This window comes from Haliotis cracherodii, unplaced genomic scaffold (genome assembly GCF_022045235.1).
Source record: "Haliotis cracherodii isolate W230 unplaced genomic scaffold, xgHalCrac1.p SCAF_11, whole genome shotgun sequence".
Lineage (NCBI taxonomy): Eukaryota > Metazoa > Mollusca > Gastropoda > Lepetellida > Haliotidae > Haliotis > Haliotis cracherodii.
This window is the reverse complement of record NW_027266266.1, coordinates 1,491,115-1,617,696: the sequence shown is the minus strand read 5'-3', so window position 1 is coordinate 1,617,696 and position 126,582 is coordinate 1,491,115. Positions and strand designations below refer to the sequence as shown.

General features: G+C 42.1%; 3 protein-coding genes across 14 annotated transcripts; 2 read left to right on the top strand and 1 right to left on the bottom strand.

The window, feature by feature from the left end:
* Positions 1–10,533: 10,533 nt before the first annotated feature.
* On the top strand, positions 10,534–12,170 carry LOC139456004 (acetylcholine receptor subunit gamma-like). The gene is made up of 2 exons (XM_071237524.1): positions 10,534–10,926; positions 11,373–12,170. Exons 1-2 carry the CDS (start codon positions 10,534–10,536, stop codon positions 12,168–12,170), a joined length of 1,191 nt encoding a protein of 396 aa, XP_071093625.1.
* Positions 12,171–19,539: 7,369 nt separating this feature from the next.
* LOC139455199 (vacuolar protein sorting-associated protein 33A-like) lies at positions 19,540–44,987 on the bottom strand. 2 transcript variants are annotated; one of them, XM_071236746.1, is made up of 17 exons: positions 44,877–44,987; positions 42,159–42,224; positions 41,528–41,655; positions 40,803–40,887; positions 39,841–39,945; positions 38,688–38,804; positions 36,902–37,076; positions 36,180–36,376; positions 35,393–35,483; positions 31,476–31,550; positions 31,006–31,085; positions 29,829–29,915; positions 28,679–28,810; positions 27,017–27,185; positions 26,146–26,268; positions 24,182–24,303; positions 19,961–20,050 (listed from the first exon to the last, which is right to left on the bottom strand). In XM_071236746.1, the coding sequence occupies exons 1-16, from the start codon at positions 44,985–44,987 to the stop codon at positions 24,197–24,199; spliced, it is 1,848 nt and encodes a 615-aa protein (XP_071092847.1). In that variant the 3' UTR covers positions 19,961–20,050; positions 24,182–24,196. The 2 variants fall into 2 exon arrangements, with proteins under 2 accessions (XP_071092849.1, XP_071092847.1); XM_071236748.1 differs by lacking the exon at positions 24,182–24,303 and having other exon boundaries at positions 19,540–20,050.
* Positions 44,988–45,409: 422 nt separating this feature from the next.
* On the top strand, positions 45,410–119,981 carry LOC139456080 (small G protein signaling modulator 1-like). 11 transcript variants are annotated; one of them, XM_071237591.1, is made up of 25 exons: positions 45,410–45,761; positions 47,105–47,180; positions 63,775–63,943; positions 75,673–75,807; positions 78,187–78,254; positions 78,906–79,060; positions 79,560–79,718; positions 80,633–80,677; positions 81,308–81,393; positions 88,024–88,091; positions 88,412–88,576; positions 91,744–91,914; positions 92,184–92,358; positions 94,838–94,852; positions 97,555–97,619; positions 100,104–100,249; positions 101,616–101,684; positions 102,545–103,274; positions 105,808–105,887; positions 107,155–107,279; positions 107,671–107,753; positions 109,952–110,061; positions 110,729–110,825; positions 111,822–111,989; positions 112,927–119,981. In XM_071237591.1, the coding sequence occupies exons 1-25, from the start codon at positions 45,705–45,707 to the stop codon at positions 113,013–113,015; spliced, it is 3,306 nt and encodes a 1,101-aa protein (XP_071093692.1). In that variant the 5' UTR covers positions 45,410–45,704; the 3' UTR covers positions 113,016–119,981. The 11 variants fall into 11 exon arrangements, with proteins under 11 accessions (XP_071093692.1, XP_071093700.1, XP_071093696.1 ...); XM_071237599.1 differs by lacking the exon at positions 80,633–80,677 and having other exon boundaries at positions 79,581–79,718; positions 81,263–81,393; positions 91,759–91,914; XM_071237595.1 differs by lacking the exon at positions 80,633–80,677 and having other exon boundaries at positions 79,581–79,718; positions 81,263–81,393.
* The last annotated feature ends 6,601 nt before the right edge of the window (positions 119,982–126,582 follow it).

The following is a 126,582-nucleotide window of genomic DNA, read 5'->3' as shown; positions in this document are numbered from 1 at the left end:
TCTCCATCTGCTAAATGCCATGAGACTCTCTGACGACAGCACTGCAGACGTTCACGGAGATGATGCAGCATCAGGATGTTACGCTGCACGGGTCTCCTGTCTAGAATACCGGCTGCTCCCAGACGAATTCGAACAGTATGATCCGATATTCGATGCAGTCCCGGTAGTTGTGAGGATGTTGACACCGCCGTGGTGAAACGGTCCTGCAGCTGTGGAACCCGGATGTAGCGATTTTTGGGCTTGCATAAAAGTAAACTTTTGCATGGAATGCATGCTTTTCTGTAGCAGTTGCGTTTTTGTGACTTGATTACATACATGTACTACAATATTGAAAACCAAACTTTACTTGTTTGAAAAATACACTTAAATATTGGTGTCACAGGAACTTTAGTTGTTGAGTATATGTAATGATGCATAACCAATTATTTGAAATAACACTGTCATAATTCGTTTTATCTATGATCTCAAGAACACTTGTATGTACACAAAATCAATTAACAAGTAAAGCAAACTGAAATGTTGCAATAATTACAAAATAATTGTCGAATGAGCAAGCGAGCTTTAAACAATATTGCAGTAATATCGATTGAGTACACACAGCAGGGCATTTGTAAAATCAATCCCCAGTCCCCATCCGAGTGAACGAAAGTTTCACCACTCTTCCATCCCTCAATGATAGTGACAACTGATTATATTTCAAAACAGGACATGCCACCTTCAGGCAGGTGTTGCATATACGCGGGGATAAGTGTAAATCGCTTTTATATTTTTAATTCAAATCTGACTTTCAATCGCGATGTGCTATGACCATCTGTGTAAAGCTTTTATAACTGAGTTGGTCAGACAAAGGCAGCTGATAAGTATTCACAGTAAGTAGTGTTGGCTGTTTTCAATTTCAACGTCCCTCTATGTGACACAGAATGTAATCGATATGAATGTGAACAGTGACAACAGACCAGAGCCAGTCATTGTTCAAATGGTACAGCTAGATACTCACTGCTCACAAGTGACAAATAGACAATAAAAAATGCATCAGTCTATATTTAAGAATTCACTTTAAGTTTCATTGGAGTCTGAACCATTACATGCCAATCTGTATGAACGTCGGAGCTTAGTGCCTAAAAACGAGAGGTGACGTGAGCGTCTCTATGCTCAACTTACTCTACAGGAACACCTGTTGTAGTTTGTTTATAACAAATGTATTCAAATATCATCATATAATGAGAAAGGTCTGCTAAGAACTACCTCAGTAAGTCAGTTACAATGACAGCGCGTCGTAATACATTTACAACATTTACAAGTAAAAGACGTCAAAATGGCCGACACGATGGCCGAAGTTGTATGAACCTGTGGCAGTAGCGTGTGTTGGTCATCATTGATCAGTTGGTCGATCATTGGAAGGTCATAATAAAGAAGATTATGTGTCAAATAGATACGAAGGTAAATTCATAGATTGCTGTAGACTATAAATGTCAGCCAAGACTCGAATGGAGTCGATATTACGATAGTTAAGGTGTATTTTTCACAAGGAAGGATCAGACATGTGACTGGCCTCTCTTGTAATCGAAAAAGCCGTATATCAAACTTCAAATAAAAAAATTAGAACAATCCAACAGATTATATGAAATATTATTGCTAATTCTACCGGCTTAAATTGGTTAGTCAAGGTCTTTGAAAGGCATTTAGAAGTGATACTCTAGTCTGTATGTAGGGTGCCGTGGGGTGTTATTTCACGGTAATGTCGCCATAGCCATAAAGGGGTACTTGACGTGGCTTCTTAATAAACAAATAGACTACATGTGTATCAGATATGAGAGGTGAGATTGAGAGGCAGATATGTTGCGTCAGTTTCAGCAGCAAAGTGTTTTTGCATGGGGAACCCGCTAGTTAGCTTGCATGCACAATGTGGAATCTGCTAAACTATAATTACTATTTCAGACTTGGTTGATGCGTGTCATCGTATCCCAAATGTGTAGATCGATGCTCGTCATATTGATCACTGGATTGAGTGGTCCAGACTCGATTATTTACTGACCACCGTCATATAGCTGGAACATTAGAGTGCGGGGTTAAACAACAAACATACAACAATTCGTCTTTTCCATCCCTCATCTGTTATGCCGTCTATCCTGTTCATACCACGGGTTAATTTGTTAATTAATTATTTTCATTACTGGTTCTCCAGGTCTTCTGATTAGATTCAAACGCCAGTACATTGCCACATCCGACAGAAAGTTAGCTGAATAATGTCCACGTTAGGACAGTCGGTAGAAAGACCTCATCCACTAACTTGTTTTATAAGCATTACAGTAGATAGTTTAGACATGTCAGTTTGCAATTTGTGTTGATGCGGTATATTATGGTAGCCGAGAGGGGACATCGCTTTCTCGCTCTATCGCTCTATCACTTTCTTGCTGGAGAGCAATATCCCCTCTTGGTCAGTAATAGGGGTTGCATGTGTAATGTGTCTATATACGATAAAATGTGTATACGTAAAGCAACAGTATATAATTATTAAAGCTGACCTCAGTATCATTAAGTGGCTGACCATTTAATATACGGATATAAGGGGGTGGGGGAGGGGGGTTGGGCGTGGGGGGTGGGGGTGGGGGGTGGGTAGTGGCGGTGTTCATAACATAGTGTGCTTACAAGACAGATAAAAACGTCACGTGACAATATTTCACGTGAAATAATTACATTTTTGAAACTCTTGTAATTGACTTGTGTTACTCCACCGCATGTTCAGTTGATCCACTCGATAACCCAGACTGACTGCATTGTGTCACAGTGGTTATAGTGACAGCTACCCGTTTAGACAGGTGATAACCAAGACTGACTGCATTGTGTCACAGTGGTTATAGTGATACCTACAAATAACATCTACCCGTTTAGATAGGTGATAACCCAGACTGACTGCATTGTGTCACAGTGGTTATAGTGATACCTACAAATCACATCTACCCGTTTAGACAGGTGATAACCAAGACTGACTGCATTGTGTCACAGTGGTTATAGTGACAGCTACTTAACACATCTACCCGTTTAGACAGGTGATAACCAAGACTGACTGCATTGTGTCACAGTGGTTATAGTGATACCTACAAATAACATCTACCCGTTTAGATAGGTGATAACCCAGACTGACTGCATTGTGTCACAGTGGTTATAGTGATACCTACAAATCACATCTACCCGTTTAGACAGGTGATAACCAAGACTGACTGCATTGTGTCACAGTGGTTATAGTGACAGCTACTTAACACATCTACCCGTTTAGACAGGTGATAACCAAGACTGACTGCATTGTGTCACAGTGGTTATAGTGATACCTACAAATCACATCTACCCGTTTAGATAGGTGATAACCCAGACTGACTGCATTGTGTCACAGTGGTTATAGTGATACCTACAAATCACATCTACCCGTTTAGACAGGTGATAACCAAGACTGACTGCATTGTGTCACAGTGGTTATAGTGACAGCTACTTAACACATCTACCCGTTTAGACAGGTGATAACCAAGACTCACTGCATTGTGTCACAGTGGTTATAGTGATACCTACAAATCACATCTACCCGTTTAGACAGGTGATAACCCAGACTGACTGCAGGGTTTTAAGTTGTTATAGCATTATAAATCACATCTACGCCCTCAAGTAGGTGATAACCCAGACTGACTGCAGGGTTTTACAGTTGTTATAGCATTATAAATCACATCTACGCCCTCAAGTAGGTGATAACCCAGACTGACTGCAGGGTTTTAAGTTGTTATAGCATTATAAATCACATCTACGCCCTCAAGTAGGTGATAACCCAGACTGACTGCAGGGTTTTAAGTTGTTATAGCATTATAAATCACATCTACGCCCTCAAGTAGGTGATAACCCAGACTGATTGCAGGGTTTTAAGTTGTTATAGCATTATAAATCACATCTACGCCCTCAAGTAGGTGATAACCCAGACTGACTGCAGGGTTTTAAGTTGTTATAGCATTATAAATCACATCTACGCCCTCAAGTAGGTGATAACCCAGACTGATTGCAGGGTTTTAAGTTGTTATAGCATTATAAATCACATCTACGCCCTCAAGTAGGTGATAACCCAGACTGACTGCAGGGTTTTACAGTTGTTATAGCATTATAAATCACATCTACGCCCTCAAGTAGGTGATAACCCAGACTGATTGCAGGGTTTTAAGTTGTTATAGCATTATAAATCACATCTACGCCCTCAAGTAGGTGATAACCCAGACTGACTGCAGGGTTTTAAGTTGTTATAGCATTATAAATCACATCTACGCCCTCAAGTAGGTGATAACCCAGCCTGACTGCAGGGTTTTAAGTTGTTATAGCATTATAAATCACATCTACGCCCTCAAGTAGGTGATAACCCAGACTAACTGCAGGGTTTTACAGTTGTTATTTGTGACGGGTGCAATCCGTGGAGCAGGATGCGTTCACCTTCACGCGAACACCTGGTACCATTACTATTGGATAGTGATTCATTAACGCACTTGACAGCTCTACTTGCTAAAATATTTACAACAAAAACAACATCCAGGTCACAATATACACATGACCCTCTTAGAAGAAATAATAATATATATATATATATAATCCTTTTCCTCCTCTGATGATCATCAAAGTCACTAGGGGTAAGACATGGTTGATCGCGTTGTGGGAAACATATTCTGTATAGTTATCTGTCGCCTTCAGAGATGCCACATGATGACTGAAAAGATGAATAAAAAGAAAACTGATGATTACATACCCCAGTTACTCCATGTTTATTTAAACATTTGGGATGATCTGATTTATTAAAAATGTGTTCAGGGCCTAGTATCTTAAATCTGTTTTCCATACTGATAATCATCAAATTCCACAATGTGGCAAAATTCCATGTATCGAAAGAAAATATTACCAGGTCGAATGCATGAGTGAAGCTGAGATGTTGTGTACCTTTTTTCAAAAGTGCCACCTTGAATGTCAACAAAAAAATGGCATCAAAACTTATTTCGAAGACTATCTGCCCATAAATGTAAATGTGGCGGTTAATTGAAGAGCCGTACGATTCCCTGTGTGTTCGTGGCCGTTCGTGTTGGCGAATTATGTGTTTTGTCCTTAGAGACAACGTATGTTATTTATTTACATGTGTACATGTATAGATTTCTCTTGTATATACTCAACAAAAAAGAAACGCAATATGAATTAAGCCATTATATATATCAAATAGTTACACAAACGGTACAGAATATATTGTAGTTTGGTTGTTCAAACATATCGCGATTGTTACAGTAGCCAAAACACAGCAAGGGCGAAATGCAGACCGCAGAAATTCACCCAAACGCATCTGTGTGCATAGTTTTCGTTTACCTGTTCTGAAAGATTGGGAGATTGCACAACAGCAAACAGATACTTGAAGCAGACTGAAACAACGCCATCGGTCGCTTGAAAACGAACACATCCTTGTCGGCCGTCATCGTTTTTCACGTATTTCCAACCACCATCTTTATTCATTACTAACACCAAAGGATAACACGTGACTTTCACAGGTCCTGTAGACAAATTGTAAACACCGAAGAGCAGGGCCGCTACATCTGGTTTTGTCAGCTACGGCAACGACCAAAACACCAGCCTCAACAGCATCCGCCACACCAGTTCATGCAGGACATCCTGCAGTCGCCTACCTGCTGCCGGACATCAGCCAAGACAGTTACACTCGCCTACCTGCTGCAGGACATCGAGCCATACGGTAAGAGTCGCCTACCCGCTACAGGTCATCGAGCCAGACGGTAAGAGTCGCCTCCTTGCTGCAGGACATCGAGCCAGACGGTAACACTCACCTACCTGCTGCAGGAAATCGGGCCAGACGGTAAGAGTCGCCTACCTGCAGCAGGTCATGGAGTCAGACGTTAAGAGTCGCCTCCTTGCTGCCGGTCATCGAGCCAGACAGAAAGATTCGCCTACCTGCTGTCGGTCATCGAGCCAGACGGTAAGAGTCGCCTACCTTCTGCAGGTCATCGAGCCAGACAGTAAGAGTCGCCTACCTTCTGCAGGTCATCGAGCCAGACGGTAAGAGTCGCCTACCTGCTGCAGGTCATGGAGTCAGACGGTAAGAGTCGCCTACCTGCTGCAGGTCATGGAGTCAGACGGTAAGAGTCGCCTACCAGCTGCAGGACATCAGCCCAGACGGTAAGAGTCGCCTACCTGCTGCCGGCCATCGAGCCAGACAGCAAGAGTCGCCTACCTATTGCAGGACATCGAGCCAGATGGTAAGAGTTGCCTACCTGCTGCAGGACATCGAGCCAGACGGTAAGAGTCGCCTACCTGCTGCCGGCCATCGAGCCAGACGGTAAGACTCGCCTTCCTGCAGCGATATATAGTTTTGTTGCTTACTTTTAATGGAGAATAATATACTTGAAACTATATTTTCAGATCCATGACATCGATGACCTCCGTTGTGCTTTGGTCAACTGACGATGTAACCTTGACAGGAGGACGCTGTGGTATTGGCCAGTAGGCACATCACCTCGAGTGTTTCCATCATGGCTGGGTAACCAACACAAGCAGACGCTGTCATATTGGCCAGTAACCACATCAGCTCGAGCGTTACCATCATGGCTGTGTAACCAACACACGCAGACGCTGTGGTATTGGCCAGTAGCCACATCAGCTCGAGCGTTACCATCATGGCTGTGTAACCAACACAAGCAAACGCTGTCATAATGGCCAGTAGCCACATCAGCTCGAGCGTTACCATCGTGGCTGTGTAACCAACACACGCAGACGCTGTGGTATTGGCCAGTAGCCACATCAGCTCGAGCGTTACCATCATGGCTGTGTAACCAACACAAGCAAACGCTGTCATATTGGCCAGTAGCCACATCAGCTCGAGCGTTACCATCGTGGCTGTGTAACCAACATACGCAGACGCTGTGGTATTGGCCAATAGCCACATCAGCTCGAGCGTTACCATCGTGGCTGTGTAACCAACATACGCAGACGCTGTGGTATTGGCCAGTAGCCACATCAGCTCGAGCGTTACCATCATGGCTGTGTAACCAACACAAGCAAACGCTGTCATATTGGCCAGTAGCCACATCAGCTCGAGCGTTACCATCGTGGCTGTGTAACCAACATACGCAGACGCTGTGGTATTGGCCAGTAGCCACATCAGCTCGAGTGTTACCATCAAGGCTGGGTAACCAACACAAACAGACGCTGTCATATTGGCCAGAAGCATCATCATCATGGTATTCCAAAATATCCAACATGAGTGGAGGTCTTGACGAGACATGTTTGATTGTCTCAGGGTGTGACATGAGTAAAGATAATAAACTGTTAACTTACATGTTTTTTTTTATATAAGACAAATCTATTAAGTTTATTGCTTGCGTAGGGTTCCAGACAGAGTGACGTGCTACTCGCTCCTCATTCCATGCCACACTTTGTTACCGTTAGATGGTGCAGCCAGTCAGTCATTATATACACAGGGAGCCATAGGTAAAAGTCATATGAAATGGTTCAAATGTTTTATGTTTGATATCTCTGTAGGGTGCTAACACCATGATTTGCAGCAATTCAGTTTTGTCACAAGTCTTGTCACGTGACATGTATCAGGTAAATGTTGGCAAATGTTTAGCCCATCTTCCCGAGGCAAAAAAAGTGGAAACTGGTCAGTTAACTGCCTTGCCTCGGGAAATGTATACTGAGTCATATTAAAAACTTCACATTTTTAAAAGTAATCCCATATATGATATACAACGGACAAATGTATCAGAGAAGTTAGTTTTTAATCATTAATGTCCAAAGAAGGATTTTAAGTCCCAAGCACGAGAATCTGATGGCACACAAGTTCAGTAGCGTGTATGGCCACCATGTGCAGACTTCTACCAAGAGCATCCCAGACGTGTTGGATGGGATTGAGGTCGGGAGCCCTTGACGGCCAGTCCATGATGTTGACTCCCGCATTCTGAAGGAAATTCCTTGTCAACATTGCTGTGTGGGGTCTGGCATTATCGTGTTCGAAGATCAAACCGGGTCCATGTGCTCCCATAAGGGGCAGAAGTTCTGGTGCCAGTACCTGGTCGTGGTAAGCAGCACCGTTGAGGTTGGCACGGATGACAAGAAGCCTGGAACGTGCATTGCCACAGAAAGCAACCCACACCATGACATTTCCGCCTCGAAATCTGTCAACGTCCTGTACACAACACTGGGCGTAACGTTCATGACGGCGCCTCCACACCCTCGCCCTACCATCAGTAAATCGAAGATTAAATCGGGATTCATCACTGAAGACGACTTGATTCCAATTCCTCCAAGTCCACCGTCAGTGTCACTGTGCCCACAATTGACGCTGACGTCTGTGTAATTGAGTCAGAATCGGCCCGCAGTATGGCCGTCGTGCTTGAAGGTGAGCAGTGTTCAGACGGTTTCGAACAGTTTGCGCACTCGGTCTACCCCTAAACAGTTCATTTCTGGTTGATGTAGCCGTCAAAAATGGGTTACGGAGGTGACGTAAGACAATCTGACGATCCTCTGCCTGTGACGTCACACGTGGTCAACCTGGCCGATGGCGATCAGCCATGATAGCCGTTTGCTGTAAACGCGTCTGTAAATCATAAACAGTCCGTCGACTGCAACCCATCGTCCTTGCGACTTCAGCTACGGACGTTCCCGTCTGTTACATGCCGATGGCACGTTGCACATTTGAAAGGCGTGTCATGACCAATGACCCCAAAAACGTTTGTTTTCTTGTGTTTTTCTTTTTTTTGTTAATGACTGCTAACAAGTATGGTTGAAAACACGTGCGGTATTATTGTCACGTGACCAGTTGCACGTGAAAAACCACTTTTCCCACTATGGTGCTGTGCACATGATTTTGATCGATTCACCTGCACAAAAACGGGTGTTATCTGAAGACAATACGTGGCCATTACTGTTTAAAGACACAATAAGGGCCCACAATGATAACTGGTAAAAATGTTAAAATTTTAGGATTGTGAAGTTTTTAATTTGGTTCAGTATATTAAGCCAGGATATAAGCTTTTCGTAGTTGGAACTGGCATTTCCATATGCATCTATAAATAAGCAGTAATATTTAAGTGAGTGTATATAGAATCATTCAGGCAATATCACGGCGGGGGACCAAGAAAATTGGCTTCAGAAATCATACCCATGTGAATATGCACAATTGATGGAAAGTCAGTTGCTACTGTTTAGTTGTATGTATGTAAATATTCCTGATCACACATCAATCAATACTGAAATGGTGGGCATCCTTTTGTGTACATCAATTTAGCACGTTATTACACGTTACGTACACCTGCCAGGTCATCAACCACAAGACCTGTTTGTGTGCCACAAGTTACGTAAACCTACCAGGTCATCAACCACAAGACCTGTTTGTGTGCCACACGTTACGTAAACCTGCCAGGTCATCAACCACAAGACCTGTTTGTGTGCCACACGTTACGTAAACCTGCCAGGACATCAACCACAAGACCTGTTTGTGTGCCACACGTTACGTAAACCTGCAATGTCATCAACCACAAGACCTGTTTGTGTGCCTCACGTTACGTAAACCTGCAATGTCATCAACCACAAGACCTGTTTGTGTGCCACACATGGCGGTATTCACTGATGGGGAATATACAAATGTCAGAAATTGGGTTCTTGGTTATTTCCACACCGCCCGTGTATAGGTTGAATATTGCTACGTGCGTCGTTAAACAACAAACACATAATAAATACCAATCCTACAACTATGAAAATACTATAGGGTGTCAAATTAAACTCTGAGACTTGGTTGATTGTGTTGGTTGATTGCCATCGTCCTTATAATATCAGTACCTGGTTGGTTCCGATTATTTCCAGGCCGAAGTTGTAAACACATTATACATATTTTGTGTGGTGCGTACTAATAAAGTACCGTTGCTGCTGATCTTCCTTTCGAAAAATGTTTGAAGTTCTCGGGTCGGATGCCATTAGTGTGGGACTGCCTGGAACACATGCTAGAGGGCTTCAACTGCATCCGCCTGTCAATACCAGCGCTTATCTCATGACAGGATCCAACCAATGAATCACAAACACAGATATACATTCACAAAGCGGTGTTTTATACTAGTCGTCGCACACAAAACACCACAAACATCACTTACATCGCGAGGCGATGGAATTGGCGTTTGTTTGCATTACAAGCAGGTATGTTGAAATCTTTTAACTGCAAACACTATTGGACGAATACAATCACGCTTAATCAAATCTTTTTCATTAATGTCATGCACGAAATAAAAACACAAGAGGATTGTCAACAGTACTAGAACCGTGCTTTAATGCTTTAATGATAAGCATTCGCCCGTCTGAAATGACGGAATCACACTGTTATCTTGGTCAGTCTGGCGACAGCAGATTCTCAACGCACTACTTGTACAGTATTCACAGGTAGGAAAGATTTTCAGATTGTTCGGTAGATCATATCGCTATATATGCCTGACAAGTCGTTCCCATTGTGATTTTGACAAAACATTCGAAATGGATTTTGTGAAGGTGACATTGTTGGGACTTCTCCAGTTCAGCGTCAGTGACGGCGCCAGCTACATCGACCTGCAACGCCTCCATAACAACCTCCTCAACGACTACCAACCAAACCTCCGTCCCGTCAATGACTCATCGAAAACAGTATTTGTTAACACGGACATTGCAGTGTCCAAAATAGTCACCCTGGACGCAACCCGTGAAATCTTGGTCACGTGGTTGGACCTTGTGGTCACGTGGACGGACGAGAGGTTGACGTGGGATGACAAGAAGTACACAGATGTAAAAACGATTAACTTTCCAAGATCCAAAATATGGGTCCCAGAACTTCAAGTCCTCAAAACCCACAGTGTTAAGGACACGTTCGGTGAGGCTGACAACGCTATTCAGGTATGTTGCCCTTTTAAGGCCGTTGCATTTTGTTTGTTTGTTGTTTAACGCCACACTCAGCAATATTCTAGTTATATGACGGTGGTCTGAAAATAATCGAGTTTGGACCAGACAATCCAGTGATCGATACCAGGACCATCGATATCCACGCAGCTGAGATACGATGACATGCAACAACAAAGGCAGCGATCCTGACCACCCGATCCTGTCCGTCACCTCTTCCGACAAGCATAGTCGCTTTGCGGCAAACATGGATTTCCGAAGACTTATTCTGCCCTAGATCTTCACGGGTACAGGCCGTTAGAAGGGGCGTTGGGGTAGCCTGCTGGTTGAAGCGTTGCCTCGCCATGCGGACATGTCGACCGAACGAACGGAGATCCTTAGATCATACTTCAATCTTTTAATTTCTAGAAAATGTAAAAACAACTTTTACAAATATGTTGCAGGTTTTTCCTGACGGCAAGGTCGAGTGGTATATTGATCTAGAGACAAGAACACCTTGTCCTATGCGTCTCACGAAGTTCCCTTTTGACATCCATACCTGCTCAATCACAGTGACCACCTCCTATCACAGGGAGCTGGATGTCAACGTCAGTGATGTCACCTTCACTGCCGAGAATGTCATCGACACTGGTGAATGGGCAATGTCGAGGGCCTCAGCAAAGAGAGTAACCCTTCGCGAACGCGGACCCAAGGGTGGAGTTAGTATGACACTGATCCTGCAGCGTCGTCAAGGTTACTATATCTTTAGTCTGATAATGCCCCTATTTATTGTTACTTCCGCCAATCCTTGTGTGATCCTGGTCAAGTCTAACAGTGGCGAGAAGACGTCAACATCGGTCACCCTCTTCCTGTCCTTCACCATCTTCATCACCCTCCTCACTGATCTGCTACCACAGTCGTCCAAAGCTATTCCAATCTTGACCATAATTGTCTACATTCAGTTCGTGTTCAGTTCTTCCATCGTGGCATACTGCATTGTTTCACAACGGCTAAGTCAGAGAGACAAACACAGTAGGTTGACGCGGATCCTTGCTTCCGTTCTCCTGAAGAAATGCAGGAAGAAGGTTGTACAGCCAGCCACTCCACCAGACGCTGGTGACGACTCAAAGGAAGAAGACCCGGAGGAGTTCACGGACTTTCCTCTTCTGGCAGATAAACTGGACAACGTGGTGTTTGTTATCTGCGTGTTTTACACCTCTCTGGTTATGATCGGTGCCCTACTTTCTCTCCTTTTAAACTGATTGTGCATATGAATAAAGGATGAAAAGCAATCCTCTAAAATACCATGAGCAGCCTCCTACCAATTAGGATGACAGCTTTAAAATCATTATGAATGCTGTCGAAGCATATGCCAAATAATGGGCCAAAAGAGAAGAAGAACCTGTTGAATGTCTTTCAGAGTGGATTAAGTTCGTTTGTGATGATGTCATTGGTAGAATAAACAAACTGAAAAAGAAGGAACAGAAATGGAATAAACCCACCCTGCCCCAAGCAGCTGTCGCCAAAGCCGGACTGCCCTAAATAAGAAGTTTGTAGTTGTCCCACTGATAAGGCATCTAAAAGGATTTGCTTGATTTATTGCAATCTCAGAAAAGAACCAGGTCCAATCATGTAAAAACATTTGATTTTTAAACTTTGTACACCACTTTCTGACATGAATAAATTAAGGAATTATGCCATTCCCTGATCCATCAGGGTACTGTTACAAAACGTGGTGACCATAGATATAGTCACATGTCTATCTTCTAAAGTTCAAGGCAATTTGTCTATATTGAAAGCAAATGTCATCTGAAGTTTACTGAGAAAACAATGAATGTGTGAAATGCTGGACTTTCTCACTGATAACTCGATGGCATTTTGGAATGCCATGATGATGTTGCTACTGGCAAATACCACAGCGTTTGCTTGTGTTGGTTACCCAGCCATGATGGTATCACTCGAGCTGATGTGTCTGCTGGCAAATATAGCAGCGTCTGCGTGTGTTGGTTACCCAGCTATGATGGTAACACTCGAACTGATGTGTCTACTGGCCAATATGACAGCGTCTGCTTGTGTTGGTTACCCAGCCACGATGGTAACACTTGAGCTGATGTAGCTACTGGCCAACATGACAGCGTCTGTTTCTGTTGGGGGGCGGTCGGGTAGCCTAGTGGTTAAAGCGTTCGCTCGTCACGCCGAAGACCCGGGTTGGATTCCCGACATGGGTACAATGTGTGAAGCCCATTTCTGGTGTCCCCCGCCGTGATATTGCTGGAATATTGCTAAAAGCGGCGTAAAACCATACTCACTCACTGTTTGTGTTGGTTACACAGCCATGATGGTAACGCTCGAGCTGATGTGGCTACTGGCCAGTACCACAGCGTCCTCCTGTCAAGGTTACATCGTCAGTTGACCAAAGCACAACGGAAGTCAGCGATGCCATGGATCTGAAAATATAGTTTCAAGTATCTTATTCCCCATTAAAAGTAAGCAACAAAACTACATATCGCTGGCCTAATTTGGGAAGCGTTGGAGTGTTTTTAATACAGGAATGCCTTGTTATAACGGAGGAAACACTAATTTAACAGTAAAAATGTATTGTAATGTATCTGTTTTTACCCTGCCTGATCACATGTCTGCCGTGGACTAGGCAACTGTGCATACGCAACAGTTAGCGAATTTCAGTTTGGCTTCAAACATCCATCTGAGAGGTCACCGAGTGCATCTGCTAGAATGTCACTGGATACACAAAGAACAAATATTATATTTGGGATAACATTTTCTTTGTAAAGTACAGATTCTCGTACTTTTATGGGTTGAGCCCCGTCCGGACTTCCATTTTTGTAGAAGCCTCTGTGGCTGAGTTGGTTAGATCGCTGACTTTGTGTGCTGGCGATTAGGTGCTTGACTCTGGCAGTGTGGGTTCGAATCCCAGACGGGACTCAACCCGCAAAAGTAAGAGAATCTGTACTTTACTAAGAAAGTGTTATCCCAAAAAAGACATTTGCTACAGTTGACCACTTTCTAAATGTTCGTGGATACACATAGGTAATTTATTCGTGTTAATTAACTGGCGCTAGCGGGGATTAGTGGCGATTGTCCAAGAACGGCAGTGTGTAAAAAAGATAACGTCAAACAGCACGGTGCTCTTCATTGTAAGAATTCAGTTTCTGACCATCAGCTTCACACGTATCTTTATATAAGACAAAGAGACTGTTTCATGCTTTTTTTAAATACGATGTATATCTCATCGAGTGAAGTTGGAAAATATGGTTTTCAGACATCAGTTAAGTGCAGTGAAGAAGTGTTTTTTACATCTTGTTTGACCTTTCAAAATAGAAAATACCCTCAAGTAATGGTACTTCATGATCACTGCCATGATTCTATATTAAACGTATAGTTAGTCTTTCCTGTAAAAACGGTAACATAGTAACTAAAAAATCACAAACACTTATTTTAGCAGTGAGTGATTGAGTATGGTTTTACGCCGCTTTTAGCAATATTCCAGCAATATCAAGGTCACACATTGTACCCATGTCGGGAATCGAGCCCGGGTCTTCAGCGTACGCTTTAACCACTAGGCTACCCGACCGCCCACTTATTTTAGCAAACTTAGGAACAAGTAACTAAAATATCATTGATCCCTTAAGTAGAATATATCATCAGTCATAGCAGAGAGTAATTACTTTGTTTTTAATTGACTTTAGTAAATGTAGAATGTCATTACCGTAGCAAGGCTGTCTTTACTGTAACACATTTCTTATAACAAATAAGTGTTTCAATAATTTTGCATAATGAAATACAAGTTTATCCTACAAATTACTGAATTGAAATAATTATTTGGAACATTGAAAAAGAACAGAGTAATTACTTTGTTTCTTTATAGCATATTAAGTGAAGAAAGTCCTTACTTTAACAAAATCTGTCTTAGCTGTAATACATTTAGTGTTAGAGGAAAGACGGTTACAGGAAAGACAAATCAATAGATAAAAAAAATATATTGACTAATTAATGGTCCCTTTATGAAGTTGAATGTTCACACACGTTTCTGTTCATGAATTGGCGCATAAACTTGGAACTTGAAATAACTATTTTGCATCTGTTCCATTGAATCATTGCATTATGGGAAAGACATGATATGACAATAATTAATTTCTTACCTTTTTTGTTAACTTTTGTTGCTTATTTGTCTTCTGGTGCACATGACACATGGCACCCCTCTTCTGTAGGAAATGGTACGGGGCATGACAGGAAGTGCTGATATCCTTGCATTGGGGACCATTCCAATGTTTTATTAAGTGATACAGGAAAGACAAAAAAATCTAAGGACGATGTTAAATATCATTTTTGTTTAGAAATTATATAAAGTGGATTGAAATAACACACTGAAAATACTAAATGTGTCTAGTTTGTATAAAATAACCATAAAAATATAGTATACATTCCAATATTTATCAAATGGCAGTTTCTCAAATCTGAAGCTCAATGCGCTGGAACAGACAAAATTGCATTTTCTACCCTTTTAAACCGCATCAAATTCACATATGACCCAATGATTGCAAATAACCGTTCGGTCATGTGAATTACTTTCCATGTGATAGTCTGAAAAAATTGTAATGTAAAGATATATATTTTTAATACTCTAATGGGTTTGGACAAAAAAAGTGACATCTTTTGAAAATGACTCATAAAGGGAATTCAAGGGAAGTCATCAATAGAGAAGTCAGCTGTGATTGTATGGCCAGCAGGTTGGTAACAATATGGTGAGTTTTGGCAGCCCCAACGGAGTGGAATTTACAACATGAGTTGCCAAATCAACGTCATGCAGCACGTTCCTATAATTGAACAATTTGGATGAAATGGTGTTTGTAAAGGAAAAAGAAACTGTTGGTGGTTTCTGAAATTTGAAATTTTGTGTGAAATTTCAAGTTCAAGAACAAGCGGTCTTTGTTTGATTGATTGGAATCTGTTTCTGGTTTGGCCAAACGTTTCAAAGCATTATCAAGACGCTCCGATACCTGAGAAACAGTTGCCTGTTTAGCCTGTAACCAATGTGCTAATTATTTGTTTCTTGTTTGAGATTGAATAGGCCATATTTCTGATTTTCAGATTATTCGTAGCAGAGTTCGTTGCGCTACGACGGTCGAAAGTCCATGCTAAATAACAAAGTAATGCTTCAAGTGCTTTGTGGGCCGTGGAGTGCATCTTATAGAATCGCTGTTTACATTGTTTGTTTACTGAATTGTAATGTAGTGTTTTCTTTGTATTATATTGTATTTTATACATTTGGTCAAGTGTTAGGTTACATCCTTAAAGCCACTGAATTGATTGAGTTTTGGAGTTAATTCTCACTTTGAACACTTGCGTCTGAAGGAAAACCCAAACGGACGCAGGTCGTACGTTTACCAGTCGGGCTCAACCCACAGTCACAAACATCGTGCTCACAGGCCAGAGAAACCTACCACCACTAGATCCTGGCCCGTTGATGGACTACCCAAGACGCTACTCATGACATACCGGTTTTATGATGGAGTGGTGTCGGTAGTTCCCACTGTGTGGTTACATGATAGGAAGGTTATCCGGGAACACTTAAACGGTATGATCATGTTTGTTGTATAGTGTTTGACGCTGCATTCAGCAATATTCTATAGCTATATGACGGCGGTCTGTAAAAAATCGCTTCTAGGACCAAACAATCCAGTGAGTGACATCATGAGCATAGAGATATGATGACATGCATTAACCAAGTCAGTGAGTCTGACCACCCGATCCCGTTAGTCGCCTCTTACGACATGCATGGGTTGCTGAAGAACAATTAGTCTTAGCGCTATGATCACTTTGTAGAAGGGTACCCTGGGGAGGATTCTCACCAAGAAAAAAACGTTGAAAGCATACTCTTACGTTTTTACTGCGATGTGTGTGAGTTTGGATAGCACTATTAAGAATCGTCATTTTAACGTGAAAAGGATGGACAGAAAAACGAAACGGTGTCATTCCATGTTTCAAATTGAAGTAACGGATACATAACCTGCACATGCTCCTGTTCAACCGCGATATAAAACATCTTCTGGGTCATTTATGGACCAATGATTGGACCAATCTGAAACTTCAGTCACGTCTGTTCCCACAAATGACTGGCTGATCGTTTCTAAGAGGAAAGCCAGATCTGCCTTGTAACTAGGTACTGGATTATCATTAATTTTGATTTTGACGTTGACACATACATTTTGACCTTGACACTTACATTTGGACCTTGACACTTACATTTTGACATTGACATTTACATATTGACCTCGGCAATTACATTTTGACCCTGACACATTTTGACCTTGACACTTACATTTGACCTCAACACTTACATTTGGCCTTGACACTTACATTTGACCTTAAGACTTACATTTGACAATTGAGTTAATGCTCATGTTTTAACAATGCTCTAAGATTCTAACAAAGGCAATCGCAGCTCTGTAAATATTCTCTCTTCTGAAACAGACGGACTGGGGACATGTTTCTTCGCATATCATAAAATATTTGGCACATCCTCCCTCGTGTTAATACCTCCAATGTAAGTGAGCTCCTGTGACTCTGGTAGTTATTTTTGTAAACTCATATAATATTATATTTCAAAATCACAACACAACCTATTTTTATATTCTGTTATAATTTGCCTCGTGCTTCTTGGCATATGGACAAAGAAATTCAACCAAAAACAAAAACATGAATGAACTTGACAAGAAAACAGAAACAACAACTGCATGTTTCAAGTCACATGTCATATATTTTCTTTACCAATATACAGCATGGTTATGTACAGATCAGATTTACATAATACAGTTTTGGTATGTACAAGTTTCACAACAGGAACTCCCAGGCCACCAGGACCCGACACCAGCCATCCCAGCACCATACATGATAACATAGGTAAACCATTATCTGATAGCACGAATACCATCAATGACAATGTGATATTTCTTACCTTCCTTGATTTGATCAGTTGTGCATGATGTTTTCTGATTGGGGGAGGGGGAGGGGAAAATGAAGGGGAACTACTGATATTATGTTTCATGGGATTATGTTTGTTATTCGTGTAGCTAATGAATTTATGGTCAGAATTATCATCTAAAGATTCATATTTCAGTTCAGCATTAAATACACTAGAGATTGGTGTCATGTAATCTGGTTCATCTTTATGGGATATTTCCAGGATAGTTCCACAGCTATGTTCAATTCATTTCAAACAGTTATGGCTTGCAAGACACCAATGACAACATAATTAGGAGTCTGAATAAATGAATGAGTTAGTTATACATACTCTCGCTTTGAACTGTATTTAGTTATCTGCCAAAACAGTTTCTATTGGGTGAAAAAGGCAAACTTAGGATGAACATTATATGGATGGATCACTAAACAACAGTGGTGACACCAGGTGCGAGCAAAAAGGGTTCGCATCTCCTTCGCTATCAGTCTGGATCAGACAATCCAGTTATTAGGATCATGAGCAATCACCCATGTCAATGTGGTATGATGCTGTCAACCAAGTCACCAAGCATGACCACCCGCTCCACTAGAGTAAGTGCCAGTGAGTAAGTAAGAGAGAAAACTCACAGAGAAAATCACAGTAAGAGTTAGCACATGAGAGTCACCTAGTGACGTAGGTCCTAGATGTTTCCCGCGTTGGTGAAACCGACGACACATGGAGCTGACAAATCAAGAATCATAATCAGTGTTAAAGTAGGATTCTGTCACGACTAAGGGACATAACTCTACAATTCTAGCACATTATGGGCACAGTTAGGCCTCTCCCGAGTTCTCCCTTAATCCAAATACTGCTATATCTGGCACAAGTAACTTTTGGTTAATTACACAGAGTTAATTCTAGCACATTATGGGCACAGTAAGGCCTCTCCTCAGTTCTCCCTTAATCCAAATACTGCTATATCGGGCACAAGTAACTTTTGGTTAATTACACAGAGTGAATTCTAGCACATTATGGGCACAGTTAGGCCTCTCCTCAGTTCTCCCTTAATCCAAATACTGCTACATCTGGCACAAATAACTTTTGGTTAATTACACAGAGTTAATTCTAGCACATTATGGGCACAGTTAGGCCTCTCCCGAGTTCTCCCTTAATCCAAATACTGCTATATCTGGCACAAGTAACTTTTGGTTAATTACACAGAGTTAATTCTAGCACATTATGGGCACAGTAAGGCCTCTCCTCAGTTCTCCCTTAATCCAAATACTGCTATATCGGGCACAAGTAACTTTTGGTTAATTACACAGAGTGAATTCTAGCACATTATGGGCACAGTTAGGCCTCTCCTCAGTTCTCCCTTAATCCAAATACTGCTACATCTGGCACAAATAACTTTTGGTTAATTACACAGAGTTAATTCTAGCACATTATGGGCACAGTTAGGCCTCTCCCGAGTTCTCCCTTAATCCAAATACTGCTACATCTGGCACAAGTAACTTTTGGTTAATTACACAGAGTTAATTCTAGCACATTATGGGCACAGTTAGGCCTCTCCTCAGTTCTCCCTTAATCCAAATACTGCTACATCTGGCACAAATAACTTTTGGTTAATTACACAGAGTTAATTCTAGCACATTATGGGCACAGTTAGGCCTCTCCCGAGTTCTCCCTTAAACCAAATACTGCTACATCTGGCACAAGTAACTTTTGGTTAATTACACAGAGTTAATTCTAGCACATTATGGGCACAGTTAGGCCTCTCCTCAGTTCTCCCTTAATCCAAATACTGCTACATCTGGCACAAATAACTTTTGGTTAATTACACAGAGTTAATTCTAGCACATTATGGGCACAGTTAGGCCTCTCCCGAGTTCTCCCTTAATCCAAATACTGCTACATCTGGCACAGCAGGTGTTGGCATCACCCATATCAGAACACAGACTGCACTGTTCATCATCATGACAAGCTGGACGAGGAGCTGGATGTTGGGAGGGTCACCTGTAACATTGATTGCACAGAGCATGTCATGCTTCCACTTTAGATTCACTTTGATTTGGCAATCTCAGAATGGGTTCAGTTTGACAGTCTCTATCTTCTCCTGTAAAGACTCAATCAAGTGCTTCCCCGTTATGATCTTGGTTGTGGCAATCAAGTAGTCTGTGCCGCCTGAAGAACAGAAAACAAACACAGATTATGATAATCTTATTCAAACATGTATTATTAATGGTATTACTTAAGTACAGTACTGATTGTACACATATTTGTTAAATAATTCTGGGAGAATCCCTTTGATTGTGCTACTGAATAAACGTGAATGCTGAACGTTTGGATAATTACACAGGGTGAATGAAATGTATTTAACAAAGATTTGAACAGTATACAAACATAACACAGCATATCGGTGAAAATGGGATGAATCCCACCAAGAATCCAAAACAGAAATGTATCTGGGATTCGAACCCAAGATTAGCCAAACCTGGTACAACTAAGGGACGTAACTCTGCACAGGAAAGGTGGTACTCTTTTATCACTGGTGATCACCCCATGAGGGGTAGCTGGACATGACTATAGGCACAGGCTATACATCTCACTATGTGTTTGTATGTTACACAAAGCTTTCCTTACTCAAAGTGTGTTAGATTTCTCCTTAATATGACAATAAGATAAAAAAATGAAATGCATGGTTCAGTATTTGAAACTAAGAGATAGTTGAGTCGTATGATTTATCTTATTAAAATAGATAACTAGACGACTAGGCATTTATACAATTATGGGTGAAGATTATGTCTGAAAAAATAAAAAAGACTAATATTTCTGAAGCAATTGCTTTGTAAACTTGGTGCAAGTGGGTGACCGCTGCTGTTTTTAATGTGGAAGTGAAGGCAACAGACTGGTGTGGTTTGCTTGTGGTGAACACAGTTCATTAGAACCAAGCTATTTTTCATCCCATCAAAGTCGAAATAATTTATTTTGCATGAAATAAAAGTCTTGCAAATACGTTTTATTATTCTACAAAGTTGACTGTGATATGTCTCCAAACTTTGTTTTAGATATGTTATCAAGCCTTTTCCTTTATGCAGTTCTTATTCTGAACTCAGTGATGCATTTTGGAAAATGTCACAATTTATGTTCCATTAAAATCAGGAATTACATTCTATAGTAATTGTGCAAAGCTAAGGGATGGGAAGGCATGGTGGTAGGGTAGATCAGACTAGCCTACTGTAGGGTAGGGTAGATCAGACTAGCCTACTGTAGGGTAGGGTAGATCAGACTAGCCTACTGTTGGGTAGGGTAGATCAGACTAGCCTACTGTTGGGTAGGGTAGATCAGACTAGCCTACTGCAGGGTAGGGTAGATCAGACTAGCCTACTGTTGGGTAGGGTAGATCAGACTAGCCTACTGTTGGGTATGGTAGATCAGACTAGCCTACTGTTGGGTAGGGTAGATCAGACTAGCCTACTGTTGGGTAGGGTAGATCAGACTAGCCTACTGTAGGGTAGGGTAGATCAGACTAGCCTACTGTTGGGTAGGGTAGATCAGAATAGCCTACTGTTGGGTAGGGTAGATCAGACTAGCCTACTGTTGGGAAGGGTAGATCAGACTAGCCTACTGTAGGGTAGGGTAGATCAGACTAGTCCACAGTTAGGTAGAGTAGATTAGAATAGCCCACTGATGGGTAGGGTAGATCAGACTAACGCAGTGTTGGGTAGAGTAGATAAGACTTGTCTACTGTTTGGTAGGGTAGATCAGACTAGCCTACTGTTGGGTAGGGTAGATCAGACTAGCCTACTGTTGGGTAGGGTAGATCAGACTAGCCTACTGTTGGTAGGGTAGATCAGACTAGCCTACTGTAGGGTAGGGTAGATCAGACTAGCCTACTGTTGGGTAGGGTAGATCAGACTAGTCTACTGTTTGATAGGGTAGATCAGACTAGCCTACTGTTGGGTAGGGTAGATGTGATTAGCCCACTGATGGGTAGGGTAGATCAGACTAGCGCAGTGTTGGGAAGAGTAGATCAGACTAGCCCACTGTTAGGAAGAGTAGATCAGACTAGCCCACTGTTAGGTAGGGTAGATCAGACTAGCCTACTGTTGGGTAGGGTAGATTAGATAAGCCCACTGATGGGTAGGGTAGATCAGACTAGCGCAGTGTTGGGTAGAGTAGATCAGACTAGCCTACTGTAGGGTAGGGTAGATCAGACTAGTGCAGTGTTGGGTAGAGTAGATCAGACTAGCCTACTGAAGGGTAGGGTAGGTCAGACTAGCGCAATGTTGGGTAGAGTAGATCAGACTAGCCTACTGTAGGGTAGGGTAGGTCAGACTAGCGCAGTGTTGGGTAGAGTAGATCAGACTAGCGCAGTGTTGGGTAGAGTAGATCAGACTAGCCTACTGTAGGGTAGGGTAGGTCAGACTAGCGCAGTGTTGGGTAGAGTAGATCAGACTAGCCTACTGTAGGGTAGGGTAGGTCAGACTAGCGCAGTGTTGGGTAGAGTAGATCAGACTAGCCTACTGTAGGGTAGGGTAGGTCAGACTAGCGCAGTGTTGGGTAGAGTAGATCAGACTAGCCTACTGTAGGGTAGGGTAGGTCAGACTAGCGCAGTGTTGGGTAGAGTAGATCAGACTAGCCTACTGTAGGGTAAGGTAGATCAGACTAGCGCAGTGTTGGGTAGAGTAGATCAGACTAGCCCACTGTTAGGTAGGGTAGATTAGATTAGCCCACTGATGGGTAGGGTAGATCAGACTAGCCTACTGTAGGGTAGGGTAGATCAGACTAGCGCAGTGTTGGGTAGAGTAGATCAGACTAGTCCACTGTTAGGTAGAGTAGATTAGATTAGCCCACTGATGGGTAGGGTAGATCAGACTAGCGCAGTGTTGGGTAGAGTAGATAAGACTTGTCTACTGTTTGGTAGGGTAGATCAGACTAGCCTACTGTTGGGTAGGATAGATCAGACTAGCCTACTGTAGGGTAGGGTAGATCAGACTAGACCACTGTTGGGAAGGATAGATCAAACTAGCCTACTGTTGGGTAGGGTAGATCAGACTAGCCATTCTGTTGGGTAGGGTAGATCAGACTAGCCATTCTGTTGGGTAGGGTAGATCAGACTAGCCTACTGTTGGGAAGGCTAGATTGGATTAGCCTACTGCTGGGTAGGGTAGATTAGATAAGCCCACTGATGGGTAGGGTAGATCAGACTAGCGCAGTGTTGGGTAGAGTAGATCAGACTAGCCTACTGTAGGGTAGGGTAGGTCAGACTAGCGCAGTGTTGGGTAGAGTAGATCAGACTAGCCTACTGTAGGGTAGGGTAGATCAGACTTGCCCACTGTTGGGTAGGGTAGATCAGACTAGCCTACTGTAGGGTAAGGTAGATCAGACTAGCGCAGTGTTGGGTAGAGTAGATCAGACTAGCCCACTGTTAGGTAGGGTAGATCCGATTAGCCCACTGTTGGGTAGGGTAGATTAGATTAGACCACTGATGGGTAGGGTAGATCAGACTAGCCTACTGTAGGGTAGGGTAGATCAGACTAGCGTAGTGTTGGGTAGAGTAGATCAGACTAGTCCACTGTTAGGTAGAGTAGATTAGATTAGCCCACTGATGGGTAGGGTAGATCAGACTAGCGCAGTGTTGGGTAGAGTAGATAAGACTTGTCTACTGTTTGGTAGGGTAGATCAGACTAGCCTACTGTTGGGTAGGATAGATCAGACTAGCCTACTGTAGGGTAGGGTAGATCAGACTAGCCCACTGTTGGGAAGGGTAGATCAGACTAGCCTACTGTTGGGTAGGGTAGATCAGACTAGCCATTCTGTTGGGTAGGGTAGATCAGACTAGCCATTCTGTTGGGAAGGCTAGATTGGATTAGCCTACTACTGGGTAGGGTAGATCAGACTAGCCTACTGTTTGGTAGGGTAGATTAGATTAGCCCACTGTTGGGAAGGCTAGATTGGATTAGCCCAATGTTAGGTAGGGTAGATAGGATTAGCTCAGTTGGGTTGGGTAAATCAGACTAGCCCAGTGGTGGGTAGGGGAGATAGGATTAGCCCAGTTGGGTTGGGTAAATCGGAGTAGCCCACTGTCAAGTTAATCTGACGGTGTTATTCAAGGAAGCCAACGCATTAAATTTTACTCTTCGGAAGGAACCTTTAACACGGAGCCTTAGGCAAGTGCCAAAACATTAACAGCTTATTATCCACATTGTGTGAGATTATTAGATGCAGAACATTGAGGAAAGCGATTCACACTGAGGGAAGGGATTCACACTGAGGGAAGGGGACACACTGGGTTATAACAGAAGGACCTACAACTGAGACGACTGACTAGTAAGGAGGTGAGTCACTCAGATGGGACTCAAACTGCTCCACTAAAGGCTTGATGAAATTTTCCGCATTAACGATGGCCGTTGTAGCAACAATATAATCAGTACCTACAGCATGCAAAGACAAACTTATAGAACAAATAACATCTGGTTAATGAGATACACAAAAAGTAACAACATGATTCAACAATGGTCTTCATCAACATAATCAATCTCAATAAAATCAGATCTGTAACTTGGACATGATAGTGATGATGATGATACCTCTGCGTGAATATCTGACAAAACCTCTAAGGAGGTGGCAACAGGGAGACTTTCAGCGGAGCAAACCTGTTTACGGTATCTTGAAAAAATGATCCTGAACAAACAGATCTAAATGGAAATAATAAAGGCCACACATACTGTTGTTTTTCCGCACCATGGCAACTACACCCAAAAGTGTGTACTATTGAAGGAATATGTTTTCTGTGTAGGTTTTCTTTTGTTAAGATCAAGATAAAAAGACATTAATCAAATTCTTTTCAGACAGCTGACATTTGATTGACTCAAGAACCCATGCATCCTTCCTATGGATCGGGGGTCAAAGTTTGCTCATGGACCTTCTATATAGTGTTTCATAGATCTTCAGGCAGGGAGATATAGTATTGGATTCAAACATGTGATAGTACTGAGACAGCTACATGATGAAGCGCCTTCCAATCGGGGCTGAAACGACTCACTGATGCATCAATGCACTACCACAGAGACGATCCACGACACACTTAATTCAACCACAAATACCGCTTCACATAAGATGGCCTCCTTTATATTGAGTCCATTGTGCAGAATTAGTGTTGTCTTAATGTCTTTGAAATAAAATCAGCTTCCGCTTCCCCTCTGATATCAAAATTAGAATATTTTCGTAATATTGTATGAAGGTTAATAAGATTCTGTGTATCGTTTCAGCCCGAGTCAAACCAGTCAGTAACATCCTGTATGTAAGGTTGAATACAATAACACATATAAAACTACTGTACACAGACTTTAAACTAGAAAAAGTAGGAGTTCAAAAGAAACAAAATATTCAAAAGACATTAATCAGTTTATGTTGTTCAACATAGTAAGTGCTCAGATCCTCTTTGGTTTCCCCAAAAGATTACCTATTGGTCGGTTTGAGGTCGCTTGGCCCCTATACAGCATCAAACTAACCCGGTCTGTGTCTGTTGTCAGATGGCTGATGAACATGTCAAGTATCCATATCATAACCAGGATTGTTATCAATAAGTTATCAACATACTGACATGATCCAGTGATTGACATCATGAGCATCGATCCACGCAATTGAGATTTCATAACATGCATTAACCAAGTCAGCGAGCCTGACCACCCGATCCCGTTAGTTGCCTCTTACGACAAGCATAGTCGCCTTTTACGGCAAGCATGGGTTTCTGAAGACCTATTCTAACCCGAAGACTTTTGAGGTCAATATGGTAGAAGAACCTGACATGAACAATACTAGTGAGGTCAGCCACTGTATTATTAGTATTGACCTCAGACCTCATTCTCGGTCAAACATTCCGGGAACAGTAAAGAAGATCTGGGTTAGAGTTGGTCTTCAGCAACCTATGCTTGCCAATAGGGAATACTATGCTTGTCGTAAGAGGGGACTTACAGGATCGGGCTGTTGCTGACTTGGTTGATGCATGTCATCGTATCCACATTGTGTGGATCGATGCTCATGATGTCAATCACTGGATTGTCTGTTCCAATCTTGATTATTTTCAGACTGCCGTCTTATAACTGGAATATTGTTGAGTGGAGCGTTAAAAAGAACGAAATAGTCTGGTCAAGAAAATGTCCTGGCATATGGTTTTAAGAAGCATAATTTCAATTTCCCTTCCTCAGTTGACAGGAGCACTTAATATGTCATGTATGCGCTATTGACACAGTTGTTTCTATGGTAACACCTACCATCATCCTGCTGTGCAAGGAAGCGGAGTGCGGCAATCTCTGCAAACGTCACGCCCCCGAGGAAGAAGACGAGTGTCACTTTCTGATCCCCAGAACTGGAATGCTGAGAGGAGATGGAACTTCCTGTAACAGGAAAAGTGATTGATAAATTATGTATACAACGTTGTGAGGAAGGACAGAGGTTTACTGTAGGCAGCAATGTCTTAGTTACAGCACGAGACAATGTAGGACCATGGAAGATAAATCATGTATACAACGTTGTGAGGAAGGACAGAAGTTTACTGTAGGCAGCAATATCTTAGCTATAGCATGATGTCAGTCTAGGACCATGGAAGATAAATTATGTATACAACATTGTGAGGAAGGACAGTGGTTTACTGAAGGCAGAAATGTCTTAGTTACAGCACGAGACAATGTAGGACCATGGAAGATAAATTATGTATACAACGTTGTGAGGAAGGACAGAGGTTTACTGAAGGCAGCAATATCTTAGTTAAAGCACAAGTCCATGTAGAACTCTGGAAGGTAAATCAGGATATTGAATAATACAGGCAGTACGGCATGGTCACTCTCACAGCACAGATATTCATACCAATCTAAACACACATTATCAAATGTTTCCTCACAGAAAGTTTCAATTTTAACATAGCATCTCTAAATTTCAACTCAGTGTCTTGATATTTCAAGAAATAATCAAAAAGGCAAATGGGCATAAATGGCTTCTGTAGGTCCTTGTCGTAACCCTTATGTGAAAAATGAAATATTTCAGGGGTCTCCACATTCAAATACCATAGGATCCCAGGACCCCTGAATTTCGAAGAACAGTTCCTCATATTATCTTTTGGCAGACAACATATTTCAAACAAATTACTTCTTTTCCTGAGTGCTACTGGTATCTGTTGTATTTCCTCTACTTTGGGCCCCGGCAGAAGGTTGAGTACTTCTGTGATGCTTCTCCAGCCAGGCCGCGCCAGATACTGGGCCAGGCGCACACTCAGGGGGGCGTAGCCGCTGAACACGTACGAGATGTCGTTAGGGAGCTGCAATACATTCGACATGGGTCAGCCCTCTGAGAAGCGACCATTTCGGTGGCCAGATGCAATTTAAATCTATGGTGACCTAAATTTTTCTACTGCTCACCACTTGGCTACCTTAAAGTAAACATCACTGGCGACAATATCAGTTTATCAGTCTCCTAAGATATTCATGTTAGGCGCGGCATGGCTCCCAACAATAAAACAAATTTATTTATATGGATTTCTATACATGTCTCTACAGTAAACTGTAACTGGAATTCAACCAGTGCTCTTACTGAAATAGAATCGCCAATATTCTAAAAGTACCCATCCCTTTCAAGGTAGTCCTTAATACTTTCCCCTCTCCTACCCTCATGTACCATTCCGCTCAAACATACGCTGATACATATCCCATCAGGATATATACTCAGGATATCCCATCAGGATATATACTCAGGTTCAGGAAAATAATTTAATGAAATTTCAGTTTTCATAAACAAAATATCTGAAGGATAATAAAGGGAAGTAAATTATGTCAGGCATTTCAAGTTATCCCTACTGCTAGCAAACTGAAACCGACCACGCAAGTAAAGCATGATAACAATGTTGCAAGTTTATCCATCCCCTTTTGAAAAATGTTCAAACTTTTGAGGTCAGCACTTCAAATAGTGAACAATTCTCACACAAATCTTATCATCATCATTTCAAGGGTTAAACATCTACTAATGACACATTCAATTTCAAATTATATCTAACAGATAACATATTGGATTTATTCTCGATTAATGTCAAGAACTTATTATTGTTTTCCTTTTTATATATTTCTTCAACCAAATAATCACTACGAAGCTGAACATTGAGTTGAGAAACCTAGAAATGAAACCTGAAGGCACAATACTTATCTGTGGGTATCTACAGTATAAACATTGTACTAAACATCATCAAACAAACTTCATGACTGGAGCAAGACATGCTATTGGAACCAGTGCTACAGTTACCTTGGTTACGGATTATAATTTTGTGTCAAATACATCTGTTTTCATTATCAAGACTTCTAACTGTGGAGCATCAAGTCCAAACATATTTGCTTTGCTCTCCAGTTGACCATTCTAATGCATAACTCACCTGTTGACCATTCTAATTCATAACTCACCTGTTGACCATTCTAATGCATAACTCACTTGTTGACCATTCTAATGCATAACTCACCTGTTGACCATTCTAATGCATAACTCACCTGTTGACCATGCTAATTCATAACTCACCTGTTGACCAAGCTAATTCATAACTCACCTGTTGACCATTCTAATGCATAACTCACCTGTTGACCATTCTAATTCATAACTCACCTGTTGACCATTCTAATGCATAACTCACCTGTTTACCATTCTAATGCATAACTCACCTGTTGACCATTCTAATGCATAACTCACCTGTTGACCATTCTAATGCATAACTCACCTGTTGACCATTCTAATGCATAACTCACCTGTTGACCATTCTAATGCATAACTCACCTGTTCACTGACATCCTCTACTATCAGCTTCAGTGACTTCCTGATTACTGTGTATGTACGGTTGCCATGGGGACGAAGCAGCCCTGTTTTCTCCAGGTTCATCAAAGTCAACATGTGCTCGAACCCATACGTCTGGTGAAGAAACAAAAAAACAGATAGAATCAACTGAAGCTCGATATAATAACAGCATAGTAGAAAAGTAATTAAGACACATAATGTCACCAACACAGAACCCATTCTGGTAGTAATGATAGGGCATTGTCTGTTTCACATTTCAATAGGATGGCCTCCAAAGGAAACTTGTCCCACCGATTCATTATATAACTCACTTTCTTCAGTCATTCATGTATTGACAGTGATTCAAATTAAGGAGGTACTGAGTTCAATGGGTGTAGATTTTACAACGTTAAATACTGCACATGACAGTTAAACATGACCACCTGACATTTGAAGACATGAAACGTAAAGATGGATGAGAACAAGGTAGCCCCAAATGTACAAACAGTAGAGAAGTTGTCATCCATGCAGGGTTTCATGTCTCCATGACTTTGACACTCCATGAAATTTGTCCTGAATATCAAACACTGCATTGATATCAGTATTATTTCCCTCTTGTAGAAGTCAAGGGTTGCTTCCTACCTGGACTATTTCCCTCTTGTAGAAGTCAAGCACTGGTTCCTACCTGGACTATTTCCTTCTTGTAGAAGTCAAGTACTGGTTCCTACCTGGACTATTTCCCTCTTGTAGAAGTCAAGTATTGGTTCCTACCTGGACTATTTCCGTCTTGTAGAAGTCAAGTATTGGTTCCTACCTGGACTATTTCCGTCTTGTAGAAGTCAAGTACTGGATCCTACCTGGACTATTTCCCTCTTGTAGAAGTCAAGTACTGGTTCCTACCGGGACTATTTCCCTCTTGTAGAAGTCAAGTACTGGTTCCTACCTGGACTATTTCCCTCTTGTAGAAGTCAAGTATTGGTTCCTACCTGGACTATTTCCCTCTTGTAGAAGTACTGGATCCTACCTGGACTATTTCCGTCTTGTAGAAGTCAAGTACTGGTTCCTACCTGGACTATTTCCTTCTTGTAGAAGTCAAGTACTGGTTCCTACCTGGACTATTTCCCTCTTGTAGAAGTCAAGTGTTGCTTCCTACCTGGACTATTTCCCTCTTGTAGAAGTCAAGAACTTTTGGCTTCAGTCCATCGTTGCAGAAAGACTGGATACAGATCAGCCTCAGTACCTGCAAACATTCCACACGACACATCACCATCAGTCCTGCTGGAAGTCTACAGTAAGTGAGTTCAGTTTACAGGCTAAAGGAATATTTTACAAGTTTAAGGAATAGTCTACATGTTTAAGGAATAGTCTACAAGTTTTAATGAATAGTCTACATGTTTAAGGAATAGTCTACAAGTTTTAATGAATAGTCTACATGTTTAAGGAATAGTTTACAAGTTTAAGGAATAGTCTACATGTTTAAGGAATAGTCTACAAGTTTAAGGAATAGTCTACATGTTCAAGGAATAGTCTACAAGTTTAAGGAATAGTCTACATGTTCAAGGAATAGTCTACAAGTTTAAGGAATATTCTACAGGTTAAAGGAATAGTCTACATGTTTAAGGAATAGTCTACAGGTTAAAGGAATAGTCTACATGTTTAAGGAATATTCTACAGGTTAAAGGAATAGTCTACATGTTTAAGGAATATTCTACAGGTTAAAGGAATAGTCTACATGTTTAAGGAATATTCTACAGGTTAAAGGAATAGTCTACAAGTTTAAGTAATAGTCTACAGGTTAAAGGAATAGTCTACATGTTTAAGGAATAGTCTACAAATTTAAGTAATAGTCTACAGGTTAAAGGAATAGTCTACAAGTTTAAGGAATATTCCACAGGATAAAGGAATAGTCTACATGTTTAAGGAATAGTCTACAAGTTTAAGGAATATTCCACAGGTTAAAGGAATGGTCTACTGCACTCACTCAACACACACTACTAATCTGGGATCAGCATGACCATGTTATAAGGGGGAGGCTACACTACCACTGTGATACTGACACTAAACTGCACTCACTCAACACTAGGGGTGACTATTGAGCCCAAAAGACTATTGCGATATCAATAACTATTGGAAACAACTATTGCAATAACTATTGATATTGAGAGATGTAATTGCAATACAACACACACATAACTGATCAGTATGAATCTGCTAGGCGTTCTTAAATAGAACTTAAGGGGTTTATTCTAAGATAATATACTATCCTAAATAATGACACAATTTTATTGTCTGAGCAAATAAAATTTAGGAAATTGTTGTAAACCGTTTACCTTAGTCAGGACTTCCTGCTTGGCTATGGCGTCTTCAATGTAGGGGTGGACTTTGTCGGTTTCCATGCCATTAATAAATTCTGTTGAATATATCATTCACATAACACAACTACTTCCTGAACATACTGCCTCCAATGTCACACTAGTGTCAGCAAACGGATAGTCAGCAATACTATAGCTATATCCCTGTTGTCACAGTTGTAAAAGACTGAAAAGACTGATCAAGCAATGATCCAGTACATTTAGGCACAATGACAAACAGTGGCACCTACTATGTATCAAAGACAAATACAATATGGAAATAAAACATTTAAACTTAAACATCAGGAGAACACTGTACCATTAAATAAAGCCATTAAATTCAGTTTTCCATACAGCCACACAAATTACCCAGGTTTATTTATTGCCTTTTTGTAACAACCCGACTGTGCTGAGCAGGTGAGCTACTGAATCTCGTGCTGGTGTCGTACCTTGCTGACAGCGGAGGGAGTCCATGAACTCGTCCTGGTCCGTCGCTTCCTTGATCAACTCAGCGATGGAAGTATCTGGAGAAACAAGCACATGACATTCAACAGAACAGCATGGACTGTCACTACTCCCTGAGGTCACCTGTGTTGCCATTGCTTGACAACACCAGTCTACTAAGGCTTGATTGTTATCTCCCTTATGTAATACATGTCTATATGTCCATTTATCTTATCTCCATGTCGGAATGGTGGGATCTGATTGGTTCAAGTATCTGTGTATCCTGCCTGAGGGAGAGCAGGAGAATAAATCAATTATATGCTGGCATGAAGAAAACAGGGTGCACATGTATTTCTGAGCAGGAGACTATATCCCTTATACCCTGCTACGAAGCCAAAGGTTCCACATTGTTTATGAGTCAATGAAAGTCACGTGACACAGCACAAGTTAATCTCGGCTGAATCTAACAGTAGTTTTCTATTAATCTTTAAATTTATTTAATTCTTTTACAATGCAGCGTTAATAATTGGCAAACTGCCCAACAGTTAAGGTGTCATAAGGACTAGTAGATATTTGCCCTTTTTAAGGGTTTAGCTATATGTTATCATTATCAGGGCTAGTGGACTGAAATTGTTAGCTTCTATCACTGCAATGGCAGATTTTAACATGTCAGCAAGAATAATTGCTCCGGCTTGTGGTATAAAACTTAATGCGTGTTGCTTCAAACAATATATATACCCTTGTGATACTGCTACAACTAATAATGTATGCACTGGGATTGAATGATTGATTACTCAACCATACCTGTAATGACTTGACTTTCATTCTCAGATGCATTGCTTCATGTAGCAGAGATTCACTTATACTGTCGCCAGACATAGAAGAGAGTATGCAGTCAACACACTTGTAATGAATGGTAACAGAAAGTCATGCATGCATTGGAATATTTGTACCAAATGTTACAGTGGCCAGTAGCCCTTGAGAATGACTACTCACGAGTGACCAGTAGGGGCGGGGGAGTGACTACTCACATGAGTGACCAGTAGGGGCGGGGAGTGACTACTCACATGAGTGACCAGTAGGCCTGGAGAATGACTACTCACGAGTGACCAGTAGGGGCGGGGGAGTGGCTACTCACATGAGTGACCAGTAGGGGCAGGGGAGTGGCTACTCACTAGTGACCAGTAGGGGCAGGGGAGTGACTACTCACATGAGTGGCCAGTAGGGGCGGGGGAGTGACTAATCACATGAGTGACCAGTAGGGGCGGGGGAGTGACTACTCACACGAGTGACCAGTAGGGGCGGGGAAGTGACTACTCACACGAGTGACCAGTAGGGGCGGGGGAGTGACTACTCACACGAGTGACCAGTAGGGGCGGGGGAGTGGCTACTCACATGAGTGACCAGTAGGGGCAGGGGAGTGACTACTCAATAGTGACCAGTAGGGGCGGGGGAGTGACTACTCACACGAGTGACCAGTAGGGGCGGGGGAGTGGCTACTCACATGAGTGACCAGTAGGGGCAGGGGAGTGACTACTCACTAGTGGCCAGTAGGGGCGGGGGAGTGACTACTCACACGAGTGGCCAGTAGGGGCGGGGGAGTGACTACTCATACGAGTGACCAGTAGGGGCAGGGGGGTCACTACTCACTAGTGACCAGTAGGGGCAGGGGAGTAACTACTCACTAGTGACCAGTAGGGGCAGGGGGGTCACTACTCACATGAGTGGCCAGTAGGGGTGGGGGGTCACTACTCGCATGAGTGGCCAGTAGGGGCGGGGGAGTGACTACTCACATGAGTGGCCAGTAGGGGCGGGGGAGTGACTACTCACACGAGTGACCAGTAGGGGCGGGGGGGTCACTACTCACTAGTGACCAGTAGGGGCAGGGGAGTAACTACTCACTAGTGACCAGTAGGGGCAGGGGGGTCACTACTCACATGAGTGACCAGTAGGGGAGGGGGAGTGACTACTCACACGAGTGACCAGTAGGGGCGGGGGAGTGGCTACTCACATGAGTGACCAGTAGGGGCGGGGGAGTGACTACTCACATGAGTGGCCAGTAGGGGCGGGGGAGTGATTACTCACATGAGTGACCAGTAGGGGCGGGGGAGTGACAACTCACTAGTGGCCAGTAGTAGGGGCGGGGGAGTGATTACTCACACGAGTGACCAGTAGTAGGGGCGGGGGAGTGACTACTCACTAGTGACCAGTAGGGGCGGGGGGGTCACTACTCACTTGTGACCAGTAGGGGCAGGGGAGTAACTACTCACTAGTGACCAGTAGGGGCAGGGGGGTCACTACTCACTAGTGACCAATAAGGGCAGGGGGGTCACTACTCATTAGTGACCAGTAGGGGCGGGGGAGTGACTACTCACGAGTGACCAGTAGGGGCAGGGGGGTCACTACTCACTAGTGACCAGTAAGGGTCGGGGAGTGGCTACTCACTAGTGACCAGTAGGGGCTGGGGGGTCACTACTCACTAGTGACCAGTGAGGGTCGGGGAGTGGCTACTCACTAGTGATCAGTAGGGGCAGGGGAGTGACTACTCACATGAGGTGACCAGTAGTAGGGGCGGGGGAGTGACTACTCACATGAGTGGCCAGTAGGAGCGGGGGAGTGACTACTCACATGAGTGACCAGTAGGGGCGGGGGAGTGACTACTCACATGAGTGGCCAGTAGGGGCGGGGGAGTGACAACTCACTAGTGGCCAGTAGGGGCGGGGTGGTCACTACTCTCAGTGGCCAGTAGGGGCGGGGGAGTGACTACTCACACGAGTGACCAGTAGGGGCAGGGGGGTCACTACTCACATGAGTGACCAGTAGGGGCGGGGGGTCACTACTCACATGAGTGGCCAGTAGGGGCGGGGGGTCACTACTCACATGAGTGGCCAGTAGGGGCGGGGGAGTGACTACTCACATGAGTGGCCAGTAGGGGCGGGGGAGTGACTACTCACACGAGTGACCAGTAGGGGCGGGGGGGGTCACTACTCACTAGTGACCAGTAGGGGCAGGGGAGTAACTACTCACTAGTGACCAGTAGGGGCAGGGGGGTCACTACTCACATGAGTGACCAGTAGGGGGTGGGTGGGGGGGTGGGTGGTTGTGTGTGACTACTCACATTAGTGGCCAGTAGGGGCGGGAGAGTGATTACTCACATGAGTGACCAGTAGGGGCGGGGGAGTCACTACTCACTTGTGACCAGTAGGGGCAGGGGAGTAACTACTCACTAGTGACCAGTAGGGGCAGGGGGGTCACTACTCACTAGTGACCAATAAGGGCAGGGGGGTCACTACTCATTAGTGGCCAGTAGGGGAGGGGGAGTGACTACTCACTAGTGACCAGTAGGGGCAGGGGGGTCACTACTCACTAGTGACCAGTAACGGTCGGGGAGTGGCTACTCACTAGTGACCAGTAGGGGCTGGGGGGTCACTACTCACTAGTGACCAGTAGGGGCGGGGGAGTGACTACTCACTAGTGACAGTAGGGGCAGGGGGGGTCACTACTCACTAGTGACCAGTAAGGGTCGGGGAGTGACTACTCACTAGTGACAGTAGGGGCAGGGGGGTCACTACTCACTAGTGACCTGTAAGGGTCGGGGAGTGGCTACTCACTAGTGACCAGTGAGGGTAGGGGAGTGGCTACTCACTAGTGATCAGTAGGGGCTGGGGGGTCACTACTCACTAGTGACCAGTAAGGGTTGGGGAGTGGCTACTCACTAGTGACCAGTAAGGGCTGGGGAGTGGCTACTCACTAGTGACCAGTAGGGGCTGGGGGGGTCACTACTCACTAGTGACCAGTAGGGGCTGGGGGGTCACTACTCACTAGTGACCAGTAGGTGCTGGGGGGTCACTACTCACTAGTGACAGTAGGGGCAGGGGAGACTACTCACTAGTGGCTTGTAGGGGCAGGGGACACTACTCACGTGTGGCCAGGGACTGCCGGGCGGCCTGGAGGTGGGGCAGTTTAGACACAAACTGTTTCATCTCTCCCACTGTCTTTGCACTGTGTCGCTCCTGTCACACAAAAAAACAAAGAAGTCTGTGAGGGCAATCAGTCTCCATGTAGCCCACTCACAATCAGTGTACAAATTTCATATAACCTACTGAATAATTAGTTGGAACATTTGAGGTAATTTGCTTATCTGGCAAGAAGCAATGAGTTTCTGAAATGAATGAATGTACCCCGAAAAGGTAGATATAAAATATAGATCAACAAGGAATTTAGCCAAGGATAACCGTTAAATCACTAAAACATGATAGCTTTCTCACACATTCTAAGTAATTACAATTCTTAAATTAGTGCATTAAATGCTACCTAAGCAGTGCAATCTGTAAAAATCCAACCGCAGCGCTACTTTGTCTTACGATAGTGAATTACCCAAGATGCTTAGCGGCCACAGCAGATCATTGACCCCTTGCTGTTGCAAATAAGCATGTCTTACATCAGTGATGACTATTACAGCAGGCTTCCCATCCTATCGATGTATGTCTTTGGGTAAGATAAGAAACCTGCTTCAACGTGCATCACAGCAGGCTTCCCATCCTATCAATGTATGTCTTTGGGTAAGATAAGAAACCTGCTTCAACGTGCATCATTGCATCCATACATACCATGGTTGACAGACTGGGCTGCATGTATAGCACTAGACCCAGGACACTGCCACATATAATAACATACCAGCAAGTATTCTAGCCTAAAGCTGTGCTTACATCAAATTCTGCAGTGATGACTTTAGCTTTGCGGCTGACAATAGCACCGACAGCATTGAAGTTCTTGTCTCTCAGATCTGCGTACAGTTCATCTCCAGAGTTGAGAATGATTTTCTTTGGTTCAGATGGGACATCTGAGGGCCCTGACCCATCCTCCTTCTTCTGGGAGAACTTCTCTGGTGGCAGTTTGACACTTGCTACAATCAGACAACAGCCACTGCAACTACTGTATAGCATGGCTCAATCCACAGCTCAAGGGCAATAGAAGTAAATCAGTTCAAAATGAATAATTTTCAAGAACAGATAGCATTGCCTTATTTTCAGAAATTCATCTTTCATTTGAAGTCTATCCATGATTAAGAGAGACAACCAATTAACCAATTATCATTTGTTAATCACGATAAGAGGTTTCAAATCACAATAACATGTTTCTTATAAGGCACCATACCAGCTGAAGCTTACAAGGGCATTTTGGACAGATTTACAACATATGAATTGATACAGTTGTGTCTCCCATTCCAAATTCAACTTGTCTCAATTGAAAGTAAGTCTATTTGCTGGTTATCAAACTTATCACAGCACTCTGGTTTGTGTACATTTTACTGATATTGAAGTATTCGTAACGCTTTTTAAAAAAACCATTTCTTTCATATATTTGAAAGAATATCGTAAATGCAAGGTTTAAGGCTTTCAAAGAGACAGGAGCTTGGAAAGCAACCTACTGTTACTAAGGCCGAACACCTCATCAATGAGGCCTTCATAGGTGAGCTGTGACAAGAGGGGAGTGAGGAGGTCGACGGTGCGGTCCAAGATGAGGAGGTTGTCTATCTGGGGGGTGATCTGCGGTTCACGCCCACTCAGCTCGCCCTTCATCCGACGCATCATGTCCACCACATTCTGAAACACAAATACACAGCTCAGTGTCCCTTGTGTTCTGTGTCCATTCCCCTACAACACAAATATACACAGCTCAGTGCCCCTTGTGTTCTGTGTCCATTCCCCTACAACACAAATATACACAGCTCAGTGCCCCTTGTGTTCTGTGTCCATTCCCCTACAACACAAATATACACAGCTCAGTGCTCCTTGTGTTCTGTGTCCATTCCCCTACAACACAAATATACACAGCTCAGTGCCCCTTGTGCTCTGTGTCCATTCCCCTACAACACAAATATACACAGCTCAGTGCCCCTTGTGTTCTGTGTCCATTCCCCTACAACACAAATATACAGCTCAATGCCCCTTGTGTTCTGTGTCCATTCCCCTACAACACAAATATACAGCTCAATGTCCCTTGTGTTCTGTGTCCATTCCCCTACAACACAAATATACACAGCTCAGTGCCCCTTGTGTTCTGTGTCCATTCCCCTACAACACAAATATACGGCTCAATGTCCCTTGTGTTCTGTGTCCATTCCCCTACAACACAAATATACAGCTCAGTGCCCCTTGTGTTCTGTGTCCATTCCCCTACAACACAAATATATACAGCTCAGTGCCCCTTGTGTTCTGTGTCCATTCCCCTACAGCACAAATATACACAGCTCAGTGTCCCTTGTGTAGTGTGTCAATTCCCCTACAACACAAATATACACAGCTCAGTGCCCCTTGTGTTCTGTGTCCATTCCCCTACAACACAAATATACAGCTCAATGTCCCTTGTGTTCTGTGTCCATTCCCCTACAACACAAATATACACAGCTCAGTGCCCCTTGTGTTCTGTGTCCATTCCCCTACAACACAAATATACGGCTCAATGTCCCTTGTGTTCTGTGTCCATTCCCCTACAACACAAATATACAGCTCAGTGCCCCTTGTGTTCTGTGTCCATTCCCCTACAACACAAATATATACAGCTCAGTGCCCCTTGTGTTCTGTGTCCATTCCCCTACAGCACAAATATACACAGCTCAGTGTCCCTTGTGTAGTGTGTCAATTCCCCTACAACACAAATATACACAGCTCAGTGTCCCTTGTGTTCTGTGTCCATTCCCCTACAACACAAATATACAGCTCAATGTCCCTTGTGTTCTGTGTCCATTCCCCTACAACACAAATATACACAGCTCAGTGCCCCTTGTGTTCTGTGTCCATTCCCCTACAACACAAATATACGGCTCAATGTCCCTTGTGTTCTGTGTCCATTCCCCTACAACACAAATATACAGCTCAGTGCCCCTTGTGTTCTGTGTCCATTCCCCTACAACACAAATATATACAGCTCAGTGCCCCTTGTGTTCTGTGTCCATTCCCCTACAGCACAAATATACACAGCTCAGTGCCCCTTGTGTTGTGCATTCATTCACCCAGAACACAAATATACACAGCTCAGTGCCCCTTGTGTTCTGCGTTCATTCCCCCAGAACACAAATATTGAAGGTTTCTGAGAACTTCATCTAAACTGGGCTAACACGATACAAAATTAAAGCCAATCATTACAGTAAGGTAGCGTTCAGTACAAATATAAGACATTTTGAGTGGCATGTCCTTGAACAGATATCTACCTACCTTAGCACAGTCCCCCTTGCCATGGATGTAAGGTATTGTCCCGTACAGCGCCTGCAGCGTCATCAGCGACTGTGCCGCGTAGTACATGGAGGTGAAGTCATTGTCCAGGTAACAGTCCTGGAACAGTGAAAACAATTTGTACCGTACAGTCACTGTTCATGGGACCCAGCCAATGGCCGTATACATCTGTGGAAATCATTTGTATTGTAGCGTCACTCTTCATGGGACCCAGCCAATGGCCGTATACATCTGTGGAAATCATTTGTATTGTAGCGTCACTCTTCATGGGACCAAGTCAAAGGCCGTATACATCTGTGGAAACCATTTGTATTGTAGCGTCACACTTCATGCGACCCAGCCAATGGCCGTATACATCTGTGGAAACCATTTGTATTGTAGAGTCAACTCTAGATAAGTCCAGACTCAAGCCATAAACTGTTCTCTACGCAATGGAGCTTCCTATTTATTCTGATCTTCACAATCCGCATGTCATATATCACACATCCAGGAGTCTATCAAGGCGAAAAGAAGTTAAACCAAAGATGTCACATTATGATAAGCATGATCAATTTAGCCATTAATAATGTTGTATACAGCTGGCTGCATCTTGAGGGATCGTCACGTGTTTGCTGATAAGCTGAACAAATTACAGTATGATTAATAAGAACATGATCCACATTACTTTTGCTTTCATTAACTATTCAGTTAAGAATTGATGTGCACCACTTTTAAGTTCATAGGAGTATAAACCTTCATAGACTGACAGCTTAACTATGTGAACATCAGATGTTGATAATACCCTATCTTTCCTCAGGGACCCGTTCCACAAAGTGATGTTAGCTCTGAGACGACTGTAACTCCCATACTTCAACATAAAGTTATGACACTCGTAGCATTAAGATGATCGTGACACCCATACTTCAACATAGACTTACGACGGTCAAACGGCGTCCAGGAGTCTGGGAGTAATTGGACAGTGTTTACTTTGTTTCTAGAATGATGGCTCATGAATAGAACGTATCATTCCAGCGCCCTTCTCCAATTGAAAAACTGTACATCATGTGAACTTCACATTTATAAAAAAATATCTTAAAAACAAGGTTGGTATTTATCAACAACGCTAATTGCATCCCTTGTGAGGAAGGTAGCCTACCCTAAACGTGTTGTCCATCTCCATTGAGAGCAGATCGTAGTCGAACGGTATCAGCTCCAGGTTAAACTCCTCCACACTGGTGAAGGACCCGTACACTCCGATCTCCTGCAACAGACATACACTGTCAAGTACCCTGGGCCCATTCGCTACCATAGCTTCGTTCTTGGTCAATATTCGGTGAGAAACTGATGAGCGAAACATGCTATTTGTTCAGTTGCATTTATTGGTCATGTTACGGTACTCATTACACTGACTTTGTTGCAACACTTTTCTTTGTTTAAAATATTGGCTGATCTGTCCGACTCTGACAGTGACACAACTTTACGAGTTATCATTGAATGTGAATGTGTCTTTGAAGATGATTTCTGAATTAAGGTACAAGTGAACCTCTACATGCGCGAATCTATGACCGACAAAAGTTAAAGGGGGGGGGGGGGGTGGTGGGAAAGGTAGGGGTGGTGGAACTCACTCACCTAAAATTGAAAGGGAAATATCCTACAATGTTAAAATAATATAATTCATGTTAAATCCAGGTTACTTGACAAGCCCCCACAAGCCATACTGGTATTATATATGCAACACAGGTCTCCCCCCAACTAATGAAAGAATCACGTATATTCTATACCCTGCTGGTGGTGATACCAATCAGCTTGCGGGCCTGGCCTGCCATACCAATTAAGCCATGCTTCCTCATTAGTGCTTTTAAGATTTGTTTGGGTTGTTACAAATACAAACCTTAAAATACATACTTTTAATTAAGCACAACAGCGCTAAGTTTATAAATCATACCATTATCATCTTGATCATTCAGGATAATACAGTATGACAAGGGAGAAAAAGTGAGGTTTGCAAATTTTGTGAATGAAATGCATCAATGATGTTGCTACAAGGTAATCATCATCTACATTGTTTCATTTCAATGTTTAAATATCACAAGAAGAGAAGTAGCTGTACGGTAATACCTTTAATTTCTTCTCACACAGGAGGCTCTTGCGAGGGACAAACACCAGGTAATATTCTTTTCTAAAGCCACCTTGTTGCTCTTCTCTGTAATAGAAATCATTTACATATTTATGTGGGGTTTCAATCAAATTGGACAAATTAACAGAGACAGACAGACAGACAGTTTATTGGTATATGTAGCCTACAGGCCAATTGCACCACATCTATATATATATACACAATATATATACATATATATACAATAGTTGACAATTTACTGTATGAGAATGGATTACAAATATTATACACATTCACATATTCCAATGATGTCGAAGCTTCTGTCCAAACAAAAGAATGCATATGGTCACCGTGCATTTTATTAATCCACAGATCTTTATTTACCAAAGAATTCAATTAAAGCTTTTCATTTTGTAATGCATAGAGTCCAAGAGTAATATTACAAATTCAGTGATACCTAACAATACCAGTCATAAAACAGCTCTTGCTTGGTTTGATGTTAAAAACATACCTTTGAAGATATGACCCTTAGCAATCACTGATCGGTGGGCGAGGACAAAATTGCAGAGTCAGTACAGAGCACTCTTATACACAATATTCACATGTATAACACATGTACATACTAGGGCTGTAATAGTGCTATAGCTCCCATAATTAAACATAGGACTTTGTGAAACAGGACTGAACAGAAATTCTTACATTCTCTAAATGAGAAAACTATACTGACTGCAGGATATTTTGTGAGATCATCTCCATTAAATGCAGTTTTGGTCTGGTTATAAACAACACATTCTGCACATTGTTCTTAGGAAGGCCTGTTGACCGTAGTGGGAACATCTTCTCCACCTCATGCTCCTTGAGAAAAACAAAAAAATGGTCAGTAGTATTTGTGATGAAAATAGCAATCATATCATTGCATTGTAAGTCATACAGTTTGTTTGTTGCCTAACACCACACTTAGTAATATTCCAGCCAGATGACAGCGGCCTGTAAATGGATCTGGACCAGACAATCCAGTGATCGATGTTTGGCGCAATAATCCATGCAATCAGCCAAGTCTGACAACCTGATCCATTTTGTCACCGCTTACAACCAGCATAAACTGCTGTGGATCTATTCTAACCTGGAATACCCAAAGGTGGTCTTACAAATGAATTTCATTACAAAGATAAGATTAATTGCAACATTTTCAATACAACAAATCCTGGAGGTAATAATTATGAAATTTTAAACTGTAAGATCAATTCATCATAATGTTTTCTCAAACTAAATCAATTACTTAAATGACATAGGTATACAGAGGAATATGAAATTAATGTTATAAAAGCGTGTGAACATATTTAGTTTAGCCTCTTTACCTTTAGAAGTGAGTATTCAGCTATAAGTCCAAATGGTCCTGTCAATGCATCATCCCACACAAGAGCCTGAAATACACGTTGATAGTATGGAAATAAATAGTATGGAACTGTTTGTGCAACTTCTAATACTATTCCTTCACTAGTAATTATACTGTTGCTCATGTAAACCACAATCAACTTATCTGATAACCCCTGGATGACGACGACGACAACAACAACAACAACAACAACAACAACAACAACAACAACAACAACAACAACAACAATCTGCTACAAAAGTGCACAACTCCACACGGAATGTATGCTCAAAGCACGACATTATTATTATTATTAAACTGGCCAATGGATCGGTGTGCACTGGATTTTAATTCTCAGCTCCCTGAGGAGTATACAACCCAAGCTGTTGTGAGGCAGCAGATTGTTAACAGTCACATAATTTTAACCTACAGGGATAGAAGCATAAGTGAACTAACATTGATACCTAGCCAAACAACACAGGAGAATTGAAGTCCAAATTCCCAAAGGTAACTAGTTACATATTGGAGTGAGTATTTGAAATAATTGGTGTCTGCAAGAGGTTTGGTCATGAGATTGTTATATAGTGACATCATGGTCAACTTAGACGATAGTCTGAGCACAGGTATATTAAACACGCCAAATACTGTGGAACAACTTTAGAATACAGTACAACAACTTCATGTGAGGATGATCCCTGCCGTAGGTCATGTGCCTTAAGGACAAGCAACCAGGTTTTCTAAGACTCCGTCAGATGCGCCTCGCGACCTTCGGATTGTTTGCCTGACAGCTAAACGACTGTTACGGAATTGAACAAAAAGGGTCGAATATGTGACGGACACTTACAAAGGTTGAGGGTAGGCATGGTGTCCTGTGACTTTAGTCTACGGACACTTACCAGTAATCCTGATGCCATTTGGCACACTCATCCCATTCCGTAATCTACAAGATACCAAGCGGTGAGGAATGAGCCGATATGGCACGAACTGAAATGACTCTGGCGTCAGACGTTGAACTTGCGGGTTGGCATGAATGACATGGTATTTAATACTTGTAATTTTTTTGTGACAGAAAAGTGGTGGTAGGGAACAGTGTTAGGATAATGTGGATCATTGTAAGGGACGAGGGAGGCATGAGCATGACCAGTGACGACACAAGGGTGAGTTGGCCTTTGAATCAGTACTAAACAAATGTACTGGGTGAAAGTGGCTTGTGTGTATGTTCTAGGACAGTTTCTAGCAGCCAAAATATTCAACACTAAACCATTTCACCCTGCTTTCTCAATGTTTTGGTGTGAAGAATATTAGGAACCACTATAGTATCTATAATAGCCACGTAACCCAAATGATTGTAAGGACAGAGTTTAGGGTAACCTACCCCGACACTGGTGAAATTTGGATGTGTTCAGCACCAATATTAAAAAGCAAAATAAAAAACATATTGAAAATAAAAGTGCTTTCATAAGCTAGCGCTTGCTGTAAAATAAGACGCTGCAGACCATATTTAGTAAACAAATATTAGAAACTCTCAACATCTCTGGCCTTTTTCAATGACATTGCGTGCAGAGATCATAGATCACTGGAAGGAGCTTATGCACACTTGATGACCCCTGATGTCACAGGGCATTGTTTTGGAGGCGTGACTGGCAACAAAATACTACAAATTAAGTCATAGGGTAATGTGACGTGTTTGAAAAGTTTGTGGTACTGCATTCTAAAGTTAGGCCAATACTGCTCACTGCCTGTGCTAAGATTCGATCCTTTAAAGGGATATCAGTGATAGCATGGCTAAGGCAGTCTTTGGAGATGAGATTTTATCTCTTTGATTGAACTAGATTGCCAGTCATTAAATTTATTTCAATTTTGGTGTAGGGAGTAGTGCACTTTACCGGGCACACTTTTTCAGATCCAATTAGCGCTGTGGGGGCTCGAACGCACTTTGCCGGCTCACCGGCTCTGCTAATTAATGCGTTAATAAGCCGATGCTCTACCACTGGACCACAGGCGCTATCACATGTAATCAGTGCTCGTTTAACGGGTCATTAGAATCCCCATTGACATGCATGCGTAATTCAGTAAACAATGAATTGCGTATGCGTGTGACGTCACGGTCCGCTCTCCCATTCATCTTTTCTTGAAACCACATCCGCAATTGTTTATGTCAACATGACCGACCAATGGGATTAACCGGATTAACGCTTGAAAAGGTAAAAATTTATGGCTAACCCTTGCCCAAAGCAAGCTAACCCTAATGACCGAAAAGGGGTTTTGGATCGTAAAGACGTGTAAGTTTCCCTAAGACCGAAAACGGGTGTTGGATCGTGAAGCGAGAGTCACCAGAGCGTGAGGCACGGTAACGGTATAATGAGACAGCTGTGGCACTATAGCGCTGTAATTGAGTGGATGGTAGAGCTCGGGCTGAATAATAAGAACGACCTAAAAACCTAATGGAGATAACTTGTGGCATAGTCCAAATCCTGATTAATGTCTACTAATGTTGTATAGTTTGTCTTCATACTATCGGCCAATTTCACTCTGGCAGCGCAGTGACAAATATTGATCATTGCTGACACTTCTACCGATTAGTGGGCGGGTGTTGCAGCAGACGAATTTTTCTATTTCCTGTTCTTTGAGTTCAAAATTATGCGCTGCGCCATTATGCAAACGATGTGACATACACAACTTCAGATACATCACACAATACCTTTGTTCCTAAACATTTGTCCAAGCATTCTAAGAATTCACGACGGTAGAAATCTCGTAACAGACTTAAATTAATTTTCCCAGAGCTCAAATGAGCTCCTCCGGCAGCCATTTTGCAGATGCACTCGGGGGTCTATCAATGAATAGCAAATGCTTGTAAGACCAAATGTCTCTAATATTAAATAGATTATGTTATTGTGTGGTATACTGTTAACATAAATATAATTGAAAAAGTTGATTTGATTATATTTTAGATATGGTGAAGGTAAATATGATTCCTTTCCTTTATAATTTTCACTACAACGCATGCTCCCTTGCAGGAATAACTTCTGCTGAAATAAAACAACGTGTATAGAAGTTTCTTTATTGATTCCAAGTGAAGAAGAAAAATATTTTTGAATTATTTACAGTGAACAAAAACATGAATGAACAAAATAATAAAAGTTTTAATTATGCAAAATATTTCAGTGCAGACATCAACATGATAACTTCCGCCCAAGGATACACAATATTCTCATTAATCAATACGAAACTACATACTGGTACATACGAGACGATAATTTGACGCTAGCTGCATATGTTGTGCATGCCTGTCGTGAATAGTTTCGATCCATAGTGGCAAACATATCCGTAATAAGCTTTAATAAGTGAACTATTTTTATCAGCGTCACATGGTACTGTGGGTAGTTGTTTGGTCAAAACGTGCGGAGGAGGAAATGTCAAAATGAAGTGGTGTCGGTGTATTCGGTGATCGGGGAAAGGAGTGTTTTATTTGTTTATTCGGGGTTATCATTTGATCATTTCACACAACTTTGTCCTGACAGTCACAATGTCGACCCCGGATCCCGAGACAAGACAAAGTCTGCTTCGTGCAGTCAAAAAGGAGGTAAGCTTCACTGTCAAACCTATAATCATAATTATTGTGTTCATAATTTATTATCATTAATTCCTGCGAGTTTGTAAATGCCACATTTTCATGTTTTTCTGTGTTTATTGGTAAATGTCACGCTTGCATATGATCAAATGCCATAAGTTCAAATGGTATTAAGCTACTCTACTGAGATAAAGACTCCACTCACCGTGGATGTTTCACAATTGTCAATAATATTCTGGCCCATATGCATGCGAGCTGCTTACGAAGTTGTTTGTGTGTTTTCTTTCATTTGTCAATAATAGACTGAGAATTTGGCATATCATTTCACTCTTTGGCATTAACTGTCACTGAGGCACACATGGTGAATTATTGATTGGTTTCATTGTATTTTCATTTTCTATTGATTATTGATTTTTTTTCTCTCTCTGAACATTCTGAACATTATTTAATTAAGCAAGGACATTAGTGAACACTGACTGAATAAATAAGGGCCAAAAAATCAAAAGATAACCTGCATGAATTGTCTCTGATATATAACCCCAATCCTTTTATCATTTAACCCTGAATATTTCTTGTATGAAAAATAAATATTGGGAGTGCTTTTGACATGATTGATGTGGTAGATGTTTCAGTAACAGAGATGTAGATTACAGTGGTCACACTTAATGTCTGATAAGTATAAGTTATCTGACGTTCTGCAACATTTGGCATTGTTAATGAGTATACATAAGAGGAAAAATATGCTACGTAAGATAAGTTTATAATTAAAGCAATGTTAAACAGAACAATGACAAAGTAGACATATTCTGTTAATCATGGGCGTACCTCTAGCCTTGTTCTGAACTTCAGATGGTCAAAATGTCCCAGTAATGTCTCTTGGCATGATGATGAATTAACAATAGCAGCAGTGATGGAAGTTAGCGGAACTGTAACACTGCATCCTTCCACCATGTTTTGCTGAACAAGGATCTGGGGTTTGCGGATTTTGCAGTTTTCGTGCAGAGATCAGATAGGATTGTTAAAGGATCCAAAATAGTTTGAAACATTTCATCAACACTACCCACAACACTTCAGATATCCCCCTACCCCACCTATCATTAACACTTTCATGTGGACTTGTTGTCATGACAAAGGTTTGTCATCTTTGAAAGAAAATGTTACTATATACTAATCAGAAATCTGTGGTCTAGAATTCTTTACCTGAACCATCTGGTATTGCTAGTTCTAAAGTAACTGAAGTGAACGGGCGAAAGTGGTCATCTGTCATAACATTTCATCTTGGTATTTGAAAACATTTAGTTATGTGGGTATTGAACCATAACTATGGTTACCAATTTTTTTAATTGTTTTCTTAGGTGAAGCAGATCATGGAAGAGGCAGTCACACGGAAGTTTGTGCATGAAGAGAGCAGCAGCATTACCTCCCTTTGTGGTATGTGTGTTTCAAATACTCATATGTTGAGCAGCTTTGACAGAATTTGGACCTGTGAAGATCTGGTTTAGAATAGGTCTTCAGCAGCCCATGCTTGTCGTGAGAGGCGACTGAGAGGGTCGGATGGCCATACTCTCTGACTTGTTTGATGCATGTCATCGTATCCCGATTGCATAGATCAATGCTCATGATGTCAATCACAGGATTGTCTGGTCAAGACTTGATTGTTTACAGACCGCCATCATATAGCTGGAATATTGCTGAGTGGCGGTTAACAACAAACATAATGGACATGATTTGGTAGTGTTTGGGAGAAGGGGTTCAAAATTAAGGGGGCGTAGGTTCCTGTAGTATCTGTCTGTCTGAACGTGTACTTTAGGTTGACAATGACGCACACTATAACAACATTGTTATGGATCTTTAAGGTTTAAAAACCTTTTCATTAAGGGCATTTCCTTCAACTTTTTTTGTAACTGTATTCCCCACAATTTCAAGGACAAATCAATCAAACTTGTGAGAATCTTGATGATGTGCTGTTTTGTACCTGTTTGTAGAGTTGTCTTTGTTGGGGATATTGTTGGACAATATTACATACTATATGCATACAAAAATTGGTTTCAACAAAGGGGAATATGGCTACATGTCAACAGCCACCTCGGTGACAACTCCATCAATTCAGACTTTTTTCTTCAAAGAAAGTCAGCATTCAAACCAATTTTGAGAAGATATTACAGTAACTTGTCACAGCTGCAACCAAATTTGTGACTGACTCTGTGACCGACCCTGAGACAGCCTCTGTGACAGCCTCTGTGACCGACCCTGAAACAGCCTCTGTGACCGACTCTGTGACAGCCTCTGTGACCGACTCTGTGACTGACTCTGAGACAGCCTCTGTGACCGACTCTGAGACAGCCTCTGAGACTGACTCTGAGACAGCCCCTGTGACCGACTCTGAGACAGCCTCTGTGACCGACTCTGAGACAGCCTCTGTGACTCTGTGACAGCCTCTGTGACCAACTCTGAGACAGCCTCTGTGATAGCCTCTGTGACTGACTCTGAGACAGCCTCTGTGACTCTGTGACAGTCTCTATGACTGTGACCGACTCTGAGACAGCCTCTGTGACTCTGTGACCGACTCTGTGACAGCCTCTGTGACCGACTCTGAGACAGCCTCTGTGACTCTGTGACTGTGACTGACTCTGAGACAGCCTCTGTGACTGACTCTGTAACAGCCTCTGTGACTCTGTGACTGTGACTGACTCTGAGACAGCCTCTGTGACCAACTCTGAGACAGCCTCTGTGACTCTGTGACAGCCTCTATGACTGTGACCGACTCTGAGACAGCCTCTGTGACTCTGTGACCGACTCTGAGACAGCCTCTGTGACTGAGACTGACTCTGAGACAGCCTCTGTGACCCACTCTGAGACTGACTCTGAGACTGACTCTGAGACAGCCTCTGTGACCCACTCTGAGACAGCCTCTGTGACTGACTCTGAGACAGCCTCTGTGACCGACTCTGAGACAGCCTCTGTGACCGACTCTGAGACAGCCTCTATGACTCTGAGACAGCCTCTGTGACTCTGAGACAGCCTCTGTGACCAACTCTGAGACAGCCTCTGTGACTCTGAGACAGCCTCTGTGACTGACTCTGAGACAGCCTCTGTGACCGACTCTGAGACAGCCTCTGTGACTCTGAGACAGCCTCTGTGACTCTGTGACGGCCTCTATGACTGTGACCGACTCTGAGACAGCCTCTGTGACTCTGTGACCGACTCTGAAACAGCCTCTGTGACTCTGTGACTCTGAGACAGCCTCTGTGACTGTGACTCTGTGACTGTGACTGACTCTGAGACAGCCTCTGTGACCGACTCTGAGACAGCCTCTGTGACCGACTCTGAGACAGCCTCTGTGACAGACTCTGTGACTGTGACTGACTCTGTGACAGCCTCTGTTACCGACTCTGAGACAGCCTCTGTGACTGTGACCGACTCTGTGACTGACTCTGTGACCTACTGACTTGGCTTCATGCAGTAGAGCACCCATCAGGAGGCATGATGTGTCATCTGTGTGGATGCGCACACTTTCTAGGGAGAATCTGAATATCATATGATTGGATGGGAGGTAATGCAGTCAGCATGGTAACTGATATGGAGATTATGGACCAGCCACATTAAATCACGAGAGGAAGATAAACGGTAACTGGAATCTTAATCAGGGTGTCCTTATTGCTCAAAAGGAAGTCAAACTTCTCATGTGATTCAGCTAACAGATTGAACATTCAGTCATGTGTCATGTGTCATGTGTCATGTGTTGATGACAGAGAGCGATATCATCTTTTATCCCATGTGGTTCAAGAACCAAATGTCAGCCCAACCCAAACGTTCACCACATTAACCAAGCCAAATGTTCACCAAGTTAACTAACCCAAATATTCGCAAAAGTAACCAACCCGAATGGCACCAAGTTAACCAACCCAATTGTTCACCAAGTTAACTAACCCAAATACTCACCACGTTAACTAACCCAAATACTCACCAAGTTAACCAACCCAATTGTTCACCAAGTTAACTAACCCAAATACTCACCAAGTTAACCAACCCAAATGTTCACCAAGTGAACCTACACAAATGTTCACCAAGTTCACCACCACAAATGTTCACCAGGTTCACCAACCCAAATATTTTCCAAGTTAACCAATCAAAATGTTCACCAAGTCAACCAACCCAAATATTTTCCAAGTTAACCAATAAAAATGTTCACCAAGTTAACCAACCCAAATATTTTCCAAGTCTACCAATCCAAATATTCACAAAGTAACCCAACACAAATGTTCACCAAGTTCACCAACCCAAATGTTCACCAAGTTCACCAACCCAAATGTTCACCAAGTTCACCAACCCAAATGTTCACCAAGTTCACCAACCCAAATGTTCACCAAGTTCACCAACCCAAATGTTCACCAAGTTCACCAACCCAAATGTTCACCAAGTTTACTAACCCAAATATTTTCCAAGTTAACCAATCCAAATGTTCACCAAGTTAACCAACCCAAATATTTTCCAAGTTAACCAACCAAACTATTTTCCAAGTTAACCAATCAAAATGTTCGCCAAGTTCACCTACCCAAATGTCCACCAAGTTAACCAACCCAAATGTTCACCAAGTCAACCAACCCAAATGTCCACCAAGTTAACCAACCCAAATATCCACCAAGTTAACCACACAAATGTTCACCAAGTTCACCAACCCAAATGTTCACCAAGTTCACCAACACAAATGTTCACCAAGTTGATCAACCCAAATGTTCACCAAGTTAACCAACACAAATGTTCACCAAGTTAACCAACACAAATGTTCACCAAGTTCACCAACCCAAATGTTCACCAAGTTCACCAATCCAAATGTTCACCAAGTTCACCAACCCAAATATTTTCCAAGTTAACCAATCCAAATGTTCACCAAGTTAACCAACCCAAATATTCACCAAGTTCACCAACCCAAATGTTCACCAAGTTCACCAATTCAAATGTTCACCAAGTTCACCAATCCAAATGTTCACCAAGTCAACTAACCCAAATGTTCACCAAGTTAACCAATCCAAATGTTCAACAAGTCAACCAACCCAAATGTTCACCAAGTTCACCAACCCAAATGTTCACCAAGTTAACCAACCCAAATATTCACCAAGTTCACCAATCCAAATATAATATGAAGTAACACAAGTTAACATAGTTAGGTCAAGGGAAATACCCACCAAGTTAAACCAACCATTACATATTTGATGAAAGGAAGGATTTTACAAGGGTACTTCAGAATGTTGGCTTGAATTTGTGGTTGATCCAGCTGATGCTAGGTAGAAAATTCTCCCTAAAATCATACCTTGCTTGATGAGGGTGTTCATAGTCATTTCTTAGAAGTTGACGGATAACAAAGTGGACACAATTTTGGATAACAACTTTATTGTTTACATTCAAGAATTACTTGTGTCTCTTAGCATGCTAACCAACAATGACATGACAAGTTGCCATGTTATATTTCTAAACGTAAGTCTTGTCTGTATGGCATGTGTCTGCCTGTCTGACTGAGCTTGTTACTATGGTTACATATAGTTTCATGAGATGACTCAGATCGCTTGTCTTGATGCACTCGGAAGTGAACTAAACATACTGAAGGACAAGCTATTTGACAACTTGTTCATTGAGGTTAAAATTTGATGCATACCTTTGTTACTATGACAACTGTGAGGAACCTTCTGAAGAATTTTCGTCAAAATCCAAACAGGGAAAGTGTTAAAGATTTGATTGTATCTGTATCTAGTTGTCAAGTGTCAATAAAATGGACTGGTTTGAATAAAAGTAGATAAAAATATTTATCATCCTTGCCAACAAATTAGCTTTTATGGGTACTGGTATTCTGTTTCCTACTAATGTGGCCACAGTTTCCATGTTTGTGGGAGTGTGCTAATTACTGTGGTTACTTCACCAACGCGAGGCCATTGTTTCACAATAAATAGGCCAACCACCTGATCCTACAAATTAGATTTGATTCATTTTCAGGACAACAGTTGGCTTTTGAAACTGCTAGTCCACCACAACTGGCAACTCTGAAATTTTGTCAGTCTTATCTTTCAACAAATGAAGAAACGTATGACATTTACCTGGTTTTTATTCATTCAACATTATGCTCCAAGCATATGTTATTTCCTTGAGCTAAAAATAGACCAGGGGAAACCCTGATGGTAACAGACATGCTGACTTGTTCGAAAAATATTCTATCGATGTTTTGTTCAACATCAAAGATTAATAAGGTACTATATTTGCCGGTCCACCGGGACTGGCAGTCACATGAATTACCGGTAAAAAACTGGTAATTATCGGTAATTTAACAGCGTTAGAAATTGGCACTAGTCATGTAGTCCTTACCAAACTGCCCAATAGTAAAGGTATCCTAAGGACTAGTAGATATTGGCCCATTTCAAGGGTTTTGCTATATGTTATCATTATAAGGACTAGTGGACAAAAACTGTTAGTTTCTAACCCTGGTAAATGGGAACACTGGACAACAAGAAGACAACAGTTGTCTGAAGACAACAAGCCAGCAGCAAGATAAAATTGGAAATTTTTTGAACATGTTGTTTGAACTTTGAACATGCAGTCGAACTTCCCTTACTGTGAATCACATGGTAAACATGTTATCCCTCAAATAAGCTCAGACCGCCTCCGTGGTCTAGTGGTAGAGCGTCCGCCCTGAGAGCGGAAGGTCCGCAGTTTGATCCCCGGCCGCGTCATACCAAAAAACGTTAAAAGATGGTACTTGTTGTTACCCTGTCAGGTGCTCGGCATTAAGGGGCTAAAACAAGGACTAGTCGGCTCGGAGTCAGTATACTGTGTCTGAGTGGGGTATTCATGTTAAACTGCGGCATGGTATCTCAGTGAGCTAGCACTATAAATCGGCATCAGTCCGGATAGTACAAGCAGCCACACAAACACACACACGTACATGCACAATGCTATATAAGTGCAATAATCTTGGACACAACGTTAAACCCCATTTCACCTCACCTCAGATAAGCTCAGTTTCTGCTTGAAAAGCCAATGAAATCTTCATTAGCACATAGTTGTCGGCCTTGTAAACTGTGAGAGTGGTAATGAGACTGGTATATTTGGCAGTTAGAACCACGATTATTGACTTTGTGTTACAGCAGCCATTACATATCGGGGAATCAATAACTAGCCCTGGTGATCTGTTTGTTGAGTCAGACTGACCATTACAATATAGTAACATTGTTATTGATCAGTGCACTGCCTTAATTAGAGTTGCTTGGACAGCTCCTTGAACGGTTGTCAGTTAATGTTGTATTAATCATGTTATCCTCTCAAGTCTCATCTGGGGTAAAACGTCCACCCGTATCCCATACTTCATAATTGTTGAAAATCATAACCCTTGGCTAGAAGTATGAAAACATTAGTGATGTTACACTTAAATATGATGTGGAACAAGCAAAAGCTACACATATTTAAGGGTTAGGGTAAGAGTTAAAAGTTGAAGCAGCGTTTAGGGGCAGAAATCTTTCCGCAGTTTTTTTGGATATGGTTGCAGATAAGAGACTGAACAGTTTAACCTGTTTACTGTGGTGTGTGTGTGTGCGTGCGTGCGCTGTTTACTGTGGGGTGTGTGTGTGCGTGCGTGCGTGCGTGCGTGCGTGCGTGCGTATATATATATATGTGGGTCATCCACAATAAAAGGGAAAAGCTGAAGAATGGTGCTTTTTGGACTTTCAAAAGTGGTTAGGGCTGTTCAGAAGAAAACATATGTTGGTACATAATCGTTGTGGTGAAAATGCAGGAGAACAAACAGTCTCCCTACACCTGGCAGCACCATCAGCTACACTCTCACCAAAGGTTACTGTCTGTCGTAGAGTCTGCCCAGTGTTGTAGCTGTTTGCACATCATTACAACCAACCGTATCTCTTTAGCTACCTAACTCTTAAAAGATGTAACCATGGTAACTGGCAACTTTTCAGTACATTTCACAATACAGATCTAACTATGCAGAATGTATTGCAACACAAGATAGGCAGCTATGTTGAGTAACTGACACCTGGTCTCTGGATCTTACAAGGAGGCATGTTCAGCAGTTGCGTCCCTTGGACGCGCCAGGAACCTATGATCATGAGTTTAAATCCCAGTTTGCCCCGATAATGTTTCCAGTTTTGTAAGCACCATAGCCATGCATGTGGGTTTCATGAAAATCGTAAACGTCTGCATCACTTCAAGCTTTCCTCCCACATTAACCTGACACACTGTGATAGAACTAGAATACAGTTCAAAGCGGTGTTAAGTCCAACTCAACCACTCACAGTCAATTTGTGTTAACATGACTGATTACTAACGTGAATGTGACAGAAAACAACATTCACTATCTCAGATCACATTTGCTCAGTTTTGATATTACCTTGCAGCAGTGAGAGACAGTTTTCAAGCGAGGCAACCAAATGGATTGGGTGGTCAGACATGGTGTCTTGGCGTGTCCCCATACCCGAGGGCGTGGATCATTGCTCACTTGATTGTCAGGTCTAGACTCAGTTATTTACCAGCTGCCGTCATATAGCTGGAATATTGCTGAGTGCGACATTAAACAACAAACAAGTATCCTGTAGCTTCAGTCAGAACCAAGCAAGACAGTTAATATTAATTGGTCTATCAGTGAGAGTTGCTCTATCAGGATTTCAAGTTACAAAAGACAAATGTCTGTGGTTGAACATTCTGAAATGTCACACAATGAGTAGAAGGCATACAAGGAATACAACAAAGATCTAGCAGAGCTCCGGAGAACTTTTTGAGCAATTGAGTTTTTTTACTCGAAGGTTTCTATTTTAATTGGGTTATTACATTTTTCATTGGGTAACCTATATATTTTTACTCATCCATTCAGCACTCTATCATGTCTATTGGGTTTTCCCAAAATGAGTACACATTTTGAGATTTAAAAAAAATAAATGTTTTAGATGGATTTAAAGGTTCTAAATATAGGCTTGACTCAGAAAGTAACTTAGCTCGTAATTGTGTTTCTGAAATTAGCACTTTTGTACTTATGCTGAAAAAGCTTCATTGAGTATTTACGCGTGCTGTTTTTATACATTTGAGTTTTTCTTTTAATGCATGCGTTTCTGTACGCAAGTTATTTGAAAGTAATTGGATTTTATCAATATTTTGACATAAAGGTGTTTGGGATGGACAGTTAAAATAGTTTGGTGGGGATAAAACCATGCATTGACACTGGTTTTAAAACCTAGTGGTTAAAGCGTTTGCTCGTCACCCTGAAGACCCGGGTTCGATTCCCCACATGGGTACATTGTGTGGCACCCATTTCTGGTGCAGGACCAGTGAACAGAGTGGGCATTATGCTTGGTTTTACAACATTGCTTAAATACAATGTTAAGATACAGTGAAAATACTTTAGAATTTAGGAAATGATTTTTTCCCCAATTTGCCAGCACTTCGTTTAGAATCCTAGATATACCCTTTCATTCCACAGGGACATCAACACCACGCTGTTCTTTGTGTGATTCAATGGCCATGTTGTGTTGTCCTAATGTGCTCTCACTGTGCATGTATATTACCTGTACATTTATCACATACTTTTGCCATGTTGTATTCATGTTTGTGATAACTAGAATATTCATGTAACTGTGTTGCCATGGTTACTGATATTTAGGGAAAAAATATATATATGAAGAATAGGTAATTTTCCAGGTATAGATTACTCTGAAATGAGGTTTATTTTCAATTGTCCCCCAAAAGAATCGACAACTGAGTTTTCACTTAATTGATGGATACTGATGCTGTGTTGCCAAGGTTATTGTTTTGGTCATGACTTGAAATTGGCTCATTACTGGAGTCCCTGAGTTCTACAAGATCATTGAGTAGCCCAGTACTGGCTCATTACTGAAGACCCTGAGTTCTACAAGATCATTGAGTGGCCCAGTACTGGCTCATTACTGAAGTCCCTGAGTTCTACAAGATCATTGAGTAGCCCAGTACTGGCTCATTACTAGAGTCCCTCACTGAGTTCTACAAGATCATTGAGTAGCCCAGTACTGGCTCATTACTGAAGTCCCTGAGTTCTACAAGACCATTGAGTGGCCAAGTACTGGTTCATTACTGAAGTCCCTGAGTTCTACCAGATCATTGAGTGGCCCAGTACTGGATCATTACTGGAGTCCCTGAGTTCTACAAGATCATTGAGTAGCCCAGTACTGGCTCATTACTGAAGTCCCTGAGTTCTACAAGATCATTGAGTGGCCCAGTACTGGTTCATTACTGAAGTCCCTGAGTTCTACAAGATCATTGAGTGGCCCAGTACTGGTTCATTACTGAAGTCCCTGAGTTCTACAAGATCATTGAGTGGCCCAGTACTGGTTCATTACTGAAGTCCTTGAGTTCTACCAGATCATTGAGTGGCCCAGTACTGGATCATTACTGGAGTCCCTGAGTTCTACAAGATCATTGAGTGGCCAAGTACTGGCTCATTACTGAAGTCCCTGAGTTCTACAAGATCATTGAGTGGCCCAGTACTGGTTCATTACTGAAGTCCCTGAGTTCTACAAGATCATTGAGTGGCCAAGTACTGGCTCATTACTGAAGTCCCTGAGTTCTACAAGATCATTGAGTGGCCCAGTACTGGTTCATTACTGAAGTCCCTGAGTTCTACAAGATCATTGAGTGGCCCAGTACTGGTTCATTACTGAAGTCCCTGAGTTCTACAAGATCATTGAGTGGCCAAGTACTGGCTCATTACTGAAGTCCCTGAGTTCTACCAGATCATTGAGTGGCCCAGTAATGGCTCATTACTTCATTCCCAACAGCAGAATACACTCACTCCCACTCTGGGCAAAGATGAGCCTTTAGTTGAGCTGACCCTTTGGTTGAGCTGACCCTTTGGTTGAGCTGACCCTTTAATTGAGCTGACCCTTTGGTTGAGCTGACCCTTTGGTTGAGCTGACCCTTTAATTGAGCTGACCCTTTGGTTGAGCTGACCCTTTGGTTGAGCTGACCCTTTGGTTGAGCTGACCCTTTAATTGAGCTGACCCTTTGATTGAGCTGACCCTTTGGTTGAGCTAACCCTTTAATTGAGCTGACCCTTTAATTGAGCTGACCCTTTGGTTGACCCTTTGTTTGAGCTAGTCTTGTAGTGGAGGACTGCCCCTGTAGTCTGGTGAGTAGAGCGTCTTCCGGTTGAGCAGACATTGATTGTGTGAACCTCAGGCTGTATCATTCCAAAAGATGTTAAAAGATGGTACTTGTTGTTACCATGCTTGGCTCAGCATTAAAGGAATATGACCTGTGAAGATCCAGGTGAGATTAGGTCTTCAGGAACCCCATGCTTTTCGTTGAAGGTGACTATGCTTGTTGGAAGAGGCGACTAATGGGAACGGGTGGTCTTGCTCGCTGACTTGGTTGATACATGCCATAGTATCCCAATTGCATGGATCGATGCTGAGACATGATGTCAATCACTGGATTGTCTGGTCCAAACTCGATTATTTACAAACTGCCGTCATAGAGCTGGAATGTTGCTGAGTATGGCGTTAAACAACAAACAAACAAACAAAATTAAGGGGACATAACAAGGACTGGTTGGCTGGGAGTCAGTATACTGTGTCTGAGTGGGATTTCCATGTTAAACTGTGGCATATAACATAGCGTTAAACCCTCACCTCACCATGATATGGGAGACAGACCAGGCTGAAGTGTTGCAGGTCTCGGCAGAAGCCATTACACTCGTGTCATGCCAGAAGCTGCTGGAGCTGCCTTTGATGTGCCTGTAGGACATGCAGCCACCATGCATCACAAACTTACCTGCGCGTTAAGAAATCAATGGGGATCTGGAGACATAGGGATCATTCCTGTGCTATTTGTGACAAGAACTGCTTGACTTTCATGTCTCATTTTGGACTCTGGTTACGATACATGATACTGCACTTTTTGCAATCATGTATTGACACCAAAGGTAATAGACAAGCTGATCCACTACCAGGCCTGTCCGATGGCAGACAGCTGATACACAGCACGACAGCAGTTTGTCAGGTCGGTGCTCCTGCCGTCGGGATTGATTAGTTGGTTCTTCTGCCTGGTCACCCGATGATGGTAATTAGCTGAGTGCTGCTCAGGGAAAGTTAAGACAGAAATCAGAGACATTACTGAAGAAACATGCTTATAAATGTTGTTGTGTTCACTGATGTCTTGTGTCATGGGACAGTAGTATGTGGTCATGGAAAGGCAGATGTTGCTGCCAGAGACTCATCAGGACCTAGGAACATATGAGCAGAGTTACATGCGACAGTAATATGTGGTCATGGAATGCCTGGTTTATGTTATTGTACATGGATAACATATTTTCTCGCCCTGTAGGTTGAGCATGTTGAATAAAAGATTAATATTCTCACCCTGTAGATTGAACATGTTGAATAACATATTTATCTCGCCCTGTAGGTTGTACATGTTGAATAACATATTTTATTACTTGCCCGTGAAGAGATCACCCGTTTAATAAACATACAGCTGTATTACACATTGTGTAATACCAAAACGCGTGCTTATGTACTCTCGGAACACGTTTCACGAACAAATATTGAAAGCTCTCAACATCCCTTGGCTTATTCATCGACATTGCGTGTGGAGATGATAGATCACTGAGGGGAGCTTATGCACACTCGATGACCCCAGCAACCTTGTTGCTAGGTTGACGTCACATGGCATTGTTTCGCCGTAGGATCTTGCTACAAAATTCCACAAATTACGTCATCGGGTATTGTGACGTGATTGTAAACTTTGAGATGCAAGGCCCCGTTCCACAAGGCGATCGTACTGTAGCGCAACGACAGTCGTTGGTCTAAAGTAAAGTATATGAGTTGCGATAACCTTAACGCTACGATAATTTTGTGGAACGGACGCCTGGATTCTAAAGGTGGACCGTTGGATGGTATTAAATTCATACGTTTCAACTTTTGACGTATTTGAAGTATAACTGTGTTAACTCAGTTGGATTATGCCGTGGATCGTGTAGGTGTCAGCCTATTCACACTCAGCAGTATAATTCTAAAAACGTTATGAATGTCCAGTAATAAATAAAATACTAAACTCGCTCCCGTGTAAAACCAATTTTATGAAACTCGTGAATAGTTCTGGTATCTGACGAGCGAAAGCGAGTCAGATACCAGAACTATTCACTCGTTTCATAAAATTGGTATTACACGGGAGCTCGTTTAGTATTCTATATATCTCACTGTGTAGATTGAACTAGCTGAACAGCATTTATCTTATTCTAATGACTGAGCATCATCTATAGGACAGTTTTTATCTGTTAATTCCCTAGAAAATGAAGCCATCTGAAACCCTTCTGACACAGTTGTACTGTATGTCTAATGGAGTCCAGATCCATAAAACTGTTCAGCCATCAGCTGTGTTTAAATCACCTTGACGGTGCCTGAGGTAGTTAGGCATGATATGCAGTGATGAGTAATCAAAATCAAAGTGGTTATTATTCCATGCTTGCGATGCCAGCTGTGATGATGAGGTGACAGCTTTCACCAACAGATGTCTGGAGACAAGTGTGTCGAGTAGTGGAACTGTATGTGTCAGAATGTAGACCACAGAGCTCCGCGCTGTCATGCATCCACCACAAGCTGGGATCCACCACAATGCGATGACTGAACCCTACAGTTATAACCATGATAAGTGTACAGTCCCTGGTTATAACAGTGTACAGTCCCTGTTATTATAACAGTGTACAGTCCCTGTGGTTATAACAGTGTACAGTCACTGGTGATAACAGTGTACAGTCCCTGTGGTTATAACAGTGTACAGTCCCTATGGTTACAACAGTGTACAGTCCCTGTGGTTATAACAGTGTACAGTCCCTGTGGTTATAACAGTGTACAGTCCCTGTGGTTATAACAGTGTACAGTCCCCATGGTGATAACAGTGTACAGTCCATATGGTTAAAACAGTGTACAGTCCCTGTGGTTATAACAGTGTACAGTCCCTGTGGTTATAACAGAAAACAGTCCCTGTGGTTATGACAGTGTATGGTCCCTGTGGTTATAACAGTATACAGTCCCTATGGTGATAACAGTGTACAGTCCATATGGTTAAAACTGTACAGTCCCTGTGGTTATAACAGTATACAGTCCCTGTGGTTATGACAGTGTACAGTCCCTGTGGTTATAACACTGTACAGTCCCTGTGGCTATAACAGTGTACAGTCCCTGTGGCTATAACAGTGTATGGTCCCTGTGGTTATAACAGTGTACAGTCCCTGTGGCTATAAAAGTGGACAGTCCCTGTGGTTATAACAGTGTACAGTCCCTATGGTTATAACAGTGTACAGTCACTGGTTATAGCAGTGTACAGTCCATGTGGTCATAACAGTGTACAGTTACAGGTTATAACAGTGTTCAGTCCCTGTGGTTATAACAGTGTACAGTCACTGGTTATGACAGTGTACAGTCCATGTGGTCATAACAGTGTACAGTTACAGGTTATAACAGTGTTCAGTCCCTGTGGTTATAACAGCATATCGTCCCAGTGGTTACAACAGTGTACAGTCTCTGTGGTTGTAACAGTGTACAGTCCCTGTGGTTATAACAGTGTACAGTCACTATGTTTATAACAGTGTACAGTCCCAGTGGTTATAACAGTGTACAGTCACTATGGTTATAACAGTGTACAGTCCCTGTGGTTATAACAGTGTACAGTCCCTGTGGTTATAACAGTGTACAGTCACTGGTGATAACAGTGTACAGTCCCTGATGTTATGACATTGTACAGTCCCTGTGGTTATAACAGTGTACAGTCCCTATGGTTATAACAGTGTACAGTCCCTCTGGTTATAACAGTGTACAGTCCCTGTGGTTATAACAGTGTACAGTCCCTGTGGTTATAACAGTGTACAGTCCCTGTGGTTATAACAGTGTACAGTCCCTGTGGTTATAACAGTGTACAGTCCCTGTGGCTATAACAGTGTATGGTCCCTGTGGTTATAACAGTGTACAGTCCCTATGGTTATAACAGTGTACAGTCACTGGTTATAGCAGTGTATGGTCCCTGTGGTTATAACAGTGTACAGTCCCTATGGTTATAACAGTGTACAGTCACTGGTTATAACAGTGCACAGTCCCTGTGGTTATAACAGTGTACAGTCACTGGTTATAACAGTGTACAGTCACTGGTTATAACAGTGCACAGTCCCTGTGGTTATAACAGTGTACAGTCACTGGTTATAACAGTGCACAGTCCCTGTGGTTATAACAGTGTACAGTCACTGGTTATAACAGTGCACAGTCCCTGTGGTTATAACAGTCTACAGTCACTATTAATATGAAAAGCTCCTCACTGTATCATTCTGTCATTGTTTACCTTGTGAATAGACTAGTAGTAGTATTGAAATCTGTGAGGCATTCTGTGTTGATTATGACAGTCTGTCCAGTGTCCGCACCTGGTCGTATGGGCAGGTTTGGATGGTGAATTGATTAGGACTGATTGGTATTGATTGGTGGTCTGAATGAGGTCTGCTCATCACAGTGTGTGTCTGCATCTCTGCATCTCTGCTGTTGCTACAGTGTTCCTACATGACAATTTTGTCCAGCGGCCGACATGCTGCCTTTAATCGATCAAATAAAGCAACAGCAGACATGCTACCTCTTGTCCATCAAATAAAGCAACAGCAGACATGCTGTCTTTAATCGATCAAATTAAGCAACAGCAGACATGCTACCTCTTGTCCATCAAATAACCAACAGCAGGCATGCTACCTCTAGTCGATCAAATAACCAACAGCAGCGATGCTACCTCTAGTCGATCAAATAACCAACAGCAGACATGCTACCTCTAGTCGATCAAATAACCAACAGCAGCCATGCTACGTCTAGTCAATCAAATAAAGCAACAGCAGCCATGCTACGTCTAGTCAATCAAATAAAGCCACAGCAGACATGCTACGTCTAGTCAATCAAATAACCAACAGCAGACATGCTCCATCCAGTCAGTCAGATAATACATTTGAAGTAAGTCATTCAGGCCATAGGATATATGAGGTTTTTTTGTTTTGGGACATAAATTTGAGGTGACAAATTATTCTCAAGGTCAAATGATGTCTTCAACTAATTCACTTTAGGGTCGTACTTTCAATAATTTTGAGATCCCTGGAATGTCATCGCAGGCTTTGGAGGAATTATTTTCACATGTAATCTTCATGTGAATTGCCTCGCGATTTCCCAACAGCAAACAGCCAAATTATCTCCAAAAGTTTGTATCATTATAATCTGCTGATGTTTTCAATCAGTGTGTTGAGTCCGTGGTGCTAGACTTTCCTGCACTCCGAGAGCACACAACAGTGCATGATGGGAAGACTGCCAGGAACTCTGTGCGTGGGCGTCAATCTGCCATTGATTTTTTCTTACAAATGGTCAAAGCTGGATTCCACTGGTTAGGTGGCCGGATTGGTTTTCGGAATGGAAAAATAATCATCTCTGACGTTGATACAGAATGTGATCTGCTTACCCACAATCCCCTATGACGAACGTGCTGTACACCAAACCAATTTTGTCAATATTTTCTGAAATAGGAGCTAGTCAAATAAAAGCCTAGTTGTATCACATCTGATAATGATCAATTATCACGGTGTTTACGTCAGCTGGTATTTTATTGTTATGCACCTCACTGTATAAACACTGCAAGCCTTGAAAGGGTTTCTTGTTTTTATTAATGGCAGCTGTCAGTGGTAGTAATTAATATGGTGTAATAACAGTGTTAATATACATGTGTGTTGGATATTGTACATGATATACAATAGATGATTGGCAGCAGGTGACCTGATTTGTTAGGATGTTGTTGTAGCTGATCAGAAATCATGTACTCAAGAATTGGACTGTTTTCAATGTCTACTTAGCAAAAGAAATGTATATTTGCACAGGCAAAGAATCAAGGAATCCAGCTGATGTTAATTACTGCATAAGTACTGTAATCATGTAATGTAATCATGTAATGTAATCATGTAATGTTGTTGGCCTGTTAAGTCATAACCTTCGACCTCCTGGCCTGAGTGCCAGTAACCATGGTAACGGTTGTGAGCAAGCAATCGGAAGAAATGTGTTGTGTTTCCTCATTTTCTTAAAAACACTTGTGTTAATGCTGATGTTTCACTGAATGACTTGGTTGTGCACATTACGACAGGGAAATCAAACGCAACCAATCACCTCTGCCAGATTAGGATTATATATATGAATTTATATACACTACCAGTAGCAAACTTTTGAAAATAAGAAAAATCTTTTGACATTGAGCAGACAGCTTGAGATGTTCCAGCATGTCTTAGCCTGTAAATTACACAGGGATGTACCTTGATCTGTGCCTCTGGGGGTCATTGGAGGAGATGATCTTCAGGGTCACATGAAATAAATGGGGGTCACAAATCAGTGTTGGAGTGAAGAAAATCTGACATGGACTGTCTGAGCATGTTTGTATTTCTTATCATTTCAAATGTGTAGGACTACCATGTGACTGTAATGTGACTGTTGTAGGACTGTTATGTGACTGTGGTAAGGTCTGCCATGTGAATGTGGTTACTAAGGACTGCCATCTGTTTGGTAGGACTGCCATGTTCCTCTGACTGGTATGAATGCCATATGACTGTGGTAGGACTGTCATGTGACTGTCATGTGACTGTTAGGAATGCCATATGACTGTGGTAGGACTATCATGTTATTGGTAGGACTGTCATGTGACTGGTAGGAATGCCATGTGACTGTGGTAGGACTGCCATGTGACTGTCATGTGACTGTGGTAAGACTGCCATGTGACTGTCATGTGACTTTGGTAGGACTGCCATGTGACTGGGATATGCCTTTGATAGAACTGTGGAGGGGCTGTGATATTCCTGACATAGAAAGACACGTCACTCCTAATTTCTTTCCCTGCAATACTGTTGACCTTTTGTGCACTGCGTACACTGACTCCTGGTGCTCATTTGTCGCTGTGTGAAACCTACAAACTGTTCATTTCCATTGATTACAGGACTGTACTTTGTTTGCAGGTGCCGTGGAGGCCTGTTTGTTGCATGGCCTCAAGAAGCGAGCCCTCGGGCTGTTCAAGCACAGCACCACCACAGCACTCCTGCAGAAGATCGCCAAAAACTGTGATTCAGCCTCCACCGTCACAAAACAGCTGGCTGAAATTGAGACTCAAAATGACCCTTCATCCAAGTAAGTGTTGTCATCACTTCACGTCCAAGTAGGTGTCACCATGACTCCCCACGCAAGTAGGTGTCACCATGACTCCCCACCCAAGTAGGTGTCATCATGACTCCCCATGCAAGTAGGTGTCACCATGACTCCCCATGCAAGTAGGTGTCACCATGACTCCCCACCCAAGTAGGTGTCACCATGACTCCCCACGCAAGTAGGTGTCACCATGACTCCCCACGCAAGTAGGTGTCACCATGACTCCCCACCCAAGTAGGTGTCACCATGACTCCCCACGCAAGTAGGTGTCACCATGACTCCCCATGCAAGTAGGTGTCACCATGACTCCCCACCCAAGTAGGTGTCACCATGACTCCCCACGCAAGTAGGTGTCACCATGACTCCCCACCCAAGTAGGTGTCATCATGACTCCCCATGCAAGTAGGTGTCACCATGACTCCCCATGCAAGTAGGTGTCACCATGACTCCCCACCCAAGTAGGTGTCACCATGACTCCCCACGCAAGTAGGTGTCACCATGACTCCCCACGCAAGTAGGTGTCACCATGACTCCCCACCCAAGTAGGTGTCACCATGACTCCCCACGCAAGTAGGTGTCACCATGACTCCCCATGCAAGTAGGTGTCACCATGACTCCCCACCCAAGTAGGTGTCACCATGACTCCCCACGCAAGTAGGTGTCACCATGACTCCCCACCCAAGTAGGTGTCACCATGACTCCCCACCCAAGTAGGTGTCATCATGACTCCCCATGCAAGTAGGTGTCACCATGACTCCCCATGCAAGTAGGTGTCACCATGACTCCCCATCCAAGTTGGTCTTGTCATGACTCCCCAATCCAAGAAGGGGTCGTCTTGACTCCCCATTCAAGTAAGTGTTGTCATGACTCCCCAATCAAAGTAGGTGTCACCATGACTCCCCATGCAAGTAGGTGTCACCATGACTCCCCATCCAAGTTGGTCTTGTCATGACTCCCCAATCCAAGAAGGGGTCGTCTTGACTCCCCATTCAAGTAAGTGTTGTCATGACTCCCCAATCAAAGTAGGTGTCACCATGACTCCCCACGCAAGTAGGTGTCACCATGATTCCCCATCCAAGTTGGTCTTGTCATGACTCCCCAATCCAAGAAGGGGTTGTCTTGACTCCCCATTCAAGTAAGTGTTGTCATGACTCCCCAATCAAAGTAGGTGTCACCATGACTCCCCATGCAAGTAGGTGTCACCATGACTCCCCATCCAAGTTGGTCTTGTCATGACTCCCCACCCAAGTATCATCAGAGAGGCTGTTGACAGTGGGTAGCAACTGGAAACATGGTTGACATTTATCACAGGTGACTGACTTGGAAATAACAAAAATACATGTAAAAATTGTTTGTTTGTTGTTTAAACGCAGCTCTCAGCAATAATCCAGCTATATGACATCAGTCTGTAAATAATTGAGTCTTGACCAAATAATCCAGTGATTGATATCATGAGCATTTATCCACACAATTAGGATAGGATGACATGACAAGTCAGCGAGCCTGACCACCCGACCACGTTAGTCGCCTCATACGATAAGCATAGTCACCTTTTAAGGTAAGCATGTGTTGCCGAAGACTTATTCTACCCAGGATCTTCACGGGTCTGCATGTAAAAGAAATAAATATTTGATTGAAAAAAGCATGTTTAATCGTCATGTTTCTCTTGATAATTGCTGGAATCGATGTCCGATGGCTCTGTTTTTAATGGTTTTGGAAAGCTACACCGAGACAACTACAAATAAAGAGGAAGATATCCTGTGATGACACTCTCAGCTACTGTACAAATAGAAAATGCTTTCTTTCCCACTAGACTGACCAACCCAAACAGACATATTCCATATAACAAAACAAATCCTGAGATAGACAAATTTGTTTTTCCTTTTCCCTAACTATTGTTAGTAAAACATGGGAAAAAAAAGAAAAATAGAAAAAAGTGTGGTAACCCCTGCTGAATTACCTGTAAAACTGAGTAAAGCGGTGTAATCTTTACCCTGTTTGATTGGCTCCTCCATACAACATTCTGTGAGGTAGGCTGATATATCTATAATTACCTAGCTATTAACAACTGCAAGTATGTCACAATGTCATTCATCATTAATAGCCGATAGGAGCTGCCTGTGTACACACTACTCTCCTGACAACTGATTGAAGGCAGCAATCTCCTGAGATGAGCGCGCCCTCCAGATATTGATTTGAGCTGAGGCTACATAACGGTCACAATCAAGCTATCCCAGGTGGCATACTTCTGCTTCTAGACACCTCACTCAGGTGATTCATTGCTGTCAAATAACTGCCAGTGTAGATTCATTACGTCCCAGTTAAAGTAATGTATTATTTTCACTTTTATCATTTACAAGCGTTCAAACTAAATTAGGATTTAATGTCTTGAGGTACTTATAATAACCGTAATGTCAAACATTAATATGGTTTAGGAGGGTTTCAATACTTCAGAGACCCTTGACGATCCGGGTTAGAATAGGTATTCAGCAACCCATGCTTGCCGTAAAAGGCGACTCTGCTTGTCGTAAGAGGTGAGTAATGGGATGGGGTGGTCAGACTTGGTTGATGCAGGGAATTCCCGGGCTGGAATCATTTTGGTTTGGCGATGTGATATAATGGGCCGTTCACTCAAATGTTGTATTCGCACATGGGCCATGAGGATACTTCATTGACTAAAATTACGTCTCAATCATGGATTATTTTATGAATAAAATTATATGATGAAGAGATTATTGCCCTTGTGTGTTTCCATATCCTAAATATCATATATCAGCAGATAAAACCATTCGCCATATTACTGAGAACGACACCAACACATGCTCATCTCGTCGCCATTTATTCGTACTCTCCAAAGAGAGAAGACTAAGGACCTCTGCAGCCAATGTGGAACGAACCACTCTCTTTATCTTGCCAGAATGCCATGACAAAACACAACAATTGTTATCATCAGCAAGAAATATCACATGTGCACCCACGCTGCCAATGCCATCACTCACATTTGCATGAGCAGCATCTGGAAACACAATAATCCGCCATTTCAATTGATCATCCAGCCTAGGAAAATACACTTTTGTTGAAACAGACTTCAATTTTTTCAAGGCTTTCGTAGCTCTGATAAGATCACACACAGTGCTTGCTTTGAATTTCATACTAAGATCCACCATCTCAAAGGCTAAATCAGGCCTCGAACCGTGAACTGCCCAGTTCAATTTTCCAACTATACCCCTAAACTTTGTGCTTTTGATTGGCGTGAGTGACTCCCTTTTCTGCGCATTTCTATCTGATGATATCACCTCAACGTGTATTTCTTCAATAAATGCAGACTGGTCCATGAACACACCACTCTCATCCTGCATAATGTCAAACCCGATATACTGGAAACTCTTTTCCTCCAGCCTTCCCGCAAGAAATCTGTGATGCATTTGTTTCATCACAGTTGACTCAAAGTCTGGTTCACCACAATGCAAAAAATCGTCCACATGACTCACCAGCATACCACGCAACACAGAATCATTCTTGTTATAGAAGAAAGCTGGATCTAGAGGTGATTCTTCACACTTTAATTTGACAAGTTCTTCAACTACACTGTGATAAAACTGACGAGCAGCATCATTTAATCCATATTAAGATATTCGCACGTCTCAACAGCTTAAAAGCCAAAATCTTGGGAGGCAATGTCATATTTTTCTTCTTAATCTTGTTGTACATCAAATCAAACTTTGTAATATAATCATTAATGGACTGTTCTCTCTCTCTACGAAAATCTTCAAACTCTTCAAACTTTTCCAAACTATCTGTCAAATCATCTTTTAAAAGATGTTCATCAAGAAACTTGATCAAAATGTCGAGACCATTTTCTTTTGATAAATCGACAACGTTCATGTGGTCAAACACATTTTCACGAATACATACGGGATGGTCATAAGGAAGCGACAACGCTACAGCTATGCCTTGTTCAGTCGTTTTTGCAACAGTTATCTGTCTCCAAGCTAGTAGTTCTTGTTTGTATCGTTCATAATTTCCAGCTTTAACCAAATCTGGGGGATTCAATCTCATGGTAGCCATGTTTTCGCACGTGGACCGTCTTCAAACTTGAAAGTCAATAAAGTGTCCTAAAGCTTCACATACTTCAGAGTCAAATATGCTTTTCACCGTCACAGACGATAACAACAACCTTCGCTATATGGACACTTTCTGCTACTATTTGTTAATTCGCCATATTACTGAGAATGACTCCAACACATGCTCATCTCGTCGCCATTTATTCGTACCCTCCAAAACCATACTTCAGGTACGCCGGAAGTTATACAAAAACCAGAATGACGGAATGAGGAGCCTTAACACATTGGGGTCATTTGTGGACAACTGTGCACAAAGCGGTACCGTGCTTGGGATGCATTCGCACGTGCAACTTGCAGTTAACTCAAAATTCAAAGTTCAAGGGTTTATTCTTATGCATGTCAAATACGGGAGATAATTCTATAAACATACCACTTAGAATATCTCGTTACATCACTTTTTCCTACCTTTACAATGCAAATATAATCATCATTATTCTTAGAGTATTATTAAGTGTTATGTAAAGAAGCCCAAGGGCATTGAGCTCGTTTATTGACGATCGGGTCACAAATGATGATCAGGGTTCTGGACAGATTACTGGGATGACTGTGGTCATTATCCTGATTATCAACATCAACATCAGAGTTAACTGACTTTAAAAGTCCAGTTTCCAACCCTTGCCGAAATAGGCAGGAATTCCTGGGCTCGATCGTAGCACCACCAGTGGGTACTACGAGTTATGTCCCTTCTAAGCCTCTTCTATGGACCAATCAGATTCCACCTCTCGTATAACTTGCGTTTGCTTCAAACAAAATAGTGGCGCCCAGTCAGGGCGATCTGATTGATAATCAAGATCTATATTGTGATAAAACGGGTCTTACGTCAAGAAATGCATCAAATCACGTGCGCACCTTGATTAAAAACATGACAAGTTTTGGAAAATATCTGTTGACAACGAGTTGGCGGTGCACATGCTTTGCAAATCCTGTAACCAACTGAAATCTGCTCGACAGTTAACGAACCGGATTACGATTCCGTGGCCCAATTTTGATTGGACTATGCATAGACTCTTTAGTCCAGCCCAAATGTAACTCCATAACACCAGCCTAGTTTGGCAAGGGTGGAAACTGGACTTTTATAGTCAGTTAACTCTCTTGCCTTGGGAAGATGGATTATCAAAAGAACAGCCTGGCACCTGGCACTGACAGTCAGTGTCTCACATGGGTGTAGCTCAGCCATTTTACAAACTTTGGCAATTTTGGAGACATAAATTGCGAAGTAATGTTAGTGAGGACACTAGCACAATCAGTTACCATTTATGTGCTTTTATACCTCTGCAGCTTGGGGGGGTTTCCACAACCTAAACAACATATATTAGTCATTGTGTATCTGACAGCATTTCGCAATGTTATGACAAGCCAGACAGGCTCTAAGAATATATCTGACGTTTCATAGACTAGATGCTCGTAGTTTTCACCGAAGTGGTAAACATCTGAGACCTGCATCACTTTGGGCTTTCTTCCCACATTAAGTTGTTATTCCGCGATATAACTGGAATACTGTTAAAAGTGTTGTTTTACCAAACTCACTCACTCATTGACTAGAGTAGCTTCCCTTTGACAAAGGGCAATTACTCTTGTGGGTGGACTGATGGACTAATGCACTGTCATGAAAAGAGATCACTGACATTGTCAAATTTGTGTTGGAGTATACGTACATTTCTTGGTCAAATGGTGGTTATGCCACTGTCTAAAAAACAAGTTTCAGTTGTAACTATATTGACCGTCGTCACTCTCCAACTGACTATTCACTGACCTTGTATAATAATGCACACATTCCAGGAAGTCATGCTATGTTTAGGTGTTGTTTGTAAGAGATGAGAATACTTTTTTCGACGATAGATTTTAAGAATGACATTTTATGTTAAAGAGGTTATCATGCTTGTGTGTAACTATCCTAGTTTTGGAATTAACACAGAATACAAAGTGCATTCCAAATACATGGTATTTACCATCCCCAAATACACTCTCATGATAACATGTATTTGTTGACTCAGCTTTGGATGATAATTTTATTCATAGTGTAATCTATAGCCACATTGTTTGCTAATAATTACAACAAACAGATTTATTTAATCTTGCTTTACAAACAAGCAGTGCCGTGTCAAATAAAATCACAAATATCCTGATTCTGAAATGTATTTTTATCTGAATAATTTCATCCCTACAACGGTTCACCATTGATTGTTGATTATGCCCGTTCTTAGTGGAGGTGAGCACCTGCCTGTCATCCTGGCTTTCAGGAGAGAGGCAAGACCTGCATCACTCTGGGCTTTCCCAGTGTTAGAAAGTGGAACTATTTCTGTAGTCCTTGCCAAACTTTACCTGGTTTTTATTCATTCAACATTATGCTCCAAGCAAATGTTATTTCCTTGCACTAAAAATAGACCAGGGGAAACCCTGGTGGTAACAGACATGCTGACTTGTTCGAAAAGTATTCTGTCGATGTTTTGTTCAACATCAAAGATTAATAAGGTACTATATTTGTCGGTCCACCGGGACTGGCAGTCACATGAATTACCGGTCCAAGCCTAATTTTACCGGTTAAAAATTGGTAATTATTGGTAATTTTACAGCGTTAGAAATTGGCACTAGTCCTGAAGTCCTTACCAAACTGCCCAATAGTAAAGGTATCATAAGGACCAGTAGAAATTTGTCTTTTTTAAGGGTTTTGCTACATGTTATCGTTATAAAGACTAGTGGACTAAAAATGTTAGTTTCTATCACTGATTTAGGGTTCGGACACTGGGCTAAATTGGCTCACCTCTGGCTTTCCTCAAACATGAAGCTGACATCTCGTGTTACTGAAATTCTTTTTAAAGCGATGTAAAATCAAACATCATCACCCATTCCAGCTGATACATTTACCACAGAAATAAGGTATACAGTAGTCAGTCTACACACGATCCACACATGATTAGTATGCTTGTGTTTGTTGGAGGTGATTAGTGTGCTTGGCTTCATGTAGTTGGCGCATGTGGAAGTCAACCGTGAGCCAAATGTCAGGAGAGTGGAGTGTCGGTTGACATGGAGAATAGATTGGCTGCAGCCACCCACTTTATTGTCAGACTGACACAGATTCCCGCTGACTGGCGGCCTTGACTTCGTCCTTGGCACACTCACTTGAGCAGGTTGACGTGGCCATCATGGTGCCATGTCTGCAACCCTTGAATATGGCCAGTGCTGGATATATGGCGCTGTATGTGTTGTTAATTAATTTCTACAGGTTCAGCGTTAGAAATAAGCTATTGTCCTTTAGTCCTTGCCAAACTGTCTAAAGGTTTGCTGTGTGTTGTCCTTACAAGGGCAAGTGGACTAACAAGGTTAAAAACTTTTTTGTTTGTTGGTTGTTTAATGCAATTGTGTTCAACATCAGTGTACGTGGATTGTGTCACCTCCAGTGTACGTGGATTGTGTCACCTCCAGTGTACATGGATTGTGTCCCCTCCAGTGTACATGGATTGTGTCACCCCCAGTGTACGTGGATTGTGTCACCTCCAGTGTACATGGATTGTGTCACCCCCAGTGTACGTGGATTGTGTCCCCTCCAGTGTACATGGATTGTGTCCCCTCCAGTGTACGTGGATTGTGTCACCTCCAGTGTACATGGATTGTGTCACCCCCAGTGTACGTGGATTGTGTCCCCTCCAGTGTACATGGATTGTGTCACCTCCAGTGTACGTGGATTGTGTCACCTCCAGTGTACATGGATTGTGTCACCTCCAGTGTACATGGATTGTGTCACCTCCAGTGTACGTGGATTGTGTCACCTCCAGTGTACATGGATTGTGTCACCTCTAGTGTACATGGATTGTGTCCCCTCTAGTGTACATGGATTGTGTCACCCCCAGTGTACATGGATTGTGTCCCCTCCAGTGTACATGGATTGTGTCCCCTCTAGTGTACATGGATTGTGTCACCTCTAGTGTACGTGGATTGTGTCCCCTCTAGTGTACATGGATGGTGTCACCCCCAGTGTACGTGGATTGTGTCCCCTCCAGTGTACATGGATTGTGTCACCTCCAGTGTACATGGATTGTGTCTCCTCCAGTGTACATGGATTGTGTCACCTCCAGTGTACGTGGATTGTCCCCTCCAGTGTACGTGGATTGTGTCTCCTCCAGTGTACATGGATTGTGTCACCTCCAGTGTACGTGGATTGTGTCACCTCCAGTGTACATGGATTGTCCCCTCCAGTGTACATGGATTGTCCCCTCCAGTGTACGTGGATTGTGTCCCCTCCAGTGTACGTGGATTGTATCACCTCTAGTGTACATGGATCGTGTCACCTCCAGTGTACGTGGATTGTGTCACCTCCAGTGTACATGGATTGTCCCCTCCAGTGTACATGGATTGTCCCCTCCAGTGTACGTGGATTGTGTCCCCTCCAGTGTACGTGGATTGTGTCACCTCTAGTGTACATGGATCGTGTCACCTCCAGTGTACGTGGATTGTGTCACCTCCAGTGTACATGGATTGTGTCACCTCCAGTGTACATGGATTGTGTCACCTCGAGTGTACATGGATTGTGTCACCTCCAGTGTACATGGATTGTGTCACCTCCAGTGTACGTGGATTGTGTCACCCCCAGTGTACGTGGATTGTGTCACCCCCAGTGTACATGGATTGTGTCACCTCTAGTGTACATGGATTGTGTCACCCCCAGTGTACGTGGATTGTGTCACCCCCAGTGTACGTGGATTGTGTCACCTCCAGTGTACATGGATTGTGTCACCTCCAGTGTACATGGATTGTGTCACCTCTAGTGTACATGGATTGTGTCACCCCCAGTGTACGTGGATTGTGTCACCTCCAGTGTACATGGATTGTGTCACCCCCAGTGTACATGGATTGTATCCCCTCCAGTGTACGTGTATTGTGTCCCCTCCAGTGTACATGGATTGTGTCCCCTCCAGTGTACATGGATTGTGTCCCCTCCAGTGTACGTGGATTGTGTCCCCTCCAGTGTACATGGATTGTGTCCCCTCCAGTGTACATGGATTGTGTCCCCTCCAGTATACGTGGATTGTGTCCCCTCCAGTGTACATGGATTGTGTCACCTCCAGTATACGTGGATTGTGTCACTTCCAGTATACGTGGATTGTGTCACTTCCAGTGTACATGGATTGTGTCACCTCCAGTATACGTGGATTGTGTCACTTCCAGTGTACATGGATTGTGTCCCCTCCAGTGTACATGGATTGTGTCCCCTCTAGTGTACATGGATTGTGTCACCTCTAGTGTACGTGGATTGTGTCCCCTCTAGTGTACATGGATTGTGTCACCTCTAGTGTACATGGATTGTGTCCCCTCCAGTGTACACGGATTGTGTAACCTCCAGTGTACATGGATTGTGTCACCTCCAGTGAACATGGATTGTGTCACCTCCAGTGTACATGGATCGTGTCACCTCTAGTGTACATGGATTGTGTCCCCTCAGTGTACATGGATTGTGTCACCTCCTGCATCACTGTCGCCTGCATCACTGTGGGCCTGAACTCATGTCAGCCCTGGGCTGTCATCACTGATCTTTCATCCCACATCAAGCTGCACATACTGAAATACTGTTCAAAGGAGGAATAATCCCTGGATCTCACTCTCACGTTAGCGTTGATGTGGATGGCCTGAAATAACGACCTGGCAGCTGAGCCGTCGGTGACGACTGTTTGATGCATCCATTTTCGTTCCCAACAGTCGGAGAATTACGTCAGCTGTTGGGAAATATTGATGTCACGTCTCTAATGGGAATCCGGATCTGTGTGCTCTGAAATTGTAGTTAATGACTTTGTTCTTCTGAGGGTAAAACTTTGATGAGTCCGAGCTTGCCATCACAAGCTGTATTGATGTGTGATTGGGCAGTGTTATCATGGTTATCCCGCAGCCCGGAGGAATCTTCTATATGAAATCGTTACTTTAAACAATACCAGTATAAGTCAGACCACCAGACTGTAGTGGTGGGTTGGAGTATTGTAGATACTTAATATATGACATTAAATTTCTACTCTGGTGTCATTTTTTTTTTCAGGGATATAATGCGGGGTGATATAGTCGTCGTCTGGTCTGTCTGTCTGTCAATCCATCTATCCGTATTTCGTTTCTGGAAGATTACTTGAAAGCCGTGAATGATTTTTTTATCCAAACGTGGTACATGTATTAACCAGGGGCTGATGTGGTACCTTTAGCTATTATGGGGGCAGGGGGAATTTGTCATCTTCTGGAGACTCCTGTTATCTTTGTCTTCTGTAAGTTTTAGACTGATGTATCACGCTTCATGCTCATTTGTCGAAGCCGATGGGGATCCTGGGTTAGATCAGGAGACTTAGAGCAACCTGTGTGGATATTGGATCTGACTTCTGGACCATTTGGTCTGAGTCAGTGATTTGTTTGATTGCCTAGCATTGTGTCCTGCTCGTAATATCACTAGTTTGTTTGGTCCCGACTCTATTATTTACAGGCCTCTGTACTATAGCTGTATTATTGCAAAGTCTGGCATTAAATGGCAATCAAAAGCCCAGTTGATTAACTTTTTTGTCATCGTTGTGAAATCATTCATGTTTTCTCAGTTGAATGTTGGTAAGGCGTCTGCTGCTGGAGCCTCATCCCCCCTCTGGGGAGCAGGACTCACTGATCCTGTGATGGGGACGCTTCACCATCGGCCATTACGGAACTATGTACCACTGATAACCATTGCCATTGGCTTCAACAAGACAATGTTTCTATAGAATTATGTCATCTTGATCTTGGATGAAGCGTGGTCATGTGTAAATGGAGAATTGAGGCTGCTGAATAGCAGATCCAACATTGGCTAAAAAATAACGGTGATCAGACCAGGGTGAAATTTCGTGTTTTGTGTTCAACTGCGTCAAGTGCAGGCTGCAGTTAGCAACAGACTGCACAACAGATAAACAGGCTGCACAACAGACTTTACTGGACATTTGATACCAAAAAATCTCAAGCTGTGTTTTGATATTAGACTAATCAGTGATTGTGTCTGGGACAAGCACATTTCGACTTCAACATTTCTGTAATACATAGAGAATCTCACCCGAGTGTCTTTTGCTATCAAATATATCAACACGACTTGATAAACGTGGAAAAATTCCCACGATTTTTGCCACTTTTATCAATGAGTGTTGATATAATTGATATCAAAAGACATGAGGGTGAGATTTTATTTATCATCCAACATCATTCTTCCAACTTTTTCAATATGTAGACAGTAATTAGCAGTGACTTCAGTGTAAAAAGTACTGCTAACAGCTTCAGTAGCAGAGCCATTAGTGATGTCATTTGATTGTGACGTCATGGTAACCAGTGACGTCACAATGGTCTGCAAAGCATTGTGATGTGATTTCATTGCAGTGATATCTACAGTGTAGATATAGCTCGATCTAATCCAAGCGATATCTCCTGTGGGAGCCAGTTTTGGATGATAAATGATAATAATCACCTCATTATAGTTACCATTTTACCATTAAGCACATTGTAGTGTCCCCTGGTGTTGTTTGGTTCGAGTTCTACTAAATGTTATGTCAAACTCTCCACTTCTTCTTGGTTACATGTATCTATATATTGTTTCTTCTGCTTCAGGAAATCCCTTGACAATAACAAGAATCAGACGAGACGGACACTCCAGTCCTTCAACCCTAAGTATCTGTGGCTGAGAATTGCCATCTTTGAGAAACAGCTGGCTAAGATTCTAGACTACCTGGTACAAAATCACAGGTAAGTCAACAATTCCTTCAGTGGAGGGACTGCATCACTTCAGATGTCGCTCCCACGGTAGTCTGACATACTGTGGAATGGCTTAAGTAATGTTCAAACTATGTTAATCCCATCTCACAACACAAGATAGGCGAACCAGATCCTCATCACTCTGTGGTAAGATTTCGTATATGTATGTCTTCAAGCCCTTTATTGTCTTGGCCATGTCTCCCCAGGTCTTGTTACAGTGATCTGTCAGTGTTGAAATCAGTGGCAAGTCACGGGAGGTAGTCCGTAATACTGAGTGACAAGTGCCTTGTATTCCTAAGCTGTGAAACTTAGAACTTGTTTGTAAATAAGACTGGAGGTCAATCTGTTCACGTCGTTGTTTACCTTTGCACCTATTGACATGAAGACACCACAAGACTTAGCGTGTGTATTTGGGGAACACTGCTAAGAAACTTTTATAATATAGGGCTCAAGCTTAACATCCTTGGAGGTCTTGTTCAAGGTTATTGAAGGTCACATTTGTTATTTTACTGGTACTTTTAGATGGGATGCAGGTACGATTTCATTCTGTTTTTCCACCTGCATCAGTAAATTAATCAGGTTGCACCACCAAAATAGTTGCACCAATTTATCATGAATTGAAACCCTGTATTTTCAGCTATTTTTAATATTAAATAATTTTGAGGAGAATATAAATTTGAGAATGTGCTCTAGTATATTATTTTGGGTAAATCTGTATAAGGCTTTTCACATTATGATACCGGGTATCCAGCAAACAACCTTAAAAAGAAGTTTCAAAGTGTCTGTTTGTTCTGATTGTAACCTCATGAGTGACTGTCCTAGTTCATTACATTCTGTTCAAATGCAAAATATATTTTAGCGAGAAACGTTCAAATCTTACAATATAAACTGAGGTTGTATTAATAAAATCCCATACATCATTCACACAGAATGTATACAAGTTTGTAATACATCATGTACATGACAATTACATCAACGGTTCTCAATGAGACAATAATACAACATCCATTTTGAATGAGTGAGAGAGTGAGTATGGTTTTTAAGCCACTTTTAGCAATATTCCAGCAATATCACGGCGGGGGACACCAGAAATGGGCTTCACACAATGTACCCATGTCAGGAATCGAACCTGGGTCTTCTGTGTGACGAGCGAACGCTTGAACCACTAGGCTACCCGACCGCCCCCATTTTGAATAAAACCAGATGGTACTTTGATTATAATGAATACATTTTTTTTCAATACAGTAACAAGAGTGTTATTCTTGTTTGAAAGTTCCCAGATCTTTGTTTTGCAGTGGCAAGAACTAAAATCTGATACACCGTAGTCGACGTAATAAGTACCCACGGCGATAATTGCTAACATATTGACTAGTGAACAATCCCAATTAGCACCCCTTCCGATTGATCAATGTACACAAGACTTATTTATTCGCGTATAATACTCACTCGTGTGTTATATGCACCCTTAATTATGGGCAATGAAATTCTGGAAAAATATATCTGTCATACATAAAAATTTCAGGCTGTCGGCATAAACCACAAAATTTATCTTTCAACTCTCTTTTTTTCCACCAAAATAATATTCTAATAAGAGCCCCATATTTCTCATTTTGATAGCGCCCTGGGTGCTTATTACGTTGAATACGGTAATGAGATTGGTAGACAGGTTCTGGTGGGGTTTCATATGGACCTGCTCAGAGACCAATATTTGGTCCCAAGTCTGAAGCAAATGTCAGCAAAAATTCCAAAATTAGAATTAAGGTTTGGTAACAGCTAATGTTTATCACTGATAACAGGACCAATAAACAGGAAGGGGCTGTGAAGTTTTGTTTTACATGTTCCATTGAATGAAATATGAAAATACCACTGACTTTAAGAAAATACAGATTTTTAGTTTGGAAATCCTTGATAAAGCCCTATATGGCTATTGGTATCTTTATCAATGTATCTTCAGTTTATAGCATTTGGAGGGGCGGTCGGGTAGCCTAGTGGTTGAATAGTTCGTTCCTCACGCCGAAGACCGGGTTCGATTCCCAAGATGGGTACAATGTGTGAAGCCCGTTTCCGGTGTCCCCCGCTGTGATATTGCTGGAATATTGCTAAAAGCGGCGTAAAACTATACTCACTCACTCACTCATAGGATTTGGCGATTCCGTGAAAGTGAACAACTGGCTGACCTACTTATGTTTATGTTTGGAGAAATATCAGTGAAGATCCTGTAATGCAGACCATTTCAAACACATGTGTAACTCTCTTCTGAGATTAAACAGAAAGTAGACTCTTCTCAGCATGATTGAACTTCTGACAAATAAGCTAAGACAATTTCCAGTTGACCTTGCTTTCAAGGAGTGTTTGTATTGTGTGTTTCAGTCGCTACTATGAAGGGGACGCTCTCATTGCTGACCCTGTCGACGGACCGATCTTCGCATCGTTACTTGGTAAGTCCCTGCTGAAAGCGGAACTTGTTCTCGGTTCCTAGTGTGTGTCGTGTGAAATGATTAATGGTGAGTAGGCTGGCTGCATTGAACATGGATGGTTGGCTGCCCTTGGATGGGAAGATACCTCACCAATATGGGGAGTAGGGGGGCACAATGGCTGCATTGAACATGCATGCGTGGCTGCCCTTGGGTGGGAAGACGTCCAGGTGGGCACAATGGCTGGAGGGTGGAATTTGCTTGTTGGTGTGACCAAATAAGATTGTCAATGACCAAATTTTTATGTGTGTAGTTTGATTTCATGTGGTATCAATGGGTATTTCATTATGCAGGAGAAATATTTGGTTGCATGACCAGTGTTTTAAATAATTTAAAACCCAACAAGGCGGTTGGGCAGGTGACCCATAAAGGTTGCCTCCCTATCTTCAAAGTTACCTGCCCGGATTCAGACATTATAAATATTGAAAGGTCACGAAAAGTAAGAGACCAATCGGCATCGAGATTCAGTAGAAATAATGCAAACAATTACTTGAGAATATTCAAGGAGTTATAATAATGCTGAATATGTAAGTAGTTCATGACATCAGTTGAGATTTAGTGCAATAATCTTGAACACGACATTAAACCCAGTTTCACCTCCCTCCCCGTTTCCAGTTGGTCCGTGTGCCCTTGACTACACCAAGATGAAGACGTCCGACCACTTCTGGACGGACCCCCCGGCAGATGAGCTGGTTCAGCGTCACCGCATCCACTCCAGCGGCAACCATGCATTCACCTCGCCCGGGTCTCCAAAACGACCAGGACTGCAGGTATTAAGTTTGAAGGAGAATTGTTTCCAATTAAATACAGGCGATCACAAGAAAACTGACAAGAATCTCTTTTGATAAAGTAAAAGACATTAAGAAGTATCCATGGCTCTTTTCAAACTCTGTCATAGACTGACTGACATAACATAAATACATTGTAACATAAGTACCCTATCATGCACTTACGCCAGTCTTAGTGCTGAGATTGTAACTTTAATGCTCTATCATAGATTTACGGCAGATAAAGTAACTTGTTGCCCTTTTCAACAAATCCATTTCAGCGCTAAGATTGTAAATTTCATACCAATGACATTGGCTGAGATAAGTTTTTGGCATGGGGCCATGCTTTTGGTTTTGTGGAATTATAACTGATTTCTACTTAAATATTTCAATTTTAATGTGAGGTATATAACACTGAGTTGTGTTGAACCTGATCCCTAAGTGTGAATCTGTGCTATGCTTATTTCCTGCTGGTTGTGGTCAGCTACTAATCTACCAACAGTGTCTGTCTGTGTGTCCCCAGCTGCGGCGGAACCCCAGCTCCAGCAGTGAGGACAGCCCGAAGGCGTTCCACATGTCGGCCCGGGAATACGTGGAGTCACTGCACCAGAACTCCAAGACTACTCTGCTGTATGGCAAAAACAACGTGCAGGTGCAGCCGGTACGTCCCACAGATCAACTCTCACTCGATTGTGCTGTGTATAATGCCTCCATTCTGTATTGTTAATCAAACATGCATGTCTGTCAAAGGGAACGTGTTATTCTTTACACAATGCCTTATATGAGCTCCAGGCACAAATGATGGATTGTTCGTTGTTGGTTTCAGAAGGAAGGCATTGGCCACTTGTCTAGACTCTGATGTGTTGGTTCGTTGTTGATTTCAGAAGGAGGGCATTGGCCACTTGTCTAGACTCTGATGTGTTGGTTCGTTGTTGGTTCCAGGAGGAGGAAATTGGTCACCTTGCTGGGTACCTGTCTCTACACCAGATAGACTCTGATATGTTGGTTTGTTGTTGGTTCCAGAAGGAGGACATTGGTCACATGGCTGTCTACCTGTCTCTACACCAGATAGACTCTGATATGTTGGTTTGTTGGTTTCAGAAGGAGGACATTGGTCACCTGGCTGTCTACCTGTCTGTGTACATGTCTCTACACCAGATAAACTCTGATATGTTGGTTTGTTGTTGGTTCCAGGAGGACATTGGTCACCTGGCTGTCTACCTGTCTGTGTACCTGTCTCTACACCAGATAGACTCTGATATGTTGGTTTGTTGATTCCAGAAGGAGGACATTGGTCACCTGGCTGTCTACCTGGCTGTCTACCTGTCTGTGTACCTGTCTCTACACCAGATAGACTCTGATATGTTGGTTTGTTGGTTGCAGAAGGAGGACATTGGTCACCTGGCTGTCTACCTGGCTGTCTACCTGTCTGGGTACCTGTCTCTACACCAGATAGACTCTGATATGTTGGTTTGTTGGTTGCAGAAGGAGGACATTGGTCACCTGGCTGTCTACCTGTCTGTGTACATGTCTCTACACCAGATAGACTCTGATATGTTGGTTTGTTGGTTCCAGAAGGAGGACATTGGTCACCTGGCTGGGTACCTGTCTCTACACCAGGTAGACTCTGATATGTCGGTTTGTTGGTTCCAGAAGGAGGACATTGGTCACCTGGCTGGGTACCTGTCTCTACACCAGATAGACTCTGATATGTTGGTTTGTTGGTTGCAGAAGGAGGACACTGGTCACCTGGCTGGGTACCTGTCTCTACACCAGATAGACTCTGATGTGTTGGTTCGTTGTTGGTTCCAGAAGGAGGACATTGGTCACCTCGCTGGGTACCTGTCTCTACACCAGATAGACTCTGATATGTTGGTTTGTTGATTCCAGAAGGAGGACATTGGTCACCTGGCTGGGTACCTGTCTCTACACCAGATAGACTCTGATATGTTGGTTTGTTGTCGGTTCCAGAAGGAGGACATTGGTCACCTCGCTGGGTACCTGTCTCTACACCAGATAGACTCTGATATGTTGGTTTGTTGATTCCAGAAGGAGGACATTGGTCACCTTGCCGGGTACCTGTCTCTACACCAGATAGACTCTGATATGTTGGTTTGTTGGTTGCAGAAGGAGGACATTGGTCACCTCGCTGGGTACCTGTCTCTACACCAGATAGACTCTGATATGTTGGTTTGTTGGTTGCAGAAGGAGGACATTGGTCACCTTGCCGGGTACCTGTCTCTACACCAGAGTGGGGAGGGCCTCATGATCATGTGGACACCTAACCAGCTCATGAACGGATGCTGTGATGAAGTCGGGGAGGAAACAGACCGCAGGTAGGTCATATGACCCGTGTAGACACATGATCCTAGATCACTTGACCCCCCCAGGTTGCATAACAAGGTCACATGATCATTTAGGTCAGGTAATCAACTAGGTCACATGATCACCTAGGTCACATGATCAACTCAGTCACATGATTATCTAGGTTACATGACCAGCGAGGTCATATGTTCTGCGAGGTAAGTATATAATGTAACCTCCAAGGACCCCACAATGTCGCTTGATTATCTAGGCCATATAGCCTTCCTCAGAAGTGCTTCAACATCCACCATGAGAGAAGTGATTCCAATAATTAAGATAAGATTAAGATAATCATAACATGGAGTCATGGTACCAGCAACTCAGTGTCTGTGACTTAGTTGATTGTGTGTCATAGTCAGGGTGACATTGTGACATTGCTCATATCAATCACTGGATTGTGTGGTCCAGACTTTGTTATTTGCAGGCTGCTGTGGTTATGGCTGGAATATTGCTGATTGCAGTGTTAAACTACAAACAACAAAACAATATGTAACATGATTTAATGCTTGTTGACTCCCTTATCGGCTTCTGTTGTATCGGAGCAACACACGGACAAACACATTTCAGATATACTTTCTGTTGTTTTGTACAGCTGTTGTTTGCTCTGTGTTGTTCCTTACTTTGATCTGTTGTTTATTTCCCTTTCTTCAAGGTTGATAAAACTCGTAAGAATTGGTTTCCATTATTCATTGTGTAGAGTGCTGTAGAGGTGTGAGAGCAAGGACAGCAGACTAGACTAACCCATGATAGGCGTAACTAACATGGTCCCGGTGATAGATATATAGACCTGGTGGTTGATGTGTGGACCTGGTGGTAGATATGTGGACCTGGAAGTTGATTTGTGGACCTGGAGGTTGAGGATTGTCAAGGGGTTGCATTAGTTGGTGCTTACAGGTCTGGTTATGATCATCATCCCAAGGCAAGGGTGATAACTCTCTAAAAGTCCGTTTTCCACCCTTGCCAAACTGGTGGAGGGGTGGTATTGCTGGTATTATGGAGTTACGTTTTGGCTGGACTAACTAGTCTATGCATAGTCCAATCACAGTCGCACAATGAAATCGAAATCCGGTTCGTAAACTGTCGTGCAGATTTCGAGCGATTGCAGGATCTGCAAATCTTTTGCACCGCCAACTCGTTGTCAACAGATATTTTCCAAATCTTTTCATGTTTTCAATCAAGGTGCTCACGTGATTTGATGCACTTCGCGTTGTAAGACCTGTTTTATCACAATATAGATCATGATTATTGATCAGATTGTCTTGACTGGGTGCCGCCATTTACTTTGGAGCAAATGCAAGTGATACGAGAGGTGGAATCCGATTGGTCCATAGGAGAGGCATAGAAGGGACATAACTCGTAATAGCCACTGGTGGTGCTACGATCGAGCCCAGCAATTCCCGCCTAATTCGGCAAGGGTGGAAACTGGACTTTTAAAGTCAGTTAACTCTCTTGCCTCAGGAAGATGGTTTATGATAGAAATACTGATATTATTCAAATGAAAGGGATGATAATATATTATATGCCAGTGCAATCTTAAATTTTGATTCATAGTTAACATGTTCATCCTTGCTGCTACTTCTAGCATCATCGCTAGCCCTGTAAGCTATATACGTTCATCATTTCCTGTGAGTCTTACCTTATCTGTTTATTCAATATATTGCTGTCTGTAAAAAGAAACTGATTGATGCAACTATTCTTGAACCTGCCTTTTTTATTTCTGCTTTGTTGTTTACTTTTGCTATTTTTGTTTTCTGGTGCTACCTGTGTGAATACTCAATTGGTAACCATGGTAACAATCACAGCCAGTTATTGCGACGGAGAGCCAGTCCTAAGCTGTGAGTAGGTCTTGCAGGAGTCACGTCCCTGATACTCTCGAACCATCTTCCCGTCGAGGATGGTGCGTCTGCATCATATATACTGTATCTATACTCACCTTCCTTGCCAGTGTAGGAGGGTTCAGCCTGCATCATATATATCCTATAACCCTTCACACCTTGCCAGTGCTCTTTGCTAATAGAAATGATTTGCTTGCCCATATATCTGCTGACGACTCCTCCCCCCCCCCCCCCCCAAAAAAAAGAAAGAAAATGAAAATTGATTCATTTTTAGATCCATTTCTTGACCCAAATTATTTCTTTAACCTGATTTGGAAATTGTGACCAGAATGTCTAACAAATTGTTGATTGTAAGTTAACAATGTTATATTTGGAATAACACTTTCTCAGATTCTCATACCTTTTGGGGTTGAGCCTCGGTGGCTGAGTGGCTTGATCGCTGACTTTGTGTGCTGGCAGTTAGGTGCCTCACTCTGGCAGTGTGGGTTCGAATCCCAGATGAGACACTAGAATCTGTACTTTACAAAGAAAGTGTTATCCTAAATAGAACATTTGTTACATTTGATCACTTTCTAAATGGCATTGTGTGTTCCCAAATTGTTGATTGTCTTTGAGAATTCCTCATCATGACCAATTTGACATGAACCCTGTCTTCTTGTTCATCCTGGTGTTCAGGGTTAGTGTTTGTTAACCTCACACAGTCCTGAAGTGTCCGCTGGAATATCGGCAAGCCAATATGTTTTACGGGATGGTTCTGTGCTTAAATGTCTGCATGACAGGATATGTGGCCTTGTTTTGGAAAAACCCCAGTGCATGATTGTTAAACATTATCAAACATATATTCATGAAAAAACAACAGTTATCAAATAGCAAATGCCTCTCTATGTTTGATGTAAAACGACAGTTATCAAATAGCAAATGCCTCTCTATGTTTGATGTAAAATGACAGTTATCAAATAGCAAATGCCTCTCTATGTTTGATGTAAAACGACAGTTATCAAATAGCAAATGCCTCTCTATGTTTGATGTAAAATGACAGTTATCAAATAGCAAATGCCTCTCTATGTTTGATGTAAAACAACAGTTATCAAATAGCAAATGCCTCTCTATGTTTGATGTAACATAAAGACACGTAGTAGAAAGATTGAAGTCAGTTGAAGGCATTCAACATGTGTATTGAAGTAAAGGTTGGTGTCCATGGAAGCCTTCTCGATCTATCAGGCTAATTAAGGTAGCGATAGAAATTGGCAAATGTCCTCCTGTAGTCCTTGCCAAACTGCCCAATACACTGATGTACTTATGGACTTGTAGAAATTTGACATTTTTAGCGTTTTTTCTGTATGTTATCATTATAAGGACTAGTAGACTAAAAATGCTAGTTAAAATCACTGATTTAAGGTTTGGAGAGCTTAGCTAGGTCCACTCCTGGTATATATTTACACATTGTGCACACTTTCACCATCAGGAGTTGTTGGGTAGCCAAGTGGTTGTAGTGTTTGCTGGTCATGCTGAAGGCCTGGTTTTGATTCCCCACATGGATACAGTGTTGAAGCCTGTTTCTGGTGTCCCCACCTGTGATATTGATGGGATATTGCTAGGTGTGGTGTGTAGTCATGCCCATTCACTCATGGAATTCTCATTAGATATGAGAAGCATGCATCAGATGTGAAAATGCCCCGCTAGCTGGGATTCCACGGTTTGATTGGTCCCCAGCATGGACTGCTGGCTGTAAGGGGCGTGGTTTCTTGGTTGATGGCATTTCATCAGAGTGGATCATTGCTCATGATATCAATCACTGGTTTGTCCCAATTATTTACAGGCCCGATTCCCGACATGGGTTCAATGTGTGAAGCCCATTTCTGGTGTCACCTTCTGTGATATTGCTGGAATATTGCTAAAACCAAACTCACTCACTCAATATTTACAGGCCACAGACGTATACCTAGAATATTGCCGAATGCTGCATGAAAAAACAAAACAAACAAAATGCCAACTAAAATTACTGTAACCATGGTAACCTTTTTTAATTGTTTCATGATGACTCTTGCATGGAATCTTTAATGTGACTACACAAAGTATGAGGGTGTTAAACTTCTTTGAGAAGGGTTGAAGCACTAAGTTGAAGCACTAAGTAAGGACAACATATATGGAAGAACAACTTCTTTAGTATTACTTTGAGCGACGTTTCGGCCAAGGTTGCTTGATAACGGTGTTAGAACCTACACCGAAATGTTGCTCCTAAATGTATTAAAGAAGTTGTTCATCTATTTTTCATTAGGCTAAAAAAGTAAAAGTCTTGGTTTAAGTGTTACAAATGGGAATGTCACGTTTCACAAAGCACTCATTATTGGCTATACTGTCTTGTGCTAATACACTTAACACAGACTTGTATGACATTGTCTGTGTGCTCACATCATACCACTACGACCAGTATGAAGCCATGGTAGGCTAGTATGACATTGTCTGTGTGCTCACATCATACCACTACGACCAGTATGAAGCCATGGTAGGCTAGTATGACATTGTCTGTGTGCTCACATCATACCACTACGACCAGTATGAAGCCATGGTAGGCTAGTATGACATTATCTGTGTGCTCACATCATACCACTACGACCAGTATGAAGCCATGGTAGGCTAGTATGACAATATGAAGTATCCCAAAAGTGTCATTTAACAATAGTGGTTCTTCCCACGTAATAATGACCTTGAGTAGCCCAGCGGTTGTATCTTAAGACCCATGAAGATCCGGGGTAGAATAGGTCTTCAGCAACCCATGCTTGCTGTAAAAGGCGACTATGCTTGTAAAAGGCAACTAACGGGATCGGATGGTCTGGCTCGCTGACTTGGTTAATGCATGCCATCGATCCCAAATGCGTGGATCGATGCTCATGATATTAATCACTGGATTGTCTGGTCCAGACTCGAGTGCGGGGTTAAAAAACAAACCAATCAATCAATTGTGTCTCAAGTGTCCTGGACCAGGTTTGATTCCACACATGGAAGGCATTCTCCGTTTCCGTGCTGAGTGGAATGAATTAATCCCCTTGCTAAGTTCTACCCTCGTGCAAAGGAGATATCTGAGCACCTTGCACTGTATGGAGTCTTCTGTTGATTCTGTGTCTGTTTTTAAAAAACCTGTATGTTGACAGTTTCTATTTCTGGGACTTACGATGACATCTGTTTTACTGAATGTGATTGCATGAGTTTTGAATTCTTTTTTTGCCCACGAAAAGCAAGTTTTCCCTTTTTTTATGTGCTTGATTTCCATTAATGTGAATTAATGAGCACATTTTCCTAAAAATCCCACAGTGATTTCCTTCAGCTAAAACAAAAAATAGCAGATACACTGAAATTGTGTTAACTCAAACTTCACTAAGATGTAAAAACTGTCACAGTGTTCACTAATTCAAAGTTAAACAACAAACAAACAAACAATGCTCCCTAGTCTTTTCTCTATGTTCAGTCTAGGTCTCAGGGTAGTAACTGGCTTGTGCCGAGCTGATATTGTTTGAGTGAGCGATATCATCAGCCCTTAGATTGCTGCATAACATTTGATTGTACAGAATGGTTGCAGTGATATTTGCTGGAATGCCAGGTAGCCTTGCCTCCCTTTCTCACTGTTGGATACATCAACGTACTGTTTCAGTTGTGACCCTTTCACAGTGTGGTGGTATACAGTCAAGTCCCGTTAATCCGACATGGTTGGTTGAGTATGATTATGTTGAATTAACGAGTTTGTCAGATTAATTAAGTAGTATCAATGTTTGTGATAAAAAATCGTACAATTACACGATAGATAACAATACAAACACGTAACAAAGAAAAGAAAACTGAAATATTCATATTGTTATGTTACATTGTTAGCGGAATATGTTTTCTAATCATGCAACCTCTAAAGCTTAACACAAAACAACTGTCACGGACTGTATGACCTATTCAAAATACTTTTAAGAGCATTGTCTAGAAGTCGCAAGTTTGAAACTAGTGCCCCAATGCTTAAGAAAGCTGCTTTCTAAATGGCTAATTTCATTGGTTGGTCATAGTTGTGAAAGGTTCTTCTGACGTGACCTTGCTGTGATGGGATGCCCTCGGCGATAGCGAGGACTTGTATCTGATTTTGATGAGATTGAGGTAATCTAAGCATGTGATAAAACCTGTTGTCTTTATTTAAAGCATTAACTAAAATTATTTAAAGCATTAATTGTTTATTGTTAAGCAAGTTTATCTCTGCAGCCGTCTTGCAACAAAATATGGGCTGTGTACTCTCAGGCAGATGACCACGGAATACGCTGATCACTGTGTTGGATTAATGAGACTGATTAATGAGTGATTTCAGTAATTCATTGCAAATTAGGTGTGTTGGAGTCGGAGTACGAGACTGTCAAATTAACGTGTCTAAATAGCACTGATTGAATCGGTTCCCATCATTAGTGTCGGATGAAGCCGATTATCAGATTAACGGGTGTCGGATTAACGAGACTTGACTGTACATAATCATACTGCACCAGCTGTAACTGCTGGGTGAAATAAGCACAGAGCATTAACAAAGTTGTAAGGCTGAAACGACAGAACTGATTTTTCCATTGATTTAATGCCTATTCATTTTTTTATTCTTTAATTAATATCTCTTTTATGGGTGTCGTATTTATATTTTTATATTTCTTACTCAAAGAATTATGGTCATATTGTCTATTGCTATGGTTACCATGGTACCCTCTTCCAAGGGAGCAGGTATTTGCTACATGTTGGTCCATCTATTTACAGCATGTACTGGGAGTTCGCCATGACGATCTACGTTGATGAGATTGTCTACATCCACTGCCACCAACAACGTGAGTCTGTCAGCTTCCTTCCTTCCATCCTTCATTCATTCCTTCATTCATTCATTCTTGTAAACTCTTGTAAATTAAGATATTAACTGTTGAAAATTAGCTGGAGGTCAAAGTGCTTGTTTGTCCTGCACAAGTCCAGGATTTGATTGATTGATTGATTGATTGATTGATTGATTGAAGTACTTATTTGAAAAATAGGCAGATAAATTATAAAAACGTATCACAGAATGTTTCTGTAATCAATATGATTCAACCTTGAACAACAACATCAACTCACATGCTAAGCTTTGTACTGACCACGCCCATCATGTTCCTTGCAGCCGACTGTGGGGGTACAATTGTCCTGGTTGGCCAAGACGGGGTGCAGCGGCCTCCCATACACTTCCCCAAGGGGGGGCACCTGCTTGCCTTCCTGTCCTGCCTGGAAACTGGGCTCCTCCCCCATGGGCAGCTTGACCCCCCTCTCTGGTCTCAGAGGGGGAAAGGTAATCACCAAACTTGTGATCAAAAACATTCCTCACTTGAAACGGGGGCGGCATTAGGGAGATAAAACATGTCAGGCAGTGGAAGCCAGTGCAGTCATTTCTGGAATCTTTTAGGTTTAATGACTAACCTTTTGTCATAAACTTGTTGATGTGAGACTTTTGTTTATGTTCTGAAATATGTGAAGCCCATTTCGGGTGTCCCTTGCCGTGATATTGCTGCAATATTGCTAAAAGGGGCATAAAATAATACTCACTCACTTATGTCCAAAATGAGAAATACGAATATGTGACGGTGGGGTAGCCTAGAGGTTTAAGCTATTGATCATCATGGTGAAAGCATGGGTTTCATTCCCTACATGGCTGCGATGTATGAAGAACATTTCTGATGACACCTGCCATGCTGGAATACTGCAACAGCAGCAGACTTACTCACTCTGAAATAAGATGATTTCGTATGGGGATGTTTTTGATGATGTGGGAATGTGTCTAGCGCATTATTCCTGTTGGTAGACTGCATGACAGTATGCCCCTACACCACAGTCCTGGACCGAGTAGATTACTAACAAGTGCCCCTACACCACAGTCCTGGACCGAGTAGATTACTAACAAGTGCCCCTACACCACAGTCCTGGACCGAGTAGATTACTAACAAGTGCCCCTACACCACAGTCTTAGACTTAGTAGATCACTAACAGCTAAACCAAAGTCCTGGACAGAGTAGATCACTAACAGGTGCCCCTACACCACAGTCCTGGACTGAGTAGATCACTAACAGGTGCCACTACACCACCGTCCTGGACTGAGTAGATCACTAACAGGTGCCCCTACACCACAGTCCTGGACTGAGTAGATAACTAACATGTGCCCCTACACCACAGTCTTAGACTGAGTAGATCACTAACAGATGCCCCTACACAACAGTCCTGGACTGAGTAGATCACTAACAGGTGCCCCTACACCACAGTCCTGGACTGAGTAGATCACTAACAGGTGCCCCTACACCACAGTCCTGGACTGAGTAGATCACTAACAGGTGCCCCTACACAACAGTCCTGGACAGAGTAGATCACTAACAGGTGCCCCTACACCACAGTCCTGGACTGAGTAGATCACTAACAGATGTTGTTTATTCTGAGTTCATTGTGATGTTGTTGGTTTTGTTTAAAAAACGTGACATGCACTGATCATTGTGCTTGCTTTAGACATTGTATTTCACTTGCATTTTTGAATCATAGTTTAGTTGAATTAAAGTTTCAAATTGAATATATTGTAGACTGTTAATAAGTTTGCTTAAATGAAGTATTTACATCATGAAGTAATTATTCTTCATCAGTGTTAGAGCACCATGCTCAGATCCATGACTTCAACAAATGTAGGAATATATTCAAAATAGCCTCAAGTAATTTTTTTTATTTTAATTGAGTCATTCAGATGCAAGAACATCTGTGGTGTATAGATCTGTCAACTGTTTTTTATTTCAATGATTCTGCTTTGATTTATGTAAAAATCTATGCCCTTTGCTGTTGGTTGTATCTGAAATCTCAGCTACCTTATCTGAGACAGAACGAACATGCATATTGATTACTCCAGCCAACTGAACCTTAGTTGAGGCAAGCTGTGGTTTAGGTGGTGGAAAAATATTTGTATTTCCTGGCTTTCAAGGAACAAGGGTATATCTGTGACACTTCTCTGTTTTGATTGGGCCCAAAATTGTTTGTTTGACAAGTAATATCAAAGTCACAAGTTGTTCACAGTAAGCTTCAGACATTCCATTTGTTTCATTCTGTGATGGGGCATTGGTGCCCCATCATCTGTGCCGAGTTGCATCCATTGGGCACACAAGAAACCTTTGATTGTGGGTTCGAATCCTGGTTTGCCCCTATTATGTTTCTAGGTTTGTCTCACCATTCCTATGCTTGTGGGGTTAACCAAAGTGGTAAACGTCAGAGACCTGCATCACTTTGGGCTTTCTTCCCACATTAGTCAACAAAAGCGTGAAATAACTGGAATACTGCTTGTGTTTGATGTGTGATAAAAGTGTTACATAAGTTGGATGTGTGATAAAAGTGTTACATAAGTTGGATGCGTGATAAAAATGTTACATATGTTGGATATATGATAACAGTGTTACATAAGTTGGATTTATGATAAAAGTGTTACGTATGTTGATTTATGATAAAAGTGTTACATATGTTTGATGTGTGATAAAAGTGTTATGTATGTTGGATGTGTGGTAAAAGTGTTACATATGTTGGATTAATGATAAAAGTGTTACATATGTTGGATGTGTGATAAAAGTGTTACATATGTTGGATGTGTGATAAAAGTGTTACACATGTTGGATGTGTGATAAAAGTGTTACATATGTTGGATGTGTGATAAAAGTGTTACATATGTTGGATTTATGATAAAAGTGTTACATATGTTGGATGTGTGGTAAAAGTGTTACACATGTTGGATGTGTGATAAAAGTGTTACATATGTTGGATGTGTGATAAAAGTGTTACATATGTTGGATTTGTGATAAAAGTGTTACATATGTTAGATGTGTGGTAAAAGTGTTACATATGCTTGATGTGTGATAAAAGTGTTACATATGTTGGATGTGTGATAAAAGTGTCACATATGTTGGATGTGTGGTAAAAGTGTTACATATGTTGGATGTGTGATAAAAGTGTTACATATGGTGGATGTGTGATAAAAGTGTTACATATGCTTGATGTGTGATAAAAGTGTTACATATGCTTGATGTGTGATAAAAGTGTCACATATGTTGGATGTGTGGTAAAAGTGTTACATATGTTGGATGTGTGATAAAAGTGTTACATATGGTGGATGTGTGATAAAAGTGTTACATATGCTTGATGTGTGATAAAAGTGTTACATATGCTTGATGTGTGATAAAAGTGTCACATATGTTGGATGTGTGGTAAAAGTGTTACATATGTTGGATGTGTGATAAAAGTGTTACATATGGTGGATGTGTGATAAAAGTGTTACATATGCTTGATGTGTGATAAAAGTGTCAGATATGTTGGATGTGTGATAAACATGATAAAAATGTTACATTTGTTGGATGTGTGATAAAAGTGTTGCATATGTTGGATGTGTGATCAATGTGAATCTTTGAGCTAATCTGAACTTTACTCAAACTTACAATTTTGCAGTTTCTTTCCCTACAGGCAAAGTGTTCCCCAAGTTGAAGCGTAAGGGCAGTCGTCTGTCGAGCGGCAGCAGCCATGGCAGCCAAGGCAGCACCAGCAGCTCGAGTGCTGACGAGGACGAGGCCACTGACTATGTCTTCAGAATCATCGCTTCCTTCAAGCCTGACCTCATCAGTAAGTATGTGCACATGTGGGGACCTCGGCCGTCTATTGGTTGAAGTCTGACTATCCTGGGACACAGTATTGTAACTCAGAATGCAGACAGAACAAATTCTGTTTGTTTATTTGCTTGACATCTATTATGCAAATGATTAAATTGTGACATGGCAGGTGAGATAGCAAGGTTTGATACTGGGTATGATCATTAATTATGCAAATGGTTAAATTGTGACGTAGCCGGTGAGATAGCAAGGTTTGATACTGAGTATGATTTGCTCTTTCAGCTGCTGAAATGATGGACCCGAAAGCCAAGCCTACAGGTGAACGCTCCCCTTGGCCCGTGCGTCGCCACCTTCCCCCCAGCCCCCTGGCGCAGTCCTCCGTGCAGTCGTACGCCCGAGCGCAGGAAGTTCAGAACAACACGTGTCTCACCCAGTCGCAGGGCAATCACAGGTACCTGTACGTGTTCGTCCACACATAGCGGCATGCCAACCTGCAGAACACCACGTACTGATGTATCTAGTGCCCTGTGCCAACACCACTGTCTTGTTCCTAGCGCCTTGTTCTAAGACCGTGCAAAGTGGCCTTCATGGTAGTCCCCCACTCCTGTAAGTTCCCCATCCACTGTTGTCTCATATCAGTCACTCCTCATGTTGCCACAACATTTCTCAAATCTCACTCAGTTGCCTCGTTTTTAGGATGACTTAAGAGACCAATGGTTCTCCTTACAAATAACAGTTTGTAGTTTTCTGAGTGCCCCTACAATTGATTCAAGGTCTGTGAGAGCCCAGGGTGCTAAATACATCATGCTGTTGCCTTTCAAAGGATCACAAGATGGTCGCTGTTTGAATGATATTGTTATATTGAGAAACAATGTACACTACTCAAAAGTTGTTGAAGAACAACTGTAGTTGACTATAGTTAATCTGTCAAAGCCATTAACTATAGACATACATAAAAAATCTGAAAATAGCCATGGCAGATTAACTGTCGTCATTTGAAAAATTTGGGTATTCTTTAACTTGTTTTAAGTAGTATTATTTATCAACATGATCACATTTCATAGTTTTGACAACCAAATTTACCCTGGAAGTGATATGCCAGTGATTGTTTGAAAGGGTTACGGGTGTTGTAGACGGTTGGCATGCAAGTAGTGTCATTGTTGTCAAAATTGAGTTTTATTACAATTTGCGTGTTTTCACACCGTTGATCAGATCAATGCAACAGATTGACATCTGTATTAAATTTTTATATTAATTTGAAGTTGTCATTGGGTATTTATCTTCAGTCTTGCTGTGTTCAGTCATTGGGCCCACATAGGGTCAGTGAAGTTATGTCAGCATTTTACTACTTTTGTATTTCCAAGTCATCTCCAAAACCAATGAGGCAGTTATCCCCAAACTTTGCTGGGATGATTCTCCTAGCGGTCAGTGTCAAATATGTTCCGTTCTTCTCCATCCAAAGTTTAAGTCAGTTTCCATAGCAACCATTTGGGCCATTGGTCCTCCATAATGGCAGGTACCGACGACCATTCTTTGTATTTATATTTTAGACAAAATAACTTTTATGATGCCGCCCAGTGTGTTTTTGGTCCAGTGAGTTGAAAATGTTTGAAGGATCAATAACTATTTCTCCAAATATGTTCAGAAATGAACTCTTAGATGGTTCCATTCCATTCTTAGCATTGATTTCTATGCAGGACTCTCAGACTACACTTTATAACCACTCCTTATTATCATCTTTATTGCTCATGTGAGTCTACAACACCATCAGATTTGTGATATATGTTACATACAGTCAGTGAGTAGAATCAAGCAATGTGGAAAATGACTATAATTGTCACTTGAGCAATTTACAAAATGACTACATATTTCAGTCACTTTACAAGGCAACTCGCACAACTGTCCATTTATTTTATTATAATAAATTCCAAGCTTGTTCATGTTGAGTTCCAGCCACCAGCGACTGAAAATGAGAGGATTAAAAGAAAATAAATGTTTTTGCATATGTTTTTATATTGTGGCTTCTAATCCTGTTATAAGTAGACTTTTGTGATGTTCTGAGCCTTTTTGAACTGCTTAAGAAGTGTTAGTCAACCTGTTAAATAAATGGACAGATGTTTCAGTTAATTTGTAGAATGACTGAATTATTATGGCATTTTGTAAATTACCATCTTACACATTAGCTGGGACATATAAACTAGCATGAATGAGAAGGATTTCGATCCTATTTGGAAATTTCCACTAACATTTGCCACAGACTTTGGACCGAATACCGTATTCGTGCGCCCTGCTCTAATAAGCGCCCACTGTGATATTTGCTAATACAATGTATATTGGCAAGTGAACAATACCAATTAGCACCCTTCCGATTGATCAATGCACATAAGACTTATTAATTCGTGTATAATATGCACTCGTGTGTTATATGCACCCTTAATGACGGGCAATGAAATTCTGGGAAAATTTATCTGTCGTGTATAACACGCACAGACTTTTCTTTTGTATCATTTCAGGCTGTCAGTATAAACTACGAAATTCACGATCTTCAACTCTTTCACCAAAGTTATATTCTAATAAGAGCCCCCTATTTCTAATTTTGAGAGCACCCTGTGCGCTTATTACGTCGAATACAGTATTGGCCTCAGGGAAGGCTTAGATAAGTCCTTGTTCTACTGACAAGTCCCGCATGTAGTTTAGGCCGGACACCATGGGAAGGAGCAACCTCATTATAGCAACAGAATGTCCATGTTTTTTTTATACAGAATTGACTGTTTTTTTGCTGTAACATAAATTTATTTCATTATTGTAAAAACTTCTGTTATTTATGCTTCATGCATGGAATTCTTTCCCTGACATATATATTTCCAGATAATCTTTATGTGAATCTATATTTTGGCTCAAAAGAGATATTTAATATTTTATTGTTATTTTTTTAGAAACTGGGAAACAAGGTAAGGTTGTCGTTATAAGACAGTATGTGTTGTATACTGACCATGCTCTATACTGAGGATGCACTCTCTCTACCGCATGTCCTTTTCATGATGTCTTCTAAGGGAGAGAACTCATCTCGCCCCACAATATTGTCCACCCTGTCAAGTTTTTTATTTGTCGTCCGAACCTGTTTCAATTTAATGTTTGGCTATATTTACATAAAAAAATAATTAATTCTTTTTTTAATTTCTCATGCTTTTTCATGCATCATTTTTTCTTACATAAAAAAATAGTATAGATGTTGTGGCTGTGTTCCATATTTTCTTACCCCGGTCATGAGTACTCTATGTTGTAAATATTACCTTGAAGTGCAAACTCTTGCCCTCATTTCTCAGCAACAGAAACCTTGTAATTATTGTACAGTGCTTCAGATTACCAAGGGCCACAGAAAAACAAAATGAACTGTTAACTTTGTTTAACCCTATTTTTCCCGTCACTGTCCAGAGTTATGTCCCTTCCCTGTGCCAGGATCTGCTGGGTTTAAGTCCCAGACTGACATTGATGATAAACCTTGGTTGTCTTGCCTTGCCCTTGCTTGGGGTTTCATTAAGGTGTTGAACGACCTTGACCTGCATCATGTGGGATCTCCTCCCACACTGATCTGACCTTGACCTGCATCCCACTCTGATCTGACCTTGACCTGCATCACTCTCTGATCTGACCTTGACCTGCATCACAGTCTGATGTGACTCTGTGATACAACAGAGATAAAAACCTTTCATCATGTCCACAGCGATGTTAAGCATTACTCACTTGCTATATTCCTGAAACCTGAATCATCATTTTCATGAGTTGGCCCAGAACAGTGTTCCCTGAGTACGATGTGTGAAGCCTTTCTAGGTGTCCCCTGTAAGATATTGGTTAGGCTAATGGTTCCTGGAAGACCCAAGACAGTGTTTCCTGGTACAGTATGTGGAGCCTTTCTAGGTGTCCCCTGTAAGATATTGGTTAGGCTAATGGTTCCTGGAAGACCCAAGACAGTGTTCCCTGGTACAATATGTGAAGCCTTTCTAGGTGTCCCCTGTAAGATATTGGTTAGGCTAATGGTTCCTGAAAGACCCAAGACAGTGTTCCCTGGTACACTGTGTGAAGGAGCATGGATATAATTATAATCTTTGTTTAATGCTTCATACTAATCCCTGCCAATTGTTTAAATGTTTTTATTGTGTGATAAGAGTCCCATAGCAACGTGATTTTATACAAACACATTGTTGCTAATAATTGAAAAGTTATTCATTGTTCATGACATCACAGACAATGTGACAGTAGACCATGTCTATGTTCTACATTTTCTCAGAAAGAAAAATTATGGTTGATATGGAAAATAACCAACTCAGAATTACAGATTATATGTCCCTCATGAATTAATGTTGAAAGTTGCTGGCTGAGGTTAAGAACGTCTATTCTTTTACTTGGGACAGATGGTCTGTAATTTATCATACCTCCAAGGTTAGTGCGTAACTGTCATACCTCTAAAGTTAGTGCGTAACTGTCATACCTCTAAGGTTAGTGCGTAACTGTCATACCTCCAAGGTTAGTGCATAGTTGTCTTACCTCCAAGGTTAGTGCGTAGTTGTCATAACTCCAAGGTTAGTGCGTAACTGTCATACCTCCAAGGTTAGTGCGTAACTGTCAAACCGCCAAGGTTAGTGCGTAGTTATCATACCTCCAAGGTTAGTGCGTAACTCTCATACCTCCAAGGTTAATGCGTAGTTATCATACCTCCAAGGTTAGTGTGTAGTTATCATACCTCCAAGGTTAGTGCGTAACTATCATACCGCCAAGGTTAGTGCATAACTGTCATACCTCCAAGGTTAGTGCGTAACTGTCATACCTCCAAGGTTAGTGTGTAGTTATCATACTTCCGAGGTTAGTGTGTAGTTATCATACCGCCAAGGTTAGTGCGTAACTATCATAAAGCCAAGGTTAGTGCGTAACTGCCATACCTCCAAGGTTAGTGTGTAACTGTCATACCTCCAAGGTTAGTGCGTAGTTATCATACCTCCGAGGTTAGTGCGTAACTGTCATACCTCTAATGTTAATGCGTAACTGTCATACCTCCAAGGTTAGTGCGTAACTGTCATACCTCCAAGGTTGGTGCGTAACTCATACCTCCAAGGTTAGTGCGTAGTTGTCATACCGCCAGGGTTAGTGCGTAGTTGTCACACTGCCAAGGTTAGTGGGTAACTATCATACCGCCAATGTTAGTGCGTAACTGGCATACCTCCAAGGTTAGTGGGTAATTATCATACCACCAAGGTTAGTGCGTAACTGTCATACCTCTAAGGTTAGTGCGAAGTTATCATACCGCCAAGGTTAGTGCGTAACTTGCATACCTCCAAGGTTAGTGGGTAATTATCATACCTCCAAGGTTAGTGCGTAACTGTCATACCTCTAAGGTTAGTGCGTAGTTGTCATACTGCCAAGGTTAGTGCGTAACTGTCATACCTCCAAGGTTAGTGCGTAACTGTCATTTAGCCAAGGTTAGTTCGTAACTGTCATATCGCCAAGGTCAGTGCGTAGTTGTCATACCGCCAAGGTTAGTAGGTAACTATCATACCGCCAAGGTTAGTGCGTAACTCTCATACCTCCAAGGTTAGTGGGTAAGGTAGCAGATGGTTGTATGTGGTGAGGATGTAAGACGTGAGCTGGTCTGTTGCAGGGCCCACATCAAGCAGCTGTGTGACACCATGAGGAAGCAGATCATATCCCGAGCCTTCTATGGATGTAAGTTCAGTGTGGTGGGAGTACCACTCATTGTCCTGCACGATACGATGTCAGGATAGTTTTAGTCCACCAGTCCTTCCAATCATGAGAGGGGGCATGGGTGGCCCAGTCGTCTAAGGTGCCGTGAATCGCTGTGCAGAGTTGCGTCCCTTGGGCATGCAAGAAACCTATGATTGTGGGTTCGAATCCCGGGTTGCCCCGATTATGTTTCTAGGTTTGTCAGCACCATACCTGTGCTCGTGGGTTTCTCCGAAGTGGTAAACGTCTGAGACCTGCATCACTTGGGGCATTCCTCCCACATAAAGCTGACATGCCGCGATATAACTAGAATACTGTTAAAAGCGACATTAAACCCAACTCTCTCACTCACTCTAATCATGACATATAGCAAACCGCTAAAAAGATGGCAAAATTCTACTTATCCTTATGCCCCTCTTTCCGAGGCAAGTGATTATTAAAGTCTGATTTCACTCTTGCTGAACTAGACTGGAATTCTAGAGTTACAGTTTGGCAGGACTAATGAGTCTGTGCATAGTCCAATCAATATCGGGAAATCAACATCAGGTGTACTGTCAAATGGGTGTCGACAGATATTTTCTAAATCTTTTCGTGGTTTTGATGAAGGTGCGCAAGTGATTTGATGTACTTCGCGAGGTAAAACCCAATCTCTTCCAATAAGGATATTGATTATTGATCAGATCGTCTTCACTGGATGCCACCTTTTATTTTGAAGCAAATGCGAGTGATGTGAGAGGTGGAATCTGATAAGTCAGTAGGAGGGACATAGCAGGGACATAACTCGTAATAGCCACTGGTGGCGCTATGATTAAGCCACAAGATTCCAGCCTAGTTCAGCAAGGGTGGAAACTGGACTTTTTAGTCAGTTAACTCCATTACCTCAGGAAGATGTGTGATACTTTAACTATTCTGGGTTTCTCACTTGCTACCCCCTTAATCCATTCCTACTCTTTGTGCAAGGTCTGGACCCAAGACCTGTTTGTTCCATGGTGTTGTGTGGATAAAGATGCTGGACTTTTGTTGGTTCTGACATGTTCCCTACTGGAACATCAACCCGGTAAAGAAGGGTTGAACTGAAGTAGGGATGAACTGAAGTAGGATTGAACTGAAGTAGGATTGAACTTCTTGAATTGAAGTAGGATTGGACAGAAGTAGGGTTGAACTGAAGTCGCGTTGAACTGAAGTAGGATTGAACTAAAGTAGGATTGAACTGAAGTCGGGTGGAACTGAAGTCGGATGGAACTGAAGTAGGGTTGAACTGAAGTAGGATTGAACTGAAGTCGGGTGGAACTGAAGTCGGGTGGAACTGAAATCGGGTGGAACTGAAGTAGGGTTGAACTGAAGTAGGATTGAACTGAAGTCGGGTGGAACTGAAGTCGGGTGGAACTGAAGTCGGGTGGAACTGAAGTAGGGTTGAACTGAAGTAGGATTGAACTTAAGTCGGGTGGAACTGAAGTAGGGTGGAACTGAAGTAGGGTTGAACTGAAGTAGGGTGGAACTTAAGTCGGGTGGAACTGAAGTCGGGTTGAACTGAAGTAGGATCAAACTTAAATCGGGTGGAACTGAAGTCGGGTGGAACTGAAGTCGGGTGGAACTGAAGTCGGGTGGAACTGAAGTAGGGTTGAACTGAAGTAGGATTGAACTGAAGTCGGGTGGAACTGAAGTCGGGTGGAACTGAAGTCGGGTGGAACTGAAGTAGAGTGGAACTGAAGTAGGGTAGAACTGAAGTCGGGCGGAACTGAAGTCGGGTGGAACTGAAGTAGGGTTGAACTGAAGTAGGATTGAACTGAAGTCGGGTGGAACTGAATTCGGGTGGAACTGAAGTCGGGTGGAACTGAAGTCGGGTGGAACTTAAGTCGGGTGGAACTGAAGTCGGGTTGAACTGAAGTAGGATCGAACTTAAGTCGGGTGGAACTGAAGTAGAGTGGAACTGAAGTCGGGTGGAACTGAAGTCGGGTGGAACTGAAGTAGGGTTGAACTGAAGTAGGATTGAACTGAAGTCGGGTGGAACTGAAGTAGGGTTGAACTGAAGTAGGACTGAACTTAAGTCGGGTGGAACTGAAGTCGGGTGGAACTGAAGTAGAGTGGAACTGAAGTTGGGTGGAACTGAAGTCGGGTAGAACAGAAGTAGGGTGGAACTGAAGTAGGGTAGAACTGAAGTCGGGCGGAACTGAAGTCGGGTGGAACTGAAGTAGGGTTGAACCGAAGTAGGATTGAACTGAAGTAGGGTGGAACTGAAGTCGGGTGGAACTGAAGTCGGGTGGAACTGAAGTAGAGTGGAACTGAAGTCGGGTGGAACTGAAGTCGGGTGGAACTGAAGTCGGGTGGAACTGAAGTAGGGTTGAACTGAAGTAGGATTGAACTGAAGTAGGGTGGAACTGAAGTCGGGTGGAACTGAAGTCGGTTGGAACTGAAGTAGGGTGGAACTATTTGACTAAAGTACATGGTGCAGCTCCTACCTTTCAGGGCTGGCCCACTGCCGCCACCTGAAGACCGTGCGCACGCACCTGTCGGGGCTGGTGCACAACACCATCGTGGCAGCTGATGACCCGTGTGATGCCAGTCAGGGACTCACACAGCAGAAGTGGGAGGAGCTGAATGTGGATGGAGTGGTATGTGTTCATGTGTCATCCGTGGGGCGATGGGGGAGCCTAGTGGTTAAGGTGTTCCCAAGTAGAGCTGAAGACACAGGTTGATTCCCTGCATAGGTACTATGTGTGAAGCCCATTTCTGGTGTCCCCCACCATGATATTGCTGGAATATTGCTACAAGCAGCATAAAACCATACTCACTCACTCACTTTCATTTTGTGATAAAAGCGAATACCATAAATGTTGGTTGATATATGAAGAATTACTCATAATCAAGAGATATTAGATTGGTTCGATGCACAAGCAAACATACTGGTACGTTGTTTGAACCGATGCTTCACATGTGACGTCATCGCTCCAAGACTCGAGACACCCCTTCCGTCTCACGCTGGAATAGCGTGTAAAGTTTGGAAATCACATTAAAAGAATAAAGACAATCTGTGGTAACACTTGAGTGATTGACTGGTACACATTTGAAACATCTCTTCTTAAAGTACATTATTCTCTCTATGTTTCTATGGTTAGCATTTCTTTTGACGGTGAGTACAGTCAAGTCCCGTTAATCCGACATTGTTGGTTGCATATGATTATGTCAGATTAACGAGTATGTGGGATAAACGAAATTCGGTATTATCAACGTTTGTGATCGAAAATTGGACAACTACACGACAGATAACGATTCAAACTACTGTAACAGACTGAATGACTGATTTAAGATACCTTTTAAAGCATAGTCTGGGATGGAAGTCGCCAATTTGAAATTAGTGCCGCAATGCTCAGAAAGCTGCTTTCTTAGTGGCTAATGTTGACTTCCTGTTAGTAATTTCATTGGTCGGTTAAAGTTCGCGAATGGTCGTTCTGACGTGACCTGTAATGGGATGTCATCAGCGGTAGCGAGAACTTGTATCCAATTTTTATGAGATTGAGGTAATCTAGACATGTGATTAATCCTGTTTTGTTTATTTAAAGCAGTAATTGTTTATTGTTAAGCAAGTTTATCTCTGCAGCCGTTTAAATATGCAGCTACTCGCCGACTCGTCTCGCATCAAAACACGGGCTGTATACTCACGGGTAGATGACCACGGAGTATGCTGATCACTGTGTTGGATTAACGCGACTGATTAAAATAGTGATTTCAGTAATTCGTTGCAAATTATATGTGTCAGAGTCGGAATGCGAGACTGTCGGATTAACGGGTCTAAATAGCACTGATTTAATCGGTTCCCATCATTTGTGTCGGATAAAGCCGATTGTCGGATTAACGAGTGTCGGATAAACGAAACTTGACTGTATATAATGGCTTGAATGGAGTGAAGTGTTTAACAACAAACATACAAACAAACACTGTTCACTGAAGGAGCTGACTTTCCGTCTGTCTGTGTTGCAGGTGAAGAATGCAGGGGAGATATACAGACTTGTGTATTATGGCGGCATATCACATGAGCTGAGGAAAGACGTGAGTAGCACTTCCAGTTAGAGGAGCCTGTGTTGAACATTTTGTCCTTTTATCTATAGTTACTCAGTATCCTCACTTAAAGTTGAGTAGCTTACAATACAAAAAGTATGACGCTACCTATTAGTTCTATTTTTTCCCATTACTAGCTCCGTGGTCTTCTGGTCCGGAGAGCGGAAGGTCCGGGGTTTGATCTCCAGCCGCGTCATACCAAAAGACGTTAAAAGATGGCACTTGTTGTTATCCTATCTGGCGCTCGGCATTAAGAGGCTAAAACAAGGACTGGTCGGCTCGGAGTCAGTATGCTGTGTCTGAGTGGGGTATTCGTGTTAAACTGTGGCATGGTATCTCAGTGGGCTAGCACTATAAATCGGCATCAGTCCGGGCTAGGACATGAGGCCACACACACACACACACACGTGTGCATGCATGTCGCAATTGAAGTGCAATAATCTTGGATGCGATGTGAAACCCCATTTCACCTCACCTTCTATCAGTTAACTATGAAATAAAATGTGTGGCCTAAAGTCGCATCCATCTTGTGTTGTACTGACGTAGTCCATATCACATCCTGTTCCAGAAACCTCACCTGATTATCTCATAATACAATAGAATATAGGGGAACAGTTCAAGGAATATTAGGATAGCCTCACCAGGAACTGGAAACACTAACTTATTGAGATGGGTGTCGTTGTACAAAGCGGTCTTAGTGCTGAGGTGATCGTAACTCCCATACCTTAACATAGACTTACGACAGTCGTAGCGCTAAGGTTGTTTTGTACAATGGCACCATGGACATTAACTAAGGAAGATAATTCAACACAGTGCATACCACTAGACAGTTTGCTGTTTTCTCGTTACAGGTGTGGCCCTACCTGTTGGGGCACTACAAGTTTGACAGCCGGCTGGAGGAGCGACAAGCCAGGGATGCCCATGTCAGGAATGAGTACGAGCGGGTCATGTCCGAGTGGCTGGCCGTGGAGGCCATTGTCCGACAGAGGGACAAGGAAATCATGGCGGCCAATCTCGCCAAACTCTCCCAGGAGAGCACCGACGGACATATTCCACTTGTGAGAAAAGACTCGAGTTTGAGTAATGAGGTGTTTGAGTCGTTTGACTCTGAGGAATATTCCCACCCTGACACTGTGATGGAGGAGAGTTCTACAGCATTGACCACACCGACGCCCGAGCGCAAGCCAAGTATTGAACTAACAAGGGTCGATACCATAGTGCAGACAGACTCGCCGGCCCACCATCGCAGGATTAGCTCCCTTGCAGACAGCCCTGACGATGGGCTTGGTGACTCTATAGCACGGGGAGGTTCTCTCACTGATAGGTCAAAATACGATTCTGTGGATTCCGAAGCCACGGACATTTCGAAGCCTGAGCGTGAGGGTAGTGTTGAGAGGAGTGTTGTAGTGACCAAGTTGTCAGTGGACAGCGCTGTGATTGAGGAGGAGACAAATGATGGGGAGTACTCTCATTGTCATCTCAGGGACAAGTTAAGCTCCATCGGAACGGACGAGCGGTTGACGGATGCATTGACTGTAGAGGGCGCCGGTATGACTTCGGCGTTTGAGCATGAAACCCTTGGTGTGTGGGCTAGCTTACTTCTCTCTCTCCAACTGTCGCGCCACAAACAGATGGGTTCATTCTCGGAAAACTTATTTATTTTTTAAAAGTGTTTTTTTTGTTTCAGTCAACGTCATGTATGATTGATTATCGGATTATTTTTTTAAGGATTAGATTAAAAACATGTGACCAGGAGAAATGGGACCTTTTCATTATAGTATCTCTGAGACACAAATTCACAAGCTTCAGTCCATATTTATTATAGAGATACATGACATCACGTGTGACGATCTTCACTGAAGTAAGTTGACGTCCAACGTCTTTATGATGTCACAGCACAATTGTATCCTAGTATAAGGTCCCTTTTCTCCTGGTGGTCACATATAGTGTCTAAATATTGAGTTTTATTTGGCCTGATTTAACCTTTCAATTTGGTAAAATACGGATTTGTAAAAATTTAATCAGAAACACAAAAAGTGAAAGGTGAGAAGTTACCACAACTTCCAATAATAGAATTTCTTCTGAGGGCAAATATATTCGCATTTATCCTTTATTTTGAAAAGACGAACCTATCTTTTTGTGATGGCTCAGCTTTACTATCATATATTGACTTATTGCAATGATTACTGTGTGAAATACAGCAGCTTTGATAAGTCCTACGTTATCGAGTCAGGGATGTCAGCATGGGGAATGGATGGCCACCATGTTTTAAGAGTGTCTTTGGTCTGAGGATCAGGATGACCGAATGTATCCATTCTCTTTGAGGGAAATATTTTAACACTTTGTCAAATTGACTTCTTGCTCTTGTAGATAATACTTTGATATTTCTGTAGTATTTGGATCATTGTGTCTTTGATCATGTTGATCAGGATGCCCTCTGACTAATTGTCTGCCTTGAATGCTTATCATATTTTGGTGTTTGTCACCGTGATAAGCAGGCCTTATAGTGGTCGGGGTTAGTGAAACATCATCCTCTTAACGCACACCTTTTACAACCTTGGTTATTTCCAATGTGAGAAGTTGAAAAATTCACGAAACATTTTAATGGCTGTTTGAAGCGGAAATACTTGAACAGCGAGTGTAAGAAACAGACATTGTCTTTGTGTTATCTGGAAATACTTGATCTGTATAGACACACACATTATAAAATAAATTATTCCATGGAAAAGATGGTTATTCAGGCTTGAAGCCAGGACTGACAGTTGAGCAGACCCTAGAGGTACAGTTGTGAGAACAGGCGCTGAAACAAAGCCGAGCCCTTCGTGCCTGTTGTTCAAACTGTTCCTTTTTTCCTGATAGAGCTATTGTTACATGTCCCGTTACAATATATTACAATATTGGACCCATGAAGAACTGGGGTAGAATAGGTCTTCAGCAACCCATGCTTTTCATAAAAGGCGACTATACATGTCGTAAGAGGCGACTAACGGGATCGGGTGTTCAGGCTAGCTGACATGGTTGATGCATGTCATCGTATCCCATATGTGTAGATCGATGCTCATGATATCAATCACTGGATTGTCTGGTCCAGATCTGATTATTTACAGACCACCGTCATATAGCTGGAATATTGCTGAGTGCGGCGTTAAACAACAAACAAATATTACAATATTTGAACTTAAGTTGCATTTATTTATGAAATATTCTCTTCTTTGTTTCTAACAGTTCATAATGACATGTTTTTGTGTGTAAGTAATCTCGGCTTTGTGACTTGCCTGCTTCTCTGAGGCCACATAACATACACACGGCACCTCCCCTGTCCAGCTACTGGCAAACTTTCCTAACTTTATTACAACAAACTCACTGTTATCTCCCAAACTATTTGTCAGTGTTTTGCTTTTATATATTTGTCTGTTCGGAGAACATTTTGTCACAAACTACTTTCATGAATTCTGATTGTTGCTGTGGTTATTATTATGTTTTTTTCTGTATATTGTGAACAATTGTCTCAACTTCAAGACAACAAGGTGCACAGATGGCCCAGGTGTCTAAGGCGCCACAGTTCACTGAGCAGAGCTGTGTCCTTGGGCACGCCAGAAATCTATGATCCAATCGCGGTTTGCCCTGCTTATGTTTCTAGGTTTGTCAGCACCATACCTATGCTCGTGGGTTTCACCAAAGTGGTAAACGTCTGAGACCTGCATCACTGTAGGCTTTCCTCCCACATTATGCTGGCACGCCGCGATATAACTGGAATACTGTAAAAAGCGGCATTAAACCAAACTCACTCACTCACTCACTCACATTAAGCAGGCCATGATGTAACTGGAATACTGACCAAAGCGGCGTTTAACCAGACTGTAAAGCCATGCAAACTTCTAAGCAGGTTTATCCCGTGAAGATTTGTGTTAGTATTGGCCTTAAACAACCTATGCTAGGCATACCTTTGTAGGCATACCAGCTAGTGTATATCATTGGTGCTCAGAAGCTTTTGTTATTTCTCTGTTGAGTTTTTGACAATGGCAATGTCGTATGCCCTTCAGTTTTGTCCTGAATAAGATTAATACGGGTGAAGTACAGTATAGTGTTGTAATGACAGGCGTTTTAATTTCAGAGAGCAGTCGTCACCTGTCGGCGTCCAAGGAGTCCCTCATATCCCCTGCCTCTCCTGCTTCCAATGGTGGCATCTACTGTGTAAGTTGTCTCAGTGTGGGATGCTGGAGATGATGTGTCAGGCCAGGCTGATTGTGTGTCACACTGTCTCCCCCGGATCATCTCCTGGGCTTCATATTCAAGTTGGTCTGCATCCGTGGTCTAGTGGTAGAGCACCTGCCCGGAGAGCGGAAGGTCGGGGGTTTGATCGCTGCCCTTGTCATACCAAAAGACGTTAATAGATGGTACTTGTTGTTACCCTGCTTGGTGCTCGGCATTAAGGGGCTAAAACAAGGACTGGTCGGATCAGAGTCGGTGTACTGTGTCTGAGTGGGGTATTCATGTTAAACTGCGACATGGAATATCAGTGGGCTAGCACTATAAAATCGGCATTAGTCTCAACTAGTACAAGCAGCCACACACACACCACACACACACACACACCACACACACACACCACACACACACACCACACACACACCACACACACACACACCACACACACACAACACACACACACACACACACACACACACACACTACATGCATGCACGTTGCAATATAAGTGCAATAATCTTAAACCCCATTTCACCTCACCTTGTATTTAAGTTACAAAAGCCTCATTTATCGGAACAGTTGGTTTATTGTTTTCAGTGAAGTCATCAGGATTGATAATTTAACTATGAAATCACTTTGCTTTGAATTTACCAAATCAGTGTTCCCATTTTGTTCCAAGGGGGTATAAACCCCTTCTCTCCTCCGCCCCTTTCATCTCCATCCTCTTCCTGACCCTTGAAGAGTCCGGGGTAGAATAGGTCTTCAGCAATCCATGCTTGCCGTAAAAGGTGACAACGCTTGTTGTAAAAGGCGACTAACGGGATCAGGTGGTCAGACTCGCTTACTTGGTTGATGCATGTCATCGATCCCAATTGCAATTGCAATTGCATGTCTGGTCCAGACTTGACTATTTACAGACCACCGTCATATAGCTGGAATATTGCTGAGTGCAGCGTTAAACAACAAACCAACCAACCATCCTCTTCCTGGGCAGTTGGGGTGGCCTAGTGGTTAAAGCGTTCGCTCATCACATCGAAGACCCTGGTAATTTTCGACAGGGGTACAATGTGTGAAGGCCATTTCTTGTGTTCCCCCACCCCATGATACTTCTGGAATATTTCTAAAAGTGGCGTAAAACCAAACTCACTCACTCACTCACTCACTCACTCACTCACTCACTCACTCACTTTCTCACTCACTCACTCACTCACAAACTCACAAACTCACTCACAAACTCACTCTTCCTCCCCAGCCGGAACTGCTGGACACCGTGGCTCTCAACCTGCACCGCATCGACAAGGACGTGCAGCGATGCGACCGCAACTACTGGTACTTCACCCACGAGAACCTGGAGAAGCTGAGGAACATCATGTGCACGTATGTTGAACGATTTTTAAAAAATATATATTTTCTTAAATTTGAGGTAGATTTGAGATTACATTTAATGCAAAACCTGTTCCAATTTATTGGTCTTGTTATTAGTGAATACAGGTTACTTCTACAAAGGCATAAAATTAGTTATTAGTTTATATATATATATAAACACATTGTATAATGAATTGGGAAATGTTAAGTTCCAAATTCAAAATTTTTATTGACATTTGCTGGAGATTTGGGGCAGAGAACGTCCAGGTAACATTTGCTGGAGATTTGGGGCAGAATACCGGCCTGTGAGCACGTCCAGGTAACATTTGCTGGAGATTTGGGGCAGAATACCGGCCTGTGAGCACGTCCAGGTAACGTAACTCCATGTGTTCCCTGCCTGCAGGTACGTGTGGCAGCACCTGGAGGTGGGCTACGTGCAGGGCATGTGTGACCTGGTGGCGCCGCTCCTCGTCATCCTGGATGATGGTAGGCAAACCGTTCACTTTACCACTTCCCATGTCAAACCTATGCTGATGGTCAGTATGGCCATGTCATGCATTTCGGACGCTAAAGAAACATTCGTAGTTTTCTCTCTAAGCACTGTCAAACATCCCATTCACTTATAAAAGTCAACATCACCTGAGTATTTACAATGTCTGTGTGATGCTACACCCCCGTGATAGTGTGACTAATCGCAATGAACATGGTCATCCAAAAACGTATGATGTCCGAAAGCCAATGATCCGACGATACACCTTTTGCTTTTAACAAGCTGATGATGTCAATTATTCACATTACTTTGGCCGATGACATAGGTACTTTATGTCATGAAATGTGAAATTGTGGGTACATGGGTACAAGATTTGTCCCCATAATATAGTTACAAGAGTTGCAGTGTCAATCAAGATCTCACTCCATTGATCTGTGTGTTTGTAGAGGCGTTGACGTATAAGATCTCACTCCATTGATCTGTGTGTTTGGAGAGGCGTTGACGTATATGATCTCACTCCATTGATCTGTGTGTTTGTAGAGGCATTGACGTATATGATCTCACTACATTGATATTTGTGGTTGTAGAGGCGTTGACGTATAACATCTCACTCCATTGATCTGTGTGTTTGTAGAGGCATTGACGTATAAGATCTCACTCCATTGATCTGTGTGTTTGTAGAGGCGTTGACGTATAAGATCTCACCCCATTGATCTGTGTGTTTGTAGAGGCGTTGACGTACAAGATCTCACTCCATTGAACTGTGTGTTTGTAGAGGCGTTGACGTACAAGATCTCACTCCATTGATCTGTGTGTTTGTAGAGGCGTTGACGTACAAGATCTCACTCCATTGATCTGTGTGTTTGTAGAGGCGTTGACGTATAAGATCTCACTCCATTGATCTGTGTGTTTGTAGAGGCGATGACGTATAAGATCTCACTCCATTGATCTGTGTGTTTGTAGAGGCGTTGACGTATAACATCTCACTCCATTGATCTGTGTGTTTGTAGAGGCGTTGACGTATAAGATCTCACTCCATTGATCTGTGTGTTTGTAGAGGCGTTGACGTATAAGATCTCACTCCATTGATCTGTGTGTTTGTAGAGGCGTTGACGTATATGATCTCACTCCATTGATCTGTGTGTTTGTAGAGGCGTTGACGTATATGATCTCACTCCATTGATATTTGTGTTTGTAGAGGCGATGACGTATAACATCTCACTCCATTGATCTGTGTGTTTGTAGAGGCGTTGACGTATAACATCTCACTCCATTGATATTTGTGTTTGTAGAGGCGTTGACGTATAACATCTCACTCCATTGAACTGTGTGTTTGTAGAGGCGTTGACGTACAAGATCTCACTCCATTGATCTGTGTGTTTGTAGAGGCGTTGACGTATATGATCTCACTCCATTGATCTGTGTGTTTGTAGAGGCGTTGACGTATATGATCTCACTCCATTGATATTTGTGGTTGTAGAGGCGTTGACGTATAACATCTCACTCCATTGATCTGTGTGTTTGTAGAGGCGTTGACGTATATGATCTCACTCCATTGATCTGTGTGTTTGTAGAGGCGATGACGTATAAGATCTCACTCCATTGATCTGTGTGTTTGTAGAGGCGATGACGTATAAGATCTCACTCCATTGATCTGTGTGTTTGTAGAGGCGATGACGTATAAGATCTCACTCCATTGATCTGTGTGTTTGTAGAGGCGATGACGTATAAGATCTCACTCCATTGATCTGTGTGTTTGTAGAGGCGATGACGTATAAGATCTCACTCCATTGATCTGTGTGTTTGTAGAGGCATTGACGTATAACATCTCACTCCATTGATGTTTGTGTTTGTAGAGGCGTTGACGTATATGATCTCACTCCATTGAACTGTGTGTTTGTAGAGGCGTTGACGTATAAGATCTCACTCCATTGATCTGTGTGTTTGTAGAGGCGTTGACATATATGATCTCACTCCATTGATCTGTGTGTTTGTAGAGGCGTTGACGTATATGATCTCACTCCATTGAAGTGTGTGTTTGTAGAGGCGTTGACGTATAACATCTCACTCCATTGATATTTGTGTTTGTAGAGGCGTTGACGTACAAGATCTCACTCCATTGATGTGTGTGTTTGTAGAGGCGTTGACATATGTTTGTGTTTGTAGAGGCATTAACGTATGTTTGTGTTTGTAGAGGCGTTGACGTACAGCTGCTTCTGTGAGTTGATGAAGAGGATGTCCTCTAATTTCCCCCACGGAGGTGCGATGGACACCCACTTCGCCAACATGCGCTCCCTCATACAGGTGAGATAGTCATCTCAGGTGTTAACAGACCTTCCAACATACACTCTCTTGTACAGGTGAGATAGTCGTCTCATTTGCAGAGACCCACTTCGCTAAGAGATAGTCATCTCAGGTGCGGCCCTTCGTCATGCACTTGCGCTTACAGGTACAGAAGTTGTCTCAGGTGAGGACAACCTCGCAGCAAAGTTTACCAATAGTCCCTGGAGGATCCCATACTGATACCCTTGACTTGTGTATGGGGCAGGAGTCAGGAGGAATACACCTGGACATGTTGAACTGTGTAGAATGGTGTTAATACAGGCATGTTTGTACCTTCAGTCTTTGTATCTCATGCCAGGTGTATAGACTCCAGGGGCCACTTGCACAAAGCGATCTTAGCGCTAAGATACTAGAGTATGGGAGTTACAATCATCTTAGCGCTAAGATAGCTTTGTGCATGTGGGCCCAGGGCAGAAAAGGGCAGCATCCCATGTTTGGTGACTCCTGACTGGGTTGAATGCTGTCACTGCCTGCACTCATGTATACACAGGCAGCCATGGAGCTGGGCTATTGCTTCTGAGACATAAAACAATATTCACTGATTGGTATAGACCTTGGACCAGTAATGTAGCTTTATTTACATGGTTGACAGTCACAATGAATCAAGCCAGGTTTCTCTATGCTCCAGATCTTGGACTCGGAGCTGTTCGAGCACATGCACCAACACGGCGACTACACCCACTTCTACTTCTGCTACCGCTGGTTCCTCCTCGACTTCAAGAGAGGTTTGTTTCAGTTCATCTATGTTTGGGAAAACCACACAAACAATTTGCATCGCAACCCTGGAAACAAGCCTAACCCCAAAATGTCGGGGGTAAAAGAGCTAGCATTGTAAACATGGAACAGTTCTTATGCCTGAAACACTGCTAACCTTCAGACAGTAATGACAGCAGGCACTGGTTTGTCTGGTCCAGACTGAATTGTGTTCAGGCCTCTGTGATATAGCTGGAATATTAATGATTGCATTCACAATTTCATAGAAATCAAACCTTTGACTCTGGAGCGATATCCCCCCGCATGAAGATGTGATAATTCCTCCACAGAAAATTGTGTCCGGTGACTGCTCAAAGTAGATGAAGGATGCGTGGGTTCTTAAACCTATCAGCTGTCACTTTCTAAAACAGTTTGCCCTAATTTGTTTTCATTCTCGGGGGCACGGATGGCCCAGTCGTCTAAGGCGCCGCGATTCGCTGTGCAAAGTTGCGTCCCTTAGGCATGCCATAAACCATTGTGGGTTCGAATCCTGGTTCGCCCCAATTATGTTTCTAGGTTTGTCAGCACCATACCGGTGCTCGTGGGTTTCACCGAAGTGGTAAACGTCTGAAACCTGCATCACTTCGGGCTTTCCTCCCGAATAACTGGAATACCGTTAAAAGCGGCGTTTACCCAACTCACTCACTCACTCACTGTTTTCATTCTCGATTCAAAAAGTTTGATTTTGCCAGATGACAAACATACAGAACACAGTTATTCCATCGATAGTACTCCGTTTTGTGTGCAGATGTCAGAAGCGACACTGCCTTTATTATTTCCATTCAGAACTGCATGTTTAATTTCATATTTTGAGATACAGAAATCAGATATGCAGCTGTGAATACTTTAACAATTGGCTGATTAGAAACGTCATTTGTCACAACTTCGTATGGAGGAGCCGTCATGCAGAAATATGAGAGTTAAACATTGAATTTCCATTTGACTGCAACATGCTCTGACTGTTCCAGAGCTGGTGTATGAGGATGTATTTGCGGTGTGGGAGATCATCTGGGCAGCCAAACACATCAGCTCCACTCACTTTGTTCTGTTCATCGCGCTGGCCCTCGTCCAGTACTACAGAGACATCATCCTGGACAACAACATGGACTTCACCGACATCATCAAGTTCTTCAATGGTGAGACACTGAGTGTTAGCTCACCTGGCTGTTGATGATGATTTGTCATCTGTATGGATAGTGACCCATGAAGATCCGGTGTAGAATAGGTCTTCAGCAACCCATGCTTGCCATAAAGGCGACTATGCTTGTAAGAGGCGGCTAACGGGATCGGGTGGTCAAACTGGCTCACTTGGTTGATACATGTCATCGTATCCCAATTGCATGGATCAATGCTCATGATGTCAATCACTGGATTATCTGGTTCAGACTCGATTATCTACAGACCGTCGTAATATAGCTGGAATATTGCTGAGTGCGGCGATAATCAACAAATAAACAAAGTATAGGTATAGTCTCCCACTAAAAACAAGTCTCTTAAAATGCATTTTTGTCTCTTTAAACTCTTTCTCTGATCTTCTCTAAGGCATGAATGTTTCTCTGATGATGACTCTAATCAAATCTTTTTCAAATCATTTGGATTTTTGTGTTTCTCTGAGTTGAAACTTTGTAAATTTAACTGTTGTACATCATACATTGCCCGCAACATTTAATTTGACTTAATTTCCATGTGAACTATGGTAAAGTAGTTCTGATTTTAGAATTAAGTGTAGAATCAAGAAATTGATTGGCCTGCCCATTTAACTGTAAGGATTATTGTGTTAATTCAGAAATGGGGTTGGTCGGGTAGCCTAGTGGTTAAAACGTTTGCTCGTCATGTCAAAGACCCGGGTTCGATTCCCGACATGGGTACAATGTGTGAAGCCCATTTCTGGTGTCCCCTGCTGTGATATTGCTGGAACATTGCTAAAAGTAGCGTAAAACCATACTCACTCACTCACTCACTCATTCAGAAATGGCAGGGAAACAAGTAGGTGTAAATGCGGATCCCCCCTACTAACTTGGTCAGATGTAATAAAGTTACATCATTATTTAAACATGAACGGTTTTATTTCAGAAATGGCTGAGAGACATAACGCTAAGCAGGTGTTGAAGATCTCCCGGGAGTTAGTGTTACGTCTTCAGACTCTTATTGAAAACAAGTAGATCTGCATCTCGAGACCCACAGCCCCCTGCCAAACATCACTGCCCTGCCCTGCAGGTCAAGCAACAGTGCATATGCACTTACATCCTTGTAGTAACTACGCCATCAAATGTAGGAATTGATCACTCTGACTGTGTTGAAATGATTAACCTAACAAATATATTGTCATGCATAGATTGACGCAGTTGTTTGAATGATACCGTCACTGTTCATGCAGGGATACGTTGTTCAGGATTGGTGAACCATTATTCATGGCGACAAGTTGATTTAGCTTCCCAGATGGGTGAGACAGGTAGAGCTCTACCTCAGATGTTAAACTGGAAAGTGTTTAACTCGGGAACTACTGTCCCTTAATGGCTTGACTCGTATCAAGCAGCTGAAGGGTTTTAATGGCACCAGTCAAAATATCGGGGAGCCTGGATTGTATACTGATGACTCTTCAACCGCCGACTTCTTACTGGAATCAAAAGGGTTGGACTCACATTCCACAAAGCGATCTTAGCGCTACGACTATTGTAAGCCTATGTTAAAGTATGGGAGTCACGATCACCTTGGCACTAAGATCGCTTCCGTGTGGAACGGAGCCCAGACCAGTGATGTGTGAACATGGTGAAGGCAGCTGATGTGACTATCACTTCTTAATGGTTTGTGTAGTATGAAAATTAAATGGCTGATCCTGCCCACTGTGAAGGGCAAATGATTGACTTTGCCATATTCCTTGCGCAGTTTCACGGATGTGTCTCCAAGCAGGTGAGGATGTGGTAACATGTCCAACCAAGGACATGGAGCGGAGATATTATGAGGACATGTGTGGCAGGAATGTAGGGAATGAATCTTATTGCAAAGAATGTTTTTTTAAATCAGAAGTGAAAATGATTCAAACATGCACTAACATTCCAATCCAGTCCTTTAATAACTGACTTGTTTCAACCTGTTTCAATCTCCGAGGGATTTAGTAATCCACTCGGGACACGACTTCATACCGTTGGATTTTGCCCTCCTGATGCTCCACAGCACTGTATATCTATTGTTAGTATCATAGTGCGTCCACTGGCATATCTGCATTGCCATCCTAGCCGGGTGAAGCTCTCATGCTTGTCCTAGCCAGGTGAAGCTCTCATTCATGACCTTACTGGGCCATGCTTTCATGCATGGCTTGACTGGGCCCTGCTTTCATGCATGACGTGACTGGGCCCTGCTTTCATGCAGGACTTGACCAGGCCCTGTTTTCATGCATGTTCTAGCCAGCCAGGCAATGGAGGTGAAGCTCTTGGGGAAGTTGACTTGGGGCAGTCCAGGTTTAGTCCCAGAGGAGATTCAGGTGTCTGTACAACACTGCAGAAAAGTGTTGAAATTAGACTAGTCATGTAGAAATGTATACTTGTACATGTTACAAATGTCAATGTTTAAAGATAAATGTTTCTTGTTAATATGAATAGTTGAGCAAGACTTTTTAATAGCGAGTAGATTATTCCTGTGTCTTAATGCAAATCAATTATGCTAATTGCAATTTTATGTGATGATTTAGAAAGAGCAACGAGAGGTGCGAACATTTGTGACAATGGCAATAATGTGTACTTTGATTGCCTGAGGCTCTCCCCAGTGTATACTGCATGTTTACATGGCAGTTGTTTGAAGGTCTTATGTGATAACTGGGTAGTATTGTGTAATCTGTTCCTTCAGTTGTCAGATTGGTAGAGATGTGCCAAAATTTAACTGGATATTACCCACCCACCCCTCAGTGTTCAAATGGACTCTACCAATCGAGTAACCTAAATACATGTGTTGCAGGGATGTTGCAATGAGATTATTTCATTCTCATCAAATATAACATCATGTATGTACATATGCAGCAGATCTTTTCGTTTGATTTTTTTTTAATTGTTTTTTCTGTATTTATCTGAGTAAAATGGTCCATGAATATCAAACCACATAGTTATTGGAGGAGATATGTCTCAAGTTTCAATCAATGCTTGTGAAAAAGCTCCAATTGTTAAATAGATGTTACGAGGATTCATAAGTTGCCTCTCTTAGATGTATCAGAATGTGCTGTTCACGGATTGGAATGATGACCCATGGTCTGTCATCACTGTATCGGTGCTAATTGGATTCACCAACATAGTAAACGTCTACGACCTGTCACAAGAAACTAACGCATCGTGATATAACTGAAACACTGTTTAAAGCGACGTTCAACCAATATCTCTAACACAGTTCATTTTTCCAACTTGAGACCTATCCATACATCCTATGACCAAATATAGGGCAATGATCAATCTGCTGTGTAGATAATGTTTTCAATAGCACTTACAATGCATTTACGTTCCATCCAAAGAATAACCATGATCACACAACATCTTCATACGGATTCAACTTGAATCGGTCTATCAGAAACTATTGCTTGTATCACACAGTTTTTAAATCAGCTTGTCAGAAAGTATTGCCTGCATCAAACAGTTTATAAATCAGTTAGTCAGAAAGTATTGCTTGTATCACACAGTTTATAAATCAGCTTGTCAGAAAGTATTGCCTGCATCAAACAGTTTATAAATCAGTTTGTCAGAAAGTATTGCCTGTATCACACAGTTTATAAATCAGCTTGTCAGAAAGTATTGCTTGTATCACACAGTTTATAAATCAGCTTGTCAGAAAGTATTGCCTGCATCAAACAGTTTATGAATTAGCTTGTCAGAAAAGTATTGCCTGCATCAAACATTTATAAATCAGGTTGTCAGAAAGTATTGCTTGTATCACACAGTTTATAAATCTGCTTGTCAGAAAAGTATTGCCTGCATCAAACAGTTTATGAATCAGCTTGTCAGAAAGTATTGCTTGTATCACACAGTTTATAAATCAGCTTATCAGAAAGTATTGCCTGTATCACACAGTTTAGGAATCAGCTTGTCAGAAAGTATTGCCTACATCAAACAGTTTATAAATCAGCTTGTCAGAAAGTATTGCCTGTATCACACAGTTTAGGAATCAGCTTGTTGGAAAGTAATGCTTGTATCACACACTTTAGGAATTAGCTTGTTGGAAAGTATTCTTGTATCACCCAATATAGGAATTAGCTTATCAGAAAGTATTCTTGTATCACACAGTTTATAAATCAGCTTGTCAGAAAGTATTGCTTGTATCACTGAATCTGCATCATTCACATGGCATGTTTCAGAATGTTAATGTTTTTGTTTGTTTCCAATGCATTTCTTCAGCTGTTGAGATAACATGATAAAGAAAGGTAGGCGACATGATGTGTGTCATGCCTCTCATTCATCTGTCTCGGTGGTGTGTTTATAGGAAACAGAGTATTGTGGATACTGTTAAGTAAGTTATTGTTAGACATAGTATTGTTTCAAGGTCACACAGAATGGTACATTGTATATAGATGTGTATACCGGTACATCTACACCACGTTCATTATGTTAAGTTTATTTTGGCAGAGTTCTGTCTCCATATTCCACTGTGTAGAGTTGCAGCCAGGAAACAATGATCGGGGATTCAAACCCCAAATTTGCCCTGATCACAATTGGCTTGTCAGCACAATGCACATACTCTAGGTTAAACCCAACCTACTCACTTTATTAGAATATACAACACACATAACGCAACAATGATTGTTCTCCAAGTTTTTTTAGTAGATTTTTGTGCAGCAGTCTTCTTTTATTTAGAAAAATAATGGCACCTTGTAATTTATATTATTTAAATAAAACAAACTGTTTTGATGTGTTTTTACTGAAGTAGTGTCAGTGGCCACAGAGAAATAGAAATCTTACCCATTCCTAATGTCCGCAGCAGACCCATTCGATGTAGTAACATGTGATGCCGGAATGGGGTCATGTGACAGGACTGATTATCCCGCCGATTATCCTCGTATTTAGTGAACAAAGGTAGCCCATGTTGCGTATATATGTCTGTTGTTTCACGAACAATTTCACCACACGTTTAGTTATCCCTTTCTCACCAGTTTGCATTTGATTGACCTTGAAATGTTGACTCTTGATTCCACGCCAACATTCCTTTTTAGTTAATATGGATTATTTATAGTTTATTTTCAAATTTTAAGGTTTTTGTTTTATTGTACATCTTTTTCTTATATATCTATGTATACATTTATTTATACATTGAGTTGTGATTCCCAAGATATATTGACTTGGGGAAAATGGTGACGTTCTTGTCATTGTTATTTTTAAATCAAAACATTTGTGATTAAACCCCATGTCACCATTTGCAAATTTAGACAAAATATGCAGTGCTATGTTCTTACAACTAGTTTTAATGTCCAGTACCTTCACGACTCCGTGTTATATACAGGCTGTTATGTGTTGTAGATAGATCAACGGCCTATATATTTTACTTCCAGAATGAATATATAAATATATATTTTGAACCCTAGATGTACATAGATGTGATATATGTAATTATGCTACAAGGTGGTTGTACAGGCTAGAATCGTGAACACAATCATGTATTTATTTGTACGAAGCTGTCCCTTGGTGCAGACGGTTGTGTGTTGTTGGGTAGATCCAGGACAGAGGTAGTACGTGTTAGAGCAAAACTGGCTTTCTGTTGATGTGAAGCACAAAGAAGATAGGAAAATGCTACTGAAAGTTATGTTGTCTATTGTTCTATTCCCTGGTAGTATTTCTTGTATGTAGACATATGTACAAATGGAATTTCAATTATCATTATCAGAACAGTAAAAGTTTAAGTTTTCTAATTCCTTTGAATACTTCGCCTCTATTACATAATAGCCATAAATCCCAGTTTTGGCTGTAATCACTATAAAATCTTTATATTTCTCAACATGCATCCTCCTCGCTGCCAACATATCTAGTCATTTCTAAATCATACAGTTTAATCTTGGTTTTCGGGAATGGAGTATAATGGAGAATGATGGCATAACGAGGAGTTCAAATAGTTGGTTCGATGTTTTGGTTGATCTAAAGGTGTTAGAATCAGAAGATACTGTTATATGTTGTTGTGTTTCTGGGTGTTACTGAGTATTTGATACCAAGCATGATCCACTGGAACAGACTATGTAAGCCAGATGTTTCAAATGTTCAAATGTCTGGGCATTCTGTGCTCAGTAAGACCTGCATATCTGAAAACATGCCTATTTGCAGTTTTAGAAGGCAGGTAAAGTAATGTTTGTGGTTTTTTTTGAGATTATCTATTTTTCTAGATACATTTAGTCAATATCCAAGAGATATAAATTCATAATATTTGTAGGAAGTAGTTAAATGTCCTAGCATAAGTACTGAAATCACACGCTCTGTAATCATTTTTACAACAAACCCATATTTGGGCGTGGCCAAAGCTAACGGGGCAGCGGTGAAAACTGTTTTCTTTGGCTGATAGGTGTGCCACGTTAGTGACTCATTGCTGTTATACATAGACTGGTCTGCTATTTCTGTTAATCCTACAAAAAATAACAACATTGTATACGTTGTTTGATGTGTAAAACGTGCATTGATCTTGACATTGTGAATAATTAAAATAACAAAAAGCAATCAGTAACTAGTATTCAGTAACTAACATCCTGTTTGGGTACTAAAACACCAGCTTCCTCTGGTGCTATTCCACACAATAAATGCCTGTCAGGGATTAATACAAGATGAGGACATCATTAAACAATTGGGGGACATTATATGGTTCCAGGACAACAGAACCAAGAAAAACTGAAAATAATAAATCAACCTAAGGCCCAATATCACTTGAACTTTCACTTGGAGACAACACTCTGTGTAACTGTTCTGGAAGTAAGTGGCTGGATCTGGCTCGTGTACATCCCACGTGTGCAGCTTGTGTGGTATATCCCCAGTTATCTGCAGTACCCCACATGTACAGCTTCTGTGGTATATCCCCAGTTATCTGCAGTACCCCACATGTACAGCTTCTGTGGTATATCCCCAGTTATCTGCAGTACCCCACATGTACAGCTTCTGTGGTATATCCCCAGTTATCTGCAGTACCCCACATGTACAGCTTCTGTGGTATATCCCCAGTTATCTGCAGTACCCCACGTGTACGGCTTCTGTGGTATATCCCCAGTTATCTGCAGTACCCCACGTGTACGGCTTCTGTGGTATATCCCCAGTTATCTGCAGTACCCCATGTGTACAGCTTCTGTGGTATATCCCCAGTTATCTGCAGTACCCCACGTGTACAGCTTCTGTGGTATATCCCCAGTTATCTGCAGTACCCCACGTGTACAGCTTCTGTGGTATATCTCCAGTTATCTGCAGTACCCCACGTGTACAGCTTCTGTGGTATAGCCCCAGTTATCTGCAGTACCCCACGTGTACGGCTTCTGTGGTATATCCCCAGTTATCTGCAGTACCCCACGTGTACAGCTTCTGTGGTATATCCCCAGTTATCTGCAGTACCCCACGTGTACAGCTTCTGTGGTATAGCCCCAGTTATCTAGCAGAATGAATTAAGGTCCTCACAATAATTACTCCCAAAAATATTTTCAGTATTTTGGCATATTGACAAATAAATGTCCATAGAGAAAGAGGAAAGAACAAAATTTCATTATAATGCTGCTTAAATGAAATTAAAACCAAATGTCAAATGTTTGTGAGTAAACCATGGCATAGTAATTGAGTCTTACCATTGTGAAACTCTGTGAAGATCCAAAACTCAAGACTATAAGCATTTTTGATGCGTTGGAAAAGTAAGGTTTGGCTTCTCAAGTAGCATGGCATGACTGATATATCTTGTGGGAAAACCGAAAAATAAATGAATTTTAGTTGAAAAGGATTAATGATTACATTTTGAATGAGGTGGATGAGTTCGTAGTTTACAGAAACTATTGTCAGTAAGGATTGTTCTGTTTCTATTGCGGGGCACGGGTGTCCCAGTCGTCTAAAGCGACGCGATTTGCTGTGCAGAGTTGCGTCCCTTGGGCACGCCAGAAATCTATGATTGTGAATTCAAATCCCGGTTTGCCCCTATTATGTTTCTAGGTCTGTCAGCACCATACCCGTGCTCGTGGGTTTCACCGAAGTGAATAACTGGAAAACTGTTAAAGCCAACTCACTCACTCACTGTTTTTGTTGCAAGGTAGGTATAACCTATGTCTGGTTTGACCACAGCACACCCCCACCCCAACAGGAGACTCACTTGCACATGTTTTGACATGTGCTTATGTTTGTGGTATTCAAGGATAGTGGGTAGCAAAGTTGTTCAAGTAGAGACCTGGTTTGGTTCCCAATGTGGGTACAGTATATGAAGGACATTACTTGTCAGCCTCTGCGGATGTGACAGACATGTTTCAGTGTACAACCTCTTCACTTTGCATATTCTAATGGTTAACTCCTAATTAATGTTACATGTTTGGATATAAGTACTTATTTAAGCTCATGTTGAACCATCACCATCTGGTTCTATGTTTGTCTGACCAGCAGTTTTTCGACTTCTACTAATAGTAGAAGTAAAGGTCATGTTGGTAGAACTTTGTTGATCCTTGTGTCAGTTACTTTGTGATCTGTTAAGATCGGGGGTAGAATAGGTCTTCAGCAACCCATGCTTGTGACTATGCTTGTCGTAATAGGCGACTAACGGGCTCGCTGACTTGGATGATGCATGTTATCATATCCCAATTGCGTGGATAGATGTCATGATGTCAATTACTGGATTGTCTAGCCCACACTTGCTAATTACCGACCGCTCTCATATTGCGTGAATATTGTTGTGTGCAGCGTTAAACAAGAAACAAACAGTTACTTTGTATGTAATTTGAAAGCAAGGCTTATCAATCAAGACTCTCTGCTGATGGTCAAGACATTGACAATGGCCAGATGAGGATGGTTTCATTTATACTCTTGTACTTTCCACAATTACTCTCAAATGGGGGAATCTGTTTCTTGGTTTAGCTCTTATTGGACTCAATTCTGTCTCAAGTCATTGATTTTGTCATAGACAAAGAACATTTTGTTTCAGAAGTTCTTTATGATATCTCTACAGCCTTGCAGTCATTGACTATTGTGCCACTTATTTGTGCTCATAATATCGATCACCAGTTTGCCTGGACTTGATTTCTAACCAGCTCCATGAAATAGCTACATGTTCCCGATTGCTGTTTAAAATAACAAACATATAGCATGTAAGTGCAATCCAGGAGTGGAACGGGGCGGTTTGGTAGCCTACTGGTTAAAGCGTTCGCTCGCCACGCCGAAGACCTTGGTTCGATTCCCGACATAGGTACAATGTGTGAAGCCTATTTCTGGTGTCCCCCGCCTGATATTGCTGGAATATTGCTAAAAGCGGCGTAAAACCATACACAGACACCCACTCCAAGAAGTGAAACTTTAAGTGGATTATAAATGTAGAGGAAATGCTGGTATATGTACTTAGTAGACCCATGAAGTAAGATTATTTTTATGGTTATCCCTTGTCTGGAAGATATAACAATATTTATTTAACTTTGAGTGCTGTGATATATTGCTATGATGACGTCAGAGGGTTGTCCAGATGTGGAGGAAGGACAAGGAAGACAATGATAGTGCCGATGGCGATTGCCGATTGACATCGTTGAACATTGTATGTGATGTACTTAAGCACCTTGCAGAGAAGTGTACACCATGTACTGTGATCATATGTGAAATTGTCGTGTTCATTTGTTGTTTTGTTATTTTGTGAAATATGTCAATAAATATATAAGTAAGATTTGCTGTATTGGTTTTGAATGGGACTGATCTGGAAGAGGGCACACAAACAGTTTGAGGGGAAGTGAACTTATCTTGATGATGACTTACTCCAGTCTCTTGTCGATCAATGTTGGTTCTGCACAGTCACCTATCTGTCAGAGGCGTTGCTGTTCATTGCTCAGATTTTTATCCACTGGGCATTTCAGAATCTGTGGTCTTTGGTTTGAATCCACCGTTATGGTTCTTGATTTGTCACCACCATTTTCCTGATGTGACATTGAGCAAAGTGGTGTCCTGTAACTAGGACTGCATCCACTTTCCTGCAACATTAAGCAGCCAACAACAAACTGCAATATTGTTCAAACAGTCTTTGACATCGATCCAAGACTGCCAAAGTTCAGCACTGCCCCTACTCGAGGACCAGTCGGGGGTCGTCTTATGAAGTACGCAGACAACTGGGAAGCTATCACAGACCACTCCTGGCTGCTCGAAGTAGTAAGAGAAAGATACAAACTTCACTTTCTATAATGACCAAGATTAGTTATCCTTCCCACTGGACCCCACTCCCACCTGTCAGGGAGTAAAGTACTTGCAACAGACGTGGCCATACACAGGTAACTAGCCAAGAGATCCATCCACGACACCACCCGCTGATTCTACTCACCAGTATTCCTGGTCCTAAAGAAGAATTCTTCGGAAATGCTCTTGATTGTAGATCAAAAAGTCCAAACAAAGATTATCTTAAAAGACCTCCCAAGTTCCAGATGGAATCAGTCAAGAAGGGAAAGAACGCCCGAGGACAAGCAGAATGGATGATAAGCCTTCATCTTCAGGAGGCCTATCTTTATGTCCCCATCCATCCAACCAATCTTCAATACCTGCGCTTCGCATTCAATGGTCAGACATACCAGTTCAGGGTACAACTATCTGGCTTATCAATCGCTCCTTGGCTATTCACCAGGATCACCAACCACCCTGTCATCGGCTTTGCCCACCTATACCTCATAAGGTTTCACGGATATATAGACAACTTCCTATTGACCGATAACGACAAGTTGCAGATCAAGCTAAATACAGTATGCCTTATAAGGCTACAAACGCTCTTAGGTATCCTGGTTCATGCTCAAAAATCAGAATTAGTACCCACACAGGACATCATCTACAAAGGCGCAAGGTTTCAACTCAACAAGGGTTTATATAGTAGGTCCTCCAGAGGACAGATATTCAAGAGTAAAAGACTCGACCAGCCCATGAAATCAAATCATGGTGGATGTCTTGCCTAGGCTTGCTCACTTCCATTCAGGATCTGACCAGCAGAGGCAGACTAGAGTTACGACCCTTGCACAACAGGATGAACACTATCAAAGAACTGGAGCTAGAAGCACTAATTCAACCTCCACCAGTTCGAATATCAGAACTACATTGGAGGCTAACTCTTCAGAACGTCATGCCCGGAATTCGACTCATATATCTCTCCCCTACACACACACACACACACACTCTACCCCTCTACATCAACTCTACACAGACGCGCCAGGAGATGGATGGGGCGCCCACATCACAGGGAAACTGGTCCATCCAAGAAAAGGAGTTCCACATCAACTGCCAAGACATGAGGGCGATATATCTAGCTCTAGAAACATGGCTAGATCATCTGCATCTGTCTTCAGTAAAGCTTGCTACAGACAACCTGACCGTGGCTGCTTACATACAACACCAGGGAGGCACGAAGTCTCAGCCTTAATTGAAGGAGGCTACACGTTTATTAGCCTTGGTAGACTCAGTGAGTTGCGTTATCTAAGCAAGACACATTCCGGGCAAGTTGAATACCCTAGCAGATTATTTGTCCTGAAAGAGCAAGATCGTACCCACAGAATGGTCACAACATCCTGAAGCATTCAATTGGATAGCCTCACTATGGGATACTCCTAACAGTTCTTTCGCCACCGGCCTCAAAAACTAACTAACAGTCTATGTCAGCCCTGTACCAGACCCGCTAGCTCTTCACGTTAATGCCCTATCCATGGATTGGGAGGGAATGTTCACTTACGCATTTCCCCCTTGGACTCCCCTGGACAGTATTCGAGGATAATAGAAGAGACAGACTGCGTCATACTTCTGACTCAACGGGGCTTAGTTCCCGAGGTCTCTACCCCTCCAAATGACAGTACCTCTGAAACTCACAGTACGTCATCGTCACGATATGGCTGAAATATTGCCGATGTGACGTAAAGCATTACTCGGTCAGTCACTTACAGTACGTCACGATGTGTTGATACATCCGAAATCAGCACATTTTACAGCTGCCTCGACAACCTCTACTTCCACCCCCTTGGAAGTTATCTCGACTAAGATGCAAGCCGCTGTTAACTCTCAATCAGCTGCACAAAGAGTGGCAAGCTCATGGAGACCAGCATCTTCTGCCCTATGTAGCAACAGATGGGACAGGTTCGTCGAGCGGAGGAGAAAAAAATTGATTAAACATGGAGATAACGATACCCATATTTGCCGAATTCTTGCTATACCTCAGAAACTATAAGGAAATTCAGACATGGCGCTATCGAAGGCTATAGATCTGCCCTATATATGAAGCCTATCTCTGGTGCCCTTCGTCGTGTTATTGCTAAAAGCGGAAAAAAGACAACAACTCACTCACTCATTCTACAGAGTGATAAAAGCAAACCATGCAATACAGGTCATCCAATGGGTAACATGTACAATGTTCATTTTGATAGCATGATAAGCGTCTGTGTACATTCAGATGTCTGGTAAACATTCTGGGCACTAACTTTGCTTCACTTCTTGTGTTCTGTTTCTTTTTGCATCACAATCGGAATTTACTCTCGGACTGGCAAGTTCAGGGAAGTTGGCCAAGGCATGTCAATAACCATCAAATAGGCAATTCCCTTCCACTGATTTACCCACATGAACTAGATATGAAGGAGACCAGTGAAACCGCCTCATATGCTCCCTGTTTAGATCTATGCATAAAGATTCAGAGTGACTAAACACTCTTCACAAGACTGTATGCCAAGAGGGATGACTTCACCTTTCCAATAGTCAACTTTCCTTCATGTCTATGAATACACAATGTCATTTAGAAAGTGGTCAAATGTAACTAATGTTATATTTGGGATAACACTTTCTTAGTAAAGTACAGATTCTAGTACTTTTTTGGGTTGAGTCCCGTCCGGGATTCGATCCCACACCTGCCAGGGTGAGGCACCTAATCGCCAGCACACAAAGTCAGCGATCTAACCCACTCAGCCACCGAGGCTTCCACAAAAATGGAAGTCCGACAACTGGTAGTCCAGATCACGTACTTTGGGTACCCGCCTGACAAGTGTAAATTGGCACGGCTCCCATGGCCGAAAGCTATGAATACACAATGCCATTTAGAAAGTGGTCAAATGTAACTAATGTTATATTTGGGATTACACTTTCTTAGTAAAGTACAAATTCTAGTACTTTTTTGGGTTGAGTCCCGTGCGGGATTCGAACCCACACCTGCCAGGGTGAGGCACCTAATCGCCAGCACACAAAGTCATGTCGAGCAATATTCCTGCAGCTCCTGTCCTTGGTGACGACAATACACAACTTTTGAGGTATAATCGAGCATGTTCTTTCTACCAAGATTTCAAAAAGCGTCATACATTTCATACATGTGGAGGACATTTCCAAATTTGACTATCCAGTGACAAAAATGATATCCCATGCAATTCCCTATTTTGACTTGTACATTATGTTTCCGTGTTTTTTCAGGTGAACAATTGTCTTGGCGTTGCAGGTGTTTGTGATGGGTACGACCGGTGGAGCAGGATACACTCACTCAGGATAGTGGTTATCATCACTATTTGATAGTGATTCATAAACACAAACATACATTTCTCATGAACATGGAACGTGATTATATTATCGTGGAACAATTGACTTGTCTTTGCGTGAGTTTATGTCGGACGCCGGCAGAGCAGGATACACTAACACCTGGTCACATCACTATTCAATAGTTACTCATAAACTGATGCCAATGGCAGTCATAATCATACAATTAAGTATTCACGTGTGTGGCATTAGACCTAAAACAAAAAGCTACATTGTTTATGACAATTTTATGCGGCCGGACAGGCTTACTTTTTCGCGAATCAGGTGGTGTCATCCATTCATTAATTAGAATTTCATAACTATTTTGCCGTTCACTCCCAATGGAATCAGGTCAGATAATCGCGACTGATTATCCTAAGGTCTTGACGTTTGATATTTACTGTTAAGGTATACTTTTCAACATGCACTTGTTCTGAAACATCTTTCAATTGTGTGAACTATTGATTTAGATTGCATACAACCCTCATGTTTTGTACATTACCCTGCTGTGTAAAACAACACAAATGGTTATGTATGTTTATGGACGCTCTTATCATGCATTTTCATTCACTTTCATACTACAGAATAATGAGCTGATATTTCACACATTCAGAATATTTGATTGATTTATTAAACCGTCAAATAAGAAGACCCTTCCTTTCCGTTTTTGTGTTTTGTTTACCATTCACAAAGACCATCTTCAAGAACATAACAACCTGTCTCCCGAAAACTGACTAACGGTAGTGTCAGCTGAATTAGCCAACATGTTGCATCCTCTGTTAGGCAAGAGTTCCCGAATATGCAGACATCTCATTACCATAAGGATTCCAACGATACTTTCAGCTGATATATAGTTCAGACTTTTCATAATTAGTTATTTCAAGTTTTAATATTGAGACTTGCAATTGTCACATGGAATTAAAACAACAAGAATTGTGACTATTGTTGTATAGCATAAGCACATACACGAAGGTGAAGAAACATACTCGCGTTTGGTGTGCACACTCAGTGCTGGGGCAGAGGCAATGCTACATTGATTACCAACAGCTGTCACTTG

Bases quoted from the DNA above. Each gene is read 5' to 3' on its own strand.
- LOC139456004 (XM_071237524.1), top strand. From the start codon at position 10,534: ATGGATTTTGTGAAGGTGACATTGTTGGGACTTCTCCAGTTCAGCGTC. The intron at 10,927-11,372 runs GTATGTTGCCCT...AATATGTTGCAG, and splicing joins AGGCTGACAACGCTATTCAG to GTTTTTCCTGACGGCAAGGT.
- LOC139456080 (XM_071237590.1), top strand. From the start codon at position 45,705: ATGTCGACCCCGGATCCCGAGACAAGACAAAGTCTGCTTCGTGCAGTC. The intron at 63,944-75,672 runs GTAAGTGTTGTC...CTTCTGCTTCAG, and splicing joins CAAAATGACCCTTCATCCAA to GAAATCCCTTGACAATAACA. The intron at 103,275-105,807 runs GTGTGTGGGCTA...TTTTAATTTCAG, and splicing joins GTTTGAGCATGAAACCCTTG to AGAGCAGTCGTCACCTGTCG.
- LOC139455199 (XM_071236746.1), bottom strand. From the start codon at position 44,987: ATGGCTGCCGGAGGAGCTCATTTGAGCTCTGGGAAAATTAATTTAAGT. The intron at 42,225-44,876 runs GTATTGTGTGAT...CGTGTATTTCAG, and splicing joins ACAAATGTTTAGGAACAAAG to GCTCTTGTGTGGGATGATGC. The intron at 29,916-31,005 runs GTAAACGGTTTA...GAATGTTTGCAG, and splicing joins AGCAGGAAGTCCTGACTAAG to GTACTGAGGCTGATCTGTAT.